The following is a 144,179-nucleotide window of genomic DNA, read 5'->3' as shown; positions in this document are numbered from 1 at the left end:
ACAACTATTGTGGGCACTTGTGACCCTCCATGCACCTCTGCTTGCGCATCTCCTTGCGCTGCCTCTCCTTCCACATGTACTTGGGCTTGTACTTGCACATGTGATTGTTGTTGCGGCTGTGGTTGTTCAACACTCGTCAGATGAGCTACAACAACCTGTGTTGATTGAGGGACATTGCTGCTTCTTTCTTGCGATGAGCCAACATCACTGGTCGATGGTGATTGAAGAACTATACTGGCTGCCTCTGCAGCACTCAAGGGCTTGGACTTAAGTTGGCGTGGTGGTGGTGGTGGCACTGAGCCCAATGGAGCGGGGGTGCTGCTGCCAGCTTGGTCCCCAGCAGATCCTGCTGCTGCTGCTGCAGGCATACTTTTTTTTTTACTCCCAAAAAAAGGGGCGGGCAGCACACCAGTGTCCTTGGTAACTTGCTTCTTCTGCTCCTTACTGGCACCTTTCTTGCTAGAGGAGCTACGGGTTACTTTTTTGGGGGCCATCTTCTTCAGAGCAGGTCAGCACGGCAGCAGTTGCACGAGTTGCAGAGGGTTCTGTGTCCAGACGTGACGTCGCGTGACGTTATGCTGCACACACACACCGCTGCAGGACTTCTTCCTGGCACTGGTGGTTCTCTTGAGTCTTTTTGTGCACCTAAAAGCAATGGAAGACAGAGGAACATCAGTTCAGTTATACACCCCAAAAAATCGACAAAGCATAGAAAAATGAGCACAATCCCATGCCATCCATGATGTTTACATTGAAGACACCCCACAGAAAGACTAGGGAGTGGGACATGCAAGTATGCAACACTCAGTCACTACCCCTGGGCATAATGGATGAAAAGTAGGCAAAATAAGTGCAGGCCTCAGACACTGCCTCTCCTCAAAATGGCCCCTTACACCCCAAGCACATGTTGCCTGTACCAGCCAGCACTCAAGATGGCCACCACCACCACCCACATGGCCAGTCCACATCAACAGTACACCCCCAAAAAACAGAAAAACAGCCAGAAATCACCACAATCCAATGCCATCCATGATGTTTACATTAAAGAGAGTGAGACCACACCACAGGCACACTCAGTCCATGCACCACCACCCCTGGGCAAAAGGCCACACCAGCAGCCCCCCAAAAACGACAAAAAACAATAAAATCAGCACAATCCCAGCCCATCCATGGCCTCAATGGTGTTTAAATTCAAGAAGACACCCATCAGAAACACTAGGCCCATGCACACTCACTACCCCTGGGCATAATGGATGAAAAGTAGGCAAAATAAGTGCAGGCCTCAGACACTGCCTCTCCTCAAAATGGCCCCTTACACCCCAAGCACATGTTGCCTGTACCAGCCAGCACTCAAGATGGCCACCACCACCACCCACATGGCCAGTCCACATCAACACTACACCCCCAAAAAACAGAAAAACAACCAGAAATCACCACAATCCAATGCCATCCATGATGTTTACATTAAAGAGAGTGAGACCACACCACAGGCACACTCAGTCCATGCACCACCACCCCTGGGCAAAAGGCCACACCAGCACCCCCCCAAAAACGACAAAAAACAATAAAATAAGCACAATCCCAGCCCATCCACGGCCTCAATGGTGTTTAAATTCAAGAAGACACCCCTCAGAAACACTAGGCCCATGCAACACTCACTACCCCTGGGAAATATTGGATGAAAAGTAGGCAAAATAAGTGCAGGCCTCAGACACTGCCTCTCCTCAAAATGGCCCCTTACACCACAAGCACATGTTGCCTGTACCAGCCAGCACTCAAGATGGCCACCACCACCACCCACATGGCCAGTCCACATCAACAGTACACCCCCAAAAAACAGAAAAACAGCCAGAAATCACCACAATCCAATGCCATCCATGATGTTTACATTAAAGAGAGTGAGACCACACCACAGGCACACTCAGTCCATGCACCACCACCCCTGGGCAAAAGGCCACACCAGCACCCCCCCAAAAACGACAAAAAACAATAAAATAAGCACAATCCCAGCCCATCCATGGCCTCAATTATGTTTAAATTCAAGAAGACACCCCACAGAAAGACTAGGCCCATGCAACACTCACCACCCCTGGGACAAGGGCCACACCAGCAGGCCCAAAAAAAGGACAAAAATCAGCACAATCCCAGCCCATCCATGGCTTCAATGGTGTTTAAATTCAACAAAACAGTTGTATCATGCACCCCTAACCAACCCTGGTCCTACTGGATACTGTGGCTACCCACAATATAATTTATTTAATGTTCTGAAAAAGTTCCAAAATTTTACTTGCAGCAACTGTAATGCCCCAAACAAACTTACTTGTGAAAGTTGATTTCTAATCCAAAAGTGATCCAAAGACAGTCAAAAAGGCCTCAAATCCAAATATCCAGCAGCACCCACAAAAAGTAATCCTTCCAGCTCCAGATCCAAATGAAAGTGACCAGGAGATGGACAAAGCACTGGGAGGAGCCTGCTGGACAGGAACAGGAAGTTGGAGACTGTGGGGCACTTCCTTCCTCCCCCCCCCCCAAAATGGACTCCTTGCAAAAAAAAAGGCCATGCAAATGTCAATCTGAGGAGTGATTCTGATAAAAATCATAATTTTCTGAAGGGTTATCCTGTTTGCTGGTGATTTTCTTGTGCGAAATTGCAAAATCTCTATTTCGCAAGTGCGAGATTGTTCCTTTCCGCCGCAACTACGTGTTCGCAATTGCGAACTCTCGCGAGGTGTGCTGTGCAAGGTGGCAAGCCGCGAGTACGTATTCGCGGGCGCCAAACTCCCGCGGGAACACGCAGCAAGATCTAAAATGGCGCGTCACTCGCAAAGAAAAACAACTCGGCAAATGCTAAATGACGGAAAGTGAACGCCGTGCACCACGCCGCGCGCCGCAACCAAGCAAAAAATCCGCCGCGAGCGGATTCACGGATTTTCGACAAATTCGCGAGCGTTCGCGGATTGCGAATTTGCCGAAAATCCGAAAAATACGCGAGCGGAGCGGATTTTACGCCCATGCTTAATTCTGATAGAGAACTAACCGTGGGCGGAGAACTCCACTATGCCCGCGGAGTGTGCAGAGATTTGCCTACTCTATGTTCAGCGGAGAACACGGAGTAGGTGATGGAGCGAGATGAAGAAACAAAATTTTGTATACCCCTCGTAAAGTCATTTCCTCATAATTGTAACCTTTATTGATTGTGTGGTTTGGTATACTAATCAACATAGTATAAGATGCACACATAAATACACGTGGGAATATTAATTTGCTTGTATGGCGAACTATAACTGACTAATGTTGTCATTGTGTTTACTAATGCAAAAGCTCTAAATTAATCAAAAGTGACATAAATGTGCTTTCTGTTTATGTATTTTGTGGCAAATACATCAAGGCAGGTGAGCATACAACACATATGTGTTGCTTATTTGCTAGGTAACAACTAACAGGGAAAACTTCAGTATGAGGGGAGGTAAACAGAAGGGTTATATTTCAATAATTAACATTTATTTGTGTTTGTTTCTAAGATAGTTACCATTCTGGCTCGTGAGGCCTACCTAAAAATGGAGGCTTTCGATTACTGTGATAGTGAAAGATACTGCGCATGTGCGGCCAGAGCCGAGACAGAATGTGATCTGCCTGTGTTTGAGCGATAATGGTTCAAGGACAGCATGCCCTGAAAATCCAGATGACGGCCAACAAAATATGGACGGCTGAATTATAAATCGTGGGAAAAGAACTCAATATTACAAGTTGAGGACGTGATTAGGCCGGACATTCTTAAAACAAAGAACTCTTTCATTTCAGCTGATGCTACAGAAAATGAATATTAGAATGATGAGGTGATGCTCATCCACCCTCAAATTGTCCAATCAGGACTTGAGTTTGTACTGACAGTTACTTTTGTAGATAGATAAAGTTAGTGAAATAGGGTATAAAAAGACGTGACTTTTCTTAAGAAAAAACTCTCTTTCAATTTCCTCCTGAGATGCTGTCGGAATGCTGATTTTTCCTGAGATGTAAGACTTTGAATACATTTTCTATTTTTTTTTTGGAATGAGAACTGAGTTTTAGTTGAGGTGATTAGTTAGGGAAGCTAGGAGAAATGAATTTCGGGAACTATCTGTCTCTTGCTAATACTTGTGTTCGATAACCTAAATAATAATGTCTATTTCTTAATTTTTGAAATAAATTAATTTAACTGCTTGGGATAAAATTTTACTCTTTGAAGGTTAATTTTTAATAAAGAAATAAATAAAGTGAATTAACTGTTAGACATGCTAAATTTTGCTTTGAATAAAAATTAGATTAATGGAGAATTAAGCTGGTCTTGTATTTTCCTTAGCCTAATTTGTACTAGTAGATCCATTAACCATTATGGTGGTGTGTCTGAATAAAATGTCTCATTAATAAAACCATGGTAAAATTCCTTTAACTGCAGGTGTATATAGTATAAATATATATAGTTTTGATTTAGACACTCCGCTATGATCCAGCAGCTCTCCCTTGAATCACACCGATCCATGAAGTAGTATGAAAGTGTTTATGAGTAACTCGCAGTGTCATGGGCCCCACTGATGAGTAATGTATCATTTGGTACTTCAGGGTTTTTAGACAACATTTCTGGAGTAGCGCTGCATCAGTAATAAACTTGGTAGCAGAGCATTGGTTGCTATAGAATTAGCTAGGATTATGTATAAAGTGATATAAGGATTTTGATGTACAGAATTATGACTAACATCTGTTGAGTTTGTATTATGTTATATGTAGTCCTGAAAAGGCTTCAGAGGATTGCGAGAAGATGGTCACTCTGTCTGCAGGCAGAGGAAGTGTGGCAAGTGAAGCTGCACATCGCATAGTCTGTTTCAAAAGTAGTATCGGCGTATACTACAGTGGTATCGTCGTATATCACAAGTTTAGGGACCTTTACGTGTGAAAGGATAAATGCATAGCGAGAACAGTCTATAAAATCTTAGCTTTCGAGTACAGGGTCATTGTGTATCCTGATTTAAAACGTACTGCTGAGAGAGTAATAGAGCTTAACCCGAGCTTGAGAGAAGGGTAAGGTAGAGGAAGTGGTGCTACTTTATCGGCGAATCTAAAATTCTGCGGTAGAGAAGAGGTAAGCGCTGTCTACTGGAAATACAGAATACTTGTACGATTGAAAAATCTATCACTTTGTTTAGTGAAACAGACGAATGGAGTTGTTTTGTGTAAGTTACTAACCGATTTAGTTGTATATCTTGTAAATACGGCTTCTTGATAAACCTTGTAAAGGAGGGGTCAGTCGAAGCTGCAGAAGCCGTAGCAGGAGCTGACGTCCAAAGTGTCACGCAGAAATTGGTCCTTGTGGCCAAGACAAATTAAGGGCTGATTGGTGCATCAGTAAAGCAGCGAAACTATTGGTTAACCACTAAGGAGACGTATCGTGTTCTAATTGGTACGCTAGTGTAAACCGCACTGTGATAGGTTGGTGTTACGGAACAGCAAGAGAGGAGTACGCGATCTTTTGAAAGACAGGGAATATACAGAAAAATTGATTATTATTTCTGAGAAGAAAAGGAGAAACCTTCATGGTTTAAGAAATTGAAAAATGTGTTTAAAAAGGACAAGGCGATAGTAAAAAGAGAGGGAAAATTACTTCCTCCGCCGAAAACACCTGCTTCCTATATGTTGTCAAAATATGGTTACCATACATGTGTTTGGCTAGAGAATTGGGCTTGGTATACCAGGAATGATGGTGCATTAGCTTTTCCAGAAGAGGGATCTTTTAATTTGGCAGTTTTGCGAAATTTGAGAGATAGGATGATGAAGCTTGAACCAAGACCTAGACCGACTCAATTTGAAGCCCTAGTTGAATGGGAGGATGAGATGCATGAAATGGAGCGAGAGAGGTCGGAAAGTCATCTCAGACCAAGAAGTAGATTGCGCGGATTATGGGGAGAGACACATGAGCGTAGAATGCGTAGATGGAGAAATGCTGACATGTGTGATGGAATGTATCCAGTTAGATTAGTGGATGAATACGAAGGGCGGAAATGTACAGAGAAGAGGAATAATGTGGAAACAGGGAAGGAAAGTTATAGTGATGGTGAATCAGAGGATACTGTGCTGGAAGAAATATTAAATAGGAGACCGCCACCATATCAACCGGGTTCTTTATGGACCACACCTAATGCTCCATCAGTAGAAGATAGAATTTCTGAAACCCCAAGACAATGTTCAAATTTTAGAGATATACCAGAAAGAGTAGAAATGAGATATAATCCAAATGCCCCAATGACAGAAACAAGATTTACCTGTGCTCCTAAGCAAAATAACAAAAGAAGAAGTGTAAATAGAGTAGAAAAACGAGTTGAAGAACAACCAAATACTGAATATATACGATCTACAAATGAATTGACAGAAAAGATATAAGAGCTTACCAAAAACATAGAAGCAGTAACAGTCCCAGTAACGATAGGACCTGTAATCCCAGTGTTTGAAAACCAAAGAATAAAAGAGCCAAGTTTGACAATCCCTTTACAACAAAGTTTGCAAAAGGTAAAAGAAAATATTTATCCAGATTTGTCAGAAATTAGGCGAACAAGTAATGTAAATCCGCCTGACTTAACTTTTAATCAGAGTTTACCCTATAAGTATGCAACCGGAGCAGAATCTGATTCTGCTACACCTGAAAAGAGCATATGGAAAATCGATTTAACACGGACTCCTATAGGACCATCATAACAAGAATTAAGTGATTGGCTTAAAACTTTGAAATTAAAAGAACAGGAACCTAAAGTATTAGATGTGGCAAGATTAAAAATCGATATGAAAGAATTAATTATTGGAACAATTGGAACGGACAGATTAAAACGTACCAAGACGATGAACTTATGTTCATGTGTAAAAGTATAACCTGGTAAGCAAAGTCTATGCATGATCAATTAGAAGGATTTGCAAGTGAATTTGAAGTAGAGTTCGCAAAGAATAAAACATTGCAGAAATCCTACAGAGTAGACTTTTCAGAAAAATACATTGAAAATATGAATACTGCAGGAAGATTAACCCAGATAAAAAAATTTATTGTGTTGCTAAGGAGAAGGGGAGATGTAAATAAATGGAAAGTAAAATGGGCAAGGAAAAGGGAAGAAACCAGTGATAAAACTACATTAGCATATCCAGTAAGAGAAAAGGAAACAGTAGCAAATGAATTCCCTATGAGAGAAATACCTGGAGGAGGTTATGTACATGTTCCCTGGACTATTATATGCAAACTGTGGTGGTAGTGTCTCTCAAAAGAGAGAGCGTCCGCACATAACGTAAATATAACTCAAACTGAAAATAATTAAATGTGTAAAATTACCAATGTAATAATCTTAGTATTAGTCAACAAGGTGCACTGCTTTCCTGATTCACACCCACCACCGAGGGTGTCAAAATAGCAAGAAAAAGATTTCAAGCTAGTGTCTAGAACCAAAGGAGAACAGGTTAAACAAGCACTCTCTAGATTAAATAGTATTACACCATATGTTCATCATCATTTACAAATCATGATATAGGTAAGAAAAGTACTTTGAATAGTAATCATTCTTAGTTAATAAGCCAATACACAGTTCATTTATGGATTGTAGATTTCAAAATATGGATCCAAAAACTGATGTATATATTCAAAATCATTTATTCCATAAACATTAAAAACAGGTATTACATTTTCCAGCATACACCGCCGACACGTGTTTCGTCTTTTTAAAAGACTTTTTCAAGGCAAAAGATAATTATGTGTACTAAATTCTGATGAGGCAGATCCTGTCTCGTAGCCCGTGTTTAGGAGAAATAGAAGGTCGCAAACTATCTCTGCCTCCATAGAGGTAAGCCCAAAAGATGCAGTTGTGATAAACCAGCTCTTTTCCCGTGCGTTTTGTTGTGGGGCATCAGATATAGTCCACCTTTACAATCCGTAATGGCGGAAGTTGTCTTAAATAGTTCAGCTGTCTTGCTTCGTGGAGGTGGAAATCTTCATATATGTTGGGTTAATAGACCCTGATAAGTCTTAAGAAACGCGCCGTCCGTAAGGAGCCTCCACTGCTGTCAGTTAACTTAAGACGAAACACGTGTCGGCGGTGTATGCTGGAAAATATAATACCTGTTTTTAATGTTTATGGAATAAATGATTTTGAATATATACATCAGTTTTTGGATCCATATTTTGAAATCTACAATCCATAAATGAACTGTGTATTGGCTTATTAACTAAGAATGATTACTATTCAAAGTACTTTTCTTACCTATATCATGATTTGTAAATGATGATGAACATATGGTGTAATACTATTTAATCTAGAGAGTGCTTGTTTAACATGTTTCCTGGACTAGACAGGATATATTATCATTTACAAATGATTTCCCCAGATTGAGAGAAAAACCAGTGGAATGGTATCGACAGGTAGATTGATTTGTGAAAGTTTCAAAAGTATTATGGGTTGGGGACGTGGCCAAGATGGCGGCGGAGTAGGACGTGCCTACAGTCCCCTCCGGTGCCGCATGATGCATAGCCTTGGATAGCGCCCGGTTAGTTGCCCATCCAAGCCAGAAACTGCGGTGCCGTGACTCCAGGTGTTGTCCGGCAGTGGCTGGTGCACGAAATTTGAAGTTTGAGCCTGCGGACGGTGGTGTTGCGAGGTGTGGCCTGAATGAGTGGCGTACCCGGGGTGCCTCGTGGTTGGCAGCGTGAGGTGGACTCCTGGCCAGTAAACTGAAAACTGACATAAACACCACTCTCTTTCTATATAGTAGCAGCTAAAGAATATTCTATTGAATGACGGGAAAAACTTGCCTTAAATTTGCAGAGTAATACCAACAATTAGTAAGTTGGAATTTCAGCAGTAACAGGATGATGTTGGGGAAGAGAAGAAATGTAGATTCCTTTTATTTGACTAATGAAGAGAAAGAGGCAGAACATTACTTTGGGAGCTAAACATTCAGAATGAGGAATTTAAACAAGAAATTTATTTCGACATTAAATCAACTCATAAACTTTGTTAGGAAGTGCCTTGAAAAAGTGGTGCTACATTTCGTGAAACACATGTTGGATGTTTATGTTATTGACTAGAGCAAATGAAGCAGCAACTGGATATACAACCTATCATGCATTACCTTTAATGATCTGCATTTCGTCACAGGGTTTTATGTTAAGAAAAAGTGCACTTGTTTGAGATCTAGCACAAATGTGTATCGCGCCATGTCGTGCTGAGGAGCAAATGCTCTACACGAAGAAAAAAGGGGCATATTATCAAGGGATTTATCTCCACTTTATTGGCTTTAAAAGCCAAGAAAGCGGAGATAAAATTATCTCCCTATCAGCAACAGGGTGCTAACACGCAAATTCGCATGTTAGCACCCTTTTTCTCTACGCTTCCCTTTGCATCTCTAATGAGATGCAAAGGGGGCGTTCCAGAGAAAAATAATAGGAGAAATGTTGTTAAGCAACATTTCTCCTATTATCAAGGATTTCGCTAACCCTGTTAGTGATAAAAAAAGCAGCGCTAACCGCGGTTAGCACTGCTTTCTTTACACCTGGTATTTTCCTGATTTAGCCATGATATCCTATGGAAGTTGGATATCATGGCTAAGTTTGTGAGCCCCTATCATCAAGCTAACGCCAAACTTCGAGAGATTATCGTTGGTTTTCCAGTGATAATCTCTCATTTGGCAGTTAGTGCGAGGATTATTATCACTTCTGAGATAAACCTTGCTAATAGCAAGTTATCTCTGCGATAATTTCCGGCGATGCTCAGCGTTAAAAAATTCATTGCTAAGCCTCGTTAGCGGTAAATATCGCTAATTGTTGGTAATATGCCCCTGAGTTTTTCTGTGCTTGCTCCGATATATTTACGTGAGCATACCATCAACGTCATACGTTTATATGTCTCATGCGAAAATAGAATTCACAAACAAATTTCAGGAGTACTCCTGGGAAAATTTGACAGTCACAATTTCCATGAGCACTCCAGGAAATCTTTGATAACTTTAATAAATCAGAAATGTACACCTAAGGGTCAGATTTTTATACAAAGACAAATCTACTAAAAAAGGGCAGACGAAGTATGGGCCAAAATTAATGCCTTCTCGTGGTAAAGTTTAACACATGCAAAGTGGGAAAAGTGTTAAACTATGTCTAAGTGCTCTACTACGAGGAAGCCCGACACCTTCACAAGCATCCGATGTTCATGGCATGGAATACTCTCCTGAACCAATTTCTAATGATTACCCAGAATGACAATCTACCCCCAGGACCACGTTTGGGAGACTCGTGAGCCTGACCAGAACTCATCTAAACTGAAGGCGGGCATGGCCACCCTGCCCTTCCTCTCCTCGCCCCTCATCCGCCACACTGCAACCCGATCTCCTGCTCCGCAAAATCCCCATATGAGCTCAGCTCATAGTCATAACTTCCCCCACAGCATTAGAACTGTCATGGCTGAAACTCAGCTCCAATGATACACTGATACAGTTTTCCGCTCAGATCTGCCTACCCTCAGGCCGAATCCGCCTCCGTCCAGCCCCAGTTTAAGGGATAGCATCCCAGTTCAGCAGGTAGCTTTATTGATACACAGCTGCTTCATGCTAGCACAATTGTCACCTTAGACAAAGAAATATTTGCGACTAACTGTTAGCAGTTTAGATCTTGTACACTTGTCACTGTTTTACTACAGATTGTATTGTCAACATGTATGTCATTGAATTCCCCCCTTCTGGGGCATGCAAGCCAGGGTTGGTGGCTTAGTGGATTAATATGGCCACTGTAGTGGTCTGTGTTTGCAGGGCCGGGTCTAGAGTGGTGAGATCGGTGCCACCGCACCGGGAACTGACTTGAGGTGGGGGCGTCCTTTTTGCAAGTATATTATCATTTTAAAAGCACCTGTTGCCACGTTACTGGCCTCCAGCAATTTTCAGGCATCAATTAAACTGTCAATATATTTCCTGTGATTAAGAGACCGGAGGTTTGTCTAGTAGAAGTTTTGACTTGCCTTAAGGTAGCACAGAGGGTTAAAATGCTGCTGCTTAGAACATGTAGCACACAGATAACAAAATGCATATAATGTAAATAGGTCAGTGGGTTGCTGCTTCTGAAAGATAGCTCCTTTTGTTACTTGTCCTTTATAAGGCAAAATCATAATAGGCAGTGGAGGCTGGTGACATTTGAAAGTGGTGGGCGTAAAATGATTGTCATACAGCAACGCAGCGAGCGAGCGTTGCGAGCGAGCCCGAACATCCTAGGGAGGGTTCGGGGGGATTTCCCCCCGTGAAATTTTTGAAAAAAACGTGGCCAAATGGTGCATTTTTAAGCAAATTTGAGAAAGCAGGAAGGTTAATAAAGCAATTGTGAAAGTGCAGTTATTACATTTATAAAGAGATATCATAAAACGTAGGTAGTTGCTTATTCAAGCTTTCATTCAAGCCATAGTCCAACAGGGTTTTGATACAAGACAGATAAGTGAAAAAGCAGTGTGGTCCTCGACCAGGAAGACACTCGTATTTCGTTGGTAAGAAGTCAAAAGATTGGTCAAATTGAAAACCTGAAATGCAATACACAATCCAACAATTCGCAAGTACATCTCATCTATGTTCAACAAGCCATGTGTTACCCATGATTGGAATTGTGAATCACCAAATAAACTGAGCCACTGCAATCAAAATCAACCAAATCTGTGGCTCAAGGTTACACATTGGCGGCAGAAACAGTATAAAACAGAAACACAGTCTAAATAACTATAAAAGTGACACATAAATATTGACCATGCAACTCAAACTCAGAAATTCCAGATCCAATTCACTACCAAAGCTGGCCTCTTAAGATTGTCTATGCACTACATTGCTGTTTATGTTGTAATAATCAGCGATGGATACCTGTTCTCCGGGGGCGGGGTGGGTGGATGGGGAGATGTTTATTATTAACTTGAAAATGAAATAAAAACTGTAAAAAAAAAACAAAGCTGGCCTCCCACGTGTCATTTCATGTGGGCTGAGTGAAGTCTACAATGTATGACTTGCCAAAGCAAATTAACATTCTCTCGTATTTAAAAATTCCTGTAGCAGACAAAATTTTAAGTTACCCCAAAGCAGGACAAGACTTTACATTCCAACATTCATTCAATGGTCTGTTGCAGTGTCTGCTTATAGTAGAGATAACTGTGTACGTATGCTCATACCCATTTCTATCTTACTTCCTATGTCCCTCTTTTTCTCTCTCTAGCTCAACATACTCGTTATACCCCTCTCTCTTTCTGCCACACTCTCTCATTTTGGCTCAGCTTAACTCCATCTCGCTCTGTTTCAACCTCTCTCTCTCGTTCTCTCTAACAATCCATCACTTCTCTCTCCCACACACACACACTCTCACTCTCTCCTCTCTCTCATTCTGGCACTTCATCTTTCTTTCAATTTTGCTTCAGCTCTCTTGCTTTATTTATCAATCTATTCTCTCTCTTATGTTATCAATGACATCCAGGTTAGTTCCTTTCACACCAGGCATGACATTTTGGTTTACAGGTACGTTCTGTGTCTCTTTTCTTTTTGCTTTCCATTGACTTTATCTCCAAGTATCTGTTTTCTCTCTTTCTAGGCCTGAATCTCTTTCTGTCGTTTTATCTCTATCTACATCCATATTTATTTAGGTCTGTCTTTCTCTTCTTTGCCCCCTCTTTCACTCTCTGTGTCTGTCTCTTGATTTCTCTCTACTGTCTCTATCAATCTATTTGTTCTCTCTCAGTCCTCCGTAGTCACACTCTCTCTTTTGTCACTCGCTTCATATCCTTTATTCCGTCCTTCAGTTGGTCTTTCCTCTTTGAGGCTATCCGTCCGTTCGTCTATCTGCATTAACTAGCTTGTTTTTTATCTAACTATAGAAGTCACCCCCCTCTTCGTCATCTATCTGTAAATCTACCCATCTCTCCCATCCCCATACAGTCACAACCCCCCCCGCCTCCCTTTTCAGATGCTTTATTTGCAAGTCTGCTTTCAAGGCTTCTAGCCCGGTGTGCCCCTATTTGCATGAACAGTTTTACTCAAATTATGTGCATCAAGGATGCAGGTTTCCTCGCACCACCAAATCTTTCTGCCCCTGCTCATAAATCCTTCTGTTCTGTGCAGGTTGCATGTTTGGGATGAATTATGCAGAGCGCAGCCCAATGCTGACATCACTAAACACCACTGTCACCCATTTCTGTTATCAAAATGCAGCGCATGTGTCTGCTTGTCCCGTTGGGTAACGGCTACAAGGGCTTACTCGGTCTGTAGCAGAGCATCAACAGTTTGGACTCCAGGCCGCTCTCCCATGTGCGATCTGACCAGGCCCAGCCAATTCGAGTCTCTCAAAGAGGGTGTAAGAGACCCCAAATATGGATTCTCAGCTGCCTATATCATAAATTCAACACTGAATAACTTGCGGAATCGAGCCACCGCAGACAACAGCACTGGGCACTTAACCCTCACTCCACGCACTTACTTTGCAGTGGCTGCCAGCAATACATTCGTATTGGTTCCTGCTGTCTGTGTTCTTGTTAGTTTCTACATTCTGTCTCCCCTCTGCTATTCCCTCCTTTATGATCCCATCTCTCTGATTGTCACCTTTCACTGGCCTCTCCTCCCTGCCCTCTGCCGGCCTCTCCTTGCTCATCTGCGCAGATCCATACCTCAGAAGCAGGCTCTGGAGAGAGCTGGCCTGGGCTGAGGTATGGTCAGATCAGCTCCTGACCCTATGTCAGCGCTGATTAATTACTGCACGGGCTGTGCATGATTATTTCATGCAGTCTAAGAGATTGTTACAGCAAATCACAGATAAAGGAAACATCAGACAGCACATACACACAAGCACACTTCAAGTGCACTTCAAGTGCACTTCAATCCCGGCCGTAGCAGCCAGTGACTGCTGAAATCAAGAGTATCAACCTCTGTGCTGCACTGCAAAAACCGTGCATAGGCACATGCCACAGTGCGCACAGTAAACTAAGTTCAAAATTCTGCGGGTGCATAACATGCAGCCACTCTGCAGCTTTTCTTTGCATACAACTCCGGTCCAAGTGGACCCACATACTCGCAGCTACAGGCAGTCAATCTGCACTGTACACATTATGCACTGACTGCACAGCGCACCATCCATAGAGAACTACAGTGTATTTGCACCGCACCATACACTGCTGCACTGCAGTACAGCCACCCTGCACACCTACAGTGCAATTGCACAACACAAAGCAATGCAGCACAACAAAACTGGGCAGCACAACATGAGAAAGTGCAGCACAACAAGAGACAGGAAAGTGCAATAGGGGAAGGGCAGTCCAACAGGCAGGATAGATTAGTAAGAGACAGGGAAGTGCAAAGACAGGGCAGACCAACAAGATGGGTGACAGTCTAACAGCCAGTGCGGAGATGCAAGAAGCAGAGCAGTGTAAGAGGCAGGACAACGTAGCAACAGACATGGCAGAACAACAGACAGAGTAGCACAACAACAGACAGGGAAGTGCAGCAGGCAGGGCAGTGCAAAAAACAGGGTAATGCAGGGCACATGAGGAGACAGATAAGCAGAACCAGAGAGCGGGCAGTAGTGCAACTGCCAGTGCAATGCAAGACCTCACAGGGCAGGGAAATGCAAAGGCAGAGCAACATGAGGGGCTGGGCGCAATAACACAGCGCAGCAGAACCACAGAGGCCAGCGCACAGACTAGATATTGCAACAGACATGACACCACAACAACGCATGTGGCAGAGCTGCAACTGACAGTTCAGAGCAACAACCATGGGGCTCAGCAATATATAGGGCAGTGCAACATAAAGTGTGGCAAAATAAATGAGAGGTCGATGCTACAGAAACACAAGAAACAGGTCAGCGCAAGAGAAAGGGGAGTGCAAACAGAGTCAGGGCCGACTAAACACCGACAGCCCACTGCAACAACCAGATCATTACAACAATATGCAGGATAGGGCAACAGGCACAGCAGCACAACCAAGGGCAGGACATGCCAACAGACAGGAGACCGCAACAACAGATAGGGAAAACAGCAATGATTCATCCCTTCTGAAATTTTGTAAACTCCCAAACACATTGCATTTGACATCGTAAGCCTTTTCCATCACCTTTTTAGCAGCTGTACTTTTTCCCTTTACAGCCTCAGGAAAGCTTTTCGGGGGGAGTAAATTGTGGTTCATAAAATCCCCCAAACAGCATAACAGGGAGTAGTCTAGTACAGGACAGCTCTATCTATCAGCTCTATCAGCCCTGCTGTCCGAACTTTTCTTCTTTCCAAATTGTCTCTCGCCGATTGCTTTTATTGGGTTTGTTTCATGTTGTTCTCTTTTTCATGCCCACTACTGTGAAGCGCTCTGATACCTTCGGGTCTTGTTAGCGCTATAGAAAACTTCTAAATAAATAAATAAATAAATAATAAATAAATAATAAATATCTATATCACCAATGTAAAGCTGCCATGTGCATTGTGTTGAGAGGTGTTTACAATAGGACAGGGTAATGGTACACTGCTTCTATTATTGATAGTGTATTGCACAAAGTAGACCATTAAAAACAGCTATGCTGCTATTCGAATAAGCAATGCCACTCGAAAGACGAAACGAAGGAATGTCACGTAGAGGACTACTATGCCTATCAGCTGGAATCCAAGCCCTAGAATTACGCTATCTATCAGTCCCACGTATACTCTGCTGCTCAACCCAGCCCTTGGAAGCGGCCAGCTGATGTTGTGTCCTGGTGTGCAACAGTCTTTATTCACCAAATATTGTGATCAAGGCTTGCCTGCAACTAAATGCTAGCTACACTTTATGGCCCCTTATGGTTGAAGGGAGCTATCATAAACTTCGAAATTCCAGCCACAAAAAGGGCACGAACGAGAACAGTTAAAAACTGTTAATCACTTATATAGCTTGCTGAAAAATAAAACAGGCGCATGCATTTTACACACAACTTCATTCTGGAAATATGTAACTTTAATTTTCACTTACCGGAGGTGCAAGCAAGGATTCATGGCGCAGCTTCTTTCTGTTCACATTAGCCCGCCCTTGTCTGATTGGTCACAGGGCCCTTGTCTGATTGGTCACCGGGCAGGGAAGGGTGGGGGTGACAGCGAGGCTTGGTGAAGTGTGATTGACGTGTAGCCCTGGCCTCTGCAGAGCTGAAGCAAACAGCGCCCAGGGATAACTCTATCGGCGGGGGAGGTCCTTCAGCAGGGCATACAATGACTTTGCCGAGCTGGTGACGTCACGAGCCTCGGGGCTTTGAGCTATCAGCCCGGCAAATCTGGGATTGCTGACGCATGCTCAGAGTGCATGATTTATGCCAGCCATAAACATGACTTGCAAACGCTGCCTCATGCCTGAAGTCAATGTCTGCGTAGCAGACAGCCTGAGGCAGTTTACACGCAGAAATTATTGTTTTCCTTTCAGTTAGTTGAAGAAGAAAAAAGCACAACTAGGAGGCAGAAAAAGGACGAGGGCGTAGCCCTTCCGCCCATATATAAGAACCGCCACTGCTAATAGGGAACATTGAGCTATTAACTGTCATCAAAGAGCTGCATGCAAACTGCAAGATATATTCATAAATCTTTATTTCGGCCCTTTAGAGCCATAAAAGATACATAAAAACAGCAATACATAGCACATTTGGAAGTAGAGAATAGGTAGATTTACATACAGTTGGATGGAGTTAGGAAATAAATACAGTAAAATCCCTAATTTAGTTAAAAAGGCAATATTATAAAATCATGTACATTAGAAAATCAATTTTAACAGTTCCAAAATTAATATCAACTAGTGAATTCATAATTGTACAGCCATTTCTTAAGTCGGAACACCACATCGAATACAGAGAACTCGAACATATTCCTGATCGCTTATAAGTCCAAACCCATTTTCTTATGTTCAAAGCTTACTGCCAAAAGGAAACTACTGACACCAAAGACAATCACTTGTCTGGTGTCCGTTTTCATTAACCTATATGTTTCATTGTATGAGCGTACACCTATAACATTGCACAGTGGCTTGATCCATCTTTTCCTGGCCGTCACATATGCTGCACAGAAAAAGAGGATATGGTTGTCATCTTCTTTAGTACAATTCTGACACCACATGCATATATCACTTGTTTTGGATGCCATGGGCTTAGACCACCTTGCTAGAGTTACATTAGTTTTCAGCATTCCATACCTGAATTTCAAATATAGGCTTTTGGCCAAAGGTGGACTGACCTCGTCTAAGAAGTCCTCAAAGTATGGAGTGTCCTTATAAACCAGAAAACTACTTGTCATTGATCCACCAGCATGGCAGTTTGAAAGATTGCATATTATGTAAGCCCGGAAATTCAATTTCACCAATTTCTTGGAGCTTTGCGTCAAACTTGAGGGCTCTTCCCAAAAATGGGACAGCCCAATTCTAAACTAAGATGAGTGTCGAACCAAACGACACTGAGTCCTTGGTGGCACTCCTATGGGAGAAGGAGTTTCAAAGGTAATAAGCTTATAATTACTTGCTGTAGGCACAAAAAAAAGTTCTTTTGAAATTCAACAAATGGTTTATTCGATTGATACCAGATTCAAGTCATCTGGACTTAATCCATTAGTGAATATATCATAGAAACAAGTTCCGATTCATCCAATTGCAATGATTGTGTCCCTATGAATTTCGGGACTCGTGCCCTTCGTCAGGAGACATTTGCATAATCTGAAAACGCGAAATATTTACATTCAGGCGGGTGACTCAGCCTCACTAGAAGGTACAAGAAAATCAAACGGGAAAGAACGTTACAAAAGTGTGTTAAAGCGATTGTGCTGCGAGTGTGAATTAACCGTGGTGGGTTAATGGCACGGGTCAAATGTGAAACAGCGGGGAGTGATAAAAGTGTGGGTGAAAATTGCAAACAGGAGTGATAAGAACGTCAATCAACGTTTAGAGTAGCCGTCCAAAAAAACGATTGTGTAGGGAGTGCGAACACGCCGTATGCAATAGTTAAAGTGGCCGGTCAAAAAAGTTGTGTTATGATTGAGTTGGTACGCCACTAGTGCAGTTACTGTGCACATACGGCAACAGGGCTGGTGACTTTGCCGCGTGCATATAAAAAGTGGTAAAACGAAGATCACAGATGGCTTGGTGAAAAGTCTTACCGGAGAACCGCAAGTTTAAGTGCGTGGTGACCGCAACGAAGCTCGAAGTGTTTAGTATCCTCGCGAAGGTGTGTATTAGATAGAGGGGCATGCCGTGGTCATGTTCATGAACAGCGGTGACGGACTGCCGTCACCGGTGATATGCAGTGAATAGGCTTCACGAGTTCGCATAAACAGTTCCCAACTGGAAGTACATGGTGAAGTGAGTGAAAGTGAGAAAAATAAAAACCAGAGACTAAGGTGACAGGTAGACTGAGTTGTAGTGAAACCATATTGTCAATGGTCAATGGACGATCGAGGCCTAACGTGCAGCAGCCATCTTGGAGTGTGTGTGTGTAAATGAACAATAAAGTTATGTGGTTAAAAAAACACGTGAATGTAGATAACGAAGAAAAAGCACAAATAAACAATGACCAAGAAACGTACTGTGAAAACTGGTACAAAAATAGATGGTGTAGAAAAAAGTTAACTAGCAAAGTGTGCTGAGATGTAGAAAAAGACGAACAGGAATATGAGAATGTAAAAATGAGGTGAGACGGGTAAGGGTGGGAAATGTGAGGGAAATATAGAGGCGGTGAATAAAAAAGCTATAGGCGGAGTGCAGAGGAAAAAACATGGTGTAGAAGTGTGAGGGAAATGTAAAAAGGTGAGTAAAGAAGCTAATAGCAGAGTTTAGAGGTAAGGGCGTTAAAGGAAACAATGTAGAAGGGGTGAGTAAAGAAGCTGAGGGCAGAGTTTAGACGTAAGCGCGTTCAAGGAAACAACTATATTCCATCCTGTCATTTAATCCTTTCAGTTGGCAGGCGTCAAGTCTCTTTATCCAAACAATTTCACGCTGTAGGAGTCTCTTTCTATTGTCAATACCTTGTCTCACAGGAACAGTCTCCAAGACAAGGAACCTCAATTGACTGATGTTATGCTGATGAGAGGTAAAGTGTGCGGCAAGTGGTGATTTCAGCGATTTGTTTCTCATGGTACTCTTATGTTCGGTTATGCAAACTTTTTCTTTTCTCTCAGTTTTTCCCACATATGGCAAGCCACATGGGCATTTCAACAAGTACACAACATTCATTGAGTCGCAGGTCGTGCTAGTTTGTAGTTTGATAGCTTTCCCGGATGTTGGATGGTTAACGATGTTGCCTTTGATTACATTGTGACAATGGCTGCAGTTGAGACACGGTCTGGTTCCAGTGTGGCAGATTGTTGATTGTCTTGGTTGGGCTTCTAGGAGATTCTTAATGTTTTTGGAACGTTGATACGCAAACAGGGATATGTGATTGAAAATTACACCAAAATCTGGTTCATGTTGAAGCATCTGTCAGTTTCTCAGGATAATTCTTTTGATATCCGTGCTTCTGGTTGAATATCTGGACACGAAGTCTTGTCTTTGGTTACATGCTTGATCATTCCGCGGAACTAGTAGATCTGTTCATTTTTTAAAGGTGATTCACTCTTTGGCTGCTTGTAGAACAGACTCCGGATATTTCCTGTCTCTGTATTTTTGTAGTGTTGTGTTTTCTGTGTACTGGTATGTTTCCGATTCCGAACAAATTCTTTTGGCCCTGAGTAGCTGAGGATATGGTAAATTGTTTTTTACAGAGGTGTAGGATGACAACTGTTGAAGTGTAATGCATTATTCCTGTCAGTAGGTTTGACATAAAGTTCAGTGACAATCTTGTTGTCCTTCATACTAATCATTACGTCTAAGAAAGGTAGACTCTGCGTGCTCACAGAGTGTGTAAATTTAATATGGTCATCCATGTTGTTAATGTAGGTGATGAACTCAAGTATTTCTTCAGGTGGACCTACCCAGATGAGGAAAGTGTCATCTATGTATCGCCAGAATGTTTGGATTTTCTCAAGCCATCTAGGGTTGTTCAAGATATGGTCTAGCTCTAGACGGTGCATGAAGAGATTCGCGTAACTGGGAGCTGCACAATTCTCCATGGATGTGCCAACTAGTTGCATGTAGTACTCGTGATTCCATAAGAAGTAACTGTGGTATAGTGTATACTGTAATAGCTACAGTAGAAAATGTTTTAAATCCTCGTTGATTGCGTGGTGTAGTAGAAACGGCTCGATGGCTTCAATGCCTCTGTTATGTGGTATAGAAGTGTACAGAGCACACACGTCAATGGTACATAACGTGTTGATGATATTGGGGTCTAAGGTCACTTGCTGGAGTCTGTTCAAAAAGTCAGTAGCGTTGCGTAAGTAAGTTGACATGCCTTTGACAATTGGTTGGAGGTACAAGTCAATGTATTTGCCCGTAGGTTCATAAAATGAGTTCCTGATGGACACAATTGGACGGAAAGGTGGTTGGTGTAGATTCTTGTGTATTTTAGGGAGCATGTGTAAACTTAGACATTTGGGGTTGGCTTGAATGAGATACTTTCGGTCTTTCTCAGTGATATTTCCCATCATAAATGCATTGTCCAATATGGTTTTTAGAATCTTGAGAAAAGCGTCAGTCGGATCCTGTGCCAATTTCATGTAGAGGTCGGTGTCTTGAACATGGTCAGCAACACTTTTTTGGTAGAAGTCAAGGTCCATCATCACAAGTGCTCCTCCCTTATCGGCCTTGCAGCATGTGATACTTTTGTTGTTGATAATTTGATGTAGTGATCTTTGTTCTTTGGAATTAAAACTTGTTCCTCTTGGGTGCTGGTTTTTTGAAGCACTCAATGATCGCGTTTAATGTGATAGTTTCATATGAATCAGAGATTTTATGGCTGATGGGTGCCAGGAAAGAACTTCTGCTTTTCAAATCCTTGCACGTGTGTGCCCCTGGTGTACCAGTTGGTGGATTGACGTTGCTAAAGAAGTGTCGCAATCTTAGGTTTCGCTTGAATTTGTATAGACTGACTTCAATTTCTAATTCATTTGAATGGTATGTGGGGACAAACGACGTCCCTCGTTGTAGAGTTGCCATTTGGGTGTTGGTGATGTTCTCTTTGGAAATGTTGATCCCTAAGTTTTTTTGCTCCGTGTCGATTGAGCTATGGTTGGTGTGAGTTCTTTTGTGGCTTCTACTCCTCCTGGTTTGACGATTACGGCGGGGCTTTTCTCTAAAAAAAGGACCGCCAGGGATGGTTACATTGGTTTGTCCGGTGGTCTCTGAGACCCTGGAGGGTGGGATATTTCTGGATGGTCTACCCATGTATGGGCCACCTCTTTATGGTGCAGATCCGTCGGTTGAACTACCTTCATCTGAGGAAGGATTGTTATAGGGTTTTTGTTATCTACGTTGGGCGTATATTTCCGCCCAGCTGTAGACCTCCCCCAGCTTATAGTCCATAGTGTCTCGTTTATACTTCCGTATTTTTCTATCGTTAATCTCTTTCGTGTATTTATCCAACTGGATGTTAATATTGTTCAGGACTTTCTCCAACTCGTCTTTGGACATGTTTTTATCAAGATTCTGGTGCATTTGTGCAATTTCCTTCACCAGGTCATCTATGACTTTGGAAAGTTCTTCTACTATTAGCAGAATTAGATCAAGCGAACAGCGGTTAAGGATGGCTACCATCGTTCGGTGAATTTGGGATTGTTCCTGCAGAGAGTGGGTTTTAGTGCGATTCGCAATCCTCTGGGGATCCGTTGGTCCTTATGATATCTTATCAGAGTGCCTGCGTGTAAGCGTTGGTTGATAACTCGTTCAGAGGTGTATAGTAGTTGTCTTAACATGCTAGGGGTAGAGAATGTGCTAGCTGAGGATGGGTCCACCTCTTGGATCAAGGAGTATATTCTACTGGTTTCTTCCGATGTAAAACCAAATGTGTCGGCACGATTTGCCGTGATGCTTGCTATTTCTTCGTAGGACATGTTGATTGGGTGCACGCACAGGGTGGCCAGTGAAATTACAAATGAAGTCAATCAGAGTGGTGTGCGGCACACCTTAGTTCAAGTGTGAATTTAAATGTGATGTCAGTTGATTCTGACAAACGTAAGACTTCTGGGTGCCACTGGATGAGTCCCTCCTGGCCTTGGGGACCGGAATTTATGCAAAACTAAGATGAGTGTCGAACCAAACAACACTGAGTTCTTGGTGGCACTCCTATGGGAGACGGAGTTTCAAAGGTAATAAGCTTATAATTACTTTCTGTAAGCACAAAACCAAAAGTTCTTTTGAAATTCAACAAATGGTTTATTCGATTGATACCAGATTCAAGTCATCTGGATTTAATCCATTAGTGATGCTATATCATAGAAACAAGTTCCGATTCATCCAATTGCAATATTTGTGTCCCTATGCATTTCGGGACTCGTGCCCTTCATCAGGGGACATTTGCATAATCTGAAAACGAGAAATATTTACATTCAGGCGGGTGACTCAGCCTCACTAGCAGGTACAAGAAAATCAAACGGGAAAGAACGTTACAAAAGTGTGTTAAACCGATTGTGCTGCAAGTGTGAATTAACCGTGGTGGGTTAATGGCACGGGTCGAATGTGAAACAGTGGAGTGTGATAAAAGTACGGGTGAAAAATGCAAACGGGAGTGATAACGTTTAGAGTAGCCGTACAAGAAACGATGGTGTAGGGAGTGCGAACACACCGTATGCCATAGTTAAAGTGGCCGATCAAAAAAGCCACCGTATGCAATAGTTAAAGTGGCCGGTCGAAAAAGTTGTGTTATGATTGAGTTGGCACGCCACTAGTGCAGTTACTGTGCACCGACGTTAACAGGCTGGTGACTTTGCCCCGTGCATACAAAAAGTGGTAAAACGAACATCAAAGATGGCTCAGTGAAAAGTCTTACCGGAGAACCGCAAGTTCAAGTGCATGGTGACCGCAACGAAGCTTGAAGTGTTTACTATCCTCGCGATGGTGTGCATTAGATAGAGATGCGTGCCATGGTCATGTTCATGAACAACGGGACCGACTGCCGTCACCGGTGAAATGCAGTGAATAGGTTTCACGAGTTAGCATAAACAGTTCCCAAATGGGAGTACATGGTGAAGTGAGTGTAAGTGAGAAAAATAAAAACAGGAGACTAAGGTGACAGGTAGACTAAGTTGTAGTGAAACCACATTGTCAATGGTCAATGGACGATGGAGGCCTAACATGCAGCAGCCATCTTGGAGTGAATGTAGATAACGAAGAAAAAGCAAAAATAAACAATGAACAAGAAACGTACTGTGAAAACTGGTACAAAAATAGATGGTGTAGAAAAAAGTTAAATACCAAAGTGTGCTGAGATGTAGAAAAAGACGAACAGGAATATGAGAATGTAAAAATGGGGTGAGGCGGGTAAGGGTGGGAAATATGAGGGAAATATAGAGGCGGTGAATAAAAAAGCTACAAGCGGAGTACAGAGGAAAAAACGTGGTGTAGAAGTGTGAGGGAAATGTAAAAGGGGTGAGTAAAGACGCTAATAGCAGAGTTTAGAGGTAAGCACGTTAAAGGAAACAATGTAGAAGGGGTGAGTAAAGAAGCTGAGAGCAGATTTTAGAGGTAAGCTGGTTAAAGGAAACAACTATATTTCATCCTGTCATTTAATCCTTTCGGTTGGCAGGCGTCGAGTCTCTTTATCCAAACGATTTCACGCTGTAGGAGTCTCTTTCTATTGTCAATACCCTGTCTCACAGGAACAGTCTCCAAGACAAGAAACCTTAATTGACTGACGGTATGCTGATGAGAGGCAAAGTGTGCGGCAAGTGGTGATTTCAGCGATTTGTTTCTGATGGTACTGTTATGTTTGGTTATGCGAACTTTTACTTTTCTCTCAGTTTTTCCCCTGTATGGCAAGCCACATGGGCATTTCAACAAGTACACAACATTCATTGAGTCGCAGGTCGTGCTAGTTTGTAGTTTGATAGCTTTCCCGGATGTTGGATGGTTAACGATGTTGCCTTTCATAACATTGTGACAATGGCTGCAGTTGAGACACGGTCTGGTTCCAGTGTGGCAGATTGTTGATTGTCTTGGTTGGGCTTCTAGGAGATTCTTAATGTTTTTGGAACGTTGATACGCAAACAGGGATATGTGATTGAAAATTACACCAAAATCTGGTTCATGTTGAAGCATTTGTCAGTTTCTCAGGATAATTCTTTTGATATCCGTGCTTCTGGTTGAATATCTGGACACGAAGTCTTGTCTTTGGTTACATGCTTGATCATTCCGCGGAACTAGTAGATCTGTTCGTTTTTTAAAGGTGATTCACTCTTTGGCTGCTTGTAGAACAGACTCCGGATATTTCCTGTCTCTGTATTTTTGTAGTGTTGTGTTTTCTGTGTACTGGTATGTTTCCGATTCGGAACAAATTCTTTTGGCCCTGAGTAGCTGAGGATATGGTAAATTGTTTTTTACAGAGGTGTAGGATGACAACTGTTGAAGTGTAATGCATTATTCCTGTCAGTAGGTTTGACATAAAGTTCAGTGACAATCTTGTTGTCCTTCATACTAATCATTACGTCTAAGAAAGGTAGACTCTGCGTGCTCACAGAGTGTGTAAATTTAATATGGTCATCAATGTTGTTAATGTAGGTGATGAACTCAAGTATTTCTTCAGGTGGACCTACCCAGATGAGGAAAGTGTCATCTATGTATCGCCAGAATGTTTGGATTTTCTCAAGCCATCTAGGGTTGTTCAAGATATGGTCTAGCTCTAGACGGTGCATGAAGAGATTCGCGTAACTGGGAGCTGCACAATTGTCCATGGATGTGCCAACTAGTTGCATGTAGTACTCGTGATTCCATAAGAAGTAACTGTGGTATAGTGTATACTGTAATAGCTCCAGTAGAAAATGTTTTAAATCCTCGTTGATTGTGTGGTGTAGTAGAAACAGCTCGATGGCTTCAATGCCTCTGTTATGTGGTACAGAAGTGTACAGAGCACACACGTCAATGGTACATAAAGTGTTGATGATATTGGGGTCTAAGGTCACTTGCTGGAGTCTGTTCAAAAAGTCAGTAGCGTTGCGTAAGTAAGTTGACATGCCTTTGACAATTGGTTGGAGGTACAAGTCAATGTATTTGCCCGTAGGTTCATGAAATGAGTTCTTGGTGGACACAATTGGACGGAAAGGTGGTTGGTGTAGAATCTTGTGTATTTTAGGGAGCATGTGTAAACTTAGACATTTGGGGTTGGCTTGAATGAGATACTTTCGGTCTTTCTCAGTGATATTTCCCATCATTAATGCTTTGTCCAATATGGTTTTTAGAATCTTGAGAAAAGCGTCAGTCGGATCCTGTGCCAATTTTATGTAGAGGTCGGTGTCTTGAACATGGTCAGCAACACTTTTTTGGTAGAAGTCAAGGTCCATGATCACAAGTGCTCCTCCCTTATCGGCCTTGCAGCATGTGATACTTTTGTTGTTGATAATTTGATGTAGTGATCTTTGTTCTTTGGAATTAAAACTTGTTCCTCTTGGGTGCTGGTTTTTTGAAGCACTCAATGATCGCGTTTAATGTGATAGTTTCATATGAATCAGAGATTTTATGGCTGATGGGTGCCAGGAAAGAACTTCTGCTTTTCAAATCCTTGCACGTGTGTGCCCCTGGTGGACCAGTTGGTGGATTGACGTTGCTAAAGAAGTGTCGCAATCTTAGGTTTCGCTTGAATTTGTATAGACTGACTTCAATTTCTAATTCACTTGAATGGTATGTGGGGACAAACGACGTCCCTCGTTGTAGAGTTGCCATTTGGGTGTTGGTGATGTTCTCTTTGGAAATGTTGATCCCTAAGTTTTTTTGCTCCGTGTCGATTGAGCTATGGTTGGTGTGAGTTCTTTTGTGGCTTCTACTCCTCCTGGTTTGACGATTACGGCGGGCTTTTCTCTAAAAAAAGGACCGCCAGGGATGGTTACATTGGTTTGTCCGGTGGTCTCTGAGACCCTGGAGGGTGGGATATTTGTGGATGGTCTACCCATGTATGGGCCACCTCTTTATGGTGCAGATCCGTCGGTTGAACTACCTTCATCTGAGGAAGGATTGTTATAGGGTTTTTGTTATCTACGTTGGGCGTATATTTCCGCCCAGCTGTAGACCTCCCCCAGCTTATAGTCCATAGTGTCTCGTTTATACTTCCGTATTTTTCTATCGTTAATCTCTTTCGTGTATTTATCCAACTGGATGTTAATATTGTTCAGGACTTTCTCCAACTCGTCTTTGGACATGTTTTTATCAAGATTCTGGTGTATTTGTGCAATTTCCTTCACCAGGTCATCTATGACTTTGGAAAGTTCTTCTACTATTAGCAGAATTAGATCAAGCGAACAGCGGTTAAGGATGGCTACCATCGTTCGGTGAATTTGGGATTGTTCCTGCAGAGAGTGGGTTTTAGTGCGATTCGCAATCCTCTGGGGATCCGTTGGTCCTTATGATATCTTATCAGAGTGCCTGCGTGTAAGCGTTGGTTGATAACTCGTTCAGAGGTGTATAGTAGTTGTCTTAACATGCTAGGGGTAGAGAATGTGCTAGCTGAGGATGGGTCCACCTCTTGGATCAAGGAGTATATTCTACTGGTTTCTTCCGATGTAAATCCAAATGTGTCGGCACGATTTGCCGTGATGCTTGCTATTTCTTCGTAGGACATGTTGATTGGGTGCACGCACAGGGTGGCCAGTGAAATTACAAATGAAGTCAATTAGAGTGGTGTGCGGCACACCTTAGTTCAAGTGTGAATTTAAATGTGATGTCAGTTGATTCTGACAAACGTAAGACTTCTGGGTGCCACTGGATGAGTCCCTCCTGGCCTTGGGGACCGGAATTTATGCAAAACTAAGATGAGTGTCTAACCAAACAACACTGAGTTCTTGGTGGCACTCCTATGGGAGACGGAGTTTCAAAGGTAATAAGCTTATAATTACTTTCTGTAAGCACAAAACCAAAAGTTCTTTTGAAATTCAACAAATGGTTTATTCGATTGATACCAGATTCAAGTCATCTGGACTTAATCCATTAGTGATGGTATATCATAGAAACAAGTTCCGATTCATCCAATTGCAATATTTGTGTCCCTATGCATTTCGGGACTCGTGCCCTTCATCAGGGGACATTTGCATAATCTGAAAACGAGAAATATTTATTGGTATCAATCGAATAAACCATTTGTTGAATTTCAAAAGATCTTTTGTTTTTGTGCCTACAGCAAGTATTTATAAGCTTATTACATTTGAGACACCGTCTCCCATAGGAGTGCCACCAAGGACTCAGTGTCGTTTGGTTCGACACTTATTTTAGTTTTGCATAAATTCCGGTCCCCAAGACCAGGAGGGACTCATCCAGTGGCACTCAGAAGTCTTACTTTTGTCAGAATCGACTGACATCACATTTAAATTAGCACTTGAACTAAGGTGTGCCGCCCACCACTCTGATTGACAGCCCAATTCTGCACAGCCATGTACGCACATGTTTCAACCATGCATTAGAATTATGCAAATCCAATCTCATTATTTCAAGGAGACCATCTCTATAATCGAGTTCTGGAGTACTCCAGAGTCTCACCCAAAAGGATAATGGCCGTAGGATTGCATAATGATCTGTGCGCTTCATGTTTAGGTCTAGCATTAATGGTAAGAGTGGGGTTTGTTTAGGTAATCTTAGAAGGCTTCTAAAAAAATTATTTTCACATCTCACAAAAAGATTCCCAGCTATTGGCCCCCATATTTCTGTGCCGTATAGAGCTGCGGACTGGGCCTTAAACTTAAACACTTCTAATGCTCGGAATACTGCCTTACTCTGACTCGCCCCATGTTTCTTTAAAATAGGAAAAGTGTTCTGAGATAAAATCATTTTAGAAAAGCGGCAGTTCCCTCAGGAGTGACGTCCCATCGATGCACTCTTGGATCAAATGTTCATCTCATTCATTCAATAAAGTTTCATCAAAATTGTATCCAATGCTTGTTTCTGTTTTATTTCATGTTCATTTGGTACGTGTTATTACTGCATAACGTTTTTAAAACATTCATTGTGATTGTGCCCAATGCATTTCGGGCATGTGCCCTTCATCAGGGGACTTTGGTTAATTCTGTGAAATAATACAATGGTGGCATAAATTCGAGAGAGTACAGACCCTAAACAGAAATCAACTGCTAATACCTACAGCTAAGGAGTAACCCTGGGCGGGCAACTTCGCTACGCCCACGAAGTGGGCGTAGTGTAGTGTTGCCTACTTCGCCCTTTGCAAAATAGGCGAAGCAGGCAACACTACGCCCTCTTTGTGGGCGTAGCGAAGTTGCCCACCACCCGCCTCCCTCCCGCCCTCCCTAAATGCTTACATCAATATATAAAAGAATTAAAAAACCACTTACCTTGTCCTGCCGCGTCCCCGGGGGCTCCCGCTCGTCATTGCGCCGCCGGCGCGCGCGTCTTGGATGCTAATGCGCAAGCGCGGCTGCCCTCGCATGCGCATTTCTCGAGAAATGCGAAAGCGCGGGCAGCCGCGCATGCGCATTAGCATCCAAGACGCGCGCGCCGGCGGCGCAATGACGAGCGGGAGCCCCGGGGACGCGGCAGGACAAGGTAAGTGGTTTTATAATTCTTTTATATATTAATATAAGCATTTAGGGATGGCGGGAGGGAGGCGGGTGGGGCATAGTGGGGCTACGCAAAGTGCGCGGGTGGGCGTAGTTTTTTGCCCACTTCGCGTAGCTTCGCGAAGCCCCACTACACCCACTACGCCCAGGGTTACTAAGGAGGAAGAAAGAAGGACAGTATTCGTTTCAAAATATTCCACCAGAAGTTATCATATTAAAAGAGTAATTCCTAAACATTGGCCGTTACTTTCTACAGAAGAGGATTTTAAAGGACTATTCACAAGCAATCCAATTTTCGCGTATGAAAGAACTAAAAACATCAAAGAACTGTTGAAACAAAAAATACCGTCGCAAACAAAAGAATACAAGGGTACATTACCATGTTACAACTGTGGGAACTGCAACTCGATAATTAAAGGCAATGAAATCAACCACCCGTCACAAGGAACCAAAATCAAGCTCAGAGTCAATGGGACTTGTGACAGTTCAAACCTAATATATATGTTGAAATGCCCATGTGGACTCTCATGCGTGGGACAAACAGCAAGAAAGATCAAAACAAGACTAGTTGAGCACAAATCAATATACGCCTGAAAGCAGTTAAATCTACAGTTGCAGCACATTTCAATGAACTTAATCACAATCCTAGTCAACTGAGGTTTTGTATTCTGGAGATGGTAACTTCACTGCCTGGAAGAGACAATACACAACACTTGCTAAGACGCGAATTGTATTGGATACATCGATTATCCACGGTTCAGCCTAAGGGACTCAATGAACAGCTAGAATACAGTTGTTACCTGTAAACTAATTTTTCCATTTAGATATATCAGTTAAACACATACTCTGAACCTTAGATGAATTACACACCATGTATATTGTTAGGGTTTCCTATTTGCACATTCATGACAGTTTTATTTTATTTTAAATGTCATTTATTCATGTAGACCGTCATATAAATGTACTTTGAAATTATCGCATCATCGCCAGTATGTAAGTGTCATTCAGCAGATGTTACCCACATTTACACACAGTATAAGACGCATGCAAATCCGTTCTAATATATCAAACGGCAGTATTCGCACTCTCATCAATTTGAGTGTGAATCACATTAGAATAATAAATAATAAAGTTACACGTCGAACTCGAGGTCACGTTGCTTTCCTGCTGCCTATCAGAATGAGGTTTACACCGACGTCTGTCACATGACCCCATGAGCGCCAATCCTCTTTCACCATACAAAGGGAACTAAACACACTTTGACTAACTTTCACGATCGGGACAAGAGAACGAACACACTCGCGAGTAACGCAGTGAAAGGTAAGCTACTATCATGAGCACAACCAGCCTAATGAGCACGCTAATGCTTAGGAGTTAAGCACAACTAAAGTTGATGTTTTCGTTTTTAACATAGATTGACAACCGACCGAGACCAGCAGAATCACGTATTTAAACAAAACGAACGCCACAGGTCAGAACTGTTATCGGACAACAGCATGCCATTTTTTAGACGTAATATTCACCGAAGGATTCACTAATGCACCTAGAAGCACGTTTTTATACACGATACTAAGCTTGTCTTATACGATAACGTTTCAGAGAGCGGCTAATTGTTTGGTCACACACACACACATGCTTATCACTACCCCTCTGCATGTAAGCACATAAACAACATCACATACTGGTTTACACTCGTTTTGACACCCACAGTCATCAGAATTCACAGGTGACAATAGGAATGCATGGTATATGAAGTACTGCTCTTCCAACCCCCCTTATGCATGTTGATCGAATCATGTTTATGAATTGCAGAAATGTAACTTGAACTAAAGTGGACTGCTAGCCAACTGAATTTATGCCACCATTGTATTATTTCACAGAATTACCCAAAGTCCCCAGATGAAGGGCACATGCCCGAAATGCATTGGGCACAATCACAATGAATGTTTTGAAAACGTTATGCAGTAATAACGAGTACCAAATGAACATGAAATAAAACAGAAACAAGCATTGGATACAATTTTGATGAAACTTTATTGAATGAATGAGATGAACATTTGATCCAAGAGTGCATCGAAGGGACGTCACTCCTGAGGGAACTGCCGCTTTTCTAATCATAACCACTCAGAGCACAGTGGGCTGTACTTCGATAGCACCACCCACGTTGAACACTCACCACGACAATATACAACCAGGTAGTGCGATTACGACTCAACAAAGTATCAATTTATAAAATCATTTTACTCTTCTCTGCTTGGGTTTTTCATGAATGCTTTGAATCTAAAGAAACACCCAGGTAAGTAAAATTTGACACTAGTTCCAATTTTTGATCATTTAAAGATAAATTCCCATTAAAGGTTTTTTGAGGCTTTATGGCTATACATTTTGTTTTTTTCGTATTGATCTCCAAGCCTTTCTTATTACAATAAAGTTGGAAAGAGTTTAAAAGGGATTGCAGACCTTTAGGTGTTTGCGAGATTAGGATTGTATCGTCTGCGAATAAGAGGGCGGGGACCCTTTCTCCATTCAGCTTGGGGGTATCATTATTACAGACCTCCAAGTGGGCTGGAACATCAATAACAAACAAGGATAAAAGCGTGGGAGCCAGCACAAACCCTTGGCGGACACCACTCATTATCGGGATAGCTTTTGTCAATTCTCCGTTTGGTCCCCAGCGCACTCTTGCATAATTATTATCATGTAGCCTTATAATCTGTTGGAGTAAGCAGACCGGCAACCCCTGCGAATACAGGCAATCCCATAAAAGATCTCGCGAAACTAAATCAAATGCAGCACTAAGGTCTACAAATGTAACATATATGTGCCCTTTCCTTAAGTAAACATATTTCCAACAAAGGCAACAAAATCTAAAAACTTGATCAATAGTACTTATGCAACTCCTAAAACCTGATTGGAACTTGGTAAGCATAGCATTCTCGTCCATCCAAGAGTTCATGCGTATTAAAATATGCCTGGCAAATATCTTTTGTAAAATGTCCATTAAACTAATCGGGTGATAGTTGGACGGATCATTTCTATCGCCCTTTTTAAAAATCAAGACAATTTCCTCTCCCCTCCAACTGTCAGGATAATCTGCACCCGCTACTAGGATATTAAAGAGATGGTTGATATAAGGTGCCCAGACGTTTATCTCGTGTTTATATAAGTCGCCTGGGACTTTGTCTAGGCCTGGTGCCTTACCATTTTTAACCATGTTAATTGCTAGCTCAGTTTCACCTATAGCAAACTCTAAAGTGCAAGTGCATAAAAAGGGGTGGTGCTGTTCATTTTCCCTTGACCCCGTGTGTTCTGGGGCTTTATGCAAATGAGAGAAGTGGTCAACCCAGGTCTGTTCGTCGAGGAACACATCCTGAGCCACTCTTCCTGCATGGTTCCCATTTGCCACCAATCTCCAAAACCCCACATTGTCCTTATTCTTTGCTGCCCATAACATATTCGCCCAACTCTCCTCATCCCAATTTGATCTAGCTTTTGCCTGGGTAATTTTATATTCTTTTCTAGCGACCTTGATCACTTCTGGAGCTTTACTTTTTATCGCCTCTAGAGGAGTAGCCTTGCCAATACGGCAGTCCTTATCATACCACAGTTGACTGCCAACTAAACAATTTTTCTTATGACATTTTTTTAGGCATTTTTGTAATATATGGTATTAATGATTTGAAAAACCCATTGTGAAGATCGATAAAAGTAGTGTCCCTGGCTAATGAATTTGTGTAACTGGAGAACGTATCTGCTAAAAGCGAGTAAATACACGCTAACGCTTCTCCATGATCCAATATTTGGGCCCATTTGAGCGATCGCCTGTTATTGCTTACTTGTGGAGCAACATTGTTGGGGTTAGTCAGTGCGGGGCTTCCAATCACTTCACTATCACTGGGAAATAAGCATGGGGCGATCATCAATTGAAGTGGACGATGATCACTTTCAAACCTGAGTATAATCTCTAGGTCAATCAAATATGGCCAGATGTCAAAGGTTGCAAGAATGTAGTCGATTTTGGTTTGGGAGATGTTCTTTACAAAGGTCGCAGCCTTATGGGAGTCAGAGGGCAGACGGCCGTTGCAGGCCCTCAGCCCATATACAGTTGCCAACCTCATTACTTGGACGGCTGGGGGAGTACAACGCACCGCCTCAATGTTAAATAAAGGTGGAATGTTATTGGCCCTGTCCTCTTCAGCAAAAATGTCACCGAGACCCGCGATTGGCTCATAGTTACAGTTCAGGTCTCCTCCTAGTATCATACTCGGTATCTCCTCCAAGCCATTTATTAAGCTATCTAATTTTTCCAGTGTCGGAGACTCCCTAGATAGGCTGCATGGTCTATTATAAACATTAAATAGGAAGAGAATCCTGCCTTCTTTCTTATTAACCTTCAAGCCAAGTATGTCCACTGAATCGATAACTAATAATGTTATGTGGATCTCCAGGGATACCTTTACCCATATAGTGAGACCCCCAGAGGGCCTACCTCTGACTGAGGGTACTGCCTCAATATTGTAGGTCCTATATTCAACTCTATGTGGTCTTTCCAGGGCACATGTTTCCTGTAAGAAGCAAATATCTCTAGAATCTATGTAATTGCTCCATTCAGGGTCACTTAGGTTTTTCATGAGGCCCGCTATATTCCACAATATTAATTTTCGGTTTTGTTTTGTAAAACCCATCCTATCTATCCTTTGGTCATCTAAAATTACATCTTGGATACCTATATTGGTGCCAATAATAGCCCTATTTATGACTCCTGCGGCACCCGTTGATAAAACCGGATCCTGTCTCACCTGAACGTCAATTCCTATTGCCTCCATATTCAACGCTTGAACAGCGGTTTCTTGTGGGGAAACGTTAGGCTCTTTTCCCCCGCATGAATCCCTGCCTACCTCTGATTCAACACTTGCAATCATTGTTGGGATTAGTCAATCAACCATCTCCAAAGTTGGTAAATCCCAAAATCTATTGGAGATGTGAAGAGGAAAAGGTATATGTTAGAGCTATATGTTTTTTGCGCAGTCTTTCCTTATCCTAATCTTGCCAAAAGGGTTCATTTGGGTAGAAAACAGTTCTTATTATTAAAGAGAAGAGAACCCCTAACAATGATGTTATGTTTTAAATTCAGAATTTGTACGTTTCCAGAATAACAACTATATTGCCTACCAGTATCAAAGACATGTCACTCCTACGCTACACCATGTAGTCCTGTCTGATGTAACATTTCCTATACATTGATTTACACACATATTATTGGCTCTGTGCAATGTGTGTGTGATGTAAAGTGATCTGACACCTTACACTGGTATGAGTGGTGCTATAAAACAAAATAAATCTAAAAAAATAGTGGTTATGGAGACTTGAGGGGCACTGTTAAAGGGTGCTTAGTGAGGGAATATGTGGCAGAGGTGGTCATTGGGGAAACGCCAACAAACATTGTTGCACAGGGCGCCACCAGTGTTAAAGCCGGCCCTGTGTGCTTGACCTCTTGGTCACAGGTTCAAATACTGGCAAGTCCACTCAGTCTTTCATCCTTCTGAGATAAATAAAATGAGTACCATTGAGTTGGGTAACAATAAACATCGATTATGTAGGGTAAGATGCCCTTCTGGGTGAAAGTGCACTTTACAAATACTTATGTTATGTTCATTGCTATATTTCTTGTTTATTTCTAAGCATAATATTTTTACTGGAATAGTCTTTTTCTGATACAAAACCTTGCATCAAATTTACCCTTCCAATAAAATGATATACTTCTCTGTTTTTGACCTTTGCTAATTATTTTATTAAGCAATCTCTATCTTTCTTAAAGTTTTATAGGGGAAGCACCATTATTCATGTTGAGTTCTGGCCACAATTTAATGTCAACCTGAGAAGATTTACTTAGTTACTTATTGAAAATATCTGAAAAGTTGTAAATTTCATATGTTCATTTATTTTAAAGAGAGCCTCTAGAGAAACATAACAATTAATCTGATGAAAAAGAGGGAGCTAGGAACTTGATTCTTAAAAGCCAAGCTTTCAGATGCACCAGAAACTGGCAACTATATAGAGCTATTCTAATGAAGGCAATGTAGTTATGGCAACATTGTTGATATTTTTCCAAAGATGGAAGACAAAACATCACAGCCTATTATATCCCTAAACATAATGTGGCTATTTCATGTAATGCCACATGAACACTTCTAATGAGTAGTGTGCTCTTTACAGGTGTGTGCCAGGGCATACCCAACACCAAGGTCTCATATGTTCAAGATTTGCTTGTTGTAGGCCTCTCCAATCACCGATGTGGGTGAAGAAGACAGGAGCCAGATTAGAACTGTGAAACCAAACACTTCCACACTCCTGCGGAGGTGCAGTTTTCTGTAACTATTTTAAAGTCTACTTTTTATGCAGAGGAATACAGATGAAGGGCCCTATTGGGAGATGGGTGGATAAGCATGCCATCATAATTGTGGAAGACGTCTGACCACAAAACTCCCTTTTCGCCTACTCTTAGCTATGTGCCTCCCTTAGACTGACTAGAGCAAGGATTCCAACTTGGACAGGGTGCAAATCACTGCTAACTAGAGACCCCATTTCTAACAACCTACATATGCATTGTGTTGAAACTGACACGTTCTGGTTGGCTGAGGTGAGGGCCTAGCCAGGCAGAAACTACCACTCCCGTCAGGGGCAGGTGATTACACTCACTGTTTAACGTGCACTCACCCTTGGGTAGCTTGGCACTGAGCAGTCAGTCTTATACAGAGGCAATGTGTAAAGCATTGGCACAGCACTCCCACACAATAAATACACTGAGCGTCACAAAAGAGACATCTCACATTGTATATGTAAATAAAGCTTGTATTCAACACACACATTAACTAACACACAATGAACATCATGTATTTCTGGGCATTAATCACATTCGGAAATATCACTAGCAGTACTAGTACCAACCATGTTAAAATGACATCAGTAATATGCACACTTGGGAATGAGGCCCAACCTGGCAATTATAATTTATTATAATTCAATACCACACAGTTGTAGGGTACACCCCAGATCACAAGGGCATCAGAAATGTGTACATGCAGATAATTACAACACTTTTAAACAGCACTGTGGGCCAAGGTGCACGAGTACAAAAACAATGTCAAACATAGTATTCTTTGGTGGGTATTCAACGTGTAAAGCAACACCGCTGTGTGGTGTAATTAATAATAGGCGGTCAATCCCACACACTCACTCAGCACTGATATGCGGTGCCATGGTTATCAGGCAGGTCCATGTTGAGCGCACACACACGCACACAGCACCGTAATGCGGTGCCACAGATATCCTGCAGGTCAGTTGATAATTCATGTTTGGACCCCATGGCCCAAGCCCTCCTCCACCATTCAGCTAACTCAAACTGCCCTACACCTGCGGGCTGGAGAAAAAGTAAATACCCCCCCCCCCGATTCTCGGCCAATTGTAGCCAGAGTCACACTTAGTCAGGGTCCCAGGGAAGAAGGTGGGGATAGGTAGCAGAGTCAATTAGCCAGCAGTCCACAAATGGGGGTTTGGTCACTACTTGGGAAGTTCACCCATAGTATGGGGAGCAGAAACGGGCTGAGGGCGTGTCAAAGCCCAGCTCACCTGAGTTTCTGATCCGTTCTGATGGTGGTTGAAGACAGTCCGACCCCACCCTGAAACTGCTTGTTCCAGCACACTAGTTTTAGACAGTGCACTAAGAACCAGAAGCTCAAGGGAAGGGGTGAAGTGGATAAAATAAAAAAAGAGAGGCAACACCGTTCTTGCCTTTCCACTGTTGAAGTGCTGCTAAAATCTGCGGCCCTCTCTGACTTCTGTAGAAACTGGTGCCTAATGAAACATAAACAAAGCACAGGTAAGTGCAACCTATTCCTAAATGTCTTCCTGACTATCCCTTTATCTATTAGAAATTCTCTTCTAAAAGTACCTCTTGGATCCTGGTCTCTAGCTTTCAGGTTTGGAATGTGTTACTGTTCTGGGATGTGCTTTCTATTACCGTAAAGCTTCTATAAAATTAAATGAATACTATTATCAGAATTACCAATATCAAACATTCACCTTAATATAACTAAAGCCTAAATTCTTCATAGCAAACTCACTTTTCACACAATTCCAGAATTTTTATAAAACGAATACTGTACTTTTACATCAAAATACAGCAGGTAATTTGTGCAAGTCCTTGATTTACTGTTTGCCTTACTGTCAATGGTTTCCACTGCTCGATTCTTAAAAGTTCCATGTAAAACAAAGTTTATTTCACAAAGTTCCACAAAGTATTCTTGGAACAAAGGGGTTGAATCACAATGTTCGTGGAAGGTATCTTGTTCCAAATTGTCTATACATGAATCCAGAAATCACTGTCAAAGTTCTTTCAGGTAATAAAAAGTTTTGCACTTACTTGTTGCTGGAAAGGGATACTGATCATTCTAACCTTGTCCTCTTTCTCTTTTGCAGGTCGATTGTATTGGACAGGAGAGGGGCTGAGGCAAGGAAGAGCCGGAAACCGGAAGAAGGAAGAGCCAGCAGCCACGCCCGTTGAACCCGATGAAGGTCTGTAGAGAGCAGGAGTGCCAGCGCCGAAGGATCTGTTCTCAGGTAAGCGGGAGGTAGACGAGCACAAGCACTGGGTGAGGCTCGGGTGCTGCCTTTTATAGACAGGGCTGGGTGTGGTTCGAAGAGCTGGGTGTGGCTCGAAGAGCTGGGTGTGGTTCTCACATGCTGCACATGTTCTTGACAGGTGTGCAGAGCTTCAGTTATTATGCAAATGAGTTGAATTAACACATGGCTTAGGAAGGGGTGCTCTAAAGAAGCCTTGGTAAAAGCAAGGTCCAATGTGTAAACATGACAGCAATGTCCTAACTTGTGAGTACATTGAGCAACATACACAGAAGCCTAAGGGTGGGGCTGAGATAACAAGAAAGGCTTTCAATAGTATGTTTAAAAGAGAGCTATTACAGAGACCACTAGTGCAAAAAGAGGGGACATGCTCTTTGCTGTGCACAAACCCTAACAGGGCGATAGTCATTCAATCAAGGGATTCCATACTGTGCCTTCCAGCACCAGCCCAATTATGCAAAGCATGAGGGGCCACACAGTCTCTTGACCTGCTTTTGATTGCTCTCGGAAGTGTTCCTTAGCCCAGTCAATTTCTCTCAACACCCAGGCCCGGTCTTGGCAATACTACTTGGAAACACAAAGTCGTCGGGCCGGGGGAGGAGAGGGCATTTGGTCAGCCGCATTGAGGGCACAAAAGAAACAATAAACGAATGGTGAATGAAGTAGGGGAGCCTATGGGACAAAGGAAAAAACAACAGGTGATGGACAGAATGCAGAACAATGTCATACATTTACCCCAGTACAGAGATCTGGGCCTAAATCCATAGTTTTTTTGCTCACCATGCCTTGCCAGTTTGAACTCAGCCATATGCAAATCAGTCTTGACCCTGTGCCCCATGGGAACAGTCCAGCCCGAACTGCCAAGCCAGGTTCTCCCTGGGCTGGAAACAAGCATCCAAGGACCAGTTTCGGGCTTTCAGCCCTCATCAGCCTGTATAGCTTGATTCCAGTGGCATGGAGAGCACGGGGCTCACGTCTGAGCATACCAGTCCCACTCGGGGTGACAAATGCAAAAACAACAGGTGATGGACAGAATGCAGAACAATGTCATACATTCACCCCAGTACAGAGATCTGGGCCTAAATCCATCGTTTTTTTGCTCACCATGCCTTTCCAGTTTGAACTCAGCCATATACAAATCAGTCTTGACCCTGTGCTCCATGGGAACAGTCCAGCCCGAACTGCCAAGCCAGGTTCTCCCTGGACTGGAAACAAGCATCCAAGGACTGGTTTCGTGCTTTCAGCCCTCATCAGCCTGGATAGCTTGATTACAGTGGCATGGAGAGCACGGGACTCACGTCTGAGCATACCCGTCCCACTCGGGGTGACAAATGCAAAAACAACAGGTGATGGACAGAATGCAGAACAATGTCATACATTCACCCCAGTACAGAGATCTGGGCCTAAGTCCATCGTTTTTTTGCTCACCACGCCTTTCCAGTTTGAACTCAGCCATATGCAAATCAGTCTTGACCCTGTGCCCCATGGGAACAGTCCAGCCCGAACTGCCAAGCCAGGTTCAACTGTTGTTTTGCATTTGTCACCCCGAGTGGGATGGGTATGCTCAGACGTGAATACCATGCTCTCCACACCACTGGAGTCACGCTATCCTGGCTGAAGATGGCTGGTAGCCAGAAACCGGTCCTAGGATGCTTGATTCCGGTCCAGGAAAGACATGGCTTGGCAGTTCGGGCTGGACTGTTCTCATGAGGCACAGGGTCAAGGCTGATTTCCATATGGCCATGTCTGAACTGGGGTGGTGTGGCGTGCAAAAAACGATGGATTTGTGCCCAGATCTCTGTACTGGGGTGAATGTATGACATTGTTCTGCATTCTGTCCATCAACTGTTGTTTTGCATTTGTCACCCCGAGTGGGATGGGTATGCTCAGACATGAGTCCCATGCTCTCCACACCACTGGAGTCGAGCTATCTGGGCTGAAGATGGCTGATAGCCAGAAACCGGTCCTAGGATGCTTGATTCTGGTCCAGGAAAGACATGGCTTGGCAGTTCGGGCTAGACTGTTCCCATGAGTTCAAGTTCAAGTTCAAGTTCAGGAATTTATATAGCGCACTACTCACCCAGAGGGTCTCAAGGCGCTTGGGGAGGGGGTTCATTATTTGTCAAATAGATGCATTTCAGCCGCTGCCGCCTTGCGGGACCTTCATTGGTTGAGCGTCCCCGAACGGGTTAAATTCAAGGCACTCTGTTACATGTTCAAGGCCAAGCAGGGCAGCACGCCAGCTTATATCCAAGGGTTGGTAAAACCTTACAGACCCTTACGCTCCCTAAGGTCATCGGACACTGGCAATTTCACAGTGCCAAGATGGAAGCTGAAAAAAATGGGAGGCCGCTCCTTTTCTATTTTGGGCCCTAAATATTGGAACTCCCTCCCACTGGAACTAAAGTTAGAGACCAACCTACTTCGCTTCCGTAGGGCTCTGAAGACTCTACTTTCCACTAAGCGTAGCCAATAGTTGGTTGTGGCTTCAAGTCAGGTGCTGCACTTTCCTTTCTTCTACAGTCTATCCCTGGCGCCGGGAAACCCACTGTGGGTAGCTGTGCGCGATAAAAGCTTAAATAAATAAATAAATAAATAAATAACCAGGTTTTAAGTTCTTTTCTGAAGGAGATGTGGTTCTGTGTAAGGCGGAGGTGAGTGGGGAGTGAGTTCCAGGTCTTGGCCGCCAAGTAGGAGAAGGATCTACCTCCCATGGTGGATCTTTGGATACGTGGAACTGCGGCGAGGCCTTGATTGGAGGATCTCAGTTGGCGGGTGGGTGTGTAGAAGGAGAGTCGAGTGTTGAGACATTCGGGACCTAGTTTGTAGAGGGCCTTGTGTGCGTGGGTGAGGAGACGGAATGTTATTCTCTTGTTGACGGGAAGCCAGTGGAGGTCTTTCAGGTGGCCGGTAATGTTTTTGAGCAAACGAAGTACGTTGAAGCAGGAGGAAGAGACAGCGTTGACTTGATTGGTCATCGAGAGTGAAGAGTCTAGAATGAAGCCAAGGTTACGTGCGTGGTCCGTGGGTATGGGTGCTGAGCCCAGGTCCGAAGGCCACCATGAGTCGTCCCAGGCAGAGGGTGTTGATCCTAGGATGAGCACTTCCGTTTTGGCCGAGTTGAGTTTAAGGCGGCTGTCTTTCATCCATACTGCTACTTCTTTCATGCCTTCGTGGAGATTGGTTTTGGCGGTGTTGGGGTCTTTGGTGAGGGAGAGGACAGCTGGGTGTCGTCTGCGTAAGAGATGATGTTGAGGTTGTGTTGACGCGCGATGGAAGCGAGTGGACTCATGTAGACGTTGAAGAGGGTGGGACTGAGTGATGATCCTTGTGGTACACCGCAGATGACTTCGGTGGCCTCTGATTTGAACGGGGGAAGTCGGACTCTCTGCGTTCTCCCAGCTAGGAACGAGATGATCCAGTCCAAGGCTTTTCCTTTTATGCCGATGTTGCTGAGGCGTTGTATGAGTGTGCTGTGACAGACAGTGTCGAAGGCGGCGGAGAGGTCGAGTAGAATGAGGGCCACTGTTTCTCCGTTGTCCAGTAGAGTTCGGATGTCGTCTGTTGCTGCGATGAGTGTGGTTTCGGTGCTGTGTTTGGCTCGAAAGCTGGATTGTGAGGGGTCGAGGGAGTTGTTGGATTCGAGGAAGGCAGCGAGTTGGCTATTGACTGCTTTCTCAATGACTTTGGCCGGGAATGGGAGGAGGGATATGGGGCGGTAGTTTTTAAGTTCAGAGGGGTCTGCTGTGGGTTTCTACAGGAGGGCGCTGACTTCGGCATGTTTCCAGCTTTCTGGGAAGGTGGCAGAGATGAAGGAGCAGTTGATGATATCGCGGAGGTGGGGTGCGATGATGGAGTCTGCTATGTTGAAGATGTGGTGGGGACAGGGGTCGGTTGGCGAGCCAGAGTGGATGGAGTTCAGTAGGCGGATGGTGTCTTCGGTGGTGATTGGGTTCCAGGCGCTGAGGTTGTTAGAGGGTGGTTTAGGTTCTGAGGGGGGTGGAGAGGATTGTTTGTTGGAACTGTTTTCGAAGCTGTTATGTATGTCGGCAATTTTGTTGTAGAAGAAGGAGGATAACGAGTCGCAGAGGTCTTGGGAGGGAGTGATGTCGTTTGAGGCTGTGGTGGGGTTGGTGAATTCTTTGACGATGTTGAATAGTTCCCTGCTGTTATGGGCGTTGTTGTCGAGTCGATTCTTGAGTGCTGATTTCTTGGTGGCTCGGATCAATGGTGGTGTTTGCGGGTGGCTGCCTTGAGGGTGGTCATGTTGTCGGTGGTTGGGTTTTTTCTCCACGTTTTCTCGAGAGTGCGGCATAGCTTTTTGGATTTCTTAAGGTCATCGTTGAACCAGGGGGCCTTTTTACTGTCTTGTTTGGTGAAATGGTTTTTCAAGGGTGCTAATTCGTCAGCGCTGTGAGTGATCCATTGTTTGAATTTGATGGCAGCTTGGTTTGGGTCCGATGATAGGGCGGGTGGGTTTTGGTTGAGCGATGTGAGGAGTTGGTCGGTGGTGATTTTATTCCATTTTTTTCGGGGATAGGTTGTGGGGGGTTGTGGGTCGAGGTGGTTTCGTAGCTGAAGTGTACACAGCTGTGGTCCGTCCAATGGAGAGCTGTGGTATGATTGAAGGAGATGTGTTTGCTGGAGGTGAAGATAGGGTCGAGCGTGTGTCCGGCTAAGTGGGTGGGGGTGTCAACGAGTTGTTTGAGGCCGAGATTGGCCAGGTTGTCAAGAAGGGTGGTGGTGTTGCTGTCGTATTTCTTGTCCAGGTGGAAGTTGAGGTCTCCTAATAGAATGTAGTTCTCGGAAGCGAGGGCATGTGGACTGATGAAGTCGGTGATGTCTTCGTTGAATTGTTTACGGGTTCCTGGAGGCCTGTAGATGAGGGTACATCTGAGTGTGGTTCTAGGGTCGGAGAGGATCTGGAAGTGGAGGTGTTCGGCGGTTGTAAGGTTATCGTCGAAGCTGGTCGTGATTCTGATGGTGTTCTTATGGATGATGGCGATGCCTCCTCCTGTTTGGACGGTGCAGTCTTTTCGGATGATCTTGTAAGTTTCCGGGATGGCTATGGCGATGTCGGGTGATGATGACGCGTTCATCCAGGTTTCTGTAAGGAAGGCGACGTCCGGTGATTCCGTGTCGAGTAGGTTCCAGAGCTCGGTTGCGTGTCTGTTGATCGAGCGGGTGTTCAGCAGGATGCATTTTATGGCGCTGGGCGCGGTCCAGGCGCGGACGGGCGTAGACGGGCTTACCTTTGGCGCACCTTCGGCGCGCATGGGGCGAGATAGCTGCGCGCAAAAGCATCTGCCATATATGGATAGTGGCGGGGAAGGGGCGAGGGAGGTCTAGCTGGGAGGCGGGCCGGGCTGTGGGGGACGGGCTCTGAGGCACCACAACAAGAAGTAAAATGGCGGCAGCGAAATAAAACGAAACTGGAGGTAGGCTGGGGCACAGACAATCAGCAATGGCTTTAATTTAGTCTACAGCAGTCTAGGCAATGCACAGTCAACCTAGCGGTACAAATCGCGCTACAGTAATGAAAAGCGCGACTTAAAGCGCCGTATTAAATGACCCCAAAAGCGCTAACAATTTAATAACAATTTTCTTAGATGTTATAAAAAGGCACTCGCACTACAGCGCTATGCTGTGTAGGAGGCAGCAGAAAGCGATTCCAAATTGTGCAACAGCGCAGATAACGATACCAAGCAGGAGCTGGGGGCGAAGGGAGCGACCGCCTTCAGCAAGCGTCAGGACGGTCACAGTGCTTATGGGTGTGGGAGCGGGCTATGCAGTCCGTGGGAGGGAGGGTCAGCTGGGAGGCGGGCCGGGCTGTGGGGGACGGGCTCTGAGGCACCACAACAAGAAGTATAATGGCGGCAGCGAAATAAAACGAAACTGGAGGTAGACTGGGGCACAGACAATCAGCAATGGCTTTAATTTAGTCTACAGCAGTCTAGGCAATGCACAGTCAACCTAGCGGTACAAATCGCACTACAGTAATGAAAAGCGCGACTTAAAGCACCGTATTAAATGACCCCAAAAGCGCTAACAATTTAATAACAATTTTCTTAGATGTTATAAAAAGGCACTCGCACTACAGCGCTATGCTGTGTAGGAGGCAGCAGAAAGCGATTCCAAATTGTGCAACAGCGCAGATAACGATACCAAGCAGGAGCTGGGGGCGAAGGGAGCGACCGCCTTCAGCAAGCGTCAGGACGGTCACAGTGCTTATGGGTGTGGGAGCGGGCTATGCAGTCCGTGGGAGGGAGGGTCAGCTGGGAGGCGGGCCGGGCTGTGGGGGACGGGCTCTGAGGCACCACAACAAGAAGTAAAATGGCGGCAGTGAAATAAAACGAAACTGGAGGTAGGCTGGGGCACAGACAATCAGCAATGGCTTTAATTTAGTCTACAGCAGTCTAGGCAATGCACAGTCAACCTAGCGGTACAAATCGCGCTACGGTAATGAAAAGCGCAACTTAAAGCGCCGTATTAAATGACCCCAAAAGCGCTAACAATTTAATAACAATTTTCTTAGATGTTATAAAAAGGCACTCGCACTACAGCGCTATGCTGTGTAGGAGGCAGCAGAAAGCGATTCCAAATTGTGCAACAGCGCAGATAACGATACCAAGCAGGAGCTGGGGGCAAAGGGAGCGACCGCCTTCAACAAGCGTCAGGACGTCATGAGGAACAGGGTCAAGGCTGATTTGCATATGGCCATGTCTGAACTGGGGTGGTGTGGAGTGCAAAAAAACGATGGATTTAGGCCCAGATCTCTGTACTGGGGTGAATGTATGACATTGTTCTGCATTCTGTCCATCAACTGTTGTTTTGCATTTGTCACCCCGAGTGGGATGGGTATGCTCAGACGTGAGTCCCATGCTCTCCACACCACTGGAGTCAAGCTATCCAGGCTGAAGACGGCTGATAGCCAGAAACCGGTCCTAGGATGCTTGATTCCGGTCCAGGAAAGACATGGCTTGGCAGTTCGGGCTGGACTGTTCCCATGAGGAACAGGGTCAAGGCTGATTTGCATATGAGCATGTCTGAACTGGGGTGGTGTGGAGTGCAAAAAAACGATGGATTTAGGCCCAGATCTCTGTACTGGGGTGAATGTATGACATTGTTCTGCATTCTGTCCATCAACTGCTGTTTTGCATTTGTCACCCCGAGTGGGATGGGTATGCTCAGACGTGAGTCCCATGCTCTCCACACCCCTGGAGTCAAGCTATCCTGGCTGAAGACGGCTGATAGCCAGAAACCGGTCCTAGGATGCTTGATTCCGGTCCAGGAAAGACATGGCTTGGCAGTTCGGGCTGGACTGTTCCCATGAGGCACAGGGTCAAGGCTGATTTGCATATGGCCATGTCTGAACTGCGGTGGGGTGGAGTGCAAAAAAACGATGGATTTAGGCCCAGATCTCTGTACCGGGGTGAATGTATGACATTGTTCTGCATTCTGTCCATCAACTGTTGTTTTGTATTGGACGAAGGAGGCACCCCGTCAAACACATGGCAATCAAGGTAGCACTCAGGCTCTCTGGGCACCACAGAACTCGAATCTCCTTCCCCGCACCTCCCTGGTGTGCTTTGATATGAATAGTGTTAGACCAGGCATCATTGGCGTTGATTTTGCCTGTATTTTTGCCTCTGCCTCCTGTGTTTTTGCTGTGTGTTGGACTTTGTTTTGCTGGTCTACATGCTTTGGGCACTTTGCCACTCTGCTCTTCAGTGCCAAAGTGCAAGTGTTCACTTTGTAAATTATTGTTATGGATTGGTGAATCCCTGATTGGCATGATTTACTAGTCAGTCCCTAGTACTGTGCACTGTGTGTGCCCAGGGCCTGTAAATCAAATGCTGCTAGTGGGCTGTAGTACTGATTGTGTCACCCAAATAAGCAGCCTGTAAATGTAAATCAGGCCGGCCATTGTGGAGTTTGTGTGCAGTCTGGTACTGCTGTGTCGACCTGGCAAGTGCATCCACTTGCCAGGCCCTAACCTTCCCTTTTCTTACATGTTAGTCACCTCTAAGGTAGGCCCAAGGTACCCCTGTGGGCAGGGTACAGTGTATATGAACGGTAGGAAATGCCCTGGTGTGTGTGCCATGTCCTGATACTGAAATTATGCCGATTTTGTTTTTCGCTATCAGAAGGCTACCTGTTCTCACAGGATAGAATAGGGAGTTTGCATATAACATCTTATAAACATAACTACCCCTGGGAACAAGATAGGAAAATAAAGTTTAGTATGCCTGAACTCAGAATGTTAAAATGCATCTTTTAGTGAGGGTGAATTTTACATTCTGTGTTTGAAAATACCACTTTTAGAAAGGTGTTTTCTTGCTAAGCCATCCAGTGTGCCACTGCTAGGATATGTATTGACTGTCTGGCTTTGGAGCGACAGGGGCTGAGGATGTGCAGTAGCTCCAGAGAGTCTGGATGAGTCAGGGCTGGGCTGAATAGACATGGGCTGTTTTTAGAGTAGGGGGATGAGATTTCCTTTAATCTGAATGGGCCTGGTCTGCCTTCCACAATGCTGTCTCCACCCCCTGCCAGGAAGCTGCCTCCAAGAGGACAGAACTGATTCTGACTGAGCACAGGGCTTCTCTGCCACCAAGGAACAAAGAATTTTGCTGTATACATATTGGGGCACAGACCCCAGAACTTTGGATCACTTCTGGGATATCAAGAGGAACCTTTGCCACGGAGAAGAGCTGTAGAAACTAAGGAGGAGTACTGCCGCCATGCTGTTTGCTTCTGGGGTTGGCCTGCAGTGGCTACTTTATGCCAAGAAAAGGGAAAAGGACTTTGTTGTTTTCTGTGTCCCCTGATTGAGGAAGATCTCAAAGGGCTTAAAGAAGAGCTTGCATCATGTTCCGAAGTCTCAGGGACACAAATACTTCACCCCCAGCTCCCCTGAACTTCCTTGCTGAGAGTCCTGACCTTCAAAGAGGTGCCTATAGCAGTTCTGGGCCTCTGGAGGTTGGTCTGGCTGTTGGGAGCTTAAAAAGCAATGCAACAACAAATAGCGTGATGCATCCGTGCCTGATTCCGACGCATCGCTGAAGAAACCAACGCAGCACCTCCCCCCGGCTCGAGAAATCATAGCATGCCGCATCGAGGGTACCGGTCTTCGAAGTCCAAGATCACCGTACCGATTCCGACGCAAGTACTGCTGTGTAACTGCAAGAATCCACGCATCGTCCCGGATCGTCACATCACATTGAGGTGCCAGGTCTGTTGCATTGTTGGAGGACGTAGTAAGAAACCAACACATCACCCCCCATGCAGTAAGAACCTGACGCATCACCTCTCCTGCACAGCAGTAAGGAATCCACGCATCACCTCCCCTGGAGCAAGGAACCAACGCATCATCTTCGCTGAGTGTATGAATTCGGAACCACAGCATCACCTTCCCTGTGGCCCTTTTTGTTTTGTGCATGACGCAACGAAGGTACTTTGTGTTGCATCTGCAATTTGCTTAGAACTGAACAATTTCTACCATTTTAAAGTCATATTTTTATTACCATACAGTGGATTTCTGTTGTTTTGGTCTTCTTTGGTTTAGATAAAGATTACTTATTTTTCTAAACTGGTGTGGTGTCCATTTGTAGTGTTTTCACTGTATTACTGAATGTTTTCACAAACGCTTTACACACTGCCTCTGAGATAAGCCTGTCTGCCCATGCCAAGCTACCAAGGGGATGAGCAGGGGTTATTTTAAAAGTGTATCCCCCTTACCCTGACTAGGAAGAAGGGTCCCTACCTGGACAAAGGTGCAAACCATTACCAACTAGAGACCCCCATTTATAACAAATAGCATCTGAAAGTTCCGGTCACACAAAATGAAGAGTCATAAACTCAGTACCTCCTTGGAAATTAGGCAAAATGTCTGGTGCACGTTGATCTGATTCACACCAGACCATTCCGGTCACACACAACAAAGTGTTGCAAATTCGGTACCTCCCTGGAAAGGAGGCACAACGCCTGGTGCACTTGATAAGGGTCACATCAGACAATTATGGTCACACACACAGCTGCAAGTTGCAACCTGTGAATCGGAGACTGAAATCAATGAGCATGCAATTGGAGTGTCACATGAGAGAGATGAAGCACGTTCGACGAAGCTGGCCACTCGGGGTCCCATCAAGTGGTGAATCCACTCACCACCAACTCCTTAGATACTGTTTTTTTAGGGCTCCACACAAGGCAATCTGGTCTCCAGGCACAATACTTATTTCCACACTCAAGCCAGGCTGCCAGTTGGGATCCAGCAGATGATGTGGGCGCTTACGAGGGATCTGTTTTCTAGGTGTCGCAAGTAGATGGTGTGGGTTCCTCGTGAGAGGTCTTTGATGTCCCTAAGCCCTCCACAGGAGATCAGAGGCAAGCCAACAAGACCTTGGAGAGCACATTTCAGGGTGACACACAGCATTTTGTAGTCAGCCCTGGCCAGCCATTCTTCAGGAAGGGTGCACGGTCCCTTCAAATGGCAGTAATCCTCCCTGTGCAGAACAAGTTCCTCTGGCAGTATGCACCATGCAGTTCCAAGATCTCTGGTCCCACACACCCACAAGGGTATCTCTCCCCTGATGAAATATGTCACCAGTAGTTATACTGTAGTGTGCCTTTGAAGTGGGGGGTGGTTCAGAGGGTTTCCCTTTGCGCCGCAGATGTCTCCCCTGAATTTCAGTCCTGTCTTCCATGAGACCGGGGAATTCAGATCATACACTTTAGTGGGGCCATGATCAGGCTCCCAGAGTCCAAGTGCCACAACCCCTTCATCCAATCTATCCAGCCAGGCCCTCAAATGGCAGAGGTATGTCATTCCATTTGCATGCCCATTGTTTATAGCTGACTCTGGAGAATGCACAGATGTGCTCCCGCAGCCCCCAGTGTGCACTGGAGTCAAACTAAAAGGCACACAAAGAGTTTTAGAGCAGGGAAATTCAGAAGAAATTGTAGAAGTAGCATTTCTAAGCTATTAATGACAAATCTCTCTGTAACACAGGAGAGTTTTTGTCATTGTGAATCCAATGACAGGAAACATTATGAGGCTGCTCCACTGTAAGCCACTATTGCAGCTTGAAGTACTTCCAAAAATTCTCCCATGTTAACCTATGAGAAGAGCAAACCTCATAGGTAGTGAAAACACACATGGGTATTCTTCACTACCTGGACAGGGAACACGCAGGTGCACCTGCCCTGCCTTTCACCTACCACATGCTTCACTTCTTAAGACTTACCACAGGGGTGCCCTAGAGATAGTGAAAGGTCTCCTTAGGGTTGGCCATTGGTTTAGAAATGCCATCCTGAGCATAAGTGCAATTGTGCACACACAGGCTTGCAATGTCACGCATGACACATGTCTAAAAACCTCATTGGTGCAAGTGTGCACTTACAGGCCTGCAATAGCAGACTTGAGCCATGTTTAAAAACATCAGGTAAGCACCACTTACGAACACGTGCAGGTAGGGCATGCACACTTTCACACTGGATTTACAGTGGGAAAGTTCCCAGAGCACTAAGGCCACTAAAAGAGAATCAGCCAAACCCCTGTGTTGCCCAATGGGAAGAGCAGACGACCTGCCAGGTAGGGAAAACCCACATATGGGTTCTTCACTACCAGGGCATGGACACCCATGTGTACCTGCCCTGACATTTGTCTATCACTTACTCCGCCACTCAGGGCGGTGCTGTAGTGGTAGTGGAAGGCCCATTCAGGGTTGGCTATTGAGCTGGCCATGCCAACCTGAGCATAGGTGCAACTGTGCATGCATATGCCTGCAGTGGCCTGGCTTGATACATGTTTGAAAGTCTATTCTGGAAGGTGGCACATTCAGTGTTGCATCCCCTCCATTAGCCAGTGCAGTACTGGTCCTGTATGAGGTGTATGTGGTGCACCTTTTTACAGGGTACACACAGGTAAAACACCTAAGCCAATCAAGTAAGCACCACTTCCTAGCATGGGTAGGAAGAGCGTGCTCGCTTTCGCATTGCATTACAGTGGAAAAGCGCCCAGAATCCTAAGGACACGAAATGAGAATTAGCAAAAAAGAGGAGGGGGGGAAAAAAAACGTTTTAGGGAAATCTCCCAAGAAGGGCCCTGTCCAAATCATTGTTTTAAAGGTTGCCTGATTTGCCAGTGAGAAAATAATCTACCAGTTAAAAGGTGTTACTTTCTATGAGGGAATCAAAGGCCGAATCAGCCAGCGCCAGGTCTTGGCAAGTGGCAGGAGAGAAAATATGGCCATGGATACTCTCCAAGGTGGAATTTAGTAGCCCACCGAGCCTTGAAAGTAGGTCCTTAGACTGCAGCGCAAGGGAGTAATGCAGGCAGACGGTCGACCCTGTTAACAAGGTTCAACTTCTACCTGGGAAGGAATAGATATGGTAAATGCAGAAGCCTATATTTGGCCACTCCCGCTCACACAATTTTACTCAAATGCACACCTTAAAGTAGACAACACTCAGGTGCTCAACCCATTGGTGCATGTTTGTGCATCTAGCCCATTCTTGTCCCGCAAAAACAGAAGAGGGTCTATCGGAGTTTTGATATCGAGTTGACTCCAGTGAATAGGCCGGGCTCTGGAACTGCCAAATTCGCTTTGCCCGCAATTTAGAGTCAGGGTCATAGTAAGTTTACACCAGTAGAACCTCAGTCGGCTTTGGTGAAGTAATGGCTGCCAGGCTGTGTTGAGTGATGCAAGATCATTTGGTCACAGTCACTCTCTCCACCTGTTTAAGGCAGGGCCAACAGTGTATTGTTTTCACTACCTGGACTAACCATGTGTAGCATGGCAGTTTGAGGTAAACAAAAAAAGTGAAATGGACCTTACATGTTCTGAGAAACATACACTGTCCTTGGGCACATAAAACATGGCATTTGGGCGACCAAGGATCAGGGCCTTCAATGGAGCCACTGCACAGATTCCCACCGCAGAGGTCCCACCATCTTTATTGGCCTCTCAAACATATCTTGCGAACCTCTGCATGACCTATGTACTCGGTAGCCTTCGCTCTCTAAGTGAGCATCTTAGTATGCTCAAGAGGCAACAAAACTAATCTTAAAATGTTTATTGTAGCTGTAACTACAACATATAAAAGTAGGAGTCTATGGCAGAGCACAACTGTCTGCACAGTAAAAACTGCCTATGTGGCAGCTGTATGTTCTCTTCTCCTTAAGGCTTCAGTGGGTTGGCATATGTTGCATCTTTTTTCTATGATTGAATATGATCAGGTCATCTTGAGTTAAGTAATTTTGTGTCTGCTGTGCTTTCGACATAATTATAAATGTTGTGCAGTTGCCACGTAATCCAACATCTGCTGCAAAATCTGCAGATTTTAGCAAAAAAATGAAAATGTTTCTAGCTTCAACAAATGAAAAGTTACTAAAAATGTGGCAGCACATTTTGCTGATCGGTGAAAGACCCTTCACAAAGGTTGATTAGTCTCCTTTCTGTTGCTAATTGCTGTAATTGGTTGTCACACTGGTAAGAATGAGCTGAAAGCTTTGTCCAGATAGAGTTAGGATGTAAAAGTTACAAAATAATGAGGCAACACTATTATAAATGGTGCCACATTATGCCGCATAATTTGCTTTTTCTTACTACGTAATTTTGTAAACCGTGCCACATAATTTGATCCTCGGCTGCTGCGTAATTCTAGTGTCTGCAAAGGAAAACGAGAAAAAGAGGTGTTTTGCCTATCTCACCCCACGTAACCTGGGCACTAAAGAACATACACAAAACTATGGGATATCATAGGGACAAATTCATATACAATACATTACGTCAACAATGAAACAATACATTTTCACTGAATAATGAATTTAATTCCAAATCACTCCTTTTTTTAATTAAAATCCTTAACCTGCCTATGCTTCTATCTACACTCTGTTGTTATTTATAATATCTGATACATCTCTGTTGCTGATTTTAACAAAAAATATTTCTAACTCAAACGGATCAAAAGTTCCTTAAAACGTTGTGACATTTGTTCTCCACTGCGAAAGGCATTTCACAAAGGTTAACTGGTAATATTTCAGTTACTTATTGCGGTATTCGGTTGTTTATCTGGAAGTAATGAGGTGAAATATTAAACAAATGTGCTGCACTATTCTACTTAATTTGCATATTTTTTCTGCATAATTGAGTCAACTCTGTCGAATAATGTTGTGCTCCCCTGTCGCATAATTCCAGTAGCCCTGCCTTTACCTTATCTTGGCCTGAATTACTTCTTGTGCTCGGTAGTTGAGGGCGGTGGGTGGCTGGTTCGGGAATATATCCCTGCTCAAGAGGGGACAGTACCAAACCACACCTCTGATTGACACAGATTAACAACAGTATAAAAATATCATCGTTTTATGTTTCTCACGTGGTGCCTCTTCATATCGCAAACAGTGACTCATTCTGCTCTCAGGTTTTAAATTGCAGGTGGTCAGTAGGGTTCCCACCTTCCGGAAAAAACTGTCGGCCATCTCTTCTCATTTTGACATTCTGCAAAGACCAGGGGGCATATTATCAAGGGGGTTTATCTCCGCTTTTTTGGCTTTAAAAGCCAAGAAAGCGGAGATAAAATTATCTCCCTATTACCAAGCTGTCGCTAACACCAGTTAGTGACAGCTAATAGGAGATAGCGACCATCTTGGGCCCCGCTTTGCATGTCAGTGATATTTATCACTAATGACATGCAAAGTGGGCGTGCCAAGATGTTAGCGACTGGAAACAGTCGCTAACATCGCTATCTCCTATTACCAACTTTTGGAGATATTCGCGCTAAGCGCGAATATCTCCAAAAGCTAACACCTGCCCAGAGCAGTTCTTCACCATGTTATCCAATGGGAGGTGGATAACATGGCTAAGACATTTGCTCGATAATGCATGAATATCGCTGACTTTTCAGCGATATTCATGCATTGCGGCCGTTTTTTATCGCATTTGCGATAAACCTTGCTAATAGCAAGGTTTATCTGCGATAAAAATCGCCGATGTGCGGCGATAATTTTTGTCTCTAAACAAGTTAGAGACAAAAATTATCGCTAGTTGTTGGTAATATGCCCCCAGAACCTTGGGGCCTATAACCAAGAACAGGCGATGAAATTATCGCCGTTTTATCGGCAGGAAAGATAATGGGCTTGATAATAGGTACGTGTGAATTCCCATAGCAGCCCAGGTTAACACCAGAACCGGGTCTGCTATGGGAATTCACAAGGGCCTATTAAGTTTTCTGCCGATAAAGCGGCGATAAATGTATCTCCTGTTCTTGATAATATGCCCCTTGATTCTTTAGTATAACTTTATATAAACTCGTCCGTTTTCATTTTTAACATATCCTTTCTGAATTTGTCTACTTAAATAATCAGTCAGGGTGCATATAACGTGTTTTCTCTTACATTTACTGTTCAATTATGCATGGAACAGCGGAAAAAATAACAGGCTTTAGGTGATTTTTCTATTTTTTTTGTGTCGGCCTGGACTTTAAAATGCCGTTCATGCCGGTATAAATCCGGCCAGGTGTAATCAGCTCCTGAAGAATCTTGGAAGGTTGATTGCAGTTTCTTTTAATGAGCATTTCGTTGAAGTGGTTCTCTGATGCCCTCTAGCGGGGCTAGGAAATTATTATTTTTTAGTTCAATCTCTGTTATTCTCATTGTAATAATATTACTCATCCTAACCATACTTCACTAATGGGAAGTCCGAGATGAATATATCAAACCGTGTGCTGTTTTAAGGCAATTCCATAATTATATAGAATGGTCCACGAGGGATAGTCATTAATTAAGCATGATGTTATTGCGTATGCATGTGCTTTACCAAACTGAACTCTCTCTACACGTAGCACGTCACTGTTGCCCAGTCAGTGGCAATCTTTTAATCGACCTCAGAATTACAATAAACCTTCAGTCATGGAGACGTAAGCCAATGGATGAAGTAGGTTGACCTCTTGCCTCATGGTATAGGCTGTGGAGGGCGGAACAAAAACGTGAATGACACAGCAACAGGCCAATGACTAGAGAGAGAGTGGACTTAAAACCTCTACAACTGAGTACAATATGATGTATATATACGTTTAGGGCTTCAAGGGGCAGGGCCAGTCCAGGTCTCAGACCCGGTAGTTATTATAATGGGTCCCTAAGTTCATTAGCTTGACTTTACAAGCAAAATTACTCATCGATTTCCTTAAAAATGAATGTTAAAAACATTAAGGCAATCCATGTCAATGACTTTGCATGTTTTCCTTAATCTTGCATTCCATAAGGGAGCTAGTTATTTCCAGGATGTCTTTCTGTAGTATTTTGTGAAGCACACTACTCGTGTGTAGTGCATACTATAAAGTGAGTTGCTCCCAGGTGTTCATAACGGGGCAGGTTTGAGTGCTCTGGAGTGACGAATGAAGGCAGTGTGTGCTTCTAAGTTCCTGTCGGGTGTTTAGAGTATATGCACATCTAGTACTGAGGGCATATTTACAAGCTCCCAGCACCACTGGACCATTGTTTTTTATTTAAAAATGTTTTGGCGGTGCTCTTTAAAAGCTCTATTTACAAGGCCGCACTAAGCCACTTTGCGTGGCTAAAGACAGCCTTGAAAATATGGCCCACTGCAACACAGTTTTCTGTTGCAAAGGGGCATGCAATGGGTGTTGCTGTGGGCTTTCCCAGCAATACCCATGGCTTTTTGATGCTGCTCCAGATTTACAAAGATCTGTAAATCTGAGGCAGCGCCAAAAACTAACACCTTTAAAAAGGAGGCATTAATGTGGTGCAACAAGGAGAAATACTTGTATTTTTCCTCATTTTCTCCTCTTTCTATGTGTGCTGTATTCTGCAATACATATAGAAGGAGCAAAACATCATTAATGATTGCTTTCTTGCAGGAAGGTGTCATTTCCTTCACAAACACAATCATTTTTGCAATGCAGGCACCCTTGCACAATGATGTAAGGGTGCCCGCACTGGCTCTAGGCAGCTTTTTCAGCACCTGCGCAGGGTTGAACAGGCATGTACTTTATTCTTGTTAATAAGGTGGATCTCTGTATTTCGAAAATGATGCAACTCTGCGCAGCAACATTGCTAATGGTACCAAGCTGCGTCATTTTCGTGTAAATATGCCCATTAGCCTCTCTCTCCAGAGCACACTGAGCAATGGTCACATTTTCTAGTTGCAATTGTGCTTCTGAGTAGGATACGGAGTGTGAAGGAAGTACACAGTTTTCAAAATATTGACAAGGCAAAAGTAAAAGAAAATGCTTAGGTGTCACTTTTAGTGAAAACCTTAGTTGGAAACCGCAAGTCGAGCTCCTGGCACTAAAACGTGCGCAAATAGGTGGAGCCCTCCTCAAAGAACATAAAAGTTCTTACACTCGGTCAATGTTCCCGCTCATGAAAATTTATGGCACAAACATCTTGCCCTCTGTTGTTTATGGAGCAGAGCTTTGGGGCTACAGCAATCTGGATCCCTTAAAGGTAGCCCAAAATAAATTTCTCAGGGCGGCGATCAGATTACCAAAATCTACCCCATGTATCCCGCTCCTGTACGATTTAGGGAGCCAACCAGTTGAAGATCTAGCGAGATTCAGACCCCTAGCATTCTGGCGGTGTCTGTGGACTACTCCAGAGCTTTTCCTTTATGCCAAAGCTTGTCTAGAGGTAAGGGACTCCCTGGGCTCTGACAATATAGGATGGTTCAAAGGGGTAAGATCCACTCTTTGCGCCATGGGGCTTGGTGAATTATGGCATAACCCTGACTCGGCCACCTTTCCTCCCAAAAAAGAGCTGAGAAATCGCTATTGGGAATGGGTTGTTGGTAAAAGACATTCGGAATTGATAGGAAGTTCTCTCACAATAACATTTGTTCTTCTGAAGGATGTTTCTTCTTTTGAAAAGTACTGGGATGTCATCACCAAGCCCCTGGATCGCAAACTATTCCATCAACTGAGAGTTGGCTCGCTACCACTGAGGTGCTTAACTACATCCTGGGGTAAGGGAGGGCCTGAGCACTGTCCACTGTGTATCAGGCAGGCTGAAAGTGTGTGTCACTTTCTCTTTGTATGCCCCCTGTATGTTGCCCCTAGAAAAAAGTGGCTACGCCCATTGTGTAGAAGTCTGGGCACCCGTTCAGCATCTACAGCCTGTAGAATTTTAAAATCTGATCTATCGTCATTGATAGTAATTGGGGTTGCTAAATACCTCGGTTGGGCTTGGACTTTACGCTTGAGGTTGATTAACTCGCATCAAGGTCCTAGTTAAACAGTTTACAAGGTTCGAGTTAGACTGTGATATCTTGTTATAACTGTTTTCCATTATGTTTAACTTTTTACATCTGCATATGAAGTCGTGTTAAATGAAGTCGTGTAAAAATTATTTAATCCTGTTTTAGTATGTTTTTAACCTCACATTAAATTATTTTCTTAACAACTATGCTTGCACTTTAGAAAATGAGATATAATGTCGGATGTGTAGCATGTCTTTTATGATGAATAATCGAATAAAGACTTCTTTTGACTTGACTTAAAAGAAAATGCAGTGCTTAAATGTGAGTGGGTGTGTTGCATGTTTGGGGGTGATATAAAGTAGAGGCGAGGAAGAGCATTCTGGAGTAAGTGAAAAGAGGATGCTGAAGAGAAAAGAGATGAAGTGTAAGATTTACAGATGAAGGATGTCTAACATAGAGTAAACCTAACAGGAGTAATTAAAAACTCTCTGAAGACCACTTCCCCTCCCACAGTTCTCAGTTATGGTTAATTCACAGTCTCATAATTTCAGATTTCAAATGTTTTCAATAATATTTATTACAAAATCATTGTTGTTACTCACTTATCTTAAACTGCTAACAACCATTGAGAAATCCAATAATCCGGGCTTTTTAGGTTTATGTCAGTTGTGGTATATATCTGATTTCAATAACAGAAAGCTCAAAGATGCACCAAAATTCAGGCCGTGTGGTACACTATGGAATAAAAGAATATTAGGGCCTTAGTTGAAATATTTTTGTCAAGGGCAGCACCGCAAGGCTTCTTGCAGCACTTCTCTGCCCTGCGTCAATAGAAAAGGACAGGAATGTGCCGTATCTATGAGATACCACACATTAATTTCCTCTTTCACAGTGCTGGTGCACAAATGGCTGCCTTATGGCAAAGCAGGCACCCCTGCACCTGTGGCACGGAGGCGTTTTCTATGTGTGCTGCAGAATGCCGCACATATAGAAAGAGGAAAAAACAAGGAGAAACAAAGTTATTTTCCTAGTTATGCCACCCCTCAAGCCCTTGTAAATCTGGGAATGCATCAGAATTCATGGGTGTTGCATGGGAACACACACGGCAACGCCCATGGAATGTTTCTTTGATGCAGAGTAAGGTAACGCAGCAACTTGTTGCCTAACTCCATATCGACAAGGCCATGAAAAGCCATGGAAAGTGGCTGTGTGTGGCCTCGTATATATGGGTCTGCATCGTGCGCCGCCGGTGCGTCAAAACAAGTGATGTACTGGCAACGCAATGGGCTTGTATATAAGCCCCTTGGTTTCGCAAGCTTAAGCCACTCCCATAATTACTCAGGACACTGTCCTTTTACAGACTCTCCACTTCTTTTTTTAATCCCACTTAAAGCCCTGTAAACGTTTATTACAGTAAAAGGTCATGACTAACACTGTACCTAAAAAAAATAGGGCCACAGAAATTCAAACCTCTGAAGCTCATGTTACGCTATAATTTTTGCAGCAACCTTTGAAACTACTGAGCTATCTTTCTTCAGCTTAATGTTTTCATGTGTGTTATAAAGTGGCAAAAGGTTTCCTTCCATCCACTTTAGAGTGGCTCTGATGACTAACACATCAGTGGATAGCCATTAACCTTCAAAATATCAATACATTGTCTAGCAATTAGCGACATATATTAATTATTGTTAAATGTACAGCACATTTTAATTACCATAGAGGCTATCTGATATTGCTGCCAACTTTCAAAATACATAGGCACTCTTTAGCTCTACTCCATTATGACCTGTATGCAACCAGAAACTCACATAGAGACTGCTAAGTGCACATAGACATCTTCCCCTCCACTGATTAATCTGTGCTAGTGGTGGTCATTATCATCAACATCATCAGACTCTGATCCAGAGTAAGTGGAAGAACCCAACAAAGGGATTCACAAGACTAGCACACTGACACCTGTTGGATGGACTGTGGAACTGCGTTCTCAGGAGCTAATCTAGATAACTCCGAAACAAAGACTACTCACTCTCCAGAACCAGTTGGTGCTGAATAGTGTGGCTTTCTGAAAACCCACACCACCTTTTTACTAGAAGATGTAAATATTTTTATTTTTTAAAGAAAAGCTCGTTTTGAGAGGTGCAAAGACAAGATATTGCTTGCAGAGCAATGTCAAATGTAACAACTTTTCATCAGGAGCAACGAGTAACCTTGGGCTGATTTGAGAACTCTATATTATTAATGTGTAGGAAGGTGTTCCTTCCTGCGCATAAACAATCCTAGAAATGCCATTCTGTCACTTTCATGCATGCTGCTTCATGCACAACACATGAAAGTGACAAAATATCAGTTTAAAAAAAAAATTTGTTTATGTACGTCATGGTGGACTGCGCATGCGCGCACCGTCCTACATGATGTACGTCTGTCATAGGGGATTCTGCAGGACAATGGCAAGGAGGAGGAGGGCAGTCCAGAGGCGCCACAATAAAGGTAAGTTTGTTTTATTTAACTTAATTTTTTTTTTTATTTAATAAATATTTATTGAGGGGGGGTAGAGGCGCATAGCGGAGCTCCACAGAGTTTTTGCCCAACTCTATGGAGCTCCTCGTAGAGCAACTCCGCCTGCTCCTCCCGGAGTTAATAAAAACTGTCTTTTTTCACGATTTGCACAAGCAACTGCCCTGGGTGTCTTGATTTCTTTTTTTTTCATAACACATTTTATTGAGTGGTTAAGCAAAGCAAGACACGTGGCTCCCCACAGTCAGGAGATCACCACCAAGCATCATGGCATATGTTATCATTAGTATAAAGTCCATTCAATAAAAAAAGGGCAAATAACATGAACCCCCCCCTCCTCCACCCACCGACCCCCACCACCCAACTACCCCGCTACCCACCCCTTATCCCTCCCTAACCCCTTGCACGTGAGTATACAAGGCAATCAGTATTTGGTTGTGGTGTGGTAGGTATGACGCACTTCCTAGGCCTGTACTGCGTCTTCCACTGGTATTTCCTCCTCTTGTTCCACTGGGGGGTCCAGCAGCAACCCCCTGTAATCCGCCCACCGCTTCCAGATCTTAAAATGCTTGCGGGGGCATCCTCTTGCTTCATATACTGGGCGCTCCAATCCCATAAAGTAGTCTAGTCCAGCCTTCCATGCACACAGGGGGGGGCTCGCTCAGACTTCCACGCTCGGGCCAGATCTCTTTTGGCAACCACAAGCCCCAACAACAATAAGTGGAGAGATGTGGCGCCGCGGCCAGGGCGACTGACGCTGGAATCTGGGGATCAGGGTTCGATCCCCGGCTCCGGTGGCAGGTTAGCCCAGCACCATGTGACTCTGGGCAATAGCTTGCTTAATCTTCCCGACGGCCCCCCGCGCCTAGAGACCCTTACGGGTGATTGTGCGCTTTACAAATGTGGATTATTATTATTATTAAGTGACGTTTATAGATATTTCCACCCACACCCTCCAAGACATGGAGCAATCCTAATCGGGGGGTGCGGGGAAGATCCCACCCCAACACCTCTGACAAGCAACTCCAAACACCCCTCCAGAATCGGACCAACCCATCACATGACCACACAGTATGCAGCAGCGTACCTGTCGCAGCCCCACAGCACAAACACTCCGGAGACCCAATTAGTCCCGCCTTCCACAGCCGCTCTCGGGTATAGTACGCCCTGTGTAAGTATTTGAATTGAATTAGCCTAAGGCGTATGGCAATGGCGGCTCCTCTCGGGGACTCCAGGGCCTCCCTCCAATCATCCTCATCCAGGGGACCAACATCCTCCTCCCATGCCTCCTTAAGTGAAAGTAGCGTGGTTGAGCAATGAGTAATCAGTGTTTGGTAAATTCGGGACACCTTCTTGTCCCCAAGGTCTCCCATGAATACCTTCGCTTCCACTGGGCTGAATTCCGGGAGTGACTCCAAATTAATGAGGCTAGGTGCTAATGCGTGGCGAAACTGAAGATATCGAAAGAATTGGGTCTTGGCATGTGAAACTCTGTGCTGAGCTCCTGGAACGACTTGAGGGTGACCCCGGTCAGAACATGACCCAACGACGAGATCCCAATCGCGTCCCAGCCATCGAATCCCGCCAGTGCAGCCAGCTCGGGTAGTCGCCCGTTTTTCCACAATGGAGTCTCTGCCGTTAACCTACCCCACCAGCCAATGCGACGCAGTGCCTGTCTCCACACAGCAAAGACAACTCGCGTGGCACACGGCAAAGTCCGCCGCAGCCTAGCAGAATATAGAACCGTATGGAGGGTGTTGTCTTTCATCAGCAATCGCTCCAGGGCATAAGCCGGCTCTCCCCTGTCTCCATACCACCATTCATTGAGTACCAGTAACTGGGAGGCCTGATAATACGACAAGAGGTCCGACGTGGCCAAGCCACCACAGTATGTGGATAGGAAGCATGTCCGCAGCGCCACCCTGGCAGCACCCCCGGCCCACAAGAAACGGCCCAAAATGGAGTTGACCTGCCGAAACCACTGGGGGTTAATTGGATGCGGGTAGCTCTGCAGCTGATATAAGAGTCGAGGGAGCGCGACCATTTTGAATATCGCGGACCTACCGAAAATAGTGAGAGGCATCCGGGACCACATTTTCACGTCCGTCTGAACCCTCTCCCATACTGGCACTATGTTACGCTCCCAAGCTATATCCACGGACTCCGAGAGGAACACCCCCAGGTACTTCAAGCCACCGGCCGCCACCTGCAACATCGATGCCCAGGGACCCGCTGCGGCCCCGCCACCCAACACCCACAGAGTGGACTTACGAGGGTTTAAACAAAGGCCCGACACTTCCCCAAACACACGCATAATTTCCAAGACTCGGGGCCCCGATCTGTGTAGATCGGTAAGAAAGAAGAGGACATCATCCGCATATAATGCAATTCTGTCAGTGAGATTCCCACCCCACTCAAAGCCCCGCATCTGTGCGTCAATGCGCACCACCGAGGCCAGAGGCTCCATGGCTAGTGCAAATAGGTATGGAGAGAGTGGACACCCCTGTCGGGGCCCCCGGCCAATCGGAAACTCCTCCGAAACCGCCCCAGAAACACGCACCGAAGCGGTGATATCTGTATATAGTAATTTGATGTAGGAGATAAACACGGAGCCCAGGTTAAGACGGGGCAAGAGCGCAAATAGGTATGTCCAGCTAACCGAGTCAAAAGCTCTATCAATGTCCGCCAGCAGCAGTGCCGCCCGTTCCCCAGTGGCTCCCATGGTGTCAACCGCCACCTGCACCCGTCGGATGTTGTGCCGCGTCGCCCTATGGGGCATGAATCCGGCCTGGTTGGGGTGGACTAGATCCGTTACATATGGGAGAAGCCGGTTCGCCAACGCCTTAGCCAGTATGTTTGCCTCTATGTTGAGGAGAGATATCGGACGATACGAGTCATGCCTGGCAGGAGGTCTGCCCGGTTTCGGAAAGACAACAACTTCGGCATGACGCCAGTCAGGCGGAAGCCTACCCCGCGTTCGCGCCGCTTCTAGTGCATTGCGGTAATGGGACCCCAATTGGAGCTGGAATTTCCTATAAAATTCACTCGGGAAGCCACTTGGCCCAGGCGCCTTCCCGGTGTTGAGCTGTCCCAGTGCGTCTCCCAGCTCCTCCGCCGATAAGGGGAGGTCCAAAGCCATCCTGATCTCATCCGAGACCGCCCTCGGCGGTAAGTCATCAATAAATTTAGCGACTTCATCCGCCGACAGTTGATCTTGCGGTGCATATTGCGCCCTGAAGTAATGGGCGAAGCTCGCTGCCAGCTCCCCCGGATCGGTGATTGCCACCCCATCCTCAGCAGTGAGGCCCGGTAGCGTAAGCGGCTGGAAGGTACGCTGGCACAGCCGATGAAGCATGGTACAGGACTTGTCTCCCCACTGATACACCCTACTCCGCGTGGCCAACCACGCCTGTCTGGCCTCATCGATCAATACAGAGGCATAGGACTGCTGCGCCTGCAGGAGCAACCTCACCGCCATCTCGTCTCCCCCTCCTCGGCACCTCAGTTCCAAGTTTCCTACCAGTGTGGCTGCCTCCGGGATAGCCTCTCGGCGTCGTCGAAGGGCCGCCGCACACCACGCGATGTCCACACCCCGTAAGGCGGGCTTCATGGCCTCCCAAACTACAACAGCGTCAATGTCCTCTACCAGGTTTTCCTGCCAGTAATGGGCAATCGCGCCCCGCAGATGCCGGACGTAGTCTGGCTGCTGAAGGTGCCACGAGGACATCCGCCACCGTAATGGTTGTCGTTTCGTAAGTAGGTCAACCTTGACCACCACTGGGGAGTGGTCGGACAGCCCTCTCGGCAAAATCCCGGCCTCCCGCACCCTATGAAGGTAACCACTGGGCATAAACACATAATCCAATCTCGAGAAGGAGCCATGCACCACCGAAACATACGTGTACTCTTGCACCTTGGGATGCAAGCGCCGCCACACATCCACCCATCCCATCCCCTCCACCATCGCATTCAACCGGGTAGGGGGGGCAGTCACCAGTAGCTCCCGCAATCGCTGACGGTCCATACACACATCCATCACTTCATTCCAATCGCCCCCCACCACTGCCAGGGACTCCGGGATATCCTCCCATACCGTAAACAGCCTCTCAGACAAAGACCACTGCAGGGGGGGAGGGGCGTAGACACTGCCAAAGACCACCGGTTCAGTACCCACCATACCTTTGACAAAAATTTAGCGACCCTGAGGATCTGCCCATTGTTTCTCGTGGACGTAGGCCAGCCTGCGATGCACCAAAATAGCAACCCCTCTGGATCCCCTAGTAAACCCGGCATGAAAGACTTGTTGGTAGCCAAACCGCTGTAAACTTAACACTTTTGTACCCAGCATATGCGTTTCTTGTAATAATAATAACTCAGCAGCTTCCCTCGTCCCCCATCGCAATATCGCCCCTCGTTTGATTTTATCAAGCATCTCCCTAACATTCCAGGTTACCACTCGTATGAACTCCCTGGGGAGTCCCGAAGACGCTTCAGCCATAATCAAGTGGAACAAACCATGTAGGCCCCCTGCGCCACACCCACGCACTTAGCACTGACAGCAATAGATCAGAAAGACTCACGTGCAGCCCACCCCTACACCCCGTAACAACAACAACAACTACCCCCTCCTCCCCGCACCCAACAACTACAGCCCCACTGTCCAAAGTGCCCCCAACAACCCCCCCTGCTCCCACCCCCTTCCAGTCCCCTGCCCCCCACCCCTATACCTCATAGAACTCAGAAGTATCTGTCGCGGCATGGGCAACCTCGGGCCCAAAACAGAGTGCCCAAGGCCAACCATACCAATGGATCCCAGCTACCCCCGTGAACTATAGAAACTCCCCCCCTCACCTAAACAACCCCCACTTACATAGGAGGCAGGTAGCCCCTATGCAGGGGCACCCCGAACCCTTCCCCACAACCCCACACACAGCACAACAAAAATCCAGCCTTAGCAGTATACTCAGCAGTCAATCTTCGATATAGTGGGACCCTGCAGAGCAGCTCCTCTCGGCCGGTTCATGGTAGATGTTAACGAGCATATGTCCCACCCGCTTGTCAGTGGCCTCTTCCAGAGTGATCAGATTCAGTAGGCGCTGCAGAAGGAGATCCACTGCGAGAAGCGGACCGTTTCCGCGATCGTGACTTCCTATCTCGCCTGGATCTGGGGGGCTGGTCCTCCCGATCCTGCGACGGCTCTCGTGAACGTCCCGGGTTCAATCCAGGCTGATCATGCGGCCTGACTCTCACTGTCTCATCGGTCCACTTGAAAACAGCCTCCGGGGTGTCAAAAAAATGAGTACGGGATTGAAAGATCACCCGTAGGCGAGCCGGATAGAGCAATGAGTACTGAATCTTTAGGCCCCGGAGTTTCGCCTTGGCGGCGATAAAGGAGTGCCGCTGTTGTTGTACAAGTCTGGTGTAGTCCGGGAAGATCATAATTTTCTGAATTTCGAAAAGAAGAGAGTCTTTGGCCCTCGCTTTCCGCAGAATAGTGTCCTTGTCGTGAAAGTTCAGGAGTTTAGCGATCACGGGTCTGGGCCTCTCCCCCGCCGGCGGCTTCTGCGTCAGGGCCCTGTGGGCACGTTCGATCACGAAACAGCGGGACAGGGCCTCCGGGGGGAGCCAACTCTCCAGCCACTGAGTCAGGAACTGTTCCATATTACCCTTCTCACACCCCTCCGGAAAGCCCACAAAGCGAAGGTTGTTTCTGCGCTCCCGCCCTTCGGCATCCTCGACTCGAAGCGCCAGGCCCCGTTGAATATTTTCCATCGCCGCCATTTTCCGCTTCAGGGTCCCAACATCGTCTTCCACCACCGAGATCCTAGATTCGGTCTCAGTATTTCGGGCCACAGCGTTGCGCAGATCCTGGCGCAACAGGGTCACGTCCGCTCCAACTGCCCCAATCTTGGCATCGAGCATGTCTCTAGACTGGGTGATCGCCGCCATGAGCGCAGCATTGTCCGGGCCCGACCCCAGGCCACCGGATGCCCCCTGACCCCCACTCGGGCCGGTATATTTGTCGATGGGGCCCTGTTTGGCTGGCCCACCCCCCTCTCTGGTCATGATGAGGCTCTCCTCAGGTATCCCAGCTCTCAGGGCAGGCACCGGTCTTCTCAGCGAGGCGGTCTGCGTCGCAAGTCCCAACCAATGGAGGCACACAGTCCCGGACTACCAGACCACCTCAGTCCGCCTCCGGGGGGGGCACACGCAGGGCTCTCCAGGCCAGGCCATTGCGCAGTGAGGGTCACTGCTCCCAACGGGCCGATTGCCCACCTCGTCGCCTCCACCAGTGATTGTCCGCAACCCCAATGTCGGGCACCGCCTCCAGGGAGACCCGGGGCAGAGGGCCCCAACCGACCAGAAGAAGAAACAAGCGTGAAAGCCCTCAGGCCAGGGAGCAGGCAGGGTCACGCTCCGGGGGCCACAGCACTGACCGTCTCACTGTCGCTCGGCCGCCCTCGCGCTGTCTCGCGCAGATCGCCAAAATCGAGGCCCCGGTCTCCAGGCCTCCTCCTCAGCCACGGTCCACCCTCGGGGTCTGGGAGGCCGCACTCACCCCCCAGTCGCAGGATATGGCCACCTCCGCCTCTTCGTGCTCCGTAGCAGATGCAAGCCCCAGGTCGCGGGCCCCACCGCTATCACCGCCCGCTAACACCGGGAGTTCGCGGCTGGAACCACCAAAATTGAGGCCCCGGCTTCACTCGCCGAGTGTAGGCCCCAGGCTGTCGCTGTCGCTATCTCCGTCACCAAGGGTCCGAGCGCTCTGGATCCTTCACCGGAGAGCACCCCTCACTAGTCTCGACCTCCGCTGCAAGTGTGGGTCGGGAGTCGGACTCGGGGGCCAGGATAAAACGACGGATCAATAGCGTGCTGGTGGGAGCTCTAACAAGCCACGTCCACCATCTTCGCCCTCGAAGCCACGCCCCCTCTTTAATTTTTAAGGTTCTATTTTCTACTTAGCATGGTGAATGGAAAAATAATTCTTTCATGGGTAGGCCAGAAGTTGAAGCTGTAATAGGAATGGGAATATTGCACACTAATATTGTAACTAGGAAAGCAACAGAATGTAATACTGAGTACATTTTATTTTCGAAGAGGGAGCAAAGAGATGTGGGGGTTCTCACCCTATTGAGCCAGATACAGATTTTGATTATTATATGTCTATATTTTCTCTGTTCATAGGTTTCCTTATTGGAGAAAACCTTTATTGTAGCTTGACTGCGTATCTGCTGTAAGACTTAATCTGATCAGCATAAAAAAGAGCTTTAAAAAGCACAAATGAGAGTGGGACTTTTGCCCCACCAAAATATTGATTATCCTTAGTAAAATATTTATTGGACCGACGTTGTGTACTTCTGCTGAAAACAGGGTTTGCATTGCACTTTTTGCATTGTGGGAACGCTTATGCTCAACACAGCAAGACTAAGTTAGCTCTGGCCACAAGACATAGATCAAGGTTGATGTCTGATCAGTTTATTATATTAAATTAGGACATAAGCAACAGGTCTGATTTATTTATAGGTAAAAGCCTATATTAAAGCTAAAGCAACCTTTTAAAGTAGATCTGCCCCGAATGCCAACGTAAATATAGTACTCGTAAATCTCCTTTGTGTATTACCAAAGTAGTAAACTTAGACAATAGGTCTCAGTTTAGGCCAAATGTCTAAGTTTACCTTTGTGAATCGGACCTTAAGTGAGCAATAAGTGGGCATGGAGCCCATGGGCAGGTCCTGTCAAGAATGTTCTTTCATGCTATTGTTTCTGCAGGAGTGCCACAATCACTGCCTAGTAGGTGTTTCCAACAAACCCCCTCAATATTGTATTGTAAGATCAACAGGCAATAATACAGTGAACACTCAGAATACATTGGGGGAATGGAGAATGGCATTTGGGAGAAGAAGCTGGTACAAGATGTCTTCCTGTACTCATTTATTTACGATTCTTCCTCATGTAATATTTTCTAGTTGAATTTGCAGAAAAAAGTAATTTATTTTGAAAACAGGGGTTACTAAAGCCACTTGCATAGTTTACTGCTGGTACTTTCCTACACAGTATGTATGCTCTTTACTCTCTTTCTCAGATGTTTTCTCTCTTGAATATTTTTAGATATAAAAGCAAAAACATTATTAGAGTCCACATTATAACATTTCCTTCCACACACAAAATAGAACATTGGCTTTTTCACTTACAGTTTTTCCCTAATCAATATTACCCTAGAATTGCATCATTCCATGAAGTAAGGGGCATATTTACGGGAATGGTGGTGCAGGCCAGTGCAGCAAGTTATCTTGCTGTGCTGCACTTTGTCACAGAGAAAGGGCAGAATGCACTGTATTTATCCAATAGGGTGCATTCCTGTCCTTACCCCATGCGCTGGCTCTGTTTTGGCACACTAGCGCCAACGCAGGTGCCGGTGTTGTAGACAGGACTGTTTTTGTGGAGAAAGGGGTGCCTTCCTGCACAGAAACAATCCAGAGAATCGTTTTCCTCTTTCTATGTGTGCTGCGGCATATAAAGAAAGAGGAAAAAATGAGGAGAATTAAACATATTTCTTCTCATAACACCTCACCTGGGAAGGCATATCTTTTTGGTGCATTTCCAGGTGTACCTGGTTTGCTATATCTGGGTATGCGTAAAAAAAATTGATTTGCATAGGAACACTCACTGCAATGCCCACGGAACGCAGCGATTTGTGTTGCATTACATTACTCCATATTTATGAAGCCTTTCAAAGTCATTCAAAGCAATGCAAAGTAGCTTTGCGTCGCTTCATAAATATGACTTGGATCTTTGTGTCATGCATGTACCAATGGTGCGAGGTGCAAGCATGACGTAAGGCCCTTGCAAATATGCCCCTAAGTGTCTTAAAGTTATCTCCTTAATCAATGTATTTTCCTTTTAAAATTATATGAAGAAAATCAGTAATATGGTTCTTCTCAATGGTGAGTTTGTGCCAGATAAAGGCTTTAATGTCTTTTGTCGAGTTTCTGTCTCCTGAGATGCTAAGGGAGAGAAAGATACATAATTCAAGACAAAAACGTATCAAAAAAACAACAAAGTATCCTAAGTGAAAAACAATATCAACCACCAGATCCCTCCCACCACAGTACTTGATAGAGATTCCGAAGTTCATTCAGCTCACTGCAGATCCAAGAATATCTAAGATTTCATAAAGAAATGATGGATAGCAACATCCTATCCCACAGCCATCCTTTGTATATTGTTGGATGTAAGACTGCTGCTGCGGCAAAGCACCCTGAGGCGAAATCTTTTAATTGTGCAAAACTTTCTTTAGTGTTCATTTCTTGCCATCCTCCGCAGCACCAGATGCCATTTTGAAAGTGCTGATCGTCACACTCCTTAAATTAGCATACAAACCAACTAAATTAGGAACTCTTCAACAGACACAGTGAGTACAAGATATAATAAAAATGACAATTCCTTATGACAGGGACAGATCCAAATAATTTATTTAAGGACATTTCGATTCACCATGCCTGATTTCTAAATGAGTGTTTTTCTTAGGTGTTTATAATAGTTTATTTTGCTAAGGAATAGAATATTAATCATTGGTTTAGGTAAGGGGAGATGGGCAATCTTTTATTCACTATCAAACGTATCACAGAGGTTGAGGACAGAATCTGACATGGAAAGGGATCAAACAATAAAGAAATTAAATGGTTTGGATGCACTGCACTGAGTGAAGCAGATTGCGCAACGCTTGTGGGGTTAAAACCTGGCACAGCATGGTCATCCAATATCAAATAGCTCTATAGAAGGCCAAAGAACGAATCGCCTAAATGGAAAGGTGCTAATATGAGCATTATCAGCAGTAAGATGATTGAAGGAGCAAAAAAGAAAGATAATCTCGCTGACAGAGGCTACATAGATAATGTGTCCAAGTACCTTGGAAGATAACTTCTTACAAAGAAGTGAGCACTAAATTGAAGGTGTACTTTGCAAAGTGAAGAAGATGGCTAAAATCCTGGAGGATATCCTGGAGGATATCAGAAAAGCATTTTTGAGCTCCCTACATGAAATAGAAATGAACAGTTATAGTATTACACATTAGGACTGTTTGTGGAATTAATGTCGGCCAGATTTTGGTGAATCATAGGATAGAGTTAATCTTGGCTGTCATTAGAAAAACTGGTCTCAGGCACGTTTGTGGTTAGTTTATGGCCCACAGTTTGTTGGACCTGTGAGCTCCCTTTGATTTGATGCATTATTGTATTTAGTCAAGTGAGTGTATACCACTGGCTGAGGATCAGAGTCATAGTTACGCCTTGGCTTAAGATTTGTTTTCGACTGGACCTAGCAACAAATCTAATGTAGCTCTACTTGCAAGACATCTACTCATAAGCCAAAGATCCTAGCGGTGAAGCTTGTCAAGGTTCAGCCAATACTTGCTTCCTGTAAGTAAGTGCATTTTTTATTGTTTCTAATTACCTAATTTTTCTAATTCTAATTTTTTTTAAACTATATGTCAAGAAAAATTTAAAAAAAACAGCTAACAAAGAACAAAATTATAAGTGACCACTTCAAAGCGCACATTAAACTATACTATGGACCATAAGCTACAACCATCAAACTGCTTCTACATACATAAGGTTTCACATGCAGTGATCTGTGCAAAAATGAAGTGCATTATCATTGAGTCCTTTCCAAGCAACATTATTATCACAATAAATAGTCAGTAGAGCATTATTCTACGAACCCACCCATTTTACAACAGTTAAGTACAGCAGAGCAAAGTGCATTGTACTTTAAATGCTTGCAAAAGGCCTTAAAATTACTAAATCCACATCAGCTTCCTGAGTAGTGCTTATATTTCATATGTGGACCTTGTAATTAGATGCTTTAGCTTTATGCTGATGATATACAACTGCTGGTCAAGCTCGAGGAGTGAAAGACATGGCCTATGTTTCTTATATGAAATATATTTTAAGATGCCCGAGAGGATGTTAGCCCTTAACACATGGAAACGCTAGATTTTACATGTAAAAATATATAGTCTCTCCCCAAACCGTTTTCATAAAAGATGCACTAGGACATCCACCGTTAACAAATGGTTGTGTAGAGAACGTAGGAATGTTCCTCTCTGACCTGCATTCAGATTGTTATGTATTGCAATGTCACTCGTTTGTTTATTCAAATTGCAAAAGGTTTAAATGAGCTTCATCCACCAACTGGCTTAAGCATTGTTCCCATTTGTGATGGCCAGAATTTGTCTGGTCTACCAACGTGAAAGCTTTTTTTCTATTAAAAATATTTCCATCAATTCATTCCACTTCCTTAAAGGAAATGCCATTAACTAAGATTGGGTTGCCTGCGTATATTGGTGAGATAGTCTAATCAACAAAAGTGAACAGGATTATTTTATTTGAATTTTAATTGAATACAAAATGTAATACTTATGAGTTTGCTTCCTAAATCCACACAATGCTGACTGCCCTTCCCGCACCCACCACCATCACTCCTAAATTTACGAGCTGTGTTGACCTTTGCATAATATCTGTTTTTAGCGGCTGTTTTTTATTTGGCGCTATAAAAGAAAATTGCCATCTTGCGTTGTTGCTTTTGAACTGCTCCACAGTAATGGGACCAAACTGTGATACAATGTTTGTATTGCAGAGTATCCACAATAACATGCATTCATTAATATCATCACTGTTCCTGTGCAGGGAGGTATTTTTTGAATTTCAGGCCAATTCCTTTTTGACATGTTTCTAACAATCTACATAAAATATATGTACAGCTGCAAAAAGAGTGGTATAAAAAGAAGTTTCCAACTAGATTAGAGGCTGACTATGGAACTGCATGCATTAGACACTTCGGGCCTTATTTATGAAGGCCTTGCGCCGCCGGTGCGTCACTTTTTCCCATTTTAAAAGTGACGCACCGGCGGCGCAAGGCCTTCATAAATAAGTCCCTTCCTACCTATAGTTCAAACGGTGAGATTAGTCATGGTAACCAATATTCCCTCAGAGGTGCCAAAATGTCAAAGCGTTATCGTCTTTCAGAAACTAAGATGATCTCTGTATTATATGTAGAAGCATAAAAAGTCAACAGCAATTGACTTGCTCTTTAACTTAACATGGTAATTGAACTTCGGTTGCAGCATAAGAACTCATACTGGTCAGTTTTGCGCAGTGACCTCACCTGCCAGCATAGGTCAAAAGTGATCAAGAACATTTTCCCCAGTCATTCAGTACTGGAATTGGCTCATCTTTCAGTGGGCAGAATGCCCAATGGCCTTGGGTCTTGTCTGGTTCTTACATGCCACTGACATGCTGGCATTTTATTTATACTCTTGGAGATTGATTTTGTTATTATTAAATCCTACATCAATCCAAGAAAAGCAGCGAGCCTTTGTGAACCTTAAGTTAAAGTAGCATGTCACTTTCTGAGTACTTTGCTTTTTTCACAAGGAGATTTATTTCGTTGTTATTGCATCTGACACCAAGTGAAAATAATAAAGGATATTTTTGTACAACCTTGCAACAAAAGGAAAACAAACAAACCTACCAGTTCGATGTATATTTCTTTGAGAAATACTTTGGAACAAGAGTTGTAAGTGTGAGAATGATGGCGGATCGAAGAATTTGAGTCTAATGAAAAAGGAAAAAAGGAAAATACTTTGACAGAAGGAATAAACATTTTCTGAATAGGTTGTAGATTGTAGCAATGGAATCACAGCCCCAGTCGAATACATTTATGTGGATGCATGTATATTACTACACAGCATCGAAATTGTGGTATTTTATATATTTGTGAGACTTCAGAGTGGATTTAAAGAACATTTTAAAGATACTGAGCCTCATTTATGAGGCCATTCGTCACTTTTATGCCGCCGGTGCGTCACTTTTTGTGACGCACCAGCAGCGTAAAAAAGTGCCTTGTTGCACCATATTTACAAAGTGACGCATCTAGGTAGATGCGTCACTTTGTAAACCCCTGAGCTACATTATACCTACGCCAGGTATAATGTATGCATGGGGCTTGCCCCATGTGAAAGGACACATTGCTGGAGTTACGTCACTTTTGTGACACACTCCAGTAATGCGTCACTTTTGCGCCATACAGATACGTCAGAAATACTGACATATCTGTAACTCCTTGCGCCATGATGTGTCATACTGTAAATATGACGCATCATTGGTGTCGCAAGGAGGGAGCAGGGAAAAGTGACGCATTGCTGTTTTCACGCAGCGATGAGTCACTTTTCATAAATGAGGCCCACTGTTCATATAGGAATATTTTCATGGTTTCCTGAATAAAAGAAGCTTGGTGCTACCCGAATGCCCATCAGAAGCAACTTCTGAGCTCATGGTCCACAGAAGAAAAGGCATGTATTAAAAGGAATGGGGGTGGAGTCCAACATTGTTCCCTCATGAGTGAATCTGGTATCCCTATTTGAAAGGCAAATATAGCTGTACCAGCTTTGTTTGTAATGTACCATGTATTAAAGGAACATGAACATGCCAGATTTTCAAGATAAACACTGATTATAACAAATAATTCCATTTTAGATTATTCGAATATGTTGCCATATGGATATCCTTCAAATCTGGAAAGGAACTAGGCCAAAATTAAAAACACACTTTGAGGAGAATTTTGTCAATTTAGGATAAATCTTTAGGTATCTCGTATTGTCTCATTGAAAATGATTCAATGCTCCTTAAAAGATTCCTTATCAGTAAGTTCCTCATAGCTCTTACAGGTCAGACGCGTAAGACTAGCATTCATGGCTTTCAAGAAAAAATAGTGCACCCACAGAAAAAGTCAACAAATCTTCAAGTATGTTTTTAGAAAAGTTCTTCTTTTATTTAATTGCACTTTTAAAATATACGGTCCAGCAACCAAAGCATAAAGCAAATGTGTTTTGTTCATTTCGTACATTGAACTTCATCAGGGCTGTAGACAATACACAGAAGACAAACATAAATATACATATATATGTGTAATATATAATAACTGACATATACACAAACACCAGCATGATTACATAAGACAAATATACCTTAAATCCAGAAATACATGACATACTATTACCACACTAAAACTAAACATAGAAAAACAAGCTCATTTGACATTCTGCAGAACCTTGCCCATCAACAAGAAGGTCTACAAAGAGTATGAGAAAAACAGAAAGGAAAAGCATCTTATTTAGCAATTCTGCTGACCGACCCCACCAACAGGGAGGTCCATAGGGAATATTATTCAAAGGAGTGCTTTGGTTGCTGGACTGTATATTTTAAAAGTGGACATGAATGAAAGAAGAACTTTTCTAAAAACATACTTGAAGATTTGTTGACTTTTTCTGTGGGTCCACCATTCCATCTCTATTTTTTAATTTCATTCTGCTCTGCAGCAATGGCATGCAACGACTGATATTCGATTGAAGTGCACCAAATCATTACTATCCAGAATTGAGTGGTAGGTGCTGTTGAAAGGTCCTCTGTTCGTGGGTGTTTCTATTTTTTCAACAGTCTTTCAAGACTCTGGTCATCTAAGTCTTTGCCATCTTTTAGAACAGACATGATGGCACAAGCTCCTGTCCTCATTCTTACTATCTTGTATATCTGGTTCAGTGTATTCTGTAATGCACTTTAGTATCCGCTGCTTTACCTCATATAGCCAATCATCAAAGTTGCTCCAAGATCACCAGTCAGTAGCTCAATATAACTATGCATAAATTAATAAATACATACATAAGTAAGCCACTAAATAATAAAACAATTAATTAATTACCAAATCAAAGTGTTTGATTTCTCCTTATTGCGGATTTTAAACATCAGACAGCTTATCTTCTGGTGATACCGCTTGTGTTTTTGCTCTAAAAGCAATGCAGCACAATTTTGAATGTGAGGTCAATGTCTAATATTAGCCAATGTAGTATGTGAAGAAGGCGGAAGATGTGGTCAGATATCTTTTCCCCGATTATAATGCTTAATACCACAGGCCGGAAGAGTTTAGCAGATTGTAGAGTAGAGTTTGGTAAGCCACAGAGTAAAGCGTTTCCTCCTCAAATATGTGACACTTCAGAAGTAGGACTTGGGCTGCTAGAAGCAAGTCAGAAGGGATTGCACATTTGCTATTGAGGAGGCGAAGTTGATAAAATGAAGTTTTAGAGATATTTGTCATGCAGTCATAGGTGTATGATACGGATAAGATATGAATCTTTTGTTTTTGGAGAAAGAGGCCAGTGTTGGAGCATTTCCTTGCAGGGCTACTTTGGTTTGCTATAATATGACTGTGTATTGTGAAACATTGCTTCTTTCCAATTACCAATTGCAAATTTAAATGAAATGCTGTCTAATCCAGCAGATCAGTGGATGACTAGGATCCATCTCAAATATAATGCTTCCCAAATGGAAATACTCACATGGGGTGATTGGAATAATTATGACCCACTCGCCGACTGACCTGTCGATCAAGGAACACCACCTAAAGTATCTAAGGTAGTAAGAAAAATCTAAATTACCATGGGCCCCAAGAGAAAAATGAATGCCAAAGTGGACAAACTATTTCTCTTGTACTTTCTAAACTAGATTACACCAATAGCCTCTACCATGGACCATCTTTAACAACTATGAAAAGACTAGTACTGATTCAGAACTCTCCTGCCAGACTACCTCTTCATGTAAACCAACAAGTATACATTTCCCCTGCCTTGAAGGCCCCATATTGGTTACCGGTTGATAGAAGATTCACATTCAAGCTGCTTTGTCTCACCCACAAAGCGATACATGGAACATGCCTCAGAATCCCACCATACCAGAAAAAAAACACAGATGGCACATCCTTCTCTTTTTAAGCAAACACACTATGGAACTCTTTACCCCCAATATAAGATGTACAGATAACTATCTTACTTTCACTTCAGAAGACTACTCAAGAGTTGGCTCTTTACCATGTAACAACCATACTCAAACATAAATGTACAGCATATCCCTGCATATAAAATCATTTAATTGGATTAAATGTATGTATCTAGATATGTGTATTCCTTTCTATAAATGTTTGTAATAATTATGTTTATAAAAATAGAGATTTGTTAGGTCTGCTTTACAAATGTACATATTACCTTTGGTTATATTATTCAATGTTTAACTTGTATGTAGGTTACTTCATAAATAAGTAAATTTTTATTAGAAGTATATATCTACAATTACAAACTATTTAATTATTAAAAGGAAAAATAAAAAAATATAAAAACAAATACATTAGCTTAAAGTAAAACAACACTTGAAAGTCTGAGTTTATTAAATACAATTTAAACCTAGATATATTACACATATAAACCTTCCATGTACCTATGTATCTACATATTTATTACTTTACTCCTGATTCCACATCTCCAATGCTTTATTACCCTGTATCTCACACTATACCTCTCTCAATATATCCTCTACCTCCACTCTCTGACTCATCCCAAAACCCATTCTACTAATACGATCCCCAAAATAACTCTTTCTAGACTCTTCCCTCCTCTACTTCTTCTTGCGTCATCTCAAACCTCTCTTATTATTTAGATTTCCAAAACAAGCCTGTCTAACCACTTTCCACATTTATTCCTCCTAGACTTGTCCGATACCTCATCTTTCACTCTAATCCAGTTCTAGAGACTCTTCCCCGTTCAACCTCTCCTTTACTCATCCCAAACCTCCTCCTACTGATATGATCTCCAAAGAAACACTTTCTAGACCCTTCCCTCTTCTATCCCTCCACTATGCTTTTCAATACAACTGATATACTCACATGTCCACCGTTCCAATTGATTTCATATGTCTCTATACTAATTTACCACTAATCCTTTTTAGGTTCTGGAGTAGCGTTCTAGTCTCTAAAAAGTGCGTTGATGCCTCGTCAGGTGTAGTACGCACTATATAGAGTTGCAATTACAATACCAATGTTATACTTACTGACATGAGCACCTCTATTGGATGACCATGCGAAGGGACAAAAAAAAGCCACTTTGGTAAAACAAGCATTAAAACATGTCCTTCAGTAGGAGGATGGGCTCCACTCTCCACGCCTTCTTAACCTAGTGACAAGGACATTTCAGGTATCAACATAATTCTGCTTTCCCTGCTTTTTGGCATGGACATACTGATGAACCATAGTGACCTACTCAATACCAGGACTCCCAAGCATAAATTAACAAAACTGGAATATAAAATTAAATAGTCGCCTCGAAAAAGAAAGAGGGACAACTAGATTTCTTAACTTGAACACTCTGAGATACGCCTTCTAAGAAAAGGACAAATCATGTAAAGATATTCACCCCTCCCAATTGATTGTCAGGATTAGGAAAAGGTCTACAAGTACAAAAAGCATAAAAGCCAGGAGCTTTTTTTTATCAAGGCAGCTACCTCATTGCTGCGTCATTGCCTCAAGGCAGATTATCAGGGATGCAAGAGATTTTAGTTGTTACAGTTGTTTTAGAGCAGGGTGCAACTGATTATTCGATGCTTTCTTGCAGCAACGCTTTTTAGTTACTTTTCTAACATTTTAAATGTTCCACTGATCAAGGTGTGAATTTTGCTTTTTTTTACAGTGATTATTTGTCTAAACCTGAGACACCTGGATATCAATTCACCAAAATGCCAGGGGTAGGAGGAATGACATTACACACACTTTGACCTTCACTTTCACGCTCACATACAGGTTTACACATACACACTTGCATGTAAAAACACTCTGAACTACAAGCACACACACAATATACATTTAAAACATTTTTTTACATACCTCAGCTGCCAGGGAAGGTCAATTTCCAGCAGACTGTGCCTCATAGTTTATTACACTAATAGTTAATAATGTACTATTATTGACTAATAGTGTAATAAAAAAGTTGACAGAAAACTTAGGGCCCATTCACAAAGGTAAAATTACACTTTTGTGCAAGTTTACTACTTTTCGGAATTCACAAAAGTAAACTTTGTGAATGCTGAAAAATATGTTTATTTAGACTTTTGGTAAACTTACACAAAAGTGTAAACTTAACGTTTGTGAATTGGGCCCAAAGAGTGGAGCCCAAACTGACGTCCATAAGGATGAGCTGCCACTGTGTTCCTTGCACTGATTTGCCACACTTGAGGCCAGAGGTTACAAAAGCAGTGCCAGGGGTAGCAAGAGGCAAGCCAGAGGTCGCGGTTGCGACCCGTAAATAGCATCTGTGGTGAGGCAGTAGATATGATCATTTTTAAGACAATCATAGACAATGTGACAGATATTTTTGTGTTGATGAGAAATGTTTTGTTTTTACTTTTTGATGCTTGAGGACAATCGGAACCTAAAGTGGACATGCTGGACATTTGCTTGAGTACGCTTTTTCTGACCAATTCAGTGGAGCTGTCATGTCTAAGCTTTTTTTAGATTTCTTTATGAATAGATTTACTTCAACATTTGACTAACGTAATTTTTTTCGGTCAGAGATCGCATCATGGTAGAAAAACAGGTGTCCACCAGCAACTTTAATTTGTTGCCACCTTCAGTTTGAAAGAGGTTAATTCCCTTTAAAATGCTATTGGGCCGATTCCGATGTTGTTTGGACGGGCTCCAAATTGGATTCGAGTTTGCTGAATCCAGTCCGTAACCCTTGTTTAGACCGAATCGTACACACTTCCCAATGACCGATTCCAATGCTTGGAAACTGTTAGGGCTGTCGGTTCCAAAAGGCATTCGGACAGGTCTTGTCTTTGAGAGCCGAATCATACAGCTCTATGGACTCGTTTTTCCGAATGAGCGAGTATGATGACCGATTCGGACAGCCGTTCTGATTCGGTTTTTCCAGAACGAATCGGCTGCCGGAATTGATTTGGGGACCCATTGCAGGCCCCCTTCACCAAGGGTCCTCTGAATCGGGTCCATGGGGTTACCCAAGGGACCCCACTTTCCAACCATGCACAGTGTGGCAGGCACCGTGGGGTGCCCGCCACAGGTTGCACAATATTTCCCAGCTACTCCTTTCTTCAAAGGGAGACTGTGTTCTCGTTCTGAACACAGGCTACCAAAGAAGTCAATGGGAATACGACCGACTCGTATCAGGAAGCATCCGGATGCATTGCTCGGCCGGACTCCCCAGATCTATTACATCTGAATCAGCCCCTATGTCTTTCCCTTACAAGTACGGTCAACTTAGCATTGGTGTGTCCAACGATGACAATGATTGATGACCCTGCATCATCATGAGCATTGTAGTGGCAGGGCTCTCACCCCCTGCAAGCCATGAGAATGCATGACCTCAATATGTTTGTTGCATTTTGTACATGCTGCAGGCAAGTAGTAGGCTGGTGTATTGTACTACCTCCGTCTGTTCAGAGACTGTGGCACAACTGAAATGCCTCACAGCATTTCTTATGAATTAAATGGTAATTCAAAGTTAAGCTATTCTGAGAATTGCAGTCATTCTTTTTTTTAGGTAGATTTGAAAGTGCACCAGTGGTTTGTCTGGGAAGTCATTACTCTATAAATACTCATATCTATAAAGGCCACAGCTGAACAGTTCTATTGACTCAATATTTTGGAAGGGTTTTTAACCTCTAAGTTGATTTTTGTTTTTTTACATCAGCCTTTATGCGGGAAGTTGGTGGATCTCCTTTAAATATCTAAAGGGGAAATGCAAATGCTGGCTTCACAGGCAATGATTCAGAAAAGGGGGTGGTGATGAACAGAGTGTCTGAATTAAGCAGACCACTCTTACCCAGTCCAAAGATCAGGGCTTGATCCATCACCGTTATTTATCTCACTGCCCCATCCCAGCTCAGAACCTGGCTATATGCAAATTAGTCTGTCCCTGGCCCAGTGCATCATGGGAACAGGGCAGACCAAACTACCAAGCCAATTCTTCACCAGAAAGGAGACAAGCTACCGGGGACCGGTTTCTGGCATTTCAGCCTCTTCGGCCCGGCTTGCTTGAATCCTGATGGAGCAGTGAGAAAGGGACTCATGTCTGAGTATACCCTGCCACACCTATAGTGGCCAAAAACGATTCAGAAAAGGGGGTGGTGATGAACAGAGTGTCTGAATTAAGCAGACCACTCTTACCCAGTCCAAAGATCAGGGCTTGATCCATCACCGTTATTTATCTCACTGCCCCATCCCAGCTCAGAACCTGGCTATATGCAAATTAGTCTGTCCCTGGCCCAGTGCATCATGGGAACAGGGCAGACCAAACTACCAAGCCAATTCTTCACCAGAAAGGTTCACAGGCAAACACCATCTCATTTCCAGGTCAAGGATTGAGCAAGAAATCATATCTTCTAATCCCTCTTAGAAAAAGTCTCCCAAATGCAGGCCCTGGCATTTTTGGCAGGGCTGTGCAGCAATCTCTCCTCTTGAACTACCAAATATGCAGCTGCAGTAAGAGCTAATGTTTTTATATTTTCACAAACTACTTTATGAGACGAATGTGTAAGTCTTCTTTGGACTTCATCCCTCTTACAACTTTTGAGGAAGTGGTGAAAGGCTCCTGGGACTAAACAGCTTTGCAAATATCATTGATGAATGGAAAAATTAGCTATATTGATAGACTGACTCCATACATTGTAGTCATCTCTTGATCCTCCTCTTCATGTCCACTAGTCCCACTCATTTCAACCTATCATTACTCCACAAGCAAACAACAGCCTTCCCAAATGAGTGTGTCTGTTCTGGAGAGACCACCTGGCATGTAACATTTCAGGTCACAGGAAAATGTTGAGACCAGATTGGGACGGCCCTCAAATTCCTAACATTGTTTCCATCCAACCCAATACTAGTTTTAGGGTACAGCATTTCCAGATGACTGCTTATGGTGCTATGACCCATGGTAGAAGTTTTCCCAGGCAAGCAGCAAATGTCATGGTTGCAAATGGAGGAGAAGGGTAAAAAGTCAAATTGTGCACGGCAGTAAAAATCCCTTATATTGCTGTGAACTCCATCAGACTGCTCCCCACTTCTCTTTCATTCATCCTCATGACAAGGGCTTGTGCTAACCCTTGTATATTTCATGTTTTCTTTTTCTTAGTAGGCTCCCCAAGTACTAAGGGCCTTATTTATGAAGGCCTTGCGCCGCCGGTGCGTCACTTTTTCCCATTTTAAAAGTGGCGCACCGGCGGCGCAAGGCCTTCATAAATAAGGCCCTAAGAGTCAGATAGTAAAAAGTGGTCATAAATTGCTCATTACCGTTTTGTGACATGTCTGTTTTTGCGATGTGGCCTATGTACTTTTAGATCACTTCACAAAACCCCCACTCACAGGGCGTCGCAGAATGACCTGCTAAACGAATATTAATTGAGCAGGTCACTATTTGCGACCCCCTGTGATTGATAATAAAGAAAAGGATGGTAGTATGCAAAGAACAGCAGCCCCACTCCTTGTATCTGCATTCCCAAATGATCAATTTTTTTAAAGCAGCGTATGCTCCTTAACGGTATCAGTGCTCCTTTTAGAAAAAAACGTACTCATTGGGGAATCAATGGAAGGAGAAGACAGTTGTCTCACGACAGGATTCACAAAGGGAACGCTGTCTTGAAGGGACATTGGGCCACATGTATCATCATTACAAGTAGCGATTACCTAATTGCGATTTTCTCCAAATCGCAATTAGGTAATCGCTAATCCTAATGTATGAAACTGTTTTCAGTTTCATTAGCAATTCTTAATGGGTCACAAATAGACCTACCTCATGCATATTAATGAGGCAGGTCGCAATTTGCGAGCCATTAGGAATCTACGCCATCACAGGGATGGTGGTCTGCTGAGGTCAGCAGACCACCATGTCTGTGATTGCTTTTAAATAAAGCAATCTATTTTTTTGTAAAGCAGCCAGTTTTCCTTAAAGGAAAACGAGATGCTTTCCAAAAGGTAAAATGAAAAGTTTACTTTTCCTTTCTTAAGACCATGCAGTGGCCCGGGGGACCACTGCCTGCTCTTAAAAATGCTTTTACAATCATTCACAAAGGGGAGGGGGTCCCTTGGGAGCCCCATCACATTTGAGAATGAGTTACTACCTACTTGAAGTAGGTGATAATAGGCAAATGTTTTGCAACTGCTTACACGGTCACAAAACATTCATGCATACTGTTAGGATTCGCTATTTGGAAGGGAAGCCCTAAACACGCTCCTTCCAAATACCTCTTGTAAACCCATTTTGCGATTCAGTAAGGTTACCAAATCGCAAATTAGGGTTTGCTGCATCTCAAAAGCATTTTTTGCATTTGCAAATGGACCGATTCATTTGCGAAGGCAATAGTGCTTGATGCATGTGCCCCACAGTCTCTTCTACCAATAAGTTATCACCCCTTCTTAGCTGTTGGTAAACAGTCAATGCTTTCCGATTGCAACTTAAATTCCTTTGTGACTCACTATTAGGAGGGGATGCCCATCCTAAATGCGAATTGGAATTGGTCACAAAATCTATTTTTAAACATAAAAAAAGCTTTCAGAGTCATAAAATGGGATTAGCTCATAAAAAAATTGAATTTGCATTTGTTAACCCTGTGATTTAACTAATTGCAGAGTGTGCAATCACAAAATGTTTTTGTACATTGAGCCGTAAGTGCTGTAAAGTTTTAGAGACCAAAATAAAAAGCAGAATTATTGTGAGTAGCTCTTATTTCACTCCATTAGAAAATTCCCTTCCATTTGAGTCACATGCTGATCCATTTGCCTCCATGCCATGGGAAAACTGCAAAGCAGAAGAGGCCAGAAGTGTCAGTGGCATTTGAACAACAAACAATTTCACAGCCAATAGATCCTGCCTTTTGGACCTACTGACTATGCCAATGCTGTTAAAAGCATTTTTTGTTTTAAAAATATATATTTTAATTATAATTTTAACTTTAAGGTCACAGTTTATACATTGCATTTACCATAATATTTGTTCACATGTAACGATTTAGTACAAATTTGCAATACTAGTTTTTCTCAAACAACAGACATTATGGTCATTAAATATTCCACTTTTGATACCAGTATCTAATGTGTCAGGTCAGGTAGATTTGGATTTTTCCCTATGCAATTCTAATATTCAATCCAATATCAACACATCTTCCGAGTGGTGTGCGTTCTAGTAAAATAATGACAAGCATGTATTCCGAGTCTTGGTGAGTGTTCCGTGTGTATTTTGAAAACGATAGAGCAAGCGGGTAGGACCACCATTTTGATGGTTGCTATACGTCCTGCTATGGATAATGGAAGATGGATCTATCTCTCCACCTGTGTAGTTAAGTTGTCTACTACTAGCCCATAATTTCGTCTCAATACCTGCTCTTTGTTCCGGTGGAAATATATCCCCAAGTATTTGGTTTCCACCTCCCACCACTGCACTGGGTGGCCGTCACAGCTCTTGTCTTATATCTGTATCAGTGGGAAGATCTCTGATTTGCCCCAGTTAATATGGAGCCTGGAGAGGGCAGCTTATCGGTGGACTTCTGTCTATATCGGCGGGAGATTGTCAAACGGCTTTCTCACATAGAGTACTATGTAGTCTGCATGTTTGAACTGTAGTCCTATATGCAAATAACTCTTCTGCAGGTGTCACCCCAGTGGGGTCATTGCAATTATAAACAGCGATGGTGATAGTGGGCATCCCTGTCTAATGCCACAGGATATAGAATGGGGTCCTGTCACTGTGCCATTAAAGTGGATGCGTGTCGTAGGCACAGTATATAGCAAGTGCACCAGCACAGAGAATCCATTCGGTATTCCCTATTTCCCCAACACAGCGTGCAAAAAAGGCCATTCATTGAGTCCAATGCTTTTTCAGCATCCAACAGAGCTGCCACAGCAGGGACTCCCGGGACTATTCAATGAAGGACTGAGAAAAAGGATTGCAGATTTAATGCCATGGATCTATACCATATGAATCCAGCTTGTGCAGGCAATATAATTATGAGTAATGCTAAACGGGTAGCTAGCATCTTAGCCAGTATTTTATTGTCAAAGTTAAGTAATGACAGTGACGGGTAGGAGACGTATTTCTCCGGGTCTTTCTCGGGCTTCAGTATCAGGGTTATGACCGCTTCCCTCAGCATGGGGAGCAAGATTCCTGCTTTCAGTGCCCCTGCATATACCTCAAGAAGATATGGTGCCAGAAGGTGTTTATATGTTTTATAAACGGTACCAGTGAAGTCATCCAGGCCCGGTGCCTTGGATCCATCCATGGCATCCATGGCATCAATAGCCTGTATTATCTCTTCAGTTGAAAAGTGTTCACTTAAGAATTGTTGGTGTGTGTCTGTAAGCCAGACCATTGCTATCTCCTCTAAGTAAGAGGATATATCAACCTGTTTATGAATCGATCTAGTAGTGCGCAGGTCATTATAATATGCTAATAGTTCCTGCGCAATGGTTGCTGTGTCTACTATGCATGTGCCATCTGATCTCTGCAGTCCAGTAATGTAGGTCTGGCTCCGCTACGCACATTCTGCAGCCTTAGTGGTGTGGAAGTAGCGTGTTCCTCCAGGCGGAGTGTGCAATATTGTGGTTTAGGGCCATATGCATGTACACATTTTCCCATAGACACAGAATGGGCAAAACCCTTTGATGCCTCTGGCCCCTTAGTCTCTTATTTTGCCATCACTAGATGTTTTTGTGCCACTGTTCCACGGTAGGTCGTCTTGTACTTTCTTCCCCTCCCCCTCTGTGGTTTGCCCCCAGGAAGATCTGTTTCAGCCGTTCGCAGCCGGGTGGCAGGGGATAGGAATTGGTGTCTCGATCTCCTCTTCATGGCCCCAGTTAGTGTGGGAGGGCCGTGCCAAGGCAGGGGGAGCGCGATACATGGCAGCCCAGCGTGGCCCATCAACAGCTTGCCAGGCTCACCCGCGGCCCCTGTCACTGTGGGGCCTCCAGGGATCACGTTCGCAGGCAGCCGCGATCGATAGTGGGTGTACCTACTGGGCGGTGACGTGGGGAGGGGGAGGGGCAGGGTGTGGGGTAGTAATCTATGGATTACGGAGCTTTACAGGTAAGTAAACATATAAATAGATAAAACGAATTTCATTGCGCGCACTGCATCGCATTTGGGGATGCAGTGCATGCATCCCCAAATGCGTGCAGGTACACCCACTACCGACCTCGGCTGTTCACAGGGCTCCCGCACCTACTCTCCTCGCCGCGGATGGAGCTCACTTCTCCCCTCTGCCCCTTCGGTTGTGTCGCAGGTGAGGCCCTCACCGCTATTTCGGCTTCTCATGCACCTCAGTCAGAAGACGCAATTCCATCATGGGCTCAAGGTCATTGGCCCTGAGTCACTTCACAGGGCGCCGGATTGCTCAGCTCGCTGATCTGTCCTTTTCCAGTGAGCACTTCATTGGGCCCAGGTGCCATTTCTTCCCCTGTAGCTCCAAGTAGCGTCTGAACTTTAGCAGTCCTGCCGTGATTTAATTAATAAAAACGAGTGCACAGGTCACAGAAATGGTTCCATACCCCGGGTTCGCCCGTCCTTTCAGGCAATGACGCGGCTACCAGGCCTCATTTGGGTGCTGATGTGCAGGGTTCTCACAGAGCTTCAGCTCCGTGGAGCCATTATGGTGCGGTCAGGCTATGCTATATGCGATGGACAAACACAAACAAGAAAAGACAAGCATTTGAATAAGAAGCAAGCAAATGAGAGAGACAATAAAGCTAACCAATGGAAAGCAATGGCCGGTTTCTAAGCCCCCTATACGTTTTTGGTCAGGCCACAAAGGCCTTTTACAACCAGACAGCCTTCCCTGTCTGGGAAGTGAGACTTACAAATTGGCAGATGTCACCGTTTTGGATAATTTCATAGGTCATCAGATTATGTGGGCCTTGTTATATAAACATTCTACATGCGAATTAGCACTGGTTACGGACTTGATTATCAACACTTTGCACTGCCATAAAGTCACACAAAGTGCTGCAAAGAAGCACCAAATGGTTAAAAGTATTACTTACAGACACAAACTATATTTGTGCTGGTAAGTAGCTTTTAATGCTGCTTTGTAGTACTTTGAATCGAAGATATGTCCCATGGGTGGTACATAGGCATCCCCATGTTACCACCCTTGTTTTTTTAAGTAAAGCCCTATCGACTAGCAATGGATCTGGATGTTTAGACTGATTTTGTCACTCAGTGGGACCACCCAATTATAGTGTCTATGACAAACATCTTGCATTCAAAATTACATGAAGGGTTGTGCATTATTCGCATTTTAGAATCATGACTAAAAAACGAGGGTAGCATAAAAGGAGGACATGATTTAAACAACCTGCTGCTACTTAATTAATACTATATATCATATGTTAGGTTGAATTCTAATTTCAATGTACGTTAGAACAATGATGCTCCCTTGGAATGAAGTATTAGTAGAGGTTGAGAAATGCCTTGATTGTTGGCTTCTGTATGAGTGTGCATGGTTAGATAAAACATTAAACACTCTACTGGTGCCATAATCTAACTGAAGTCAACTAAAATGATCCTCTTTGCCAGGAATGAACCAACGACAAATTCATAATCAGCCCAAATCTATCTATTCATAGGAAGCTTAATGCAAATTGGATCATCATTTTTTTTTTAATAATTAAAAAAATCCCTACTATTATTTTTCATTGATTTTGAAGGAGAATTGTTCTTAACAGTGTGATTCCCCCCGCCCCCCAATCCGAATTTTAGGATCAAGAAGGAAAATGTGAGTGCAGGAGTTGGATGAAGAGAGTGAGAGGAAAAAGTGAAAGGTAGACAGAGGTGGGAAAGGATAAAAAAAACAAGAGAATGTAATAGAGAATGGGAAGAGGACAGTAACAGAGAGAGTAATAGGGCGAGAGCAAGAGATAGGTAAATAGAGAGAGATGTGAGAGAGTGAGAAAAAGAGAGAAGATAGGTCTGCTAGAAAGAGATGGAAAGAAGGATATCATGGGGGAGAGAAATGTGAGGAGACTGAAAGAGAGCTAGAGAGAGAGGAAGTAAGAGAGAACAAAGAGTCGAGAGGATGTGAAAGGGAGAGAATAGAGAGCAGTGGAGAGAGAAAGAGAAGGAAAGAGTTTCAGAAACGATGAGAGGGAGAAAGAAATAGAGATATAAGTGTGATAGGTAGAGTTAGAGGGATTAAGATATACAGAGCTGAACAGAGAAAAAAAAGAGAGTGGTGACTAGAATGAATGAGAAAATGGAAAGACAAGTTCATAAGCTTAACTCCAATGTTCTTCCTCAACTCATGCTAAGGTTGATGACACAACGTACTTTGATTGTCCGCTTTTTCCAGTCTTTGTATATTTTGGATGCTTGGCGAGGGCCCGTGGCTGATGAGCGAGTTGCCAGAGATGCTGCTTGGCCACCGGCCCATGCCCTTGATATTTCTCCTGTGCTGTGAGGCCTATTTTCCTCTGCTTGCCGCTAGCCATGCGTGACCTATGTAGGCTCACAAACCTGCGGAATCATCTCTCCGGAGAGGACATTCTTGGACCAGCTCGAGCGCAGGGAGGATGCTCTGAGCGGAGATGGCGGGGAAGGATTTGGCAAGGACTGCGGATAGCTGAGGCTTTTTTTCCTTTTCATATAGAGTGATCTTTCCAGGGTTGCGTGGCTGCCAAGAGCGGCCGTGAAGTAGGTGGCGGTGCTCCAAAGTTTGCCAGTTGCTCATGTACTAGGGGTTTCTCCGAGATATTATCTGTGATTGGCCGCTGCCACATTCCAATTAATCTATCCCCGTTTAAAACGCAAGAGTAAATGCATACGTTCTCAAGAGTAACTTAACACAACTAATCCTACTAGGAAAGGAACCATTTATTACTAACCTACTATCTAACTACCTCTAACCTTGGGTTCCACATTAGTGTGCTTTAGTTTAAAGCCTCCTCAGGAGTGGTAAGTGCTGTATGTAATTTACAATTACATGGAAGATGTTTGTACACTGCATTTGATAACGGATTTGGGCCTGAGGAAGATCTGTGAGAGAGAAGATCCAGCCAACCTCAATTGGAGTAGAGAAAATCCAATTGGAGAAAGTAGAGAGCATCCTTACCTTACCTAAGCCCAGGAACCACCTTCCCCAACAATAGTTGTGCTTATGGGCACAGGTGTGGAGGGGCAAATTCTTTGTGTTTGCTGTGAATGACCACACACCTCCAGAAGCAGCTCAACTCTGTCACCTCTACTGACAGAAGTGTGATCCATCTATTAAAGACTATCAAGAGGGCAGGATTGGAATGTGAACTAACTTTATTAGAAAACATTATTGTCTACCAATAACCAAGTCACACTCACACTTACGAGGCAATTTTACCTACCCTACACTGGGGGGGCAGCACAAGCCAATTCCTACTGATTCCTCCAGACAGTCTTTACCCACTTGATAACAGTGTACAGTACTGTTGTCCCCTTCTTTGTACAGTATTTTGATGTATTTTAAAAGTAAAACGCTTTCTTTTAACTAAATGCACTAGCTGGATAATGATTGGTAGAATTAATACGCTTTACTGAGTTCCGAGGGCCTCATTTATGAAAAGTGAAGCATTGCTGCGTGAAAACATCGATGCGTCACTTTTCACTGCGCCCTCCTTGCGACACCAATGATGCGTCATATTTACATTATGACGCATCATGGCACAAGGAGTTACAGATATGTCAGTATTTCTGACGTAGCTGTATGGCGCAAAAGTGACGCATTGCTGGAGTGTGTCACAAAAGTGACGCAACTCCAGCAATGTGTCCTTTCGCATGGGGCAAGCACCTTGTGAAAGAGCCTGCGTCAGTCTTACGCCTGCTGTGAGGCAGGGCTAAGATATTGACGCATTTGTGTCCCAGAAGTGGCGCAGTGAAATCTTATAGATTTCACTGCGTCACTTCCATAACCCTTTCTTGCGTCAAAACGCCCCCCTTGCATACATTATACCTGGCGCATGTATAATGTGACGCAGGGGTTTACAAAGTGACGCATCTACCTAGATGCGTCACTTTGTAAATATGGTGCAACAAGGCGCATTTTTTACGCCACTGGTGCGTCACAAAAAGTGACGCACCAGCGGCGTAAAAGTGATACAAAGCCTCATAAATGAGGCCCTGAGTTTCTACCCACCGACCTCTCTCAATAAGCCTTGATTTGATTGACTTTGCTACCTTTATGGTCCAGTGCTAAAGAGGTGCAGTTGGTACCCAATTTGGGGCTCAATAATGAGGGCAACCCTCAAATACCTATAATAAAAGGGTTTAATTGTCCAATTTGAGCCCAGTAACTCCTAATTACCATGAGTTTCCTGAAAAAGTTCCCATAAAATATGACTCATTTTCTTCTATATTTTCCAAACGTTGAAGTAACATATTTGGAATTACTATTCACATTATTTTGAATATTTGGAGATTGTGAATGTACAGATGCTCTGAGTTATGGAACAACGCCCCAAAGTGTACAACGCACAGTGCCTTAATATACATGCCTCTGGGAAAGACGGATGGAAGCTCCCTCAGCTGATTTTGCTCTACAACCTATTTTTTTTTTTTTGCAGAGTTTTAAATAGCGCGATCTAGACCCGAACCGAATCAGGTATCAGAGCGCTTTACATATTTTCCAGTTACGTTACATGAGGACACACTTTCATTTTAGGCATGGGGAGACTAAGGGGCAGATTTACAAGCCCCTTGCGCCGCTTTTACGCCGCCGTTGCGTCACTTTTTTGACGCAGCGGTGGCGCAAAAGATGCACCATGGTGCAGGGTATTTACAACGTGACGCATCTCCCAGATGCGTCACGTTGTAAAGCCCTGCGCAAGAAGAGGCGTACCATCGCAGGGGGAGGCGTTCCTGTGCAGGAACGCCTCCCAAAAGTGGCTGAGTGAAATCTACAAGATTTCACTCAGTCACTTTTGGGCCCATGCTGCGTCAAAACCCTGCGCCTGCTTGAAGCAGGCTTAAGGATTGACGCAGCATTGTACACATAGGGCCCCCCTGATCATTGCTGGAGCTGCGCCACGCTTGTGACGCAACTCCAGCATTGCGCCGCTTTTACGGCAGAGATGCGTGACGCATCTGTGCCGTTTTTGCCCCATGGTGCGCCGCATTGTAAATGAGGCGCATCATGGGTGGCGGAGCTGTAGCGCACAATTACTGGCGCATCCTTGCCGATATGTAGGGATGCGCCAGTAATTGTAAATCTGCCCCTAAGTGATTTGCCCAGAATCACAGGAGGTTTTGGCGTCGTTACCGAGACTCGAACCCAGATCCCCAGGTCTGAGGTCGAGCGCCCTAGCCGTTAGGCCAACTCCTCTATTTAACTAATCGACAATGGATCTTTGCACGCCGACCATGCAAATAGTTCAATGTTATTTTAAAATGCTATATATTTTAATGCATGCACGCCGTTTCATATTTCCTAATGATGCAGCACAATTCTACCGAATTAAGTTAGGACATTTTACATTGATTTTTAATTTATGGTTTTCATGCATTTTAATTTGTCATAATATACAGTGGCTGCTTCAAAAACTGTGTTCCTGGGACATGTTTGTGTTCTGGGTAGCAAGTATGTATGCAAAGCAGACATCCTTTCTGATGGAGTGGTGTGTGAGTTGAGAATGCATATTTAGTGCATTCATATGAGTGTGATGTATTAGATTGGAGTAGTGATATAATGCTACATGTATGTCTATATGTTTATGTACCTCATTACAATGTGTTTTTTACAGATCTGTCCATGCATGAGTGATCACTTATTGTAGCAATGATCAGTGAAATAATTATGGTACTCATAGAGGAGTGGCCTAATGTTGCACAAATGTCTATACGGCCCACTTGGTTAGTGTCAGCATGAATGGTGCACAGATCTGCAATTTGTTCATATGAAGGGCTATGGTGTGAATTGTGATTTAAACTCTAATGCTCATTCATATTATACAACATATTAGGGCATCTATTGTTCTTCAAAGCGTAAGCAAATGGGTGATTAGACGAATGTCAGTCTGATGAGTGTCTAGTTCACAGGGTTAACACAAGCGTTTGAATGCTGCACCGGGGAGTATTTGGCTCATATGATTCAGTCGGTGTTTGTTGGATTGTGAGAATGGTCTTCATTCCACCGTGCTCAATGCTGCATAGATCTATTCTGAATGCATAAGTAAATTGGTGTCTGATGAGTTATCAGTTTAAGTCAGTCTTTCGCAATGCTTTCACGTGCTCATGCTGGGGGTGACTAGGGTATATGTCCTATTCCACTGATATTGCACAAATCCAATGTCAGTCTTTCTGCTCTTTTTTCTATTTATTTGATTTATTTTACAAAAGCGACCTCACATTGTGAGCACACATGCGGTACATAAAGATAGCATGGAATGCAGTTATAGTAGATAACACAAACCAGAGGGTTATATGTCGTTACCACGAATTCCGTTGCAACGCATGCCTTTTCCACGCATGCGTTACCACGGAATTCGTTTTCCCCTCATCTTCTTTGCCACGTCGTTCTTACGTCATAAAGAGGAAGCGGAAGTTTATTCCGCTTCCTCTCTTATGACACTGTTTTTTTCGGCACGGCGGGATCGTTTTTTTATGGGGGGGGAGACCCCCCCCAACCCCCTTATTTAATCCTTCGTTTTTTTTTTTCGTGGTAAATACGATCGTTGAAGGCATACGCGTTGGAAAGACGTTTACGTGGTAAGTGCCTCGTTGTAAAAGTTACGCGTAGTACTGCCTTCGTTGTTAATGATGTTTCCCAAACCAGAGAAGATGATTCAGAAATTAAAGGAAGAAGCACGTTTATGAAGAAGGATCAGCAAGAAACATACAGTGAAACAAAAAAAAAGACATCGACAGGTTACTTGTTCAGCTTTATGACAGACTTTATTTACGAATTAGATATGATGTATGTAGTTATAAATTAATTTTCTCTAATCTCAAGAAATGGCCCTTTAGACTGATCACACTGAGTTAGCGGTGGACTCAGATCTCAGGAGAGAGTCAGTTCCAATAATGAGGACCTAGAAGATAAAAAGCATAAGATCCAGATGCCGCACAGGGTGGTTACCGCGACACCAATACATTCTGATTGTGGGTCGTAAGTTCTTCAGAGATGTTTCACAGGGCATGACATCAGTGAGGTAGAGGGGGATGTAGCATGAAGTTTTAACGCCATACATCCGTTCAGAGTAGTTTCTTTGTCACACTGTAAATGTTAGGTGCAATCATCACCCAGGTCAGTTGTGTGCATTTCATCATCATTAAAAGAATACAATCTTAGTTGACATGATTTGAACAAGCGGTGCCTGCCGCTTTGTTTATGCAAATGCTGAAATGCATTTCTAGCATCAGCACCGACCGCCACAATGCTAAAAATGCAGGATGTGCCCACCACTGTGGCGGGCACATCCTAATGCCCCCCACGGGACCGCCGCCCTTATGGCGGGCGGTTCCAATCCCGCTAGTATGACGGGCGGACAAAGTCCGCCCGTCATCCTAATGGACCCCTAGGCCTCATAACAAAAGGGAGAGACAGGTGATTGGAAAAGTTCAATAACATCCTAGATACAAAATGATGCCGCTTGTCTCATGGGAAGATGGACAATTGAGGTAGGATGAACAGCAGCATTTTTTAAATAAAAATGTGCTAAATTCTAGAGAATAAATTGGTGCCCGGGTGGTAGGGAATGGGAATTATGGCATATTTTCGGCATATCCTTTACTTAGTAATGTGCTGCTATGGCAGTGGTATTAACAAACTCTTCCATGTACAGTAAAGACTTCTAGACGAGAGGATGAAGTTCGGTTTGGCAGGAGGGACGTGGCTAGAGGCAGGCAAAGTGATGACAGCACAGGGAACTAGAGGAACCCATTTAAGAACGCTAGGATTATATATATAATCCAAGACTTGCTTGAAATCTTTTTTTCTTGAAAATATCTGTTTACTTTGTGCATATTTGCTCTGCTTTACTTATGTTCTTGGAGCTGTTTGCCAGATTTTGTACTATTTAAATGTTATATGTTCTTTCGAGCACCCTATTGTAAACAAGCATTTACAAATGCAATATGCTTGGCCTTTTACCACTGTAGATATAGTGTGTTCAGAGTGGTGAACAACCTTTACAACAAAACTTTTACAACGCACTACCATTACAACGCGGTCATTACAACGCAAACCATTACAACGCATTGCGCTGGGGGCACTCTAGGATAGGGAATACGTTTAATTTTCTATCCAACACCTTCCCTAGTGTCCACGGGGACTGGAGTTGGAATAGAAAATTAAACTTTTCACTATCCAGCACCTCTAAGCGCTATGCGTTGTAAAGGTTTGCGATGTAAAAACCGCGTTGTAAAGGCAGGTGTTGTAATAGCCTGCGTTGTAACACCATACATCCGTTCAGAGTAGTTTCTTTGTCACACTGTAAATGTTAGGTGCAATCATCACCCAGGTCAGTTGTGTGCATTTCATCATCATTAAAAGAATACAATCTTAGTTGACATGATTTGAACAAGTGACCTTCAAGTTGCCCATAGAACTAACATCAGGTTTACCTTTGAATTTCCTATCCAACTGGTAGCAGGGTCAATTATCAAAAATCTGATGCCAGGACTTGCTTTTCTCTTATTGTGTCCCACTAATAACTAATAAACAACAAAGGTACCAGAGGGTCTTGAAATGAAAACTAATAACTCCCTGAACTCGGGTTGTGTACCGGAGTTCTGTAAACGAGGGATGCTTACTCTGTGGTTGAAGAAAGCTGGCCAATATCCATCTGTGATGAGGAACAATCCTCCCATCAGACTTCTCACGGATGTTAAGGTCAGGAAACAACATTGACCAAGGAGCTGGTGAAAAATCTGGAAACCACAGAGGCTCTTAATTAAACTCATGGGTCTTCCAAACAGGGTGCAGCACAGAAACGGTGTTGATGGCAGCTCTGAAAGAACAATAAAAACAGGAAAAACAACAAAGTAGTGTGCCTCCTGCTTTTAAATAGCAGTGGGTGGAATATTCTGTGCTGCCTGCCGAATTATGGCAACTCCTTGTTACTCTTGTAATGTGGAGTTCTGGCTAAATTCAGCTAATCTCTGCGTGGTGAAATGTTTTCATGTGTGCGGCTCCAAAAGGTAAGTTGGTGAGTACGAGGGAGCTTTGGCATCCCCTAGCATGATTTCTTGTCACTACGAGAACATCAGGCAGGATTTTTCTAACATGGCCGGTCACAACCGTTTGCGGTCAGAAGGCTGACACTCAAGTAGAACATCTGCTTGAATGGCAGCAAAACCAGCTTGAGTAGCTGTGAACTCCGATGCACCGCGTGGTGCCATTCAAACCCTATTTTTCAGCATGGAACGCACTACTGGTGCTAAATCACAGTGCGAGTAGCCTTGCATACCTATTTCTGCCTGATGGTGGAACACCACGGAATGTTGCAGAGTTTTTATGTGTCGTTGTGATATTTTGCAGAGTCAAATTCTGCTAGTTTGCCTACCCCTACTTTTAGACCTGTATCCAGTCTTTGACACAGTCTATCATGCTATCCTTACAGACCACAATAGCTAACTGTGGACTTTCTAAATGTGCCCGGAGATGGTTCAAGTCTTTCCTGCAAGGTTGCTCCAAAGTAGTGTTTTCCCCCATTTCCATCAGGGGAAAAGCTGGTAGGCTCTGGATTTCCCCAGGGTTCAGCTCTTTCAACAGTTGTATTTCATATCGACAGGTATTCTCCGGTGGTTGGTGCACTAGTGCTATCTCATCTAGAATCTTGCAGTGTCATCTTCCTGGGGCTTCTGGGCTCACAGGTTTCCGACTTACAGAGCATACAAAATATGTCAGTCTGGCTTTTTTGCTGCATTTGAAAGTTTGACCATCTGTCAGCTACTTGTGTTTTAAATTGGCTCCTGACTCAGTTCTGGATTTTACTTCAAGGTACTTGCCTGACCCACAATACGTTGCACTATATAAATCGATAAATTAAATCAAATCACTTGACGTGTGCTTGAAAAGCTGAAGACCCATCTAGTTGCTAAACACTGGCTCTTCTCTGATGGCCCTTCCTGCCAGGCTTGTTTTAGGACCCTTAGACAGTCCTGTGCCATAATGATTCTGGATCACTCAATCAATCAATCAATCAATCAATCAATCAATCAAAGACATTTATAGAGCGCACTACTCACCCGGAGGGTCTCAAGGCGCTAGGGGGGGGGGTGCTGCTACTGCTCGAACAGCCAGGTCTTGAGCTTCTTCCTGAAGGAGAGGTGGTCCTGGGTCAGGCGGAGGTGGGTCGGAAGGGAGTTCCAGGTCTTGGCGGCCAGGTAGGAGAAGGACCTTCCTCCTGTTGTCGCTCTTCGGATGCGGGGGACGGCGGCGAGGGCGTGGTTGGTCGATCGGAGGTGGCGTTTGGGAGCGTAGAAGTTGAGGCGGCTGTTGAGGTATCCTGGGCCTTGGTTGTGTAGGGCTTTGTGTGCGTGGGTGAGGAGCCGGAAGGTGATTCTTTTGTTGATCGGGAGCCAGTGCAGGTCTCTCAGGTGTCTGGAGATGTGGCTTCTTCTGGGGACGTCGAGGATGAGTCTCGCCGAGGCGTTCTGGATACGCTGGAGTCTCTTCTGGAGCTTGGCGGTGGTTCCGGCGTAGAGGGCGTTGCCGTAGTCCAGACGGCTGGTGACGAGGGCCTGGGTGACCGTCTTCCTGGTCTCGGTGGGGATCCACCGGAAGATCTTACGTAGCATGCGTAGGATGTTGAAACAGGACGAGGAGACGGCGTTGACTTTTCTGGTCATGGAGAGGGAGGAGTCCAGGATGAAGCCCAGGTTGCGTGCGTGGTCTGTCGGTTTGGGTGCAGTGCCCAGGGCGGGGGGCCACCAGGAGTCGTCCCAGGCGGAGGGCGAGGAGCCCAGGATGAGGACTTCCGTCTTGTCTGAGTTCAGTTTCAGGCGGCTGGTTGTCATCCACTCGGCTACGTCTTTCATCCCTTCGTGAAGGTTGGCTCTGGCGGTGGCGGGGTCGTTGGTGAGGGAGAGAATCAGCTGGGTGTCGTCGGCGTAGGAGATGATGTTGAGGTTGTGTTGGCGTGCGATGGCCGCGAGGGGGCTCATGTAGACGTTGAAGAGGGTGGGGCTCAGCGAGGATCCTTGAGGGACGCCGCAGATGACTCCGGTGGCCTCTGACTTGTACGGTGGTAGACGGACTCTCTGTGTTCTTCCGTCGAGGAAGGAGATGATCCATTCCAGTGCCTTCTCATGGATTCCGACGTTGCTGAGGCGCTGCACTAGGGTGCGGTGGCAGACAGTGTCGAAAGCCGCGGAGAGGTCTAGGAGGATGAGGGCCGCTGTTTCTCCGTTGTCCATCAGGGCTCGGATGTCATCAGTGGCAGCGATGAGGGCGGTCTCGGTGCTGTGGTTGGCTCGGAAGCCAGACTGTGAGGGGTCGAGGGATCCATTCGTCTCGAGGAAGGTGGCCAGCTGTTTGTTGACGATCTTCTCGATGACTTTGGCTGGAAACGGGAGGAGCGAGATGGGGCGGTAATTCTTGAGTTCGGTGGGGTCCGCTGTAGGTTTCTTGAGTAGGGCGCTGAGTTCGGCATGCTTCCAGCTCTCCGGGAAGGTGGCGGTGTCGAAGGAGGTGTTGATGATGTCCCGCAGGTGGGGTGCGATGACAGCGTCGGCCTTGTTGAAGACGTGGTGAGGGCAGGGGTCGGTTGGAGATCCGGAGTGGATGGAGTTCATCATGCGGACGGTGTCTTCGGTGCTGATCGGGGTCCAGGCGCGGAGGGTGGTGGTGGGGGGCGGTGGTTCGGTCGTGGCGTGCGTCGGTTGAGTGCTGAAGCTGTTGTGTATGTCCGCGATCTTGTTGTGGAAGTAAGAGGCGAGGGAATTGCAGAGGTCTTGCGAAGGGGTGATGTCGTTGTTTCCGGCGTTGGGGTTGGAGAGCTCTTTCACGATGTTGAAGAGTTCCTTGCAGTTGTGTGCGTTGCTGTCCAGCCGGTCCTTGAATGCAGTTTTCTTGGTGGCGCGGATCAGTTGGTGGTGCTTCCGGGTGGCAAGCTTGAGGGTGGTCATGTTGTTGTTGTCCGGAGTTGGTTCCCTTCTCCAGTGTTTCTCGAGGGTTCGGCAGTTCTTCTTGGAACTCATGAGTTCGTCGGTGACCTTCTTGCTGCCGGCTCTGTTGGGTGGGGTCCTCAGTCGGGCGAGTTCGTCCGCGCAGTTGCTGATCCACTTCTTGAGGTTGTCGGCGGCCTGGCTGGGGTTTGCTGAGCTGGCGGGAGGGTGCTGGCTCAGGGAAGCGGCGAGCTGGTCGGCTGTGATCTTGTTCCAGCTTCTTCGAGCAACCTGTTAATGGTGGTGGTGGATCGTCGTTCTTCTGAAGGTGAAGTGGACGCAGCTGTGGTCCGTCCAGTGGAGTCCGGTGGTGTGGCTGAAGGTGATGTCTTTGCTGGATGAGAAGACGGCGTCGAGTGTGTGTCCGGCGAGGTGGGTGGGCGTGGACACCAGCTGCTTGAGACCGAGGTTGGCGAGGTTGTCGAGCAGGGTGATGGTGTTGCGGTCGTTGTTGTTCTCCAGGTGGAAGTTGATGTCCCCCAGGAGGATGTAGTCGGCGGAGGGGAGGGCGTGCGGGCTGACGAAGTCGGTGATGTCCTCGCTGAATTGTGTGCGTGGTCCCGGGGGTCGGTAGATCAGGGTGCCTCTGAGGGTGGTTTTGGGGTCCGTGTGGATCTGGAAGTGCAGGTGTTCGGCGGTTGTCAGGGTGTCGTCGGTGTTGGTCTTGATGCGGATGGTGTCCCTGTAGATGATGGCGAGGCCTCCTCCAGTCTGGTTGTCGCGGTCTCTTCGGGTGATCTTGTAACCCTCTGGGATGGCGATGGCGATGTCGGGCGCTGAGGAGTCGTTCATCCAGGTTTCCGTGAGGAAGGCGACGTCAGGGGCTGTGGTGTCGAGCAGGTTCCAGAGCTCGACGGCGTGTCTGTGGACGGAGCGGGTGTTGATCAGGATGCACTTCAGGTGGGTGGTGCTAGTGTTCGGCTAGGGGGCCAGTGTTGAGTGCGTTGAGTTCGGTGGCGTCGTAGGTCCGGCGGGTCGGCTTCCGTCGGTGGGGGCCAGGGGTCCTGGCACTGGGCGCGGTCCAGGCGCGGACGGGCGCAGACGGGCTTACCTTTGGCGCACCTTCGGCGCTCAATCGGTGCTCCCGCTGCGCGCGTCCGCTGCGCGGTCGCTGAGGGGGCGTCATAAGAAGGGGGACGGGAGGGCGGGTCTGCTGGGCTGGGCGAGCGGCAAGGCCAATGGGCCGGTGGTGGGCGGGGCCGCAGGGGGCCAGCGGCGGGAAAAAGTGGCGAGCGGCCGGCACAGCTGTGGTTGGGCCGCTCGGGGGTGCTGGGGGGCGACGGAATCGGCAGGCAGGAGCAGCAGGCGAGGCGGCAGGCAGGATCTGCAGGCGAGGCGGCAGGCAGGATCAGCAGGCGAGCAGGTGAGGGGGTAAGGGGGTGACCCGGCCTGTGCATTCTATTGATAAATAAATAAATACATTTGAATAATAATAATTTTAGACCACTTACTTTCTCAATATCTATATTTGCTAAGGTCATTAGCTGGTAAAATAGCTCCTTGGGTAAATACAACCTCGGTAAAGAGCTATGTGTATCCAGTAGGTTAAAGCACCAAAACTGCAAAAGTTGCTCAGGTCAACAATATGTCTGATGCAGCCCAATATGCATTGTTGTTCGGATCTTGGGACTATTACATTTAAACCAAAAAGCATTTGTAAGAGATTATTATAGTTTGTCAAGTGCCTTCTTTGCTATGAAACTGAAAGTTTTCAGAGTGCACATACCTAGACAGCATATTAAGGGCCGTAGCTGTGCGCTGCTTCCCAGGAAGTGATTACCTCTGAACTGAAAGATCTTGCACTAAAAATCAGGCACATTGTCTTTGCTGGTATGTTATCCCAATTTCTAACTGTAAGCAAAAACTAGTCAAATATGCATAGAACAAGCAAAGAACAGAGCCCAGAGTAGACACTCTGACATTCTGAGTCTGTGTTTCATTCAAATGAAGTTTGACCCTCAAGGAGGCCTTCGGGGGTTGGGGTTTCAGAGACATTCATGGGCTATACGGAAATGGAAAGGATAACTTCAAAAGGAAGTTGAGAATTTGCCCTGGAGATTCACTACACATGTGAAAGGAAGCATCATCTCTAATGTAGGTGTTCAGAACACACTGGGTTACCATCAGAAGGTTGGAAAAACTATGGGGGGGCAGCATCTGAGGGGGTAGATAATGCACCTGTGGACCGCTGCCTGAGGTGGTGGAGCACACAAGCAGGTCTGGTATCACCCTCCTGTTTTCTGAACCCGTTTTGGAGACTTTTAAGACTCTGAGCACTTGCTAACCAGTGCTAAAGTGCTTTTGCTCCTGCCTTAAAACAGGGTAGAATTGGTTTACACCAAATTAGCATATTTAATTTACTTGGTATTTCCTCGTAAGGTAGGAACACCTGTGCCCAGGGCCTGTAAATAAATGTTACTAGTGGACCTGCAGCACTGATTGTGCCACACGCTTAAGTAACACTTTGAATATGTCTAAGGACTGCCATTGCAGCCTGTGTGTGTGCAGTTTCAAAATGCCATTTTGAACTAGCCAAGTAAATCTTTTGCAGACTCAACCTTCCTTTTTATTTAATACATATAAGTCACCCCAAGGGTAGGCCCAAGACAGCCCTGAGTGCTGGGTGCAATGTATTAATAGTAGGACATGTACATTTAAGTATTTCTTGTACTGGTAGTGAAAAACGTTAAAATTTGTTTTTCACAACTACAATGCCTACCTCTCCCTTAGAATAACATTGGAATTAACTTATTACATTTAACAAGTGCAATTTCTAAATGGGAATAGGAAAGCAATTCTTGTTTGGTGTCTTGGAATGGTAATGAAAAATCCTAACTTATGGTGAAGTCGGATAGTTATTACAAATTTGAAAATGCCACTTTTAGAAAGGCATTTTCCTGCCTTAGCCATTTAGTGCTTGCAGCTTCGCTCTTAGTCACATGACTGGTTGTAGTTGACAGTTGGGCTTTGTGTATTCCTCCTAGACAGCCACAGCCAACAGGGAGCTTAGGTATGCCTGGAGAAGCATGGCACAGCCCCACTTACACTTGAATGGGCTGTGTCCTGCCTCAGGACAAAATGCTCAATACTCCCTGTACTTAGGGGCCGATTATGATCGCGGACGGACTTTCGTCCGTCCGCGATCACTGAGGAGGAGGGAACGTCCGCATGGGCTGCGGCGTTCCCTCATGTGCGATTAGGATGTGACCGCCACTCAGGCGCTCACATCCTCTATTACTAACATTGCGGCGGGTGCGGCTTCAAGCTACACCCGCAGCAATGTCAAAAATGCAGGTGTTGCATTTGTATGCAGAAAGAGGCAGGCACCGCGCGATGCCTGCCGCTTTCCGCATACAAATGCAGGGGGGTACCATAGGTACCCCCCATGTGCACCCCCCACCCCCCTTCACCTAGGGGGCCCGCAACGGGCCCCCGCAGTGAAGTTACACATGCTTTTCCACGGCGGAAAAGCCGCCGCGGAAAAGCATGTTTCACATCCCATCCTAATCTGGCTGACGGTGTCTGAGAGACACCGTCACCATATTAGACCTTTTCCGCCGCGGTTGTAAGCCAACCGCAGCGGGAAAGCAGCGGACGGAAACCAGGACCCACCAGCCATCCTAATGTGGCGGTGGGTCTTTGGTGGGTCCCCAGCGGATTTTCCCCATCCTCCGCGCCGGTGGTGGCTTCCGCCGGCCCAGAGGATGCGGAAAATCCGCTATCCTAATAAGCCCCTTAGTCTGGAGCCAGGGCCAGGAAGGCAGGGCACCTGTGTATGTCAAATGCATGCCTCTAGAAGCTTCTCCCCACTTCACAGGCACAACTGAGTATAAATACTGGACCTCAGACACCAACTCTTCAGTACATTTATGGACCCGTGGATACTCTGCCAGGAAGAAGGACTGCTGTGCTGCTGAAAGAACTGCCACTCTGCTGGACTTCTGTTCTGAAGGACTGCTACCCTCCTGTGCCAACCCACTGCCTTGTTGCCTGGGTGTGAAGGACTGGACCTGCATCTCTTGAACCCAGGTCCCTGAGTGACTCCAAGAGCTAGCATGCTGCCTCCTAATCTGAAGCCTCAGGGTCACAACAGGCTTCCAACAACCTTACACCTGCACCTGGACTCTGCCATCTGGGAGTCTACCCTGCCATGTGCTCCCACCTCTGTCCTAGACCCTTGGAAGTCGGCTTAAGGTGTTCTGCCAGCCCTTGTAGTTCCAAAAGGGGCTGATGGACGGAGCGTTTGAGCAAATCAAACACTCACCCCCAGTCAACTGATCTGGGTTTAATCCATCACCATTCTTTAGCCCACTCAGCCACCCCATTTCAGACATGGCTATATGCAAATCAGTCTAACCCTGTGCCTCATGGGAACAGTCCAGCCCGAACTGCCAAGCCATGTCTTCCATGGACCAGAAACAAGCATCCTGGGACCGGTTTCGGATTCATAATCCTCATCAGCCAAGCTATCTTGAATCCAGTGGCCAAGTGAGCAAGAGACTCACGTCTGAGCATACCCTGCCACACTTAGGGTGAACAAAGCGATACAAAAGGGGATGATGGACGGAGCGTTTGAGCAAATCAAACACTCACCCCCAGTCAACTGATCTGGGTTTAATCCATCACCATTCTTTAGCCCACTCAGCCACCCCATTTCAGAGATGGATTAAACCCAGATCTTTTGACTGGGTGTGAGTGTTTGATTGATTCAGATGCTCCGTCCATCACCACCCCCTTTTGTACCGCTTTTGGCCACCATAAGTGTGGCAGGGTATGCTCAGACGTGAGTCCCTTGCTCACTTTGCCACTGGATTCAAACAAGCCGGACTGAAGACGGCTGGAATGCCAGAAACCGGTCCTCGGAAGCTTGTTTCCGGACCAGGGAAGACATGGCTTGGCAGTTCGGGTTGGACTGTTCCCATGAGGCACAGGGTCAGACTGATTTGCATATAGCCATGTCTGAACTGGGGTGGCAGAGTGGGCTAAAGAACGGTGATGGATTAAACCCAGATCTTTTGACTGGGTGTGAGTGTTTGATTGATTCAGATGCTCCGTCCATCACCACCCCCTTTTGTACCGCTTTTGGCCGCCATAAGTGTGGCAGGGTATGCTCAGACGTGAGTCCCTTGCTCACTTTGCCATTGGATTCAAGCAAGCCGGGCTTAAGACGGCTGGAATGCCAGAAACCGGTCCTCGGAAGCTTGTTTCCGGTCCAGGGAAGACATGGCTTGGCAGTTCGGGTTGGACTGTTCCCATGAGGCACAGGGTCAGACTGATTTGCATATAGCCATGTCTGAACTCGGGTGGCAGAGTGGGCTAAAGAACGGTGATGGATCAAACCCAGATCTTTTGACTGGGTGTGAGTGTTTGATTGATTCAGATGCTCCGTCCATCACCACCCCCTTTTGTACAGCCCTTGTAGTTCCAGCGGAACTAACACATCACAAACCTGAGCAGAAGAGACGAATCACCGCCCCTGCGTCGATTGGACCCATTGCAAAGACATGCATTGCATCAATGCCCATCGGAACTGCCACTGTGTGATGCATTCTCTGCGCAGGCCCTTGAATCCTTCGACAGCAGCCTTAACGTCAACGACTAACCCCACAGTACAGCTTCTCAGCTCCTTGGAACCAAATCATCACCCTGACTGCATGCTGCATCCCCAACAACAGACTTTGCATTGCAAGCCCCATCAACGGGGTCCTCAACAATAATGCAGGCCCTAGCATTGCAGCATTCTGCATTTCGGAACCAACCGATCACTTTGGGTGCGCAACTCATCTTTGACTTGGATCCTTGCAATGCTCCACAAACCAGGATTTAAGGTACTTTGTTTAGTGGGCCTAACTGGGTCCTTGTAACGGGTCCACACTCCATCGTGGTCAGCCTGAACATGAGACGTTGTTTCGATCCAGCGCGACCAGATATCCACAGTTGGCACTTTGTGGTTTTTGGCACAATTTTTACTAACATCTTTAAAACTGCATATCTCTGGTTCTACTGATTGGATTTTTGTTATTTTGGTCTTGGTATATTTATTAAAGAAAGTTCTATGTTTTTAACTTGGTGTGGGATCATTTTTGTGTGTGGTGTTTTCAGTCTATTCCTGTTTGAAGTGTTGCACAAATACTTTACACATTGCCTCGAAGTTAAGCCTTACTCCTCTGTGCCAAGCTACCAGAGGGTTGGGCACAAGTTAACTGAGGGTTGGCTTGTGCCTCACCCTGACAAGGGTTGCGGTTGCTGCTTGACCAGCGCTCACATTTAAGTCAACCAACAGCCCAATTTCTCACAGAGCGAAATAGCACCCTTTGAAGGGGCAAAGATCACTTCCGCCGCTGTCGCTCTTTGTCAATTGCTCCCAAATCGAAAGCCACCCTAGCCCCGTGCTCAGGCACTAGAGGTATCGCTGAGACTGCAGGTACATGGATAGGAATTATGTGCAGCTCTGCCAGCCTTACATAGACATTGAAAGTACATGCTTTTACAGTCCCTGTAACCCTGAACCCCCTGGCCCTTCTGCTCTTTTGTGCCCAGCCCACTGTTCCATGGGGACTACCTTGCCCCATCCTCTCGCAAAATCCCAGCGTCTCTCAACGCACTGTTCTGCTGTTCTCTTTTTGTGTTCTGCCATCTCTTGCTTTGTGTAAACCCTTTCCAAGTGCCAATGTCCCAGTGATGCATGAATTGGCCTTAGTGGTGTTACATGGGACTATGCTAAATGCTGCTACTTGAGTATGCAGTGTTAGCTCTATATATAGTTTTGTGTTTTGTTATCCGTTATTTTGATAGAGTCTTGTGCTCTATTAGCTATTGCTCCTATAAAGTTTGTGTTTGTGGTCTGTTAACTATTTCTCTCAAAAGGTTTTGTGTTTTCTTGTCTGTTGCTCCAATAAACATTTGTGTTATTTTAACTATTGCTCATTTTGTTTGCAGTTTTATTCCCTTCTCTCACAGCTTAGCAGTGCTTAGGTTACTGTCTTTATTGACAGGCTTCGAGTTTTTTATTGCTTTGCTTTTTCAAAACGAATTGCTTTATTTACAGAAAGTATCATGCTCAAACGTAGTTATCTAACAACAATCTTTGAAAAAAGACGCGTGATTTTCGCAAAAGTAGTGGGATTAAGACTCCTTTTGGCACGGTGTGAGCACGGTCCCCAACATGAGCTACCGACTGTAAATTCAGTAATTCAAAACTATTTTGCAATAATCTTTTCAAAGCTCATCGATTGAAAATGCCGACCTCCTCCACTCATCAAAAGAACCTGTAAGACTGGAAACATTAAAATACATTTTAAATGAGCCACTGGGTAAAGAAAACCCTCCTTTGAATAAGATACTGCGGATTGCATTACACACTAAAATGATAGGATATTTATGGGATCAGAACTGTGGACAACTTCCATTCGTGGCATGTTCCGTTTTAGCCTGCATCACAAGCTTAAGAAATCATGCACAGTCTAGGGATCTCTTGAAGGTCCACTAAATGCAGAATCTAAGCTCAGGAGAAATCCTTCAAACACAGAGGCCAGTTCACAAAGGCATTGAAGAGCACAGGTAGTAATAATGCAGCAGTACTACTTTACATACTCATGAATAGCTTTGTGACCTGATCCTATACAATATAGGGGAGGCGTGGGTGGATATCTCCGCTTGAACCTTCAGTGAGTAGCATCTGTGAGTATGTAAAAAGTCCTACAGGAGGATTACGAACCCAAACATGCGTTGATGAATAGACCCCAGAATGTGAAGGGATGTAGTCTTGTGACATGGGGCCTGACACACACAGGTTTTTCTGTGAGTAAGTGAGACCTATTCCAGATTTAGGAGCGATGCAATTATAATATTAAATCCACTTATTCAGAAAATAGAACTTCATAAAACAGGCCCCATGTTGTTGACCTTATTTTTCTACTTGTTCATATTTTGTCACTGGAAAAAAAACACTTTGGCCCTCATTATGATGGCAGGCGGATCACCACCAACAGGCTGTTGGTGGCAGTTCACTCGCTATCCAGGGCATCATTCTGACCACTGCATTACAATGCAGCTGGTTGGACCACAGAAGTCGTGAGTTAGGACCGCCCCTTCGTACAGGATTAAAGATCCCGTAGTCACAGTGGTCGGATTCTTAACCCTACAATGGAGGCCGTGCCTGCGCAGGACCCACCATAGGGATTAGGATATCCCTTTCCAATTACCTGTTTATGGCAGTCCCACTGCCATGAATAGGCAGACAGAAAGGAACTTTGGGGCCACTAAACAATTAAGTGGCCTGGGAGGCACATGTAGTGCCCAACCCATATCCATACACCATGTGCTAGGCACCACTTGGTGCCTGGCACAACATGGCGCCTGGCACATGATACATCAATGTGCACAAAGTGCCTTTTTCTACTGCAGCTTCTGCTGCGGTCTTTTTCTTGGGCCGCAGCACAAGCCACAGTAGAAAATAGCAGTTTAGGACCACCTGCACAGCGGTCCTATCATAATAGGGCAGGTGGGACAGCTGACTCATTGTCGGACGGTCACCTACCCGATACATGGATGGTAGGCGGTCCAGCTGTTCGCCATCATAATGAGGACCTTATTCTCCTTGTACCTCTTTTTTATATTTGAAATGTCCAATGTTGTTAACCATGGAATCCGGAGTTCCCTGCTTGTCCATATTTTGCCACTGGAAAAAAATAACTTAATCTCCTTTTCTGTATATGAAATGTCTATTATTGTTGACTATGGCATCCTGATTTTCCGTCTCGTCCATATTCTGCCACTGGAAAAAAGTCACTTTATCTCCTTGCACCTCATTTTTTTCTGCATGTGAAATGTCTTTTGTTGTTGACCACAGCCTTCTCATTTTCTGATTGTTCATACATTTACAGTAAAAAAAAGTCACTTACTCTGCTTGTACATCATTTTTTTCTGTATGTGAAATGCCAAAGGGCCTAAAATTGACCTCAGTTCTGGTTATGGATTTACACTAGAAGACAATCAGTCTGCTGGTGTAGATGAGGTCCCACCACCACGCTGGCAGAGGAGAATCCACTAAATATTTAGTAGCTCACCATTAGGGTGACCAACTGGCATTGGTGCAAATTCAGGACAGTGAGTGTAAAAATTCAGGACAAAGGGTCAAAATTCAGGACACAAATTCAGGACAGGAGGTCAAAATTCAGAACAAAACTTCAGGACAATAGGTACGTTTCACAGACACATCAGAGTGCAATAGTATATAAGTAAGCCCAGCCATTTCCAAAAATATTCAACCATTGCAAACCTATCCATCATGTATCCTTCCATCTATCATTTCACTCATCCATCCCTTCATCTATCACCTCATCCATCCTTTCACTCTTCCTCCATTATCCATCCATCCATCCACCCTTTCACCCTATCCATGTGTACACTTATCCATCCACTCTTCATCCCATCCATCCATTCACTCATCCATTCAGCCATTTACCCTTTCACCAATCCAGGCATCCTTTCACTTACTAATCCTTCCACCCATCCACTCTTTTAGCCATCCATCCATCCTCCCTTTCTCTCTCCATCGACCCTTTCACTTAGCCATTCTTCCTTCCATCCATCCATCCACCCACCCATCCATCCATCTACTCATCCACTCATGAATCCATCCATTGACCCTATCACTCATCCATCTATCATTTCACTCCTTCACACATCTATTCATCCTTTTGTCCATCTACCCTCCCTTTCCCTCACTCATCCATCCCTACATCCACCCTTTCACTCATACGTCCATTCATTCACCCTTGCACTTATCAATCCATCAATCCATCCATCATTTCACTCATCCACCTACCCACCCATCATCCACCTAACCATCCACCCACCCACCATCCACCCACCCACTCATCCATCCTTTCACCCACCCACCATCCAATCCACTGATCCATCCTTTCACCCATCCACCCAGCATCCACCCACCCACTCATCCATCCATCCACCCTTTCACCCACCCACTCATCATCCATCCATCCTTTCACCCGCCCACTCATCATCCATCCATCCTTTCACCCACCCACTCTCCATCCATCCATCCTTTCACCCACCCATCATCCATCCGCCATCCTTCCCCTCATCATCCATCCATCATTCCTCTCATCATCCATCCATCCTTTTCCCTCATCATCCTTCCACCCATACATCCAGCTATTTACATTTTTTCTCCATCCTTCCCCTCACTCATCAATCCATCCATCCTCTCTCATTATCCATTTATTCAATCTTTCATTCATCCATTCCCCCTTTCACTAATTCATCCAGCCATTCACCCATCCCTTCACTTACTTACTCACCCACCTTTCCATATTAATTTTGAGCTGAGCCCTTTTGAGAAGAGGCCCATCAAGAACTTCACCCTCGCTGCAGGGGCCGTTCCAGGACTGGGACAGAAGCCACCCAGGGCGGAGACAGGATCCACCACAGGGGGGGACAAGAGCCATCACAGGCGGGGGTGGACTGGAGCCACAACATGGGGGGACAGGAGCCATCACAGGCGGGGGGTGGACTGGAGCCACCACATGGGGGGACAGGAGCCATCACTGAGGGGAGGGCAGGAGCCATCACAGGAGAGGGAACAGGATACACCAGGGTGGGCATGCAGTATTCTAGTATCATCTTGGGCTCCTCACCCCCTCCTGCACAAGACAACGAGAAGACAGGCTCTCTGTCCAAAATGCCATCCCCCACTGTGATGAACAGTACTTACAGGAGATACTCTAAGAGAACTGATTGAACTGATTTTCCTCCATACTTTGTTAATCAGTGTGGGTGCAATTGTGCCATTTCTTTATTCTATTACATTATAGACTGCATGTTTGAAGAACCGAGGTTTGCTTACAATTTAGTGACAGTAATTAAGCTCGGTGAAGAGAAGCACATGCTGCCTCGGAGTAATCAGGGGTGTAATCTGGCCGAGTCTAGGATGTTTGGGGCCCTGGGTAGAAATGGAATGTGTGAGCCCCCCTCTAAATAGCAGAGACATGATGCATTCAGGGCTGTTTGCATGTGAATAGATGCCACTGCTCCTGAACCTGCAGCCCCTCCCTCTCAGTCACCCTCGAAGCACCTCTTAACAGGTCATCAAGGGCTGGAGGTGTGAGGGTTGCCATCCCACTGTGCCTCTCCAATGCTGCTGAGTATCTGAGGAGCTTTGGAACAGCATCGGAGTGAAGAAGGGAGGTGGGTGCAAGCTGTGCCGGCTTTAGGGTGCGATTCAGAAAAGGGGGTGGTGATGGACAGAGCATCTGAGTTAAACAGAACACTCATACCCAGTCAAAAGATCAGGGCTTGATCCATCACCGTTTTTTAGCTCACTGCACCATCCCAGCTCAGAATCTGGCTATATGCAAATTAGTCTGACCCTGGCCCAGTGCATCATGGGAACAGGGCAGACCAAACTACCAAGTCAATTCTTTACTGGAAAGGAAACAAGCTTCCGGGGACCGGTTTCTGGCATTGCAGCCATCTTCGGCCCGGCTTGCTTGAATCCTGATGGTGCAGTGAGCAAGGGACTCATGTCTGAGCATACCCTGCCACTCCTATAGTGGCAAAAACGATTCAGAAAAGGGGGTGGTGATGGACAGAGCATCTGAGTTAAACAGAACACTCATACCCAGTCAAAAGATCAGGGCTTGATCCATCAGCGTTTTTTAGCTCACTGCACCATCCCAGCTCAGAACCTGGCTATATGCAAATTAGTCTGACCCTGGCCCAGTGCATCATGGGAACAGGGCAGACCAAACTACCAAGCCAATTCTTTACTCGAAAGGAAACAAGCTTCCGGGGACCGGTTTCTGGCATTGCAGCCGTCTTCGGCCCGGCTTGCTTGAATCCTGATGGTGCAGTGAGCAAGGGACTCATGTCTGAGCATACCCTGCCACTCCCATAGTGGCCAAAACGATTCAGAAAAGGGGGTGGTGATGGACAGAGCATCTGAGTTAAACAGAACACTCATACCCAGTCAAAAGATCAGGGCTTGATCCATCACCGTTTTTTAGCTCACTGCACCATCCCAGCTCAGAACCTGGCTATATGCAAATTAGTCTGATCCTGGCCCAGTGCATCATGGGAACAGGGCGGACCAAACTACCAAGCCAATTCTTTACTGGAAAGGAAACAAGCTTCCGGGGACCGGTTTCTGGCATTGCAGCCGTCTTCGGCCCGGCTTGCTTGAATCCTGATGGTGCAGTGAGCAAGGGACTCATGTCTGAGCATACCCTGCCACTCCTATAGTGGCCAAAACAATTCAGAAAAGGGGTGATGGATCAAGCCCTGATCTTTTGACTGGGTAGGATTGTTCTGCTTAATTCAGATACTCTGTCCATCACCACCCCCTTTTTGAATCGTTTTGGCCACCACAAGTGTGGAAGGGTATGCTCAGATGTGAATCCCTTGCTCACTGCACCATCAGGATTCAAGCAAGCCGGGCCGAACACGGCTGTAATGCCAGAAACCGGTCCCCGGAAGCTTGCTTCCTTTCCAGTAAAGAATTTGCTTGGTAGTTTGGTCTGCCCTGTTCCCATGATGCACTGGGCCAGGGTCCGAATAATTTGCATGTAGCCAGGTTCTGAACTGGGATGGTGCAGTGAGCTAAAAAACGGTGATGGATCAAGCCCTGATCTTTTGACTGGGTAGGAGTGTTCTGCTTAATTCAGATACTCTGTCCATCACCACCCCCTTTTTGAATCGTTTTGGCCACCACAAGTGTAGAAGGGTATGCTCAGATGTGAGTCCCTTGCTCACTGCACCATCAGGATTCAAGCAAGCCGGGCCGAAGACGGCTGTAATGCCAGAAACCGGTCCCCGGAAGCTTGCTTCCTTTCCAGTAAAGAATTGGCTTGGTAGTTTAGTCTGCCCTGTTCCCATGATGCACTGGGCCAGGGTCAGACTAATTTGCATGTAGCCAGGTTCTGAACTGGGATGGTGCAGTGAGCTAAAAAACGGTGATGGATCAAGCCCTGATCTTTTGACTGGGTAGGAGTGTTCTGCTTAATTCAGATACTCTGTCCTTCACCACCCCCTTTATGAATCGTTTTGGCCACCACAAGTGTGGAAGGGTATGCTCAGATGTGAGTCCCTTGCTCACTGCACCATCAGGATTCAAGCAAGCCGGGCCGAAGACGGCTGTAATGCCAGAAACCGGTCCCCAGAAGCTTGCTTCCTTTCCAGTAAAGAATTGGCTTGGTAGTTTGGTCTGCCCTGTTCCCATGATGCACTGGGCCAGGGTCAGACTCATTTGCATGTAGCCAGGTTCTGAACTGGGATGGTGCAGTGAGCTAAAAAACGGTGATGGATCAAGCCCTGATATTTTGACTGGGTAGGAGTGTTTTGCTTAATTCAGATACTCTGTCCATCACCACCCCCTTTTTGAATCGTTTTGGCAACCACAAGTGTGGAAGGGTATGCTCAGATGTGAGTCCCTTGCTCACTGCACCATCAGGATTCAAGTAAGCCGGGCCGAAGACGGCTGTAATGCCAGAAACCGGTCCCCGGAAGCTTGCTTCCTTTCCAGTAAAGAATTGGCTTGGTAGTTTGGTCTGCTCTGTTCCCATGATGCACTGGGCCAGGGTCAGACTAATTTGCATGTAGCCAGGTTCTGAACTGGGATGGTGCAGTGAGCTAAAAAACGGTGATGGATCAAGCCCTGATCTTTTGACTGGGTAGGAGTGTCCTGCTTAATTCAGATACTCTGTCCATCACCACCCCCTTTTTGAATGGCTTTAGGGTGGGGCAACCGGTGCCCTGTTAAAATGACGGACAAATGGCGTCCGTTAAAGAATCCTTCACGGACAACGGACAGACGGCCGAAATTACGGACTGTCCGTGAAATTTACGGACGGTTGGTCACCCTGCTCACCATAGGTGGGGCCGATTTTAATGTGCAACTACTTCCATCACCACTAATCAAGTTCCTATTAGGAAAAAACTCAGCTACAGTATTTATTTATTTATTTCAAAGGTTTTATATAGCGCTGCTGGACCCAAGAGTATCAGAGCGCTTTACAGGGAAGGTAAAACATAATAATAGAAAATAAACAAACAACAACGTGCAGAGAATTTACAAGGGATGTAGCAATGCATCAAGAGGAGCAATGAGAGCAAAGAAAACAAAGATAACATTAAATGGGAAGATGAAGATTTAAAGATCGGAGAAAGAAGGGGGTGCAGTGGAGGGGAGGGAGAATGAAAGGGGGAGAGGGTGTGGGGAAGGAGTGGGTAGGGGAAGAGTAAAGAGTGAGCAAGTTCAGGATCATAGGCATTAGGTACACCAATATTCCACCATGCCTGTATATCAGGATGATACTACCACTGCAATTTGATTACTGGAAATATAAACCAAAAAGGGGTTTTCCTCGGACATAAAAAAATAATTGCAACCTGAGTTTACATATATAATGTTACTAACACAACACTTGTTTATCCGTTATCTTTCAATATAATTATTCCTTTTGGAAAGTAATCAAAGGTGTACTTTTAAAAATAACAATGTGCATTAATTTCATAATTAAATCTGTGGAACAAAATATAAAAACGTTTTGAAACCTAGGTCTTATAATAGCATTACATTTTCTAACTCCCAAGAAAGAAATGCATAAGGGAAAGTGAATATGGCACAGAACTGAGTGAGTATGAAATGTAATAAAAAATATGTTGCAACTCACATTGTTCAAAAGGAGTACGTATAAATGGCGAAGAGAAAATATTTTAATAAATTGAATAAAATAGATTGGTAGTTTTGATTAAACTAAAAGATGTTCACTTCAACTCATATATTCACTTGTAACTGTAAGTGTTTCAGACATACTTTTGTTATATGTATGGTTTTCCTTATGAAACTAAATATTTGTGACTCATTTAAATAGAATTTAGATCTACAAAAGAAGCACGTGGTCCCGAGTTTTGCATAGGCAATTAAGTTACTGCAATCAAAGTCCTAGAAAGTCGTAGAGTAACAATATGCGACCTTTAGTCTGCAGTGCTGTCTTTTTTCAGTTCATATATGCTGGTGCAGATGAATGTTCACACATACAAGGTATCTGTGACTGTTTGTTCACAATGTGCCCATGTAGAGATATTTGTTCTGAACATGTCAGGGACATCTGTTTTCAATTCCACGCAAGTCCACTGTTGTTTATATGGTTTTCTGGCATGAAGTAAAAGCAGATGAACACCATGGTGGACCTGCAAGTAAAAGGTTTGCGCCAAGCTTATTAGATTTTTTGGAAGCTTTTTCAGTTTAGACACCTGTTGACATTTCTGATTGTTAAACATTTGATTAGGGTGTATTTACCCAAACACATAATCACATCAGGGAAGGGCACATAGATGGTCTAGCAGACCTCTGATACTTAGATATCACTGAATTTATAAAATCAAGTTGGATTATCACCCCTTACCACCAGCTTTTATTTGCCTTAATGTCGTCCCTGTTTTGGTTTACACTGTAGTCGATGTTCCACTTGTGGAGATTCCTCAGTCTTTGCTCTTGGGTTTGCAAAGATTCCAAGTTATTGTCAGTATAAATGGTGGTGGATCAGACTTCAGATCTACAGTGGCTGGTCTGTTACAACTTGGTGGGAAAATATCCAGGGCCCACATTTGGTGATGGTAATTCCACCATCCAATGGAGAAAATAGAAGAATCCTCCCCACCCCCCAAAAGCAGCTTTATTGCAGACAGCCACTCTGAAGTGGAAAACCTCAGCTACTATTGTGGTGAAATCTTTCTACAGTGGAGTTTCCATCACAAGTGCGATAAAGGACTTGTTGGACCTGTCAGCCTTTGGGTGTTCTTTCCCTACCTTTTTGCCCTTTTGCCTCCCATTTTTACCTTACCTTTTGTTGGAGTTAGGACTCTGGGCACCTCACCACTGCTAAACAGTGCTAAGGTGCAGGTGCTCTCCCCTAAAACCTTGTGAGGCTGGCATATCTGCCACAAGCCACTGCTACCGCAGTAAGGCTTAATCCTCCGTAGGCTAACATTGGGAACCTCCCCTTATGGGATAAATTCTGACAGGGACCTAAAAGTCTGTCATGTTTGGCCTTGTCGGACTCGGGCGGGGAACACTTTCCAATGATATATAGGGTTTAGGCACTACTACGCTAGGGATCCCACTTTTATAAAGTGGACCTTTTCCTGCCTGCACTTAGATTAGGCTCTGCAGACTACCCCCTCCCCTCTGCATACTACTAGCCTGCCTGGGTTGGGAGGTGGGAGTGGTGATTCACACCTTCTTCTCCCTGGGATGAGCTGTGATGGGCTGCCCACTGTAGCCTTAACGGCCTGTCTATCGTCACTGTGACAGCTAGGTGAGGGAAGGCAGGGAACACCCCCCCCGAATTCCCTGGACTCGTCCAGAAGCCCCTGCCCCGAGACCCTTCCAGAGACTTTTACCACTTTCTAGCCCCTAGACTGAAATATATATAAGGGAGTGTCCTGGCCTCACTTCTTTGTTACACCCTGGACTAGGAAGAATCCCTGCTGGAGTGAGGACTGCTGCGCCAGGAAGGATTGCCAGTCTGAAGGAGGCTGACTGCTCCAAGGAACTGCTGCCCCTACCTACTGAGCTGCCCTACTGCCTGCTGATCCTGCCCTGCCAGGGAGACTGGGAACACTACCACCAGAGTGTCTCCACAACATCCCTAAGAAACTACTTTTGCTTGGACAACATACAGAAGGACTGCCTTCTTGGGACTGCACCCTTCGTGATTTCGAGGACACTGCCCCGCACTTTTAGACCACCTCTGTGCTCCTGAACAGCCTCTACCCCCTAAGCGCAGTCTCTGCAGCACTGGGCCTGGGAAGCCCTTTTCATCTCACACCCCCGGAATCACCGTCGCTGCCTGGGGACCCTAAAGGCACCGCGAGGCACTGTGGGGGAGAAGCGCTGTGCTGTGACTACAAGCACTGTGTGTGGTTATCCCTATCACCCCAATTGAACTGGAAAGCTCTGTGAGGAAGAAATGCTGCAGGCCGGGGGTCACCTCCCCTGGCCCGTGGGGAAAAGTGCTTCAGCTACACTGATTTAACTGGGGAGCGCTGGAAGGAAATAGCGCTGTGGGGCCAGAATCACTGCCGCTGGCCCGGACTGAACAAAATATCAGAATTCTCCCTGTGGTGATGAGCGCGGTGCCTGCATGGAACTGGGACCCGGATTGAAGCATAACAAAACACTGGCACCGTAATGCCCGCCACAGGCGCAAGCTTCACACCATAAGAAACTCCCCCGTGTTCACCGCCGCAGGCCCGGGAATTCTGTCCCTGTACCGCTGACGTCACCCGCCTGGGCCGTGCTGGGATTGGCCCTGCGCTTTAAGGATTCCCTGCTCGTCAGTGAAAGGCCACGCTGTGACTGGGCACTGGCGCGAGGGGCATGAGCATCATCCTGAGAGCCGCGACAAGAGGGAGAAGCTGGGGGCAGAGGATCACCCCGAAGCAGACGGCAGCCCGAGGCCAGCCTCCCCAGGTAAACGCGCGCCCTACACTGCTGTTTGATGTGCTGATCGGGCGGGCTTAGGGGTCGGCGGGACTGCTGGTGGCGGGAGGATCCGGACTGCCTCAATTAATAGCGCATCAACGGGGTCTGTAGCAGACTGTCCTCCCTTGCATAGCATACAGCTGGGGACTGTGTGAAGTCAATTCCGGGCCCCCAGGGACTGTCAAGGTTAAAGCCACATACCGGGGTATATTACCAGTGTGGTTACAGATAGCATCGGGCACAGTATTGCGGGGGCATATTGGTGGTGAAAGGCTCCTGCTGGCAGCAGAACTTTGGCTGGAGAATACTGAATTTCTGGGGCGCATTGCTGTTAGTACTCTTCCTCTTCAAACAGGCATTAATAACGAGGACTGACTAGTAATCTCATAGACACTGTTCCCACGGACTAACAGAGCCTGCATGGTCACTTCACTTTTTCTTGCACAAAGGACACTGGGAGGATATTATACAGGAAGGTCCTGAACCTATGTGCATTTCGTCTTTTTGTTCATCTGACCTGCTTACAGACATCCCTGTTGACTGACAAACCTCCCTCTGCCTATATAGGACTTTTGTCATTTTTGAATCGTACTAAAGTTTTAGATAAAGAGAGTTTAATTTTTATATAAAACTGGTGTGTGTCCATTTGTGAGTGCTTTCACTGTGTCTCTGCTGCTGCGTGTTGCACAAATACTTTACACATTGCCTCTGAAGTTACGCATTTGCTGCTCTGCGTCAAGCTACCAGGTCGGAAGCGGTGGTTCCTACTTGGACTAGGGTGCACACCCCTGCCAACTAGAGACCCCGGTTCTAACATTGGTGATCGAGCGGTGGGAAAGGACTTGTGCTTGTGTAACACCACGCAGCGACGCAGTGTACACCACAACCATACACCTGACTCCACAGAATTTTTGTCTACCCTCTCCAATTGGCATTTTTAATTTTTTTTAAATTCTCCCTGACTGGCTGCTCTTTTTAAAAGTTCTTTTTGCCTAAGTCCCATTTGATTTTCTCTGTAAACGTCTGAGGCCCTACCTAGCAAGATGGATTCGAGCTGGCCAACCTCAAAAGCTTACATGAAGCGCCTAGAAGGCAGAGCTTCAGAAAGCCTTGAGAGAATGGGTAACAGCCCACCCAGAAGGAGATGGGGACGAGCAAGGACCAGAGCATGACACCACAGGAAATCTTGGCATACTGCACTTGGTGGTGAATGGTAATTCGTTACCAGGTATAAGGGTACCTTCCAGGCAGGCATGTGCGTGTCAGTAAAGACCCTGTCCTCAGAGGACTTGGAGGACAGGAGAGAGGAGAGACAGCTCAGGTTAGAACTTGCCAAGCTGGAGAAAGAACGGGAAAGAGAACGGTGGGCCATGGAGCAAGAGCGCGAAGAAAAGCGACTGGCTTTGAGGGAAAAAGAACTTGCCCATGAGCTTAGCCTGAAGGAACTGGAAATCCGGGCCCTAGAAGTAGGGGCCAACAGCAACAAGAATGGTTGCAGCGTACCTATGGAAGCTTCACGTGAGTCCAGGGTCTTTATGCCTAAAGATGTGATGGCCAGTTTTAAGGTGGGGGATAATATTGATAAGTGGTTAGCAGCCTATGAGGTGTCTTTAAGAGCCCATGGGGTCCCAGAGAGTTATTGGGGGGTGGTTGGTATAAGTACCTAACTCCAGATGTTAGGGACACCCTCCTTTACCTAGATAAATAAGACCAGACTAACTATTGTGTTATGAAATCCGCATTGCTTAAGAGGTTCGGTCTTACCCCTCAGAGGTATAGGCAGAGGTTTAGGAATAGCCACAAACTTCCCACACAGAACTAAAGCTTTAGAGGGCTGGGTGCGGGGAAGCAATGTGCATGACTATGAAGGGTTGTATGACTTGTTTTTAAGAGAGCACCTTCTAGAGAAAAGTTTTCCAGAGCTGCGCCAACACCTGGTTGACCGCAAGTTGACCAATCCTATGACGTTTGCGGAGGAGGTGGACACCTGGGTCAGTCCCAGGGTGTCCAGCAAGGGTTCTGGGGGGACTCCCAAAGGGGTGGTCAGGGTTCCCACCAGAAGAGAGAGGGGGGAGACAAAAAGAAAGAGTTCTCCAAAGGCCCCCAAAATAATTCCAGCCCCAATCTGGCCACCAGAAGCCCACTTATCCTGACAAAGGTCAGCAGCCCAGAATTGTCCGGTTCTATGAGTGTGGTGAAATTGGACTCAACAAGGAGGATCCCAAGTGTCGCAAGAGAGCACCACAGCCTACTGGAGGTAAAAACCCCAGGGTGGCTAGTGTAGCGCTTGGGGAAGAGCTGTCCCTAGATGATGGGATTGCGGGCGCAGGGCTTGTCCTAGTGTCTCTGGGAGACAGTGAGATGGTTCTTAAGGTCCATGTGCCCTCAAATCCTACCAAGTATAGGCAGTGGGTCACCCTCAATGGTCGGGGGTGGAGGCCCTGAGGGACACAGGTGCCAGCATGACTATGGTAAGGAGTCAGCTGGTGTCCCCAGAGCAAATAATTCCTGATGCATTCCATCCAGTTGTGATGGCTGACAACAGGGAGGGTTACTATCCCGTAGCACAAGTTCCATTTGAGTGGGGAGGGGTTTCAGGCCTTTTAGGAGTTGCTGTGAGCCCTGCCATGCCAGTGGACTGTCTGTTAGGGAATGACCTTGAGCACACTGCCTGGAAGGAGGTAGTGCTCCAAGCGCATGTGGAGATGCTAGGGTTACCAGTGTGGATCTGTGCTACCACACGGTCCATGCCTGCCCGGAAAGGGAGTCAACCAGGGCTGGAGCCTGGGAAAATAGCCTAGCCAGCTGCTAGAAAGGGAGGAACCCGAGGGAGGCCATGAGATGGATGGGGCACATGAGGATGTCGCACCGGAGTCCACGGAGGGGTACGTTGCTCCCTTGGGGGACCTACCTACCCCTGCAGAGTGGCAGGTGGAAGGAGGGCCCACCCGGGAGGAGGTTTGCCAGGCACAGAGGGAGTGCCCCACCCTTGAGGGCATGAAGCGACAAGCCGAAGCCGAAGCAGCAGGCAATGCCTCCGCAAAGTATCATATTTACTGGGAGGATGGGCTGCTTTACAGTGAGCCCAAGGCTCCTGTGCATGGGTCATCCAGGGCCTTAGTGGTCCCCCAGTGCTACAGGGCCTTTCTTTTGGAATTGGCTCATGAGATCCCTTTGGCAGGACACTTGGGCCAAGACAAGACCTTTGCTAGGCTTGTCCCACATTTTTATTGGCCGCAGATGAGGGTCTCCTCAGATACATTCTGCAGGACCTGTCTGACCTGCCAAGCTAGTGGGAAAACAGGGGCTAAGCTGAAGGCTCCCCTGGAACCATTGCCTGTCGTTAGCACCCCCTTTGAGAGGGTGGGCATCGACATTGTTGGGCCCATGAATCCACCGACTTCTTCTGGTCACAGGTTTATCCTGGTTCTGGTGGACCACGCCACCCGGTACCCAGAGGCTATTCCTCTGAAAACCATCACTGCACCTGCAGTGGCCCGGGCCCTGATGGGGATTTTTACCAGAGTGAGTTTCCCAAAAGATGTGGTGTCCGACAGGGGCACCAATTTTATGTCTGCCTACATGCAAGCCATGTGGAAGGAGTGTGGGGTTACTTATAAGTTCTCCACCCCATACCACCCACAGACCAATGGTCTCGTGGAGAGATTTAACAAGACCCTAAAGGGCATGATCAGGAGTCTGCCTGAGGACCTGAGGAAAAAGTGGGACATCCTCTTGCCCCTTTTGTTGTTTTCCTACAGGAAGGTACCACAGAAGGGGGTGGGTTTCAGCCCCTTCGAGCTCTTGTACGGTCACCCTGTTAGGGGACCTCTCAGTTTAGTGAAGGATGGGTGGGAGAAGGAGGCTTTCCCAAGATGTAGTGAGCTACATGCTGGCCTTCCGCAGCCAAATGGCTAAGTTGTGGAAGCAAGCTTCTGACAACTTAGAGGCCAGCCAGGCGGTGAGGAAGGAATGGTACGACCAGAATTCTCACCCTGTGGAGCTAGAACCTGGACAGAAGGTGTGGGTCATGGAGCCGGGGGAGCTTAGTGCCCTCCAGGATCGCTGGACAGGCCCTTACAAGATATTGGAGAAGAAGGGTAAGGCCACTTACCTAGTGGACCTTAAGACCTCCAGGCAGCCCCACAGGGTACTACACGCCAACCGCCTCAAACCCCACCATGAGAGGTCTGAGCTCACCTTACTGATGGTAACTGATGGGGCAGAGGAAGAGGCAAGTGAACCTCTCCCAGATCTCTTTGCTTCCCAAGAGAAGGATGGATCGGTGGAGGGAGTGGTCCTCTCCCCATCCTTAACTCCTGAGCAACAGAGAGACTGCCGCCAGGTCCTGGGGCAGTTCTCCTCAGTGTTTTCCCTTATCCCTGGGATTACCCACCTGTGTACCAATGATGTGGACACAGGAGACAACCCCCCTGTCAAGTCCAAGTCTTACAGGCTGTCAGACAAGGTAAAGGCCAGCATCCAGAGTGAAGTCACTAAGATGCTGGAGTTGGGGGTGATAGAGCCCTCCAACAGCCCTTGGTCCAGTCCGGTGGTTCTGGTACCAAAAGGTGCCCCACCGGGCACCATCCCAGAACTTAGGTTCTGTGTGGATTACAGAGGACTGAACTCTGTGACTAAGACTGACGCTCATCCTATCCCTAGGGCGGATGAGCTCATTGACCGACTGGGGGCTGCCCGATACCTGAGTACCTTTGACCTTACAACAGGGTATTGGCAGATCGCCCTAACGGATGGAGCCAAAGAGAGGTCTGCCTTTTTCACCCCAGAGGACCACTACCAGTTTAGAGTGATGCCCTTTGGATTGAAAAACACTCCTGCCACCTTCCAGCAGCTGGTGAACAGGGTCCTCTCTGGTTTAGAGGCCTTCTCTGCTGCCTACCTGGACGACATAGCTGTCTTCAGTAGCAGCTGGGAGGACCATCTGGGTCACCTCCAGGAAGTGCTTCAGGCCCTGCAGCAGGCAGGCCTGACTATCAAATCCAGAAAATGCCAGATAGGGCAGGGGTCGGTAGTCTACCTAGGACACTTGGTGGGCGGGGGCAAGGTGCAGCCCCTACAGGCCAAGATAGAAACCATCCTGGCCTGGGAGCCTCCCAAAACACAGACGGAGGTCAGGGCATTCCTGGGCCTCACAGGGTACTACCGCAGATTTGTCAAGGGTTATGGCACTATTGTGGCCCCTTGACTGAGCTAACCTCTAAGAAATACCCTACAAAAGTGATTTGGACAGAGGCTTGCCAAAAAGCCTTTGACTCTCTAAAGCAGGCCATGTGCACAGCTCGTGTGCTCAGGGCACCTGACTTCTCCAAAGAGCTCATTGTCCAAACGGACGCCTCAGAGCATGGCATAGGGGCAGTACTTTCGCAACTCAATGAGGACGGGCGGGACTAACCAGTGGCTTTCATCTTTAGGAGGCTACTCCCCAGAGAACAGCGGTGGAGTGCGTTAGAGAGGGAAGCCTTTGCGGTGGTCTGGGCTGTGAAGAAGCTGAGGCCATACTTGTTTGGCTCCCACTTCCTGATTCAGACTGACCACCGGCCCCTCAGGTGGCTCATGCAAATGAGGGGCGAGAATCCCAAATTGTTGAGGTGGTCCATTTCCCTACAGGGGATGGACTTCAGGGGGGAACACAGACCCGGAGTAGACCACGCCAATGCTGACGGTTTCTCTAGGTTTTTCCACCTTAGTGATGAGAACTTCCAAGAGGTTGGGTAGTTCTCCCCACTTTCAGCTGGGGGGACACGTTTTGGACCTGTCAGCCTTAGGGTGGTCTTCCCCTACCTTTTTGCCCTTTTGCCTCCCATTTTTACCTTATCTTTTGTTGGACTTAGGACTCTGGGCGCCTCACCACTGCTAAATTGTGCTGAGGTGCAGGTGCTCTCCCCAAAAACCTTGTGAGGCTGGCATATCTGCCACAAGCCACTGCTACCGCAGTAAGGCTTAATCATCCATAGGCTAACATTGGGAACCTCCCCTTATGGGATAACTTCTGACAGGGACCTAAAAGTCTGTCATGTTTGGCCTTGTTGGACTCGGGGCGGGGAACCCTTTCCAATGATATATAGGGTTTGGGCACTACTACGCTAGGGATCCCACTTTTATAAAGTGGACCTTTTCCTGCCTACACTTAGATTAGGCTCTGCAGACTCCCCCCTCCCCTCTGCATACTGATAGCCTGCCTGAGTTGGGAGGTGGGAGTGGTGATTCACACCTTCTTCCCTGGGATGAGCTGTGATGGGCTGCCCACTGTAGGCTTAAAGGCCTGTCTCTCGTCACTGTGACAGCTAGATCGGGGAAGGCAGGGAACACCCCCAGAACTCCCTGGACTCTTCCAGAAGCCCCTGCCCCCAGACCCTTCCAAAGACTTCTACCACTTTCTAGCCCCTAAACTGAAAGATATATATGGGAGGGTCCTGGCCTCACTTCTTTGTTACACCCTGGACTAAGAAGAATCCCTGCTGGAGTGTGGACTGCTGCGCCACGAAGGATTGCCAGTCTGAAGGAGGCTGACTGCTCCAAGGAACTGCTGTCCCTACCTACTGAGCTGCCCTACTGCCTGCTGATCCTGCCATGCCAGGGAGACTGGGAACACCGCCACCAGAGTTTCTCCACAACATCCCTAAGGAACTACTTTTCCTTAGACAACATACAGAAGGACTGCCTTCTTGGGACTGCACCCTTCGTGATTTCGAGGACACTACCCCGCGCTTTTAGACCACCTCTGTGCTCCTGAACAGCCTCTACCCCCTAAGCGCTGTCTCTGCAGCACTGGACCTGGGAAGCCCTTTTCATCTCACACCCCCCGGAATCACCGTCGCTGCCTGGGGACCCTAAAGGTGCTGCGAGGCACTGTGGGGGAGAAGCGCTGTGCTGTGACTACAAGCTCTGTGTGTGGTTATCCCTATCACGTCGAGACCCGGTTCAGAGGGAGCATGCAGGTCTACTAGCGGGTGCCTAGCGTCGCGGGCGGTTTGCCAAATGCGCTACCACCCCCCTCCCGAGGTCTATGTGGTGACAGTGACTCACCTTACAATTGCATTTAAATTTTTTCGGTCTCCAGAATAGAGAGACCCCGAAGGGAATTTTTCTTTTGTGTTCCCTTTCACTTGCACTTTTTCAGACGTTTTTTACTTTCACGTCCCTTGGTAGGGTGGACCTTAGCGTGTCCATACCGCCGGGGTATAGCCCACTTTAGGTCCTGACGAATGCCAGGTAAATAGAAACCGACATTGGCAGAAACATGTTGACCATCACTTAATATTACTGGAAACAGACCAATCAACTTAGTTGGTCTAGTTTTCCAACACATTTTTAATATGTCTTATTGATCAGCTAATAAAACATTTTTTGATTCGACTAAGGCATTTTTAAACTCACCATTCACACGTTCCCTAATCACTGACACTATCACTTAGCTCTCACATCTTCACATTACCCGCTCCGCAGTAAATCTGGTGTTGAAGCACACTGGGGTGGTACTCGGTCACTGCCAGTGGGGCCCAATGATGAAGCATGTCATCGACCAGGTCGGTGAGTGAGGGCTTTCTAGACACACCAAATAGGTGTCGTTTTTCTTTGTGCTTGAATACTCCTTTGTTCTATAGTTAATAACACTCTTTCATTTTGTTCATGTTATCCCTATCACCCCAATTGAACTGACAGCGCTGTGGGGAAGAAGCGCTACAGGCGGGAAGTCACCGCCGCTGGCCCATGGGGAAAAGTGCTTCAGCTGCCTTGATTGAACTGGGGAGTGCTGGAAGGAAGAAGCGCTGTGGGGCCAGAATCACCGCCGCTGGCCCGAACTGAACAAAATATCAGAATTCTACCTGTGGTGTTGAGCGCGGCGCCCGCGCTGTACTGGGACCCGGATTGTAGCATAAAAAAAAACTGGCACCTTAATCCCTGCCGCAGGCGCAAGGTTCACACCATAAGAAACTCCCCCGTGTTCACCGCCGCAGGCCCGGGAATTCTGTCCCTGCACCTCTGACGTTACCCTCCTGGGCCACGCTGGGATTGGCCCTGCGCTTTAAGGATTTCCTGCTCGTCAGTGAAAGGCCACACTGTGACTGGGCGCCGGCGCGAGGGGCAGGAGCCTCATCCTGAGAGCCGTGACAAGAGGGAGAAGCTGGGGGCGGAGGATCGCCCTGAAGCAGACGGCAGCCCGAGACCAGCCTCCCCAGGTAAACGCGTGCCCTGCACTGCTGTTTCATGTGCTGATCGGGCATGCTTAGGGGGCGGCGGGACTGCTGGTGGCGAGAGGATCCGGACTGCCTCAATTAATAGCGCATCAACGGGGACCGTAGCAGACTGTCCTCCCTTGCATAGCATATGGCCGGGGACTGTGTGAAGTCAATAACGGGCCCCCAGGAACTGTCAAGGTTAAATCCGCATACCGGGGCATATTACCAGTGTGGTTACAGATAGCATCGGGCACAGTATTGCGGGGGCATATTGGTGGTGAAAGGCCCCCGCTGGCAGCAGAACTCTGGCTGGAGAATATCTGGGGCGCATTGCTGTTAGTACTCTTTCTCTTCAAACAGGCATTAATAATGGGGACTGACTAGTAATCTCATGGACACTGTTCCCACGGACTAACAGAGCCTGCATGGTCACTTCACTTTTTCTTGCACAAAGGACACTGGGAGGGTATTATACAGGAAGGTCCTGAACCTATGTGCTTTTCGTCTTTTTGTTGATCTGACCTACTTACAGACATCCCTGTTGACTGACAAACCTTCCACTGCCTATAATGGACTTTTGTCATTTTTGAATCGTACTAAAGTTTTAGATAAAGAGAGTTTAATTTTTATATAAAACTGGTGTGGTGTCCATTTGTGAGTGCTTTCACTGTGTCACTGCTGCTGCGTGTTGCACAAATACTTTACGCATTGCCTCTGAAGTTACGCCTTTGCTGCTCTGCGCCAAGCTACCAGGTCGGAAGCGGTGGTCCCTACTTGGACTAGGGTGCATACCCCTGCCAACTAGAGACCCCGGTTCTAACAGGACCTATACGTGCAACAATGTGAAACATAAAACCTGCCATCAACAATCCAGAGCAGGCTATAATGTCAATATTATGTACTATATACAAGAAGATTACCCGTTTCGTAATACTGAGCTATCAAAGACTTATAAAGGTCATGTGTGTCCTTGTCCTGTTAACTATAGCTCAAATACACAAAAGGCGATGGGAGGATGCTTGCAATAAATCTAACCATTGGCAATTACTCACGGTAGCTTGCCAAGTCATCTTTCTTTTGCCAACCATGCCATCTCAGATTAGACAAAGCCATATCCAATAGGAACAGTCCAGTCGGAACTGCTAATCCAGGTCCTCTTTGAAGAGGAACACAAGAAACCTAAGACCAGTTCCACCCTGTATGTGGCTCTTCAGTTGTTGGGTGCAGCTTGGTTCCAGTGGCATAGTGAGCAAGGGACCCACATCTGGGTATACCCTTGGTCACTTAGAGCAGTACATCAAACCCACAAAAGGTGATGGGAGGAAGCTTGCAATAAGTCTAACTACTTGGAATCACTCATGGTAGAATTCTAACCTACTCTGTCTATCTGCTCAAGGCGATGTTTTTTATTACCAATATGTGGGCATAATAATTGGGCAGCTCCTGGTAAACTGGTTGGGGAGCCAGAAGATACATTGTAATAACAGGGAGCTTTAAAACAGAAGATTCCTTTTAATTTGATATCTGTGTATGTATGTGTTTGTGTGTGTTTTTCTGTGTGGTTGTGTTGTGTGTGTTTATGTGTGTGTGTGTGTCTGCGTGTATGCTTCACCATTGTTTGGTGTGCGTGCTCAGGTTGCCCAACACAAGCCTTCACATGCTCAGGAAGTGGCATCTGAATTAAGATATCTACCTTGTGCCTCTTTCCTGACTTCACCACACGGACCCTCACCAGCCTACACCAACCGTTGCCCCTGCTAGCACTACCAATGACAGTACCAAATAAGCTAATAACCATCACACTGCTACAAGTGTGACAGTTGAGACGATTCCAGGCCCCCAAAGCTACAAGATTAGCTGATTAGCATAGGCGGCAGGTAATAGTAATTTTTTATGTATGTTGAATTCTAAATCAGACAAACAGGCAACAGCGTGGCAGACTGTCATCAGTACTGATGCTGCCAATTAAGTGCCGAGCACCGGAAACTACCAGCCCAAATTAAGCACTGAGCACTCATCTTTTGCCCCACCCATCGCTATTTCCCTCTATATCTCTCTCTACTTATTTCTTCCTGTCTTTGTATCTATCATTCTCTATTTTCCTATTTTTCTATCTCACAACCCTGTGTCTCTCCTCCATATACTGCATCTCTCTCTGAATCTCATCTTTACCTAACCTCTTCCTACCCATCTCTCGCTCTCAGCCTTGTCTATTCCACTATTCTGTAAATCACCTCTCTATCTTATTTCTCCACCACTCATCTCATTATGTCATCTTCCTACCTGATCTCTCTCACTCTCACTATGCATCTTCACAATTTACCTCAACACAACTACTTCACATCTCCACTACCTATTTCTTCTCTTTTTTCTATGTCACATCCCACTAAACTACAGCTTTCCCCATTCCTCTGTTTCTTCACCTATTCCTCTTTTTTAATTTCCTCCTCTGTCTCTTTCGCCTCTCTCCACACCTCATTCTCTATTTCAGATATGCCCACTACAACCTCACTTCTTGTGCTCCCTTTCTTTTTATAAAGCACTCAACATCATCCCTCTTTCACTGTCCCTTTATCTACTCCACAAGTCTCTCTCTACCTCACCTTCTCTATGTAATAACCTCCTCTATCTTTTTTGGACTCATCACTGCCTCTCTGCTCCACATCTTTTCTCTTCAACCTATCTCACTTTCTGTCCTTTCACCTCTAACTATATCTCTCCTTCACTACTCATTTTACTTGACGTTTTTATCTCTTTTTGCCCTCACACTACCTTCGCACTCCCAGGCATTTTTCAACCCTTCTCTGCTAGTTTTCATCTCTTCATTTCTAGCTCTACTTCTCCCTGCATCTACCTCTATTGAACTAACCTTTTGTTCTACTTTACCTCTCCCTCCCTACCTTACTCCTCAGTGTATCTCATTCCTCTCCCTGTCTATACAATTAATTCTTCTTATCCTAGCTCTCGGGATCCCTCTATATCACACAACCATACCAACATTGCCTATCTTTACACACTTTTTTCCTACCTACTCTTTCCACTCTCTACATCTTTTATGTTTAATTCTATCTACTTCACCTTATCTCTTCACATTATGTCTCTACTTCCTTACCTATATCTGTATCTCTACTTACCACACCTCTCGTTATACCATTCTCTTTAACTTTGTGTCCTTCTTCTTTCTCTCACCTCTTCTATTTCTCCTACTCAACACAATAAGAGGTCACTGTATACTTAGCATGTATGCCAATTGATAAGGGGGACTTATATGTGATTATGAACATCCACCAATTCAGGAGTAACGGCCAGATTCATCATTGTATAATCGGCTCGCAAGGGGCCTTTGCGAGCGTTTTTTTGCATTTGCATTTGTTATTCGTCATCCCAAATGCAAAAATCGCAATTACCGAATTCGCTTAATTGCGAAGAATCGCATTTAAGGAATCTCAATTAGAGATTCCTTAAATGCTATTCATGAACCTTTTTAAAATTGCGAATTCGCAATATGGGGCCGCTATTTACCGCGAAGTGTAACTTCGTGGTAAATAGCGAAAACTTAGAAAAATGCACTTTAGTGCATTTTTCTAAGTTGTATGTTACACACACACATGTCCTTTGGACATGTCTGTGCGCAACACCTGTGTACATTTGCATTTCAGGGGTGCTACAGGGTGTCCTTTGGACACCCTGGCACCCTTGAAATCACTTCCTTATTTGCGATTCGCTAATTGCTAATCGCAAATAAGGAATGACTCCCCATTCATTCCTATGGGCCTTTGGCCCATAGGAATGAATGGGGAGTCATTCCTTATTTGCGATTAGCAATTAGCGAATCGCAAATAAGGAAGCAGTAGAAATCACATTTAATTGTGCGATTTCTACATGAATCCCGTTTTGCGAGTCTTTAATAGCAATTCCTTAATAATCGCTATGAAGGACTCGCAAATCAGGACATTGATGAATCTGGGGGTAAATGTCTTATTCATCAAGCCAACTTTCATGTGTCTTTCCTATAATGGAACACTGAATCCTGCATATAGTATTGTTGCAAGGCAAAAAATTATAGATTCACGTGGCAAAAGAAATTACTTTATTAATGCTAAAAAACTATGGGCCTGTTTACAAGGTCAGACGGACCACCACCGACAGGCCATCGCTGTCAGCCCGCCCGACATCCAGGGCAGCGGTCTGGCCACTGGATGATGATACCGGTAGTCAGAGTGCAGCCGGAGGGGGAAAGACACAAACCTCCGACAGGCTCAAGGAGCCTGTTGGGGAAGTGGTCAGAGACTAATCCCTAAAAGACTTGCAGTGCCTGTGGAGGCACTGCCATAGGGAATAGGATGTCAGTTTCAACATATTTTTTCATGTCATGGAAAGGCTGCTGGAAAGTTACTTTGGGGAATCCTAGCAGGGCCCTCGTCCACCCATAGGCCTCTGCTATGTGGCCTGGGGGGGGGGGGGGGGGGGGGCAGATGTAGTACACCTCAACATATAAGAACCAATGGTAACTAGATAGGTAGAAGCTCCTAGTGTTTGGTGGTGTAAAAGAATGTAAAGTCCAGCTATGTGGTACACTCGCTAAGGTGCGGTGTGTGTAAGTGGATGGTTTCCTCTAGCAGCTTGGTTCCTGTTAAGGAAAAAACAACAAGGCATACAAACAAACACAAAATAGAGTGAGCTTCAAAACGGCACATAAGGTTTATGTGACTCAACTCCGTCGTGTCCGTGTTCTAGGCGAGTAAAGAGCGGTAGTGAAAGCGGTACGTGACGGTGCGTGAAACTTAAAAACGCTTTAGAGTATGCGCTACTGTGCGGAGAAATCAATAGCGTAAATGAGAAATCCTGTCTAGAAACAGTAGTGCTGAAAATAAAGAAAAGACAGTCTCTCACTCTGGTAATTACAGAGAAAATCCCCATGAGTGGCTGACAAAACTAGGAACAGCCCCGACACCCACCGACCACACACGCAACCTAGGGGTCATCCTCGACTCCACCCTCTGCAGCAGGTCAACGCCATCTCCTCATCCTGCTTCAACACCCTCCGAATGCTCTGCAGGATCTTCAAGTGGATACCCACTAAAACTAGAAGAACAGTCACCCAGGCCCTCGTCACCAGCAGTCCGGACTAAGGAAACGCCCTCTACGTAGGAACGTCGGCCAAGCTCCTGAGACGCCTGCAACGCATCCAGAACGCCTCAGCACGTCTGATCCTTGACATCCCCCGCCGCAGCCACCTCACACCCCACCTGAGAGACCTGCACTGGCTCCCCGTCAACAAGAGGATAACTTTCAAGCTCCTCATCCACTCACACAAAGCTCTCCACAACACCGGCCCAGCATACCTCAACAGACGATTCAGCTTCTACACCCCCACTCGCCAGCTCCGCTCCGCCAGCCTTGCCCTCGCCACAGTTCCACGCATCCCAAGAACGACCGCTGGCAGCAGATCCTTCTCCCACCTTGCCGCCAAGACCTGGAACACCCACCCCACCAACCTACGGCAGACCCAAGACCTACTGGCCTTCCGAAGACTCCTCAAGACCTGGCTCTTCGATCAGTAGCAGCACCCCCCACCCTCCCCCCAGCGCTTTGAGACCCTCACGGGTATGTAAAGCGCTTTACAAGTGTCCTGATTGATTGATTGATTGATTGACTATGAGTTCCGGGAGGGGGCCCGACCTTTAGTCACACACTGTGTGTGTCCTGGGAAAGAAAGAAAGAGACATGGCAAACATCATGATGCGTAAGTCTGACTACGTGAGAAAGTCTCTGCTGTCTTAAACTGTTAGGGTAGAACCCCCCCAGCACACCCCACTTACTTTGTCAAAGTCTGCGACCCACTGTTCAAACCTGTTGTGGCCTGCATCGGAACTCCATTGATGTCGTCCATTGGTCGTGGTGACGTTTAAATATCCTTCCGTGTTCGCAGTTCTACATGATCAGCAGCTGAGTGCGAATGGCATCTGTGGACGAAAGGGAGATGACACAAAAGACGGACACGCATCTGTGTGTGTGTGTGTATGGCAACAGTTTTGCCCCTGAAATAACATTATATTAAAAAGCGGCAGGTAACGTAGACTAACTAACTATGGGGCATATTATCATGAAACAGCGTTAAAATTATCGCCCCTCAAAGCAGCGATAATGGGCTTGATAATATGCCCTTGAAAATTCCAATAGAAACCCATGTTCTGGTGTCAACATGGGCTTCTATTGGAATTCTCCAGGGCATTATCGCCGCTTTAGCTGCAGTTTTCTGCCGCTAAAGCGGCAATAATTTTAATGCTGTGCTTGCTAATATGCCCCTATGTGTGAGTGATAGCACCTAATGAATGTATTCGGGCATCAATCGTATTGGTGTCTATAAACAGTGAAGAAAGACTGAGCAAATGTAGCTCCTTGCTGGTGAGACGAATGTCGTATCCCAGTGTTGGGTTAAGGGGCATGCATGCGTTGCATGTAGGCATGGAAAAGTGCCGTATGGTCCTCATGGGTGTGAGGGGACTCTATCTGCCCCATTAGTGGCGGCTGACATAAAAGTATGATCTCAATGGTAAAAGCACTAAGTGCGGCCCCTGGTAATGGCAGTGATGCCCATGTTGTTTCACCACTCGATATTAGGGGCATGGTTTGCTGCAGCTTCTGGACTCAATCTCGTGGTTTGTGAGGCCCAGGGGACCTGGAGGTGGCATTTTCATGCTGAGTGTAGAAGCATGAGGATTTTAAGGAGGAGCAAAAAGGAAAAAAGGCGACTGAGCGTTCTACTCGCTGTCAGTTTGGGGGTTCAGTTGTTCAGGCTGTTCCACGTAATGTTAATGTTTAATCCCTCTTTATGGGTGGAAAGGCGGTATATCCACTGCTGTTCCTTTTGGAGCAGATTTTTGTAATTGGTAATGTTGTGACATTCAATTTGTTCTATGACTGTCCATTTTAGGTCATTTGGAGTGTGTCCTCTCTGAATGAAATGATCTGTAATTTTGCTGGTGTTTGTTTTTGCACCGGATGGTGCTACGGTGTTCTACTATCCTGGTCCTCACCTTGCGGGTCGTCATTCCAACGTAGCGGAGTCTGCATAGGCACTCGATAAGGTAAAAGACATTTTTCGAATTAGTATGTTTCCTCTGGTGTCAGATTTTGCCTTGCTCAAGATCCAGTGTTTTTGTTGCTCGTGTCAAATAACAGACACTGGAGTCGCCGCAGGAATAGTGAGCGATATGCCTGGGGAGTCCCCAGGCATTAAGCAACGTGTTGGTGACAGGAATCAGGTGTTTCTGCGGGCAGGTAGAGACCAAGCGGTCTTTGAGGCTGCCTGCCTTTTTATAGGCAAAAAGAGGTTGGTCCCAGATAGAGGTACCTGTCTTTAGGATATGCCAATGTTTGCATATAATCTTGGCTACCCGGTTGGAGGCTGCGTTGTGCATGGTAACGCATGTTAGTGGGGTAGTGGTGTCATTGCGTGTAGAGTCTTCTTGGAGGGCCTCCCTGTTTTGGTTGCGTGCGTGTTTCTTTGTTGTTTGAATGATCCTGTCAGGGTATCATTTTTCTTTTTAGTTTTTTTGCCAGGTCTGAGGACTGTCTCTTGTAATCCGTGGTCAGACTACAATTTCTCCGTATGCGGAGGAACTGACCGAATGGGAGGTTTTCCCAGAGAGGACGGTGGTGGAAACTCTCAAACTTTAATAATGAGTTCCTTGCAGTCGGTTTGTAAAATGTGGTAGTCTGAAGAAGCCCTGATTTATACTCAATAGTGAGGTCCAGAAAGGCTATGCTGTGGGCAGTCGCACTGCTGGCTGTAGGTAGGGGTCAAGCTCATTGTCCCTGATGAGAAAGAAGGCTAGAGAATCTTGTGATCCCATCCAGACCATGAGAATGTCGTCAATATAACGACGCCAGAATTTGATATTGTTGGTGTATGGATTTGGTGCTGGTAGGATGTGTAGTTTCTCAAAGTTATACACATAGAGGCCGGCCTCGCTCGGGGCAAAAATGCTGCCCATGGACGTTCTGTTTGTCTGAAGGAAGAACTTACCTTCGAATTCGAAGTAGTTCTCCTTCAGATCTAGCATGGCGCATTGTAGAATGAACTCCCGGGGGGTTGTATATTCCCAGGTGGTGTCCATTAACATATCATGGAGGACCCTCAGTGTCTCGTCTTGAGGAAGACAAGTGTAAAGGCTTTCGATGTCTAATCCCACCAGAACTTGGGAAGTGGGGTCAAAGCTCATGTCTTTGATGAGATTGAGTATGTGTTTAGTGTCTTTGATGTAGGTAGAGGACTTTTGCACTAAGTTATTCAGAAAAAAGTCACAGAACCGTGAAAAGGGTACACCTCAAACATCAATGCACCATGTGTAGGCCAGGCAACATGCCTGGATGTTTAAAAACATCCCTTTTTCAAGTGTGGCTTGTTCAGCAGCCCTTTTCTGGGCTGCAGCATAAGCTGCAATAGAAGAAGGGATGTTTCCGATCACCCACACAGCCGTCGCATCCTAATCTGGTGGGTGGGACCTCCGAATACTTGTTGGGCAGTCCCACTCTCGCTGCGATGGCAGTCAGATGCTCATCTGACCACCATCATAATGAGGCCCTATATGTTTAATTCAGATGTAGTGTCCTACAGCTACGTTCACTCACTTCAAAATGGAACAAGTCAGGATGGCATTTAAGTCACTGCCCGACTGACCACAACATACAGAGACAGAGGCTCATTTCCTCTTTTTCTGCCCAAAGTATGTACTGATTATGGTATTATGCCAAAATATTGCTGTGAGGCAACACAGGGATGCTTTAAAGATGTTTAGGAGCTATACGAGTGAACATCTAGGGGCCTATTACCAAGCAATAGCGATAATTTTCGCTATTGCTTGGTTAGAGACAAAATTTTACCGCTGAGCTGCAGCGATTTTTATCGCAGATAAACCTTGGTATTACCAAGGTTTATCGCAAATGCGATAAAAAACGGCCGCAATGCATGAATATCGCTGAAAAGTCTGCGATATTCATGCATTACCGAGCTAATGCTCTTAGCCATGTTATCCACCTCCCATTGGATAACATGGCTAAGAACTGCTCAGGGGCAGGTGTTAGCTTTTTGAGATATTCGCGCTTAGCGCGAATATCTCCAAAAGTTGGTAATAGGAGATAGCGATGTTAGCGACTGTTTCCAGTCGCTAACATCTTGGCACGCCCACTTTGCATGTCATTAGTGATAAATATCACTGACATGCAAAGTGGGGCCCAAGATGGTCGCTATCTCCTACTAGCTGTCGCTAACTGGTGTTAGCGACAGCTAGGTAATAGGGAGATAATTTTATCTCCGCTTTCTTGGCTTTTAAAGCCAAAAAAGCGGAGATAAACCCCCTTGATAATATGCCCCCTAGTGTTTGCTATCTCTCGGTAACTGCGATGGATCTGGAACATCAGAACAAGGGTGTCAATTATGACTCCTTAAGCACACTGTTAGGAGCTTAGTATAAATCGGCCTACCCCAGTACAAAACCCTTACTATCAAGTGATTGAGGCTATATTATTAACGTTTATACACAAGATATTTTTTTGCATATTCATAATGAACTGGCTGAATTAAGGTTCAGCACAATGCACTTTCTGAGTGATCGAGGAACGTGCATTGAATGCTGCTTTTAAATGGTCAATTAGTAGGTTTGAATAAATCATTACAGCTGTGTTTTAAATTACCTTGGCTTATCTCTAATTTTAACTTGTGATTGCCTGGCACCATGAATGAGAAGCCATTGTATGAATTGAGCTTACATTCTTAGACATCAGTATAGAATCTATCTCAGAAATATTCAGTGCCTTGGCTGTTAGGCACTAGGTGGCACACGATGTTTTTGTGTATTTTTTCTATTTTTTAAGTAGTTTTTTTTAAATGCTCAATAATTATGGCTTGAGAAATTTACAGATGTGTATTTTTTGTTTTATTTTCTAATGAATGATTGTCAAACGTTTAAGGCTGTTTCAGCCGAAATAAAGTTTATTGATTGATTGACGTTATTGATGTTTTCTTTGCCATTATTTGGCTTCCAGATGACGGGCAGTTTGAGCTTTCAACTTATTTTTTGTGTGCTCCTTTCTGAAAGTTTAAATATAATTCGGTATCATTTGTCATAGTAAAAAGTTGTTGAAAATTGGAAATAAAATAAAAATTATTCTTATCAGAGGCACACAAAATATGATTTGTGCAGGGTCCTCGAAATCATTCAGATTGCACTGCTGCTAATGTCATATAGAAGAGAGGTATATAGAAAGAGGTTTGCCTATCTCTTATAGTTTAGCCCACAGAGAGCTATGTAGTCTGCCTCAAAAGTGGAAAGATATAATGATCAGCCTGAAGCACAACTGAGTTCAATTCCATTGTTTCTGCTCATTTGATGTTATATGCCTCGATGGCAAATATGTCATCAATAAAGATAATGGAATTGCAAAATAAGCCCCATATGTACAGTAACTTCTGTTATGGAACATATCAGAATTATGACTTTGAGAATTTTATCAAACCTGGTAAATACCACGTGTGAAAGAAGCACATTCCGCAGATAAGTTCCAGCAGGTCAAGCCTGCCAACATTTACCGATGGACAATGTCAGGTAAACACTGATTCACACAGATTGTGGTGCTCTAACCACTAAAATGTGCATGTTAATCTCCATTTTAGGGGAAAAACTCCAAATAGGTGCAAGTTATTGGACACAATAAATAACAAACCCTACAAGATTGTCATTTATCAGGTGCAATAACAATTTTCACTAAACACCTTAAGGAAGGTCAATGTGTACAGTCACAAGAGTCACACTAAACCAGGATATCTAGTGTCAGATGCACAAACCGTTTGTGAATCAGATATCAGTCGCAAATAGGTTAGCATCTGTCAAAAGGTACGTTTCAAATATATTAACCCATTTTTCACTGCCAGTCAAATAAATACAGTGCTAACTGAAGATTAGGAGCCTCATTTATGAGGCCTTGCGTCAGTTTTGCGCTTCCGATGCTTCACTTTTTGTGACGCATCGGTGGCGTAAAACATGCCTCCTGATGCGCACTATTTACAAAGTGACGCATCTAAGCGGATGCGTCACTTTGTAAACCCCTGCGCTACATTATACCTGCATCAGGTATAATGTATGCAGAGGGGGGCGTTCACCCGCAAAAAGCCTCGTAATAGTGACGCAGTGAAATCTATGAGATTTCACTGCATCACTTTTAGGACGCTGTTGTGTCAAAATCTTGCGCCTGCCTCACAGCAGGCGTAAGACTGACGCAAGCCCTTTCACATGGGGCTTTCCCCATATGAAAGGACGCATTGCTGGAGTTGCGTCACTTTTGTGACACACTCCAGCAATGCGTCTCTTTTGCGCCTACAGATACGTCAGAAATATTGACGTATCTGTAACTCCTTGCGACATGATGCGTCATATTATAAATATGATGCATCAATCATGTCGCAGGGAGAGCGCAGTGAAAAGTGACGCATCGCTGTTTTCATGCAGCGATGCGTCACTTTTCATAAATGAGGCCCTAGGAACTTACTATTTTTTTCACTTGAAAATAGCGATTACTTATTAGTTATTCTTAATTTGCATTTCTTAATTTGGGATGTAAGTATCTTTTTGCAGATTGCGAATAGTCACAAACACAGGTTTTAGCACTCGCAAATTAGCATCAAGTGGAAGCAGGTTGTATTCAGATGCAAACTATAAATGGGGTCAAAACTTATTTTTCCACAATAGTGGCTCTCTGTACTATCTCAAGGAGGATGAGGCATTTTGTTCTACACCTGCACAGTAGAAGGCAAAGACAGAAGCACATTTTCAGAGTCAGAGTGACTTTATTCCAGCAGACTGAGGAGGAGATATTTGAGAAACATAGACTCAGCAGAAATGTAATATTTCATTTAATTTCTAAATTCAACTAAGGTTCGAACTACCATCTGTCTTATCCTATCAAAATTAAACTAAGCTACTGGTCGGTATTCTGGCTAAACTTTGGCATCAATGAGGAAACAACAAAGAATTCAGAATGCGGCCCCTAGACTCCTCCTATGTGTAAAGCCACAAGCACACATCTCATTACATTAAGGGTGCTACACCAGTTGCCAGATGATCCTCCTTCAAGCTGTTTTGTTTCACTTAGAAAGCTGTACATAGCAAAGGACTCCTCTTCATCAGGAAACAAATCAGCAAATACATACAAGAAAGGAACTTACACTTAAGACTGGCTCCCCACCTCATAATTCCTACATACAAGAAAGAACTATGGGTGAAACATCTTTGTCTGTTCAAGCAGCCAAACCAAGGAATTCATTACTCACCAACATAAGATCTTCAGACAACCATCTCCATTTCAGAAGATTAGTCAAAAGCTGGCTCTTCCCCACATGATGACTATACTCACAACTCAAGAATGTACTACAACAGTATACTCAGACATGAGAAACTATACTTCTCATCGATGGAAAAGAGCTGTTGTTACACGAGAATATACTTTGAACCATTTACATGAGGGGAAAATTGTATATTACACCAAATAATGCATATGTATATTAGACATGTCAACATTGCTGTGGCTATGTGTATATAAGTGGAGATATAGAGATTTATAATTGCTACTAATAACTGCAATAAGTGCCATGTGTGCATTTTTGTTTGTTAATTACAGTTATTTGAACGCATAAAAAATGAATGTGTACCACTTGATAAATGTGTCCAGCATACCATGTACTTTTTGCCCTTCAATGTACATATGGGCATTTATATAGAAGGGTTTAATCAAGCAAATACAACTTTATCAAGCATCATGTATGTAAACATTATTTACATTTGCTATTATAAAACAAAAAAATACCTTCTCTCTTTCCCATCAGTACTCCATTTGACTCATCCCAAACTTTCTGACTACTATGAACTCCCAAACATCCTTCTCAATAATTCCTCCCGTTTTTTTAGCCATGCCACCAACTAACAAGCACACACGACCATTACTTCCAAAAACAATTCACTACTTCCTCTTTTCAAATCCATTCCTATCATTCTGTTCCTATTCCAAAATCTACTAAAAACTCAAGAAACCAGGAGCACAATCCTAACACAACTAATGCACAAGGAAATACAAAACATTAAAAATTGTACTAAACTATAAACTACTAATTATGGTTGCCAGAGTAGTGTGCTACTTGTAAAAAAAGTACTTAAATGCCTTACCAGGGGTCGTAAGTGCTATATAAATACATTTATAATTTGCAAGATGTTGTCTAGGGTAACAAATAGGAGTATTTTTATACCCACATATATTTGGATATTTTGCTACCTACAACTATTAGCCCCTGGAAGCTGTTAAAGTGATATTGCCACAGCAGGAGGACTTTTGCTAAGCTCACGTTCTCATTTTTTCCCCAATGTTGAGGTTGCAGCATATATATATATTTAATTTCCAAGCACTAAACAAGAGCTTTAGCAAACTAAATTGTTTTTTTTGTTTTGTTTTGTTTGGTAGATAGATTTTCCATGGAGCAGAGTGGAAGCAAAGGTGTGCCGAGGCAACTTAAAAAGTAGACCGGCTGCTGCCTTCTGAATAAGCTGAAGACGTTGTACAGAGGTCTTGTCCACACCCAGATACAGCACATTACCATAACCAAGCCTAGAGATCACCAGGGCCTGCTGGACAGTCCTCTCAGCAGCCGGTGGAGTTAGCCAAAGTATTTTCTTTAACCACTTGAGGACCGCAAAGCAGGCCGAGGTGACTCCTGAGATCTGGGCAGCGCGAGAAAGCTTGCTATCAATGTAAAAATCCAGGTTCTTAACCTTAGGAACCGGTTCAGGCAGAGGTCCCAAAGAGCTTTCAAAGTAGTATTGTATTTCATTTTACACTAACCTGAGTTTTGCTGAGGCGGTACAGTTAATATTCTGTCAATTTGTGTTAGGCCAGATATTGCCTCAGTAGGAATGGCCTCATCCATCACTGGACCTGGTTCCTGTATAGTAGCTCTCCCTCCAGTGCCAGCAGCTTGCTTCCTCCTAATTGTCAGCTTCTCCTTTGTTCTTTTCAACAATGCATGCATGTTGTTACCCCCAGAGCTAAAATCTGTTCATGAATATTTCTCCATATCCTCTATTTGGTGGCTCCCGGTTAAGTTAGGAAGGATTTGTCAATAGGATGATCTTATTTACTACATACTCCTTTACTATCATAACTATTTCATCATCAGAAGACTTCTGCTTTCTTTTTCTAGCAGAGTCCTCCGCCTACCATTCCTGACTTGCCATTGCACCTGAAAGCTGTAGCTGTGAGTCTAAAAAGGTCCATATTGCAAACTCCTGTGTTTCTGAATGTCAGTGCTACAATGTATTTCCTGATTGTGATGTCATCTGTGTGTGTCTGTATTGTGAATGAGAAGAAATTGCGTTTTGCTAATCAGTATTTTAGGAAAGCGATTCCTAATAAACCCCTGATTGGGACATGTGAGCATGGGTGCATTTAACTTTCCGAATCGCAATATGCAATTTCTTATCAATCACAAACCACAATTTGACAAATCAAAGAATAGTATATCTGGCCCAAAGATCATTATTACAGCAATTAATTTTTATGGCCCATATTCCTAATCATATGTCTAGATCTATCCTTGTGTTTGTAAACAGTAGTGTCAACAGTCCTGGCAGTTGGTAAACTCAACAAGCATAAAGACAATTGAAAAAGCAATCTGTGAATTAATTGTTTGAGAACATGCACATATTGGATTTAAATAAAAATGTAAGTGATGCTTCACGCATAGTGGAGACTATGCTCAATTTAGTGGACATTATATACTGCCTCACTTACAAGAGACTGTCTTCACCATCACAACCATCTCTGGTGGTTCTCAGCAAAACCACACTCAGGACGCCATCAGATTGCAGACTAGAAGTGTTAAAAATAAAAAATAAACAATGCAGCAGGCCTTTTCCATGTCTGCAGCCAAAACCTGGAACAATTTTCCTGTATCCATCATGACCACACCAAAGATAATCCAATTTATGAAAGTGTTTAAGACTTCTTTAAGGAACACTACATCATAATGTATTGAATGTTTACAACCCAGCTTCCTCTCCCATTACTCATTGACTTTATGCTTGTCTTTGACCATGCACAGCTCTCTGCTGTGTTTTGTCTAGTTTTGCATTAAAGAAATATCATAAGCCTACATAAATATATAGACACAGACATGATTAATGCTGTCAAGTTGTCTTAATCCTCCTTGCCATCCTTTCAATATATGACTCTGTGGACCATGATACTATTTTGAATATTCTTGATAAGTTTGCAAATTGGTATGCAAAAGTGCCTACGACTGTTTCTGTTCTTTCCTCCAAGGCCATTGCAAGAAAGTATGCATTGGGTTAATTAAATAATCCTGCATAGAGTGCAAGCAGGTGTGATTACATTATCACATGTGCTACAACAAAACTGATCATTTCTTGGACACCCACATCCACATCTCAATGGAAAACGACCCATGTACCCAGGAAAACATCACCTGATGTTGAGACCACACTCAGCAATGGATGAGAGGGAGATTTTTTATTCTGAATGGCACCAAGTCTGAGATTAAAGCACTGGAAGCAAATGCCACCTTGCTCCTAATCTAAGGGACCTTAAGCCGAGGGTCTCCATCTTCAGTCTGACCGAAAGCCAAGACTCTGGGAATTATTTGTAATATATTTATCTTATTTGGTTCCATAATAAATTCTGTGTGTCAACATGCAGTATTCTTTGCACTGGGAGTTCACGGTCCCAAATCCTGAAATGATCTGGACCATTAGCAAAGGGCAGATTTAAAATGATTGAATTTCAGGGGAATTCTTCAAACTAAGGACCTTGTTTAGTGACAGTGACAAATTGCTTTGAAGTAACTAAAATGGTTTACAAACCACCTAAAAAAGCACTAATTAAATAATATTTTGTTGCAGGATGTTAAAGAACATGAACTGCACAGTTGAGGTATAGCCTTGCTGATGTCCAGGGCAGTTGTCAGGAAACATCACTGTGGTAGCTCACCACCTGTTGGCCAGCAGCCCCCACTAAAATCTGGAAAGCGGGACTGCTAGGTTTCCGTTTTTTTCTCTCAACATATTGAGAGTGAGCTTGCAAAAAAAGCTTTTTAAGTTTAAACATGTGCTCAACCTTTTGTCTTTCTTTTTTTATTCTTTACCCCTTAATATAAAGACAGAGCTTATTTGTGTGTGTTCCCTCTAATGTTATTATACTGGTCTGGTTTTATGTGTGCTGTCTTCTTTCCACCGATTGCTTCCTTTCTCCATCGGTTTACTTATGTCCTCTATTCCCCAGTCCTTCCATCATTTCATTTTTATTTATTTTTCAACTTTGTTTCTTTGTTTGCTTCTTTGTTTCTTTGTTTGTTTGTTTGTTTGTTTGTTTGTTTGTTTCTTTCTTTCTTTCTTCAGTTGCTCTCTCTTTTAGGTGTCTACATTTTGAAACTCTTTCTCTTATTTCCCTTGTATGCCACTTTTGTAAGCCATTTTCTGTCCTTGTGACCCTGCATAAGGTCTGAGTTGGGAAAGATTGTAAAATCATATAATTTCTGCAGGCTGTTAAATATGGCCCCTCCAATGAAGGATAATTCCCTGGTAGCTTCTCCTTCGGGTATAGTACTGCCTCTAGAAGTCATTATCCAAACAACCCGTCCCTCCGTCCCAGTCCATACTACATGAGAAGAGCCTCCTCATAAGTAACAATTTGGAAATTCCTGTTTTTATTTTTATTACTAAGCCCACCCCTCCCACAAAATACCCCTCCCCTTACTAAGAACTGCGTTTGTATTGTGTCTCCCGTGAGCAATGGAAATCAGAAATGTAAGGTTGTGTGACTTCTTGCTATAAAACATGTTTGTAATTATTATGGCTTACTCGTATCTGTATAAATGAAGCAATGCGTATATCCATTTGATCCCTTCACATTAGTGAGGGGGGATGCTCTGGGTGTGGTAAGCTGGCCCAGTTCCATGTGCAGTCAATCAATCCATCAGGGATTTGTGAAGTGCAGCTACTCACCCGTGAGGGTCTCAAGGCGCTGGGGGGGAGGTGGTGGGATGGCTCCGTTAGGTGATGGGATCATCTGAAGAGTCAGGTCTTGAAGTCCTTCCTGAACTGGAGCAGTGTAGGGCTTTGCTGGAGGGGGAGGGTGTGGTCATTCCAGGTCTGGGCTGCGAGGTAAGAGAAGTACTTTCCACCCGTACCCGTCTTGTAGATGCCTGGTATGGTGGCCAGGGAGAGGTTGGCTGATCGGAGGTTTATCTTGAGGGCGTGGAAGGAGAGGCAGTTGTTTAGGTATGCTGGTCCGATTTTGTGGAGGGCCTTGTATGCGTAAGTGAGGAGTTTGGGACTTGGGCTGGGATGTGGAGTATTTTATGCTGTGTGGCCATTATCCACTGTACAATTTCGGCTTTCACAGTAGGGGAAATGAAGGCTTCATTGGGCACACTAAACCGGAGTTTACAGTGCACTGGAGTGTTTTCTGCAGAGACAGAATCTTGGGAGATGAGATCTGGTCTCTATAGCAAACCTTACAACCAGAATGTTCTTGCTAATTGATCAGTGACAACACTATCCTGTATGCAGCTCTGGAAAGCCAAAGGTCTTTGAAAATGAAACACCATGGACACTCTGCACTTTGCCTCAGAGGGATTTTCAGTCCCAGGTGAATTTGTGCCCAGAGTCGCCATTCTGCATTGCAGGGAGGAGACACCTGCAACCCCTGATACCACTATATAACGCAGCATACTTCCGGCTGCTTGGAATGCTCCGGGGCTGAGCCCAGACATGGACTAGGCCAAAACCAGGCCTGTCTCCACCAGTCAGCACCAGGAAGAGTCTTGGCTGGGCCACTCCTCTTGAATATACTTTTTGGTGACTCCTCAAGGTACTCCTCAAGGTACTATGCAGTTTAGTACCACTATTTCTCTTAATTGTTACTTTTCCTGATTCATCTTACAATGGCGAAACACAAGGCCCCCTCTACAGCAAAGGCAAGAACAAATACACCCCCCTTAGATGTCTATATTAGAAAGGCAGTGGGTGCTTTAAGTAAGGGATTGAACACAAGACCTTGCCTACCCCCACTATTGCACCTGACTGTTGGTCAGGACCAGTCCCGCAAAATTTACATGTAGTGCCTCACTCAGCTATCATGTCGCGGACTCTGGCCATGATAACAGTTTTCTTTCAGTATCACCTCACAATAAAGTCTCTCCGGCCAAACAAAAAAGATGCCAGGGGCAAGGAAAGAGATACAATACTCAGACTCTCCAACTGCCTCCAACTCTGCTACTGGATCAGCCCTCATCACTACACCTCCACTTTGGGAAGAATCCTGGACTGTGTAAAGGGGTTGAGAGAAAGACCATTCCTACCTATTACCAAACATCTGGGAGAAATTGAAGATATCTTGCGAAATCTCTGGATTTTACTTGCTACTGGTCTAGGCGTCCATTCCCACCAGTCAGAGGCCCCAGAATTGGTTTCTGTTCCTCACAGTAATGTACATTCCTGTGGAAGAAAACTTCCAAGATGACTCATTGAGCCACAACATGCCCTCCTCAGGGAATTTCAGGCTGTATCGATAGGAATTCAGTCAGATTGTGGAACTGTTTGGTCAACCATGGCGAGACCTTTTCGCATTTAGAACGAATGTCCTGCTTTCGAATTATTGCTTGAACAGAAGAGATCCTCAGGCATGGAGGGAGGACGCTCTATCCTTCGCATGGCCACAGGGACGTCCGTATGCGTTTGCCCCATTCCCCTCCTACACAAGGTGCTAAGGAGATTTGAAAAGAGAAAATGTTGATCATGTTGTCTGTTCTATTCAGGCTGAGGAGGATGTTGTTCTCTCTACTTACTGAGATGTCAGTATAAAGGGAGATCCTTTTACATTTAAATCCTTCCCCAATTTAGCAGCCTCATCTACCTCTTGAGACTTAGGGAATCTTCAGCCGGAAAATTGCTCGGGGGTTTGCAAGTGTTTGGATGTTCCAGAGGGATGACCCTCCCCATATAGCAGTCTTGAAAACCGCCTACTTTGGCTGCTTATGCAAATCTTTGGGGTAATTTTGAAAAATGGTGTACTGAAAGGGGGTTCACAACAGAGACAGAAAAACATTTCAAAATATTGTATTTTCTTCAAAATGGTTTTCAGAAAGGTTTAACTCCTTCAACATTGCCTTCCCAATGGGCAGCAATAAAGAGGATGGGGGACGCTTTCTTGGGTTTAGCACATATTGACCCCTTAGTGAAGAGGATACTGAGAGGACCTGGACTTAAAACTGTGTTGTCACCAATGGTTAATTAATGGGATTTACCTATGGTTCTACATCTGCTTCAAAGGTTCCCCTTTGAACCACTAGAATCTGCAACTTTTCAACAGCCTATAATAAAGGTAGTGATTCTAGTGGCAACAATGTCTGCAAGATGCTTCAGATTATTGGGAGCACTGTTAGAGTGCTATCCATATGTGAGATTTTTGCCTGGCAGGGTAGTGTTTAGGTTGGACCTAAAATGTAATTCTAAAGTACAATCTCAGGGGAATATTTACGACCTCCTTGCGCCGCATGAGCATCACTTTTCAAATCATATCTATGAGGCCTGCAAAGCCAATATGCGTAGCTTTAAATGGCCCTAGAGATATGGAGTAAGGCAAGGCAGCACAAATTGCTTTGTTGATTTACTCTGTGTTCAGGAGGCATTCCATGGGCATTGCATGGATTTTGACACTTCCCCAGATTTACAAGAGCATGTAAACCTGGGGAAGAGCCAAAACCTTATGCCTTCCGTGGTGAGGTGAGATATTTCTCTACTTTTTTTTTCTCCTTCCATGTGTGCTACATTCTGCAATACACATAGAAAGAGGAAAACGCCTCTTAGGTTTGTTTCTGTGCAGGAAGGTCCCCCTTCCTGCACAAAAATAATCCTGCCGGAAACACAGGTGCAAGGGTGTCTGTGTTGGCGCTAGGCTGCCGAAACGACACCAGCGCAGGATGAGAGGACAGTAATGGACCATATTACATTAATACGATGCCTTTCTGCCCTTTCACTTTGCCGTAGGGCAGCAGAGCAAGCCTCAGTTTCACAATAATCAGGAGTTGATTTTGCCAGTCTTTTTTCAGGAACATTCCTTGTATTTGTGGGGTCTGGACATGAAAAGGATCATTGCTAGTTTACTTAGAAAAGACAAAGGACATATTAAAACGGGTCCATTTTTGTTGCCTTTGGTCCTGTAAACAGAGGTGAAATACCATCTACCCTCACTATCATTAGGTGGGTGCATCAAGCTAGCATTAAAGCATATTTTTGTATGGGTTTTCTGGTTCCTGGATGTTCCCAAAAGGCAGACAAAGTCCATTCTGGGTGGTCAGGCTCCAAATTGTGTTCCATGACAGAGCAGGGGTGCATCCTTTAAATGTGTATGTGAGAAGAGACATGAGAACCCTCCTCCCATCCATCCTTTGCTTCCTTCCTCTCAACCTTCTTTTCCTCCTTGCTCACTCTGTGACTGGGTACCTCGATCACTGATTCTCCCTCTCTATCCAATCCCTCCCTCTCCTCTCTTCAACATACACTCTGAGCCCTCTCATTTCTCCCCCTCTCTGCTCATTCATATCTGTCCTTTATCCTATCCACTACTTGTTGTCTGTCTCTTTTGCTTCCATTCCAGTTTCATGCTTGTTCTCTATTCTTACGACATAACTTTTTATGTATTATAACTCGCTCTCTTCGACTTTCTCTCTCCCTTTCTCTCTCTGCTTAGTTTGCGGTATCACTTTAAATCTCTCTATACCGCTCTCTGGGGCATATTTACAATAACTGGCGCATCCCTGCAAATCAGCAGGGATGCGCCAGTTATTGTGCGCCACTGCTCCGCCATCATGGATGCGCCGCATTTACAATGCGGCGCACCTGGTTGCAAAAACGGCACAGATGCGTGACGCATCTGTGTCGTAAAAGTGACGCATTGCTGGCGTTGCATCGCAAGCGTGACGCAGCTCCTGCAATGCTCTGGGGGCCCTATCTAATTAATGCTGCGTCAATCCTTATGGTCAATCCTTTTGCCTGCTTCAGGCAGGCGCAGGGTTCTGACGCAGCATGGGACTAAAAGTGACTGAGTGAAATCTTGTAGATTTCACTTAGCCACTTTTAGGAGGCGTTCCTGCGCCGGAACACCCCCCTGCACAGGAACGCCTACATGTGGCGCAGGGCATTACAACGTGACGCATCTCTCAGATGCGTCACGTTGTAAGTACCGGCGCACCATGGAGCAGGATTTGCACCGCCGCTGCGTCACAAAAGTGACGCAACGGCGGCGTAAGTGAGGCGCAAGGGGCTTGTAAATCTGCCCCTCTGTGTTTCTCTTCCTGTCCGCCTTGGCTTCTTCTAACTTTGGCTCTCTTTGTCTCTCTGGCTCTCTCCCCGGGTTGTCTCTCACTCTTTGATTCTCTCCCTCTCTCTCTCACTCTCATGCCTTTCCTCTTAGTGCCATTCTTTTTTATGTTTCCCCTTTTATTTCATTATCCACATCCCCGCTCAGGCTGCCATCTCTCAGTCTCCTGCCTCTCTGCGTAGCTTTTGACGCAGACAGCTGAATGGAGCGCCTCGGTGTGCTGAGATTTATTTAATAGGGGCCTGATGAGCAGGCTGGGACTCGGGGTCCTGCCAGAACAGCATTATCTCTGCTAGGAAGAGGAGGAAACATCAAGCTAGCGGTGAACTATGAGAGCAACAATCAGTTATGAGAAAATTGAGCTGTCACCTAGTGTGTCTTGTTCATTTTGGCCGATTAGGGAGATACATCTCTGCTGTCACTGTGCTGAAATCCATCACCCTCAACTAGGTGCAGTGCACGGCCCTTGGAAAAAAAATGGTGCGCAACACGAGCATAAACTTCAATTTGTTATTCGAGCAAGTTATAAATATTGAACCAGCTAACATTGAATAGATTTTCCCTTATAAAGAATACAATAGCTTCCACTTCAGTTAATGAACCATTTTTTGTTGGTATTGACTGCAGCTGCACAGGAATGAAATGATTTCTGCAGAAGTGTATTTTTTTTTAATCCTTTGAGGGAATTGTTTTCTTGGCCTGATAGAGCTTTGCTCAATGAAACACATTGCCCTTGAGATGGCACATTATGATAATTTTGTTTGATGTCCCTTAGGTAGTGGTGGCGTATGTCGGGGTCTAGCACCACCCATGGCCACTAACAGGTACTGCAACACTCTCCCATGGAGTAAGGTTGGATAATCCTGTTAGTAGATTTTAGCTGGGGATGTGGGGGTTTCATCTTGCAAACATAAGTTAATTGTTGTCTGGAAGTCAATGTGACGTTGGCCAGGTCTTCAGCACGTGGGTTTTCCCATAAAAAATTGACTTCTGATCCTGTTTCAAGTTGTTTCGAGAAAAAAACATACTGGCGTCCAACCAATTTCAAACTCAAGAGGAACACGGGGCATATTATCAAGGGATTTATCTCCGCTTTTTTGGCTTTAAAAGCCAAGAAAGCGGAGATACAATTATCTCCCTATCAGCAACAGGGTGCTAACACGCAAATTCGCATGTTAGCACCCTTTTTCTCCACGCTTCCCCTTGCATCTCTAATGAGATGCAAAGGGGGCGTTCCAGAGAGAAATAATAGGAGAAATGTTGTTAAGCGACATTTCTCCTATTATCAAGGATTTCGCTAACCCTGTTAGTGATAAAAAAAGCAGCGCTAACCGCGGTTAGCACTGCTTTTTTTACACCTGCTATTTTCCTGACTTAGCCATGATAACCTATGGAAGGTGGATATCATGGCTAAGTTTGTGAGCCCCTATCATCAAGCTAACGACAAACTTCGAGAGATTATCGTTGGTTTTCCAGCGATAATCTCTCATTTGGCAGTTAGCGCGAGGATTTTTATCACTTCTGAGATAAACCTTGCTAATAGCAAGTTATCTCTGCGATAATTTCCGGCGATGCTTAGCGATAAAAAATTTGTTGCTACGCCTCGTTAGAGATAAATATCGCTAATCGTTGGTAATATGCCCCACGGTTTTAAGGTCAACGCAAGAGAAAACTGCAGATCCGTTTTCAGTGCCAACTAGCAGTTGCAAAGAAATATCGTCAGATGTAAAAGAGTGAAAACAATGCCACGGTGTAGACAGAGGAAAAGATGAAAACTCATGAGAACCACAATATCGGCAATTGGGATCTAGGCGAGATGTGGCTGCCTTATGAACATTTTGCACATCCCTAGTTTCAGCCCTGAATGTCATACTTTTATCTTAGTGTCTTTGGACAATACTAATCCTGAACATGGTCTGTCACTTAGTGGTTAATGTGCTTTTTCCATTAAAATATCTTTCCGCTTACACTTTTGAAGAGTGAAGGTCTTATGTTCCTTTCCTACCTTACAACACCACTTTGACCTGGTTCATT

The 144,179-nt window shown here is 45.1% G+C and overlaps 1 long non-coding RNA gene across 1 annotated transcript; it reads left to right on the top strand.

Annotated features, from left to right (window-relative positions):
- Positions 1–29,900: 29,900 nt before the first annotated feature.
- Positions 29,901–137,578, top strand: LOC144753156 (uncharacterized). Its single transcript, XR_013594224.1, has 4 exons — positions 29,901–29,942; positions 30,037–30,093; positions 37,101–37,241; positions 134,214–137,578. It is a non-coding gene; the product is annotated as an uncharacterized LOC144753156 (long non-coding RNA).
- Positions 137,579–144,179: the final 6,601 nt, after the last annotated feature.

Source organism: Lissotriton helveticus, chromosome 5_1, assembly GCF_964261635.1.
Source record: "Lissotriton helveticus chromosome 5_1, aLisHel1.1, whole genome shotgun sequence".
Taxonomy (NCBI): Eukaryota; Metazoa; Chordata; class Amphibia; order Caudata; family Salamandridae; genus Lissotriton; species Lissotriton helveticus.
The sequence above is the reverse complement of the archived record's forward strand: the minus strand, read 5'-3'. Positions and strand labels throughout refer to the sequence as shown.